Here is a 128,487-nt window from a genome sequence, read left to right as displayed (position 1 = left end):
AGTCTGTGGCTAAGTTTTGATTTTCTATTCACAGATCAAGCAGTGAAACAGATGACAACAATCGAAGATAACCCAAATTAACGTTCACCTTGTTTTTGTATGCATAAATTGTATGCATTGTCTTCTCTTGTACCACCGATGGTGGTTGATTGAGAATAAAGGAATTGGAATTGGTATAGATAATAGGGAATCACGGCATTTATTGATCAGTAGATGATCGCTGTTGCTAATAATTGACAAAACAAATATGAAGATTCTATATTTATTTACATTCACAAATATATTAATTCAGATCTTGACACATTGTCTGAATGCAGAGTCAGATCAGTTGTTTTTACGCGTCATACATATTGTCCATGATATGTCCAATGGCACACGGGTATGAGTCAAGATTTCTTTCACACAACATGTACTCTAGTCCAAGGCGTTTAATCTGAGAGTACAGCTAAAAGAACAGCCAGGGTTAGAGGTACTAATTAGTGGCGTGTAACAACAGGGGGCTAGGGGAACGGGGGCTAAAGGAATGATGCCAAACAGATTAGGGGTCACTCGATTCTTCAGGTTGTAAATCATTGAAGGAGAATTGGCCATTTGACCATCAATGAAAGATACATCTGATAAAGGTAAACTTCCGAGCAAAAATTCCGATTCAAATACATACGAAAACAGACAAGCAGTAAATAGTGCCTACTCCTTTCTGAAACACCCATCTCCAAATTTCACATATATGTACGAGTAGGATCTTAAGCGTTTCGCCTGTTAGACCATGAGCCAGGAGCTGAAAACTGACATATTGATACCACTCAGAGGGACCAAAAGTTTTAAATAGTGTTTTTTTTATATTCCTTAATGTCTCTATATATAAAAAATGTATGATGGACATCTCAATTTGGTAGCTCAGTCTCACAACGAGGTTAAATACAAGATGGCCGCCAACCCCCCAAAAAACCAAACCCCCACCCCAAAATTAATCGTGTGTAAAGTTCAGCAAATAGGTTGGAAATGAAAAGAAGGAGGTAAATGGTTCTAGCAAGAGTAAAAAGATTGAATTAATATCAAGTTGTGTTATTTCATACATTGTACCTTTAAATCACATTTTCTTTCCTGATTTTGTAAGAGTCAAAATTGTAAGTTCAAAGAACATTTTCCAAAAGTCATCATTTCATATTTGTGAAGACAGCTCTTTAATTTCAAAGAGTGAGAGCACCTCCAAGTTCCTTAAATTGGTTAGTGATAGTCACTGTTCTGCATCATAAACATCAGCTTCATGATCAGTGTCACTCTCCGGCATGTCATGGCCCTTGCTTACCATGTTGTCACAAGTCTGGTTCCGACATGTCACAGTGCATATTAGTCCATTGGTAAGGCATTGGCAGTTTACAGACTGCTGTGCACTTGCAAGAAATGAACTCAAGAACAGCATCTGGAGCAAGACATCCTGATATCCAGCAAATCTCTGTGACCATTTTCTTCCACCCATGACCATCTGTTGGATATTCAGCTTCCAGGCAGTTGTTCCATATTGCAGCTTGATAGTTTGCTCTCAGGATGCTCATCGATATTCAATCAAATCAGGGTGACAATTGTCCAGATTCAATTGCCCCTCTTCTCACTACAAACGTTTCATAAAAGGCGACTTTTGGTGACAACAGCCTAGGACGGAATGGGTTTGTTCCAGTTCTGTTTCAGTCTACCAAGGACATCATCACTCTCTGCCTTAGCATTCTGGAAGATTTCCAACGGGTTCATTTTCTCTAGCGGCTCATCTTTTATGATATTTATCGACAACATCCATAACGATAAGCTGTGATACGAGTATGAAGTAAGATATGTGGGGGAAGTCACCTGTGATTATATGACCAGTGGTTTGATGAGGCTCTGCATCATGAGCTGCGATGTCTAATTTCTTACTGAAGAAATTTGTCTTCGTAAAAATAAAATGTATTCCCATACACGAAATGCACAAATTGAATAGTCCACCATTTATAATGTCGATACATAGCTTACTTGGGTCTTATGACGGCACACATACCCACCAAACAAGTTCACTTTAGTTTTGTAAGAAATTGAGGACAACATTTTTCTCAGCATAATCGGAAACTGATTACCTTCTTAAGGTCACTACTATATGGTATTTGGGCGGTGGTGTAGCCGAGTGGTTAAAGCGTTCGCTCGTCATGCCGAAGATCCGGGTTCGATTCCCCACACCTGTACAATGTGTGAAGCCACTTCTTGTGTCCCCCGCAGTGATAGTGCTAAAAGTGGCGCAAAGCCCAACTCATATATTCACTAAACCAGATTCCATACTAAACGGTATTTAATGGAAAGTGACTTTTTATTCCAAATGTGTGGCCTCCATTCGCTTTTCCTTTCAATATTTATACAGAATGCGATGCATGGAAATAGATATCATTGTTTGGGTGAACCAATGGTCGTGGAATCGTTGCAGGTTCGCCTCGATTGTGTTTCAAGGTTTGCCAGCATCATATTCAGACCAGTGGTGTTTACTACAGTGATACGACCGCCTCCGTGGTGTAGTGGTTAGAGCGTCCGCCCGGAGAGCGGAAGGTCGCGGTTTCGATCCCCGACCGCGTCAGACGTTAAAATATGATACTTGTTGGTCCCTGCCTGGCGCTCAGCATTAATGGGTACAACAAGGACTGGTCGGCTCGGAGTCAGTATAATGTGTCTGAGTGGGGTATTCATGCTTCACTGCGGCATGGTATCTAAGTGGGCTAGCACTATAAAACCAGCTTCAGTCTGGGCTAGTACAAGAAGCCGCACATACACATACATACGCATTCACGTCGTCATATGAGCGAAATATTCTCAAGCACGACGTTAACCCCAATTTCACCTCACCTCACTAGAGTGATACACATCGGGATATCCTCCAAAAGGTCGGGATAAAACTTGAATACTGTATAAAGCAGCATTTAATCCAACTCTTTCACCCATCACTCTTTCAATGGTGAGGGTATTAATATGCTGGTTAAGATATATGCATTGCGTCTCATGGATGTCATATTATAATTTTAAAAAGTTGTTAAGAAACATATCAGATTTCGTGTCAGCAACGGATGCTGAAATTAATTCCTTGTGTCAACTTGGTAGGGGTACCTTGTCCAAATCACTATGCCTTCCTCAAACTCATAGCTTCAAGACACGTGACCAGAAATAAGCAATTTTGTTTCTACGCCGCTTTCAGTTCCATTGAGCTACACAACTTGACCAAAACGGTTACAGACACCTTTACATATATGTAACCTGTAATATGAATCTGCAAGAGACGCCGTAAATGTGATCAGTAGTCAAGATTCAATCTAATTATGTCCGAAAAGACAATACTGTAAATTTGAGGTTGACAAAAGACGTAATTGGTGGGAGTGTAGACTAACATCTAGTCTCTGAAATGAACATATTTTACTGAAAAAAATGTTCATAGTAAAAAAAAATATATAATGAAAAGGAGCCCTGAGACTTTCTTCATTTCCAGAGACTTGCCACATCTTCTAGACTTTCGTGGGCTTTCTTGGATATATTTGCTTCAGGGTCTGTACGAGAGACTAGTGGGAGTGGCGCAGCTAATGATTCTACCAGTTCTCAAAATGCAATCTTGCAAACTTGCAAAATAAGGGTGCACAGGTCAATGGCGTAAGCAGACACGGCGATGTCTTTCGACTTAATGCTTTGTTTACAAGTGATGCTCAAAATTTCATACATTATGACAGGACGCTGTCGGACTTTATAAAATTATAGATATTCAAGCATATCAGTGTTTTCACATTCATACATAGTGTGTCTCTGCATACCTAGTGTTTTTTTGTGAAATATAATAGTGTCTGTTATAATTATAGGTGTTACTGATGTCTCCAATCCAATGACTGGCTAATGTAAAATGTGGTTAGTGCTCAGGGTATAATGTTATAATTTAAATATACACAAACAACTTAAGTAAGCACCCCCTGTATTTTTGCAATGGTGGGTTTTCTGTCCCGTATGATCCTTTGACTCATAAAAAACGACAACATGATTGGAATCCATGTTGATTTTATGAAGATAATTGCAAAATCCCCACTGATTTTCATACAAAACCATGTCTGTACAAGTATGGCCCTGGAATGATTAATGTTGGATTTATTGGTGAATGTGAACATTCAAAATGTCATTTTGCGTGCCTTACACGATTCAAGGTCAATACTGAGTGTAACCACCATGTGACTGTATGACAGCCAGCATCTCCTCCTCATACCACCTGTCAGCCTCCTGATCCTCTGAAGAGGTAGTCTTCGCCATTCCTCGTGTAAAGCAGCTTCCAATTGGGCCAGGAGGACCCCTTTGTTGCACGCGACGACCAATCATGTCCCAGATATGCTCCAAACGGTTAGGATCGGGGCTCATTTAATCGTGAAATATGTCAGGGGATGCTTAACTAAGTTCTTTGTGCATATACATGATACAATTCTGACATCGAAATTGGTAACATGGATATAACCAAATGGTTTTGACGACTGTTGCCTATATCGATTCCAGAATCTGATAGAAGAAATCCGAACATCAGTCTTCTAACTGCATCATGTAGACTTGTGTTCCTACAGCAACGGTCGCAAACAGTCCGAACACCATACCAAACACAATGTCCAGCTGCCCACTGACCTCACGGTACGTCACTTTGGCCTCAGGAGCACTTTTCCTCACGCACAAAATCTTGGTCACCCAAAATGGCGGTAGTTCCGTTTCCGGTTTGTGATACAGACGAAGGACCATTACTGTTGCTAAGATTGCAAGAGCACTGAGACACAGAACTGCCGCAAGATACACGGCCATGTAAGACAGAGGCACAGATTTGTTAGGCATAATCTGACTTATAAAACTCATGTAGACAGCCAGTGAAAGCATTGTCGTCAGCGAGAAGGATAACTTCTCTCCAGATTCTGCCGGAACTGCAAACACAACCATGTTGAGAAAGGACAGAAGACTTATTGGTAGTAGTATTGATAATATGTAAAAGATGGGTTTCCTCTGGATTGTCATTCGAAATTCAACACCACAACAACTTTCATTCAGAAGAGCTTCAAAGGAGTAACTTTTCATTGTCCATTCGCCGTGGGACCTCAGACTATCTAATGTGCCATTATTTTGTGAAGCTGAAAACACGACTTCGTTTCGATCGTATTGCACAGGGTACAGGCTTATTGATATTGTCTGGGTATCAAAGGGAAACCTCGTCATGTCTACAGGGAAAGACGTTTTGAGTGGTCCTCCGAGTAGAAGAATGACAAGTCCGGTACTCCCAACTGACAAGGACGCTGTTGAATCTGCGGCCATATTCCATTGTTGGACTGCATTGGGAACAAGTAGAATTGGTTCCCAAACGGTTCCTCTCCTTGGGACAATCTTTTCAATTCCTCCATATTGGGTGGAATTCCAGACCAGAAATTGATCATACCACGAAAGGCTCAGAGTTACTTTAATAACTATTTGTTCGTTGAGTATATCCATGGACACAAGAGAACCGATGGTGAATTGTATAGATACATTTGTCACGTGACTGTGGTTCCTGACTGGTCTCCACGTTGAGGAGTAGTTTTGGAACAGCTGTTTCTCCAGACGGACCAGATCTTCATGGGACTGTCCCTTCACGAACAGGAAGGGAATGGCGGCGGCAAGGCAGAATAATGTATCCATTGAAGCGACTTGTTTGGTTGTTTTATAGATGCACGTGACTCTGTAATAAAATAATCCTGTATATATTCTTTGGGGGTGCTCTGATGAACGTTTGAAAATAACGATGGAAAAGTTGGTTGAGACGTGTGGAAGGCGGCTTTTTGCCAGGAAGGTCATTTTCTCTGATTCAAGAAAGTCAGTTAAGTTAGCTCACTTGCCTCAAAAAGCAAGGAAGGAGTGAAGTAGTACCTTCAGGTAGATTAGGAGACGAAGAGTGTTGTGGGGTATGGGTTGGATCAGTGTAGTGATGTTTGTATGAAGATAGGGTTGGAGGGATATTAGACTGGAAGGTGCAAAGGTAACAAAAAATTTGACTGAATGAAAAACGATTTTTCAGCAATTGTAAAGTTATATTAGGGTGGTCGGTAATACGCACTTTTGAGGGTATGTTTCAACGCAACTTTGAACACTCTTTCCGGGATGAAAACTTGAAGACAAATGTATCTTCGTCCATGTATCAAAGTGGGGATCTTGTGTAATAATTCAGTGCTGCATGTTAATAAAGGTTGGTGGGGTAGCCTAGTGGTTAAAGCATTAGCTCGTCACGCCGAGTTCAATTCCCCACATGGGTACAATGTGTGAAGCCCATTTCTGGTGTTACCCGCCGTGATATTGCTGGAATATTGCTAAAAGCGGCGCAAAAACTAAACTCACTCACTCACACTCTTGTAAATGACATCTTGTAAGTGACACTAGCCCAAGATGGTGTTGCACTGTGTACATGAGTGAACGAGTTTGGTTCAATACCGTTCTGAATACTAATTTAGTTATATCATGGAGTTCCTGCTTTATGTGGGATGGAAACCCGAAGTGACACCGGTCTGAAGTTTAGCACTTCGCTGAAACCAACATGTGCTGACAGACGATATTAGGGGTGCAATGCAACGAACTTTATCATTAAATACGACAGGGCCAATGGGTCCTAACAAGTAAATAATACTGGAAATATACAGAGATTCGACTTACCTTGAAAATAACCGTGAACCTCTGTCTAATATCCCTTTACATTCACGTGTTAATGCCGCCAAATGATAACAGGATTCTGAACATCAATTCCAAAAAACATTTAATTCTATCCATTATGATTTGGAAGCCGGTCGATTACCTCTGACAATCAAAATGCTTTCAACATATTAATTGAGCACGCATTGTATTTGATCAAGAGTCTCACATTTGACAACATGTATTGATGCTCGGATCGGTACTGTGGGCAAGTTTACTCGCCCCGACCATGCGAAGCAGTCTACACCGAGATATCACACTGTGTGCTAACAAGCGGTATTGATGTTAATGGTGTTAACGTGCCTGGGTATTTGTGGTGCATTAAGTAATAGAATAAATATAGGTATCATTAACAGTTGCATGGAACAATGCAAATACTCAGATACTGATTCGAATTTCGTCATACGTCCTTCACATTCACTGAAATGTGTGCTTGTCCTCGTGCATGAGTGTATCATCTGTTGTCAAGTATATCAAGTATTTTGATGCCTTGGACTCCAAATTGCCAATCGCATCAAATTCAGAGCTTGTTTACTCCTCGAAAGGATCCAGTTTCCGTCGAGAATTCTTCGAGTGAACGTACGAGTGAACGAAACATTCAGACCAGAATATCTGATTTCTGTAACTCGAACACGAACTTAAGGTAACCATTAAAGTACAAAATATATACATTGTTGTGGTATTTTACAAATCAACAATATTTGATTAATAATATTCCATTTTTTTGCCATGTTTGTGACATTTCTCAATTTCTTTATTTCAGCTGATATTCAGGACAGCGGCCTCTTACAACATAGAATACATTGACAATATAATAGCATAGTGCGCATACGTAAAATATGCATATTCATATGTGTGGTAATATACTGATACAATGATTCATGTGTTTGGTAATTATATAGTTCTCAAATTCATGGCATGATGTAAATACATTGAAACATTTCTAATAGTGCTTCCATTTTTATTTAGGTAAACAAATTGATCTATAGAAATTGTTGTGACATTGATATATTGGTTTCTAATGTGTGAAAGTGATCTACAACCCAAAAGAAAATGGTATTCATCCTCCCGATTGACATAATTTTCACAATCTGTCTTTGCTGGTTCAAGCTGGTTCTCTGGCGTACACTCTACGCCCGAGAGACATCCCACGGATGCTCTTCCGGGGATAGGTCATGGAACTTACTGGGATACAGTCTAGTGTCCGCATGCCTCCTCGCCGGAGATAACCGATGACAACCTCGACGTGATGTGGTTGGCATCGTCATCAAAATTTTACCGATAATCAATATTTCCAGTATTCTGGAACAATGACAGAACGAAACGTCGTCAAGTGCCAGTCAAATGGTAATTCACAATATTCAAATGAGTTCCCTTGTTATGTGTGTTAGAACACATTGTCACACTTCTGGTTCCATAGGGGGCGGTGGGGTAGCCTAGTGGTTAAAGCGTTCGCTCTTCACGCCGAGAACCCGGGTTCGATTCCCCACATGGTTCGATTCCCCACATGGGTACAACGTGTGAAGCCAATTTCTGGTGTCCCCCCGTCGTGATATTGCTAGAATATTGCTAAAAGCGGCGTGAAACTGCACTCACTCACTCACTCACAATTTGATTGGACGGTTATATTAAGAAGCTTTCTGTTCGTGTTCCTATGATAGTGACTGGTCCTAGTCGTTGATCATACATTAAATGGGCCTAGATAACCGAGAATGTAATATAATATTACCAGAAATGATTGCGAATTTTAGGAATATGTTTAATTGCATTTCTAGTATAAACAACCTTGACAAGCTATCAAGTGCTTGGTTTCATTCAAGAGAGACAACTCCGTTAATCCTTTTTCATTAGTTTGTGAAGAGTTATCCCCCTTTGTTTACCTGCTAGCAGACGACATTTTCAGTGATCCTCAGTATGGATGATTTAGAGAAGAGGAAGTTGATTTTAGAGTATTATAACAAGGACATCAGATCAGCTAAAGTGATTTCAAGTAGAACAGGCATCCCTTTGTCCACTGTTTATCGTATTTTGAAAAATATTGCAAATGGATATGGCATTGAGCACCAGGGAGGGGCAGGTAGGCCTAGAAAATTGACTGTCGGTGACAGGAGGCGGCTTGGTATTCTTGTTTCTAAAAATAACGAAGGAGTTTAGAAAACTTAAGGCTGGATATGATTGATAGAGGAACTGTGGCTGCCTGTAAGGAGACAATTAGAACTCAGCTGCATGCAATGGGTTGGCAGAAAAGTCGAATTCCTTCACCGATCATGAAACCTGAGCGAAAGGAGCGAAGGTTGAACTGGTGTGCTTACAGCATAGAAATTGTAACTGGGACAATGTGATTTTCTCAGATGAAAGTTCTGTGTGGCTGTTTCCTAATACACTGAAATTCTTGACCAAACAAACTGAAAAACCTTCGTATCAGCGCCCAAAGTACAGTCCGAAATTTAAAGTGTGGGGTGGTATATCTGTGTTAGGGGCAACGCCTCTCTGTGTATTTGGAGCGAATATGAACAGTGAGCGGTACATAGATATTCTCAAGGGACATTTACTTCCATCTGCTCACGTGTTCTATGGAAAAGTTTGGATTTTCCAGCAGGACAACGACCCAAAACATCGTTCAAAGCATTCACAGGCCTGGGTTCGGACCCAAAATATGACATTATTAGATTGGCCAAGCTATAGCCCTGACCTAAATCCAATAGAAAATGTTTGGGGACTTATGAAGGAAAGTGTCAATAAGAAAAATCTAGCAAATATTGCTGAAATGAAAGAAGAGGTGGTCCGATATTGGGACAGCATGGACCACGACTTTCTAACTTCTTTGATCAGTAGTATGCCCCGCCGCATTGAAGCCTGCATTGCTGCCCATGGTGACTTGACAAAATACTAACTGTTCACCTGTCTTTGAATCTGGAGTCATGTTCTGCTAATATTCACATTTAATACGTGAGTAATGAGTAAAAAAAATAAAACAAATTACAATCTTTAAATTCTCAATAATTTCTGATTGTTGTATATGTTATGGGTCAAACTTAGTTGTTTTCTTTGTGAGATGGGGGGTATCAAGGTTGGTTGAAATAGCTATTTTTGGCTCAAGATCCGCCATCACACCTCTGAGATTGCAATGGGAATCTGCAACTTAAATTTCGTGTCTTCATTTTATTCATTGGTGTCAAATTCGAAGAGCAGCATAGTTGGGATCACCATGACCTCTTCATCAAGGCGGAAGTTCGGTGTTTCGATCCCCGGGTGTGTCCAGCAAAAGACGTTAAGGGGGCAAGAGAAGGACTGGTGGGCTTAGCTTCAGTACTGCTGCCCGAGTAAGAAATTTGAATTTTCCCATCAGGTTCTACAGTAAATTGCAGAAGGCAACACCGTATCACTAAACGCCAGTGTCACCGAAACCAACAAATTTAGTGGTGGAGATCTTCACTTCATCAGAGAGAGAGGTATCATATGGAATCCTAGAAGACACATTGGCGCGTTGTCACAATGACACCTATGTCCCTTCTATGATTCCATGGTATTATATAATAGTAAGGAATCAGATTGTAATGAAATTGGCATTTTCGCACAAGCTCTTGTCTGTGGCACAGTCCCTGAACCGCATTACTGTCCCTTCTGCCCAGTCCTTTCTGCAATCCTGAGCCATCAATGAAGGAACCATAGATTTCCTCAGGTTCTGAATTTCCTATTTCATTTGGGGTTCCATTTCAATTTAAATGGGATTATTTGTTTCTATCAAAATTATATGTTTACATATTCAGACACTGTAGGCATTAGTCTACACGACCTCATGCACCGATGGAGGTACTCAAGCACAGTGCCAATGGTATGACGTAACACGAATCACATGTAAAGATTTTCTTTTGTCCAAATCAAGTGTTACTTATGTATGTATACAATTGTTCCATTACTTGATGCAACGCAAACACCCAGGGGCGTTAATATCATTAACATCAATACTGCTTGTTAGCGCGATATCTTAGTGTCGGTTGTGTCACATGTTCGAGGCGAGTAAACTTGCCTACATTTTTGTAACATAACATCAATACTTATTGTCAAATATAAATCGCTAGTTTCAATACATTGCGTGCTCAATTAATATGTTAAAAGCATTTTGATTGTCAGAGGTAATCGACCGATTTCCCAACCAAAAGAAAAGTGAATATAAAGAAATGATTTTGATAACTGATGCTTAGAATCCTGTTTTCCGTCCACGCCATTAACACGTGAATTTAACAGGAACATTTGTCAAAGGTTCAGTGTGATTTTCGAGGTAAGTCCATTCTGTGTTAACATCCCGTCAACTTCCCTTGTAGAAGCCCGGGCGTCCCGGTCGACACGCAAATGAGTCAATGACATATATAATATATGTATTTGTTTCAGCTTCGCCGTGCATCTATTAAACAACCGAGCAAGTCGCTTCAATGGATACATTATTCTGCCTTGCCATTTTCTTCCTGTTCGTGAAGGGACAGTCCCATGACGATCTGGTCCGTCTGGAGAAACAGCTGTTCCAAAACTACTCCTCAACATGGAGACCAGTCAGGAACCACAGTCACGTGACAAATGTATCCATACAATTCACGATCGGTTCTCTTGTGTCCATGGATATACTCAACGAACAAATAGTCAACAAAGTAATTCTCAGCCTTTCGTGGTATGACCAATTTCTGGTCTGGAATTCCAACGAATATGGAGGAATTGAAAGGATTGTCCCAAGGAGAGGAACCGTTTGGGAACCAATGCTACTTGTTCCCAATGCAGTCCAACACTGGGATATGGCCGCAGATCCAACAGCGTCCTTGTCAGTTGGGAGTACCGGACTTGTCATTCTTCTACTCGGAGGACCACTCAAAACGTCTTTCCCTGTGGACATGACGAGGTTTCCCTTTGATACCCAGACCATATCAATAAGCCTGTACCCTGTGCAATACGATCGAAACGAAGTCGTGTTTTCAGTATCCCAAGATTATGGCATACCAGATAGTCTGAGGTCCCACGGCGAATGGACTATGGAGAGCTCCTCATTTGAGATTGTTCTGAGTGGAAACTATTGTGGTGTCGAGTTCCGGATGACAATCCAGAGGAAACCCATCTTTTACATATTATCAATACTAATGCCCATCAGTCTTCTGTCATTTCTCAACATGGTTGTGTTTGCAGTTCCGGCAGAGTCTGGAGAGAAGTTATCCTTCTCGCTGACGACAATGCTTTCACTGGCTGTCTACATGAGTTTCGTAAGTCAGATTATGCCAAACAAATCTGTGCCTCTGTCTTTCATGGCTGTGTATCTTGCGGCAGTTCTGTGTCTCAGTGCTCTTGCAATCTTAGCAACAGTAATGGTCCTTCGTTTGCATCACAAACCGGAAACGGAACTGCCGCCATTTTGGGTGACCCAGATTTTGTGTGTGAAGAAGACTGCTCCTGAAGCCAAAGTGACGTACCGTGAGGTCAGTGGGCAGCTGGACATTGTGTTTGGTATGGTGTTTGGACTGTTTGCGGCCGTTGCCATTGGAACACAAGTCTACATGATGCAGTTCAGATGACTGATGTGCTGATTTCTACTCTCAGGTTTTGGAACTGCGAAGGTTAGGAGCAGCTGGAGAGACTCTATTGCTTTGATCACTGATCCACTTTATTTAGGTTTCATTATATTATGATACATACCAGGGACTCATTCTCCGATATAGTTTCATTCAGAGTCCATTTCGAATGACTTAACGTGAAAAAAAACCCAGATAAAACTTAAAGGTCACATGCAACGTAAAACACAACTTTGCAGATTCTGATACCTTTCGGTATGGACTTACCGAAACAAATCGTCAAAAATGCAAATTCAACTTATAAAGTTGAAAAATAACGCGATGAAAAAAAACGCGCGAAATCGGAGTTCAAACGTTTCACTAAATTTCCCCCGACTTTTCTGGGGAAAACGGGTTTCAACAGCTGGGCTGCGCTTGGAAGCGGGTTGTCCGGTGAATACTCGGTGAAGGCTTTGGTGTGAGCTATTTTTCTAATGTTTTGTTGATATCTCACAGGCGCGAGCTTTTTATATGTTATGACAGTAAATTAACTGTTTATATAATTTCATTTGTCTATTTCATCACACGTTCTTCTTACCGAGTCACTTTCTCAGTTCGATACTTAAAAGCAATGTCATTATTTAGCGTTGACAGAATTTCTAACTGTGATATAGATATCTCGTTGTCACAGACAAAACTCAATGTCTTGTTTTATTGACACCTGTGTGTCTGCCTGCCTGTCTGCTAATGACAATATTCAATACACAACTTCGATCACTGACCACATGCAATTTGAACTTAACACCAATCAGGCTATACACCATAAACAAAATGCATTGATTTATGGCCCGAGTTCGGTCTCTGTCACATTATGTAATTACACAGACAGGCAGGTGTGATACTTGAACACATGACATGTTATGATGTCTGTTGATTGCAAAATGTTTTACACAAAAAAATGAGCATGTATTTACAAAACCCAACATCTCTATATATACACACACAATGACCCGTGAGGGCATCTGCAAATGAACCAGCCGTTACACTTGAGTGCACACCCACCCGCTCTGACTGGGTTCGGTATCCCGGCTGCTTCGTTTCTTGGGAAGTAAACCGAAGTACACAATATTGCACTTTTGATTTGCGATTGTACGCTTATAATTTTGTTTATATGTTTTTTCATAACCAGCAATGTATATTATATGTCATGAATAAGTGATAATTGTGTTTTAATTATGTTTGATTTTTTTGGTTGCATGTGACCTTTAAAGCAAACATGTATTGTGATGAAACAGCAGCAAGCGGAGCATAATCACACTCGCCGAGCTAGACAACCTTGTTGCTTTTCCGGCGTCATAAAGCATTGTTCGAGAACGTGCTTTGGAACAAAATCACATAAAACTACGTAATAGGGTATAAAGATGTATTTTTAAAGTATGTGGTGCTGTATTCTAAAGGTAGGCCGTGATTTCCGATCTCAACTTGGGAGCGGTCTCAATTATACAACTGCGTACATCTTGTAGCGAATGAGTGGGTTTAGTTTTGCACCGCTTTTAGCAATATTCCAGCAATATCACGGCAGGGCACACCAGAAATGGCCTTCACACCTTGTACCCATGTGGGGAAACGAACCCGGTTCTTCGGTGTGACGAGCGAACGCTGTAACCACTGAGCTACCCTACCACCCGGGTACATCTCGTAGCACCAAGCACTTCATTCCCTTGCTTTTTCCGGCATAATGTTGATATTCTGGGTAAAATAAATCGAGAGCTCGCTCTTACGAATTCAACATGGCATGTGTTTGTTGATTTGGAACTCATCAGCAAGAGACATATTGCTGACAGTTGGTTCAATGTTATTGATTAGAGCGTTGAAAACAGCGTCGTCACTTCGAAAATGGTGACGAATATGTACTGTACCTGTACTGTACACTTAACACTGTACCTTGGATGGCATTATCCTTTTACTCATTAAAGAGGAGCTAAGCTCTAATCAAATGGGCACGATGTGTTAAGCCCATTTCTGGTGTCCCCCGCCGTGATATTGCTGGAATATTGCTAAAAGCGGCGTAAAACTAAACTCAGTCAGTCAGTCTAATCAAAATGACGTTCACAAAATAAAATTATTTTATCAAATTGACGAATTATATCACTGAAGCACTTAGTTTCTCATGACCTTGTTTATTAATGTCAAGGTAGAGGGGAAGATTTATTTTTGTATTTTATTTTGTCGTGTTTTACAATTACATTGTATATAAATGTGTATGTGACTCTTTTGGTCACGCGTCCTGGTGTTGGGGTGAGAAGATGTTAAATGGGAATTCACGAGGAGGCGTTGCCTGGTCTGTCATAGACTAACGTTTAGTCTCTGAAAATACACACACGCACGCGTGCGTGCTTGCGTGCGTGCGTGCGTGCGTGTGGGTGTGGGTGGGTGGGTGGTTGGGTGATATTTTGATAGTAACAAACAAACCCATTGATATTGAACAGGTGCCCCAGGGAGACCAGTACCTGGGGAAATCTAGACTTGCTTCATTTAGGGCTTTAGAATTGCAGAGAGGGCTAGGCATTAGGGGAAATAAGGTGGTTCAGGGACTGCGAGACAGACTTGGGCTGTCATGGCAATGACTGTCACTGTAGAGTTAACATTTTACTAACGCTTCTAACATTTTTCTGATATTAATACCTCGGCATATTCCGTAAACTAACCGTCACAACACGTCCCTAAGTTTCCGTAGGCATTCGTCACCACTCGCCCCTTTCCGTAACCTGCCAGAAGCGGTATTCGGCTTGTCCCGGAATAACACGAGTTGGTCACGAATGTGTACGTAGGCAGTGGCATGTCCCGGAATAACACGAGTTGGGCACGAATGGACTATTCCGGGACAAACCGAATAGCGACGAGGAAAGGCGAATGGTGACAAATATATGTCAACGAGTGGATAATTGGACTTGTGACTCACTGAGTCAGTCCGCGAGGGCGTTGGGACAAGGAATGGCTGTGTGTTCCTAACTACTTGTGGTAATCAGGAGAGGTTTTGAGGGCTGAAGTAATAAGTACTCACCTGAAGGAGACTGAGGGAGAGAGCCACTCGGACACACAGCTATCGAACCTTTTTTGTCAATCTAAATTAACCCAAACAATTTTGTTATCTATATGCGTGAAACTGCTCATTAGTGAACATAGTGTGGTGATGGTTACGAGTCATGTCTGAATGTAAATCTGTGCGTGTTGGTTTGTTTTACAAGTACTTACAACAGTACTCATATTAATTTAATTAATTTATATATAGTCAATAATAGTAAACATTCTCAAAATTCAAAACAGTAAACCTGACAAATCATTTTTGGTAACATATATAAAGCTCAACAACAGGAACTCTCCTGTCACTCGGACACAAATCCTAGCTGAAAACCGACTCCATTACATGTACAACCTTCTTCATACATACAGATGAACTGTGTGATATATAGATGTTACTGGTGGATTGAAATAAAACAATATATATTCTCAGCGCCACTCCTTCCTCTTTAACAGTTACATCTTTAACATTTAAATTTTAAGTTAAATCACCAGTGAATCTTCAATCCAAACATTAGACTAACAACTAGTCTCTGAAATGAACATATTTTACTGAAAAATGTTCATAGTAAAGAAAAATATAATATAATGAAAAGGAGCCCTGAGACTTTCTTCATTTTCAGAGACCCTGAAGCTGAGGAAATCTAGACTTGCCACATTTTCTAGACTTGCGTGGGCTTTCTTGGATATATTTGCTTCAGGGTCTGTACGACAGACTACCCAAACATATACACATTGCTTTTTTTAAATTTCTTTGTAAGTTAACATGTAACAAACTGTTTTAATTTCAATCATGCAATCCAATAAATATCAGGGCCTAGATTTTCGAAGCTCTCTTAGCGCTAAGATAGTCGTAAGTTAATGTTAATGTATGGTACTTACGACTATCTTAGCGCTAAGAGAGCTTCGAAAATCTAGGCCCTGATGCTAGTTTACGCTATAGCGATGACTATGATCTGATTTTAATAAGATTATCATCTGCAAGGCGGTGGGGTTTGTTTGTTGTTAAAACGCCGCACTCAGCATTATTACAGCTATATGGCGGTGGGTGGCGGGGTAGCTTATGGATAACATTCACTGATCGATTTCACTGTTCGATTTCTTACATTGTTATTATGTGTGAGATACGGTTCTGGGTGCCGATGTACAAAGCGATCGTAGCGCTAAGGTGATCGTAACTCCCATACCCTAACACAGACTTACGACTGGCGTAGCGCTAAGGTGATCGTAACTCCCATCCCCTAACACAGACTTACGACTGGCGTAGCGTTAAGGTGATCGTAACTCCCATACCCTAACACAGATTTACGACTGGCGTAGCGCTATGGTGATCGTAACTCCCATACCCTAACACAGACTTGCGACTGGCGTAGCGCTATGGTGATCGTAGCAGACTTACAACTATGGTGATCGTAACTCCCATACCCTAACACAGACTAACGACTGGCGTAGCGCTAAGGTGATCGTAACTCCCATACCCTAACACAGACTTACGACTGGCGTAGCGCTAAGGTGATCGTAACTCCCATACCCTAACACAGATTTACGACTGGCGTAGCGCTAAGGTGATCGAAACTCCCATACCCTAACACAGACTTACGACTGACGTAGCGCTAAGGTGATCGTAACTCCCATACCCTAACACAGACTTACGACTGGCGCTAAGCGCTACAAGGTGATCGCTAAACTCCCATACCCTAACACAGACTTACGACTGGCGTAGCGCTAAGGTGATCGTAACTCCCATACCCTAACACAGACTTACGACTGGCGTAGCGCTAAGGTGATCGTAACTCCCATACCCTAACACAGACTTACGACTGGCGTAGCGCTAAGGTGATCGTAACTCCCATACCCTAACACAGACTTACGACTAGCATAGCGCTAAGGTGATCGTAACTCCCATACCCTAACACAGACTTACGACTGGCGTAGCGCTAAGGTGATCGTAACTCCCATACCCTAACACAGACTTACGACTGGCGTAGCGCTATGGTGATCGTAACTCCCATACCCTAACACAGACTTACGACTGGCGTAGCGCTAAGGTGATCGCAACTCCCATACCCTAACACAGACTTACGACTAGCATAGCGCTAAGGTGATCGTAACTCCCATACCCTAACACAGACTTACGACTAGCATAGCGTTAAGGTGATCGTAACTCCCATACCCTAACACAGACTTGCGACTGGCGTAGCGCTAAGGTGATCGTAACTCCCATACCCTAACACAGACTTACGACTGGCGTAGTGCTAAGGTGATCGTAACTCCCATACCCTAACACAGACTTACGACTGGCGTAGCGCTATGGTGACCGTAACTCCTATACCCTAACACAGACTTACGACTGGCGTAGCGCTATGGTTGCTTTGTACAACGACACCCCGGTGTTCAGGAATAATGCTGAAGCGGAGTAATACCATCCTCATTCATTCACCAACCGAAAATGTCAAAAAAATAGTCCGAGACCTAAATAAACACAGCTAGAGATAATAATACGTTTTTGTAGGAAAGTAAACTTTATTTTGTGGGGAAGTTAATTTGTTTTTGGCAACAGCTAGCCTAGTCGGTATCTGAGTTGTCGGTTTAAACCAACACGTCATGCATGAATGTGACCTTAATTACATCCCAGCCTCGCATTCTAAATGAACAATTACGATTCGAAGCGTACTGGTCTCAGTGATGAAATCGCCTGATTTGATAAGCCGATCAGTTAATCAGGATTGTTAGGTAAGTAATTTAGGTCGATATTGCTTCTTATTGATTTATTTTAAACATTTTACGATATGTGTATGTCCGATGGGATATGTAGACGTACGTGAATTCCAATACAGTTTAGGCCACTGTAGGTTCAATGGCTCCGCAGAGGACTGTAAATCTTTGGGCGTAGTCCGAGTGACCCAGTTTAGTTTTACGCCGCTTTTAGCAATATTTCAGCAATATCACGGCGGGGGTCACCAGAAATGGGCTTCACACATTGTACCCGTGTAGCGAACCCGGGTCTTCGGCGTGACGGGCGAAGTAGGTATTGCTACAGCAAATAAAAAACAACAACTTAGAGATGGAAAAATGCTGAGTGCGGCGTTTGACAACAGGTAAGCAAACAAACAAACAAGCACATATAGAGACACCTATATATACTAAACGATAAACGGATGAGGCGGTGCGGTAACCGCATAGTATGTTTATCCCCAAATTAAGGCTACTCTGTCATGCATCAGATCGAGCATTGCGAGCATCTTTGACACTATCTGTCAGATCATGTTCGCTACATATACTAACCATCAAACGTTTAGACTCACTTAAACTGACTGACTGGGTTTGGTTTTACGCCGCTTTTAGCAATATTCCAGCAACATCACGGCGGGGGACACCAGAAATGGGCTTCACACATTGTACCCATGTGGGGATTCGAACCCGGGTCTATGGCGTGACGGGCCAACGCTTTAACCACTAGGCTTCTCCGCCGCCCCAGACCCACTTAAAGCACTCACTATATGTTATGTATATATGTATGGTTACATCGAAGAAGAATTTCTCCACTAACTTGGGGGAACCAACTGAAAACCTTATGCAGATGAATTGCACGAGGTTCATGCATCAATTTTTTGAAAAACGTGCAAATATCGTGCATGTGAACAGCTGCGTCGTGGTGTAAAGTTTTGTTACGAATTCGTCAATGAGTTTCATCATTTATTGAACTCATGACAATAATCTTTTCAATGTTACAAATGTGTTTTACAATACATCAGTTCATGTGTAAACAGTACCTTTAAACAGTATGGAAAGTTTTGCAAAATATATTTTAGAACAGTTGACTTAAGTAAATGGCTACATTTACACTAGTGAGTCTAAACTTTTGATGGGGAGTATATGTACAGTGTATGGGGTCACGGGTGGCCAACTGTCCTAGAGCTACAATTGCTTTGCAGAGAGTCTTGACTGGGGAACGCCTGAAACCTGGGTTTGTGGGCAACCGTGATTATATTTCTAGGTTTGCTAGCAGTAGCACCATACCCGTGATCGTGGGTTTAACTAAACGTCTGAGACCTGCATTACTTCGGGGCTTCCTCCCACATTAAACTGACATGCCATGATATAACTGGAATGCTGTGAAAAGCGGCAGTAAACCCAACTCACTCACTCACTCATTCAAACGCAATACATATATTCGAATGGATTATTCATGTACGAAACTCACGCTGCTTTGAAATATTTGTTTAAGACGTTTACGAAATTCCGTTAACATGTTGTATAGAACAGAATATGTGACCTTAAATTCACCCTAGTGATGTTTAAATGGCCCCCCAAAATAATCACAAACACAATTTTTAGTGGTACGTCAACTGATTGTCAACTTACCTGGTACTGTCTCCCTTTTCAGGCTTTCATCCAATAAAACGACACCTTAATATCACGTGACCAGAAGACAGGTATAGGCGTTTGAACATGAGGATTCGCCTATAAACAATGCTTCTAAAGTGGAAATATATACTGCCCTTAGTGGCACTATGTGTTCATGTAACAGTGTCGGAACGATCACGTAAGTTATTCGATGACCAATGATGTTGACTATTCCTTGATTTGATTTCTTACCTGCCAGGTGAGGTCGCACCTGTAATGACCGACATTCCAAAATGGCGGATTAGCTCTATTTACTCCGATGCAACATGGATTTACAACGTTCAGAAGTAATCTAGACACTGAAGGCATTTTAGCTGTCATGATGCGTGATTTCTGTTGTCATTACTATGCATATTTTCTTATAGTTAATGTCTAAATGTGCCTCTTGACTTAAAATGCACCTGCATATTTGTCGTGTTACTCAGCATGATTTTAGGGTCAAGCGAATCCCGGAAATGAAGCGACAACTCCAAAACGCCTTGATGAAAAGAGTTTTAGTCTTTAGTTTTATGATTATTGTATACAGTTAGTGACATAGTTACATTTCAATATCATACATAAAATATTTTATTACCTCATTCATATATCAATGTCAAACGTAGACATCGAGTTTCACAGTCGGTCAGATGTCAAGAATGATTTATGACTGTCGTACAGTTGTCATGTATTGGAATGGGGTATTATGCATGTTAGCTGTGTGTGTGAACTCTGGGTTATGCATGACTCTTACTATTACACAACTCTAACCTGTCCTATTGTGGATTCATTATGTGAGAAACATCCAATTAGTTAATTTTGAGTAATGTCATCAATTGATCATGTAACACAGTTTATTTGAAAATTAGTGGAGAGTGATCATAAATATACCATACACATATATTGTTTCACTGAAATTTGGCATCTACATTATTTTGACTAAAGTGAAAAGCTAAAATTTCAAATTTCATAATCAGTGTTTGATGTATGCTAGTCATTGCTCATAGCATGATATTTACCTTTCATGCCTTCAATAACCCATGCTTGTCGTTGGAGACAACTAACGAGATCGGATGGTTCGGTTCCCTGACTTGGTTGCCACATATCATATCCCCATTGCATAGAACGATGCTCATGCCGTTGATCACTGGATTGTCTGGTCCAGACTTGATTATTTACAGTCTGCCACTATAAAGCTGGTATATTGCTGAGCTTGTCAGTTCACAATAAACATGCTTCATTAAAAGTACAGGTAGCCACCTTTCCCACGGATGGTAATTCAACATACAGGATTCTTTCCCCAGGGCATATCAGCAACCGATGATCATATTAATTCCGTATCTTTCAACTGTTTCTAGGTTTTAAGCACCCCATTCCATGATTGTAGGGGGAATGTGACAAAAAGCCATGATAACTGGTCCTCCCACAGTTGAACTGACACGCCGGGATATAACTGAAGTCGAGTTAATAGTGGAGTTAACCAAACACACTCACTCACCCACTTACTCATGTTCAATTACAGATTACAGCTGTCTTTTATTTGTCATTTTAACCATTGCAATATGTATAATGTTCCCATGTCTGGTTACTAGGTGACGTCTATGAGTATGATGAATGCCGTGCTGAGTACCAGGAACCACTTGGCGTTGCCTCGGGAAAGATTTCTGATGGCGCCATGTGGTCGTCTACCAACAACAACAAAAGACCTGCAAGCCGAGAGCGGCTGAATGACCCGACAGGTAAGGAGACTTATTTCCCTTGTGCTGTACCAGTGATATTCAGGGGTGGAAATAACTCTAAAATTGTTAGTGTAGTCCGGAACAGTGGCACATGTAAAATCACTTGCCCTGATAATTATTCCACTATACCTGCTGCTTTCTTGTTGATTTTTAAAATAAACAACAAAATAAACATTGGAAAGTCAACTCGATACCAGTACAGAGTGATATACAATTTTGCTTTCCCGACTGAAAAAAACACTGGACTCAAGCATCGGGAAATGGGTTATGTCCACCCCTGTGTTAAAGCATTCTCTCATCACACTTAAGACCTGGGTTAGTTTCCCCACATGAATACCATGTGTGAAGTCCATTCTGGTGTCCCCACTGTGAATTGCCGGAATTTTGTTAAAAGCGGCATGAAACCATACTCACTCACAGATTATGCACTGACTATTGTGATATAGCTGGAATGTTGCTGAGTGCTGTTTTGGACTACAGGAAATGCACCTGCACTAGTAGAATCAATTTCATTCCTGAAAACTAGGATTAGGCAGAAATGTCTCCCCTAATCCAAACTAAGTGCTGTTGGCAGGTATTTATTTTATTCATAATTAAAAGAGTTGTTCAAAGCAAATTGACAATCTGTTGCTTTTGTGTTTGTCAAAATCTGCTTGTAGGTCAGATTTTAATTACCCTAATTTCGACTGTTTCAGGGGCGTGGACTGCAGGTACCCAGAATGCATTTCAGTACCTGGGGGTTGACCTTGGCGCCCGATACTTTGTCACAGCAGTGGCTACTCAAGGTCGTCAGGGAAGTGATGAATTCATCACAGAATACTTTTTAGAATATTCTGATGATAGAAACACATGGAGGAGATATACCAATGAATATGGCATTCCAGAGGTGAGTAACCCCTATTCCCTATGGTAGGATAAGACTAAGTTTGGTCTTGGGATCCCATGTTTGTCGCAAGAGGTGGCAATCAGAATACTGTGGCTAATCCCCTAGGAAAGGGATTTGGGTTAAAATTTGCCTTTAGCATCAAATCTAAAAGGCAGCAAACCGAATGTGTGGTTAAATTCATTGACCATGCGGATAAATGTGATTATATCCATTATACAGCATCTCACCATTTATAAGTTTTCATACCAAGAATGAGAGGGTAGTGCAGGGGGAGTCACCTTGTAATACCAAGCATTGTGTGTGAGACATTGGGAGACAAATAGAGGTGTGACGATACAGAAATTTCACGATACGATACATATCGCGATATCTTGGAACGATACGATTCGATTCAATACTTATCACGATATGCTATCTTCAGTTATTTTGTTAAAAAGGTATCTTTTAATAGCAAGTACCAGTGTAAATTTTGACAACTGTCAATTCTAACAACTTTAAGGTCAATGATACGACGATACGAAAAAAAGTATCGATATATTTATCGTCAGATAAAATATCATGATTATCGATACTACGATATATCGTCACAGCTCTAGAGACAAACACATTCTTATTGCGAATATGTGGATCAAATATGCGTTGGTGACATGCTTTGTTTATGGTCATTCTTCAGAAATTATATTTGCATCGATTTTGAAGGTTTTACAGGTAGTCACCCAATACACATGCTTTATCGCCAGCAGTATATGGTACATTATATTTGTCACTCGATCGTTGAGACAGACCACTTTACAGCTAGAATATTTGTTAAGTGTAGCATCAAAGTGCTCCAGAAGTATAACTGTCTGATTTAGAAACAATTATATTTTTTATTTTGTGGCATTATGATCCTCAATACCTAAGGGCCTATTCGATTATGCTAAACCGGTTTTGGTTTCTGGAAAACCATGCACTCGATTATGTCGAAACCTAAAACTGGGTTCTGAAACTTCGAAACCATCTCCGAGGCAGGTTTCGCAGTTTCTGTTTCGCGTTTCCTCACAACAAAACATGGCGGAAACGAAGTTCAGGTGATCTTGGTGGCAAAAAAGAGTTATTAAGCAGTTTCTGTAACCAAAACAATGATAAAATTCAACAGAGAACTTGGAAAATATTATTTAAAACCCCAGTCTATTGAACATGACTATTTTATATAACATGTATACATATAATTGCTTGTGTCAGTATAATTACATAAACGCAAATATTTACTTCCAAAAGCATCTCATCTCTTTATTATTTGTTCATTCCCTGATAAAATGACAAAAAATATATCCTTCGGCAATGCTGTCATCCAATTCCTTCCACATATATAGTAGCTGAGACATTCTTTTTGTATCCATTTTGAAACCAGATGGTGAAACCATCCACTCATTTATAAAACTAGAAACTAGTTTCACTTTGAAACCATGTACCCGAAACTGGACACTCGTTTATAACAAGAAAAACCAGTTTCAGAAACCAAAACCAGTTTCGCAATAATCGAACAGGCCCTAAGTTAGATTATATTGTTGTGCTATAGTGGTGGTCCGATTAATTGAAATCATCGAAGATTGGTCGCAATGACAAAACGACCAAGCAATCGATCATTTTTTTCTCATAATCGAACACAATCAATTTTGGAACACTTGTTTGCAATAACAATATTTTTCACAAGGTTGGTTTTGTCTGTTAGATTTCATTAGCACTACAAGCTCTTCCAATTCATGATTGAATTTATTTTAAAGACTCCATGAAATTCATGTTCCTAACCTGCTAGTCATCCTTTAAAGATGTGAAATTTGCAAATGCATTTTGTGCATGACAGATGTGCTATAGTGATAATGATGAGGGATGAAGATCACAACCCTGCTTAACACCTTCACAGGCTTGTATGATTCAGTCACTGCTGGTTTAACCTGTCATGTAACAAAATGTACAACAGGAAATAATAAAGGTGAAACGACTGCACATTCAGTTCAAATAATCACGAAATCGTGTCATCGCTAAGCGTGTGTATCCTATTTCAGATGTTTGTCGGTAACGACAATGGCTGGCAGATAGTCCAGAACACCCTCCACTACCCCATCGTCGCCCAATACGTCCGCTTCAACCCGAAGCGCTGGAGTATGTTCATCTCCATGAGGATTGAGGTCTACGGCTGCATCTTCAGTAAGTATACTGGACAAAACAGGGATCACAAATATTTCGGGCGATGTGTATATGAAATTTTGTGCTCCATCCTCACTACCAGAACAAAAACAAAAACCACACCCCCAAAAATATTTTTGGTACCAACTCATAATTTATGGCTAGAGGGGGATGATGATCATTTTCATGGAGAAGCATGTACAATGTGAATGACCCCCCTAAAATTTATGTTCAAAGTAAGTGACCCTGCCCTGCATGTCATGTACAAAATCAATGACCCCCCTCCCTTCCCATTATTTTTAAGTATAATTTTCGAATATTTCTATGTACAAAATTGCTGACCCCCTGTACATGCGTTCAAAATTGATGGGAACCCCACCCCTCCCATAACAAAATGGGTGAACCCCCTTAAAATCATCATCACCCCCAACCCCCAGCCATAAATTATGGATGTTCCCTTAGTATACAATGGTAATGTTTTAAAGTACAGGGCCCTGTACCTCAAAGCGATCGTAGCGCTATGACAGTCGTAAGTCTATGTTAAAGTATGGGAGTTACGATCATCTTTGCACCATGATCGCTTTGTGGAATGGGGCCCAGGCCAACACTTTATGCCATTTCAGCCGCAGATGAAAGGAAACTTTTCAAATTCATATTCTTGTAGTTGTCAATAATGGTTGGAAGTTTTAGAGGTGGCCTGTATTCCAGTGATGTCTTGACCAATAAAGGAAACATGTGTTAATGATTAATTACTTTGCTTCCTTTGTTATGAATTTCACCAAAGTCGGAAACCTGTCTCCTGCGTCACTTTGGGCTTCCCTTCTCCATTATGTTGCCACCTTGATATGACTGTAATACTGTTCAAAGTTGGGGGTGGTGGGGTAGCCTAGTGGTTAACACATTTGGTCACAATACCGAAAACCAGGGTTTAATTCCCTACATGGGTACACTATGTGGAGCCCATTTCTGGTGTCCCCAATCGTGATATTGCTGAAATGTTGCTAAAATTGACGTAAAACTATACTCACTGTTCAAAGTTGAACCCAACTCACTCATTCTCGCTCTTCTTCCAGCTCCATATGTCGCTTCCTTCACCGAAACCAGCTACATGCAATTTGACCTAAGTCGCAAACCTGTGCCGTCTGAGACAGACACCCTGGAGCTCCGCTTCAAGACGAACAAGCCAGACGGAGTGGTGTTCTATGCCAGTGGGAACCAGGGAGATTATATTGTCATAGAGATGAGGAGGGGATACATGTACTTCAGGATAGATCTTGGTGAGTGAGTGCTTGCTGAAATCAGGCTCTATGAACAATAAGGTTATTCAGCAGAAACACTCTTTTGAATCTAGGCTTTATCATGTTTATTCCGGAAGTTTGCCATTTTTAAAATCAGATGTTTACTTTGATCTATTCATTTTAATCTACGATTAATGATGAATCTGTCATCATTTTTTCAGATTTATAGAAAATGTATCATGACTGCAACATTTGTGGCTGAACCATGTGAACTGTCTTTCAATTTACCCTGATAACTTATATTTGATAACCATTTACTACATGCTGGAGTTGTAACTGCTTCAGGGGCGGTGGGGTAGCCTAGTGGTTAAAGCGTTGGCTCGTCACGCCGAAGACCCGGGTTTGAATCCCCACATGGGTACAATGTGTGAAGCCCATTTCTGGTGTCCCCCGCCGTGATGTTGCTGGAATATTGCTAAAAGCGGCGAAAAACCAAACTCAGTCAGTCAGTATTACTGCTTCTGACAACCCACATGATTTCATGGATAGTACTGCCATGAAAGTGGAAGGCCGGTGGTTAGATTCCCAGCCACATACAAAAACTGATCATAAGGTTGCACCTGTTGCCTGATGTTAGGCATGAAGGGGTAAAACAAGAGCTTTTTATCTCGGAGTCAGCATACTGTGTCTGAGTTTGATATCATGTTAAACTGTGGTGTGGTAACACTCTGGGCTGACCTCTAAACCAGCAAAATTCTGGAGAAGTACCAGTTTCTACAAGTAGAAACGGATGCACACAAACACATAATCACACATGTACATATATCACCATCTAAGTGCAGAAATCTTGATTGTGATGTTACAACCATTACTTCCGGAGAGCGGAAGGCGCGGGTTCGATCCCCGACCGCGTCATACCAAAAGATGTTAAAATATGGTACTTGTTGGTCCCTGCCTGGTGCTCGGCATTAATGGGTACAACAAGGACTGGTCGGCTCGGAGTCAGTATAATGTGTCTGAGTGGGGTATTCATGCTTCACTGCGGCATGGTGTCTCAGTGGGCTAGCACTATAAAACCAGCTTCAGTCTGGGCTAGTACAAGCATCCGCACATTCACATACACAAGCATGCCAACATATGAGCGAAAAATTCTCAAGCACGATTTAAAACCCAATTTCACCTCACCTCACCTAAAAGAGCAAGAATTCCTAATGTTGATATTGTCTTGGATTGGAATACAATACCAAAGAAACACAAAAAACATTCTTCTTATAATGCGTTTATTCATATGAGTGAAATATTCTCCAGCACAACGTAAAACCCATTATACTGACTTCGAACTAACCAGTCCTTGGTGTACCCATTAATGCCGAGCGCCAGGCAGGGACCAACAAGTACCATATTTTAACGTCTTTTGGTATGACGCGGTCGGGGATCGAAGCCGCGACCTTCCGCTCTCTGGGCGGACGCTCTAACCAATACACCACGGAGGCGGTCTATTGACAAAAAGGTGCAATGACTATATATATGACTTGATGGTATTTGCTACCAGGGTCCACTCAGACAAGCCGTGGTCGTACTGAGGTGATCGGAGGCAGTCTTCTTGATGACCACCAGTGGCACGATGTCGTCATCACTCGAGAGAAGAAGAAGCTGAAGGTCGTAGTGGACAGACTCGTCAACGAGGTGGAAACCAACGGACTCTTCTACAGGCTAGACTTGGATAAATATGTGAGTGGAAGGAAAAAGGTTTTCATCCCCACTTATTAGCAGGAAATTTAGGATTGTTGAAAAGGTCCTTGGTAGATCCTGAGTAAGATTACCACAGTGATTGTAGAGAACTACAGCTCGTTCAGCTTGACCTGAGCTACTCTACATATGCATGACCCGGGAGGTCAAATTGCACCAACGACAGGTCGGTTAACTTCTTTAAATAGGGGAGCAAAGATGGTTATTAATGTTGCGTTCGTGCAAAACATGCATGCATGGATTCGTTACAAAACTTGTCCCGGAAAACAACACTTCTGAAAAACCCCAATCATTTCATGTTTTAATTGAGTTGTTTGGTTTACTAACTTTACAACGTACAGACGTCAGTTACTTTCACAATCCGATTCACTCTCACTGTCACTCTCTACACCGAGTTCAATTATCACTTTTTCTATTTCATGTTCAACTCCAATATGTTTGAAGCTTCATTTTAAAAGAAAGTTAGGATATTGCTGATGATTTCTCTCGACACTGATGTGTAAAATGGCGACCTTGTCTTGGCTGTTCGGACATGTTGACAATCAACTGACAAAGGGGCACCCCTTCCCAATAATAGACCCAACCAGGTGTGACACGGTCATGCAATTCATTAGTATGCACTTGATCAGGTCAAGCCGAACAAGCTGTAGCATTTATTAATACTAGCAACATGTACACTACAGAATATTATAAATTTGTTTAGAATCCCATCCAAATTTATTGGACAATTATGCAGCTGCATAACCAAAAGGAAGTTTTACATGATTTCAGTACTCAGTACAAATTTGTTCAATGCTTCTTTTTTCTATTTATAGTTGTTCATTGGAGGGGTCCCTTACTTCAACCAGGAAGGGATTGAGGTTAAATATAATTTTGTGGGCTGTGTGGAAAATGTCAATTTCAACGGTGCCAAGCTCTTGGAGGATGCTCGGGATGGATCATCTGCTGAACTGAAGGGGGGAGTGGTTGCTTTCAGATGTGGGGTAAGTGTGCTGACTGTTCAAATCTAGCAGGGTTGACTTTTGGCAGCGTCTGAAATACCTGCCTGCCCGACCGCCCGGGACGGGTTGTTTTCAAAACGGACTGACAGATTCTCAAATTCACCTGCCCGACAGTTGGGTTAAAATTTAGACATGTATATGAAGATATTTTGTGGACAGGTATACTTTGGTTCAGGGCTGGCAAGTTTACATCTAACCAGCCGTGTGGTCTGGCTGAAATTTTTGGGAGTTTCATACCCTGCTTTTGGGGCTATTTCCTTTACTGTAGTGGTATTGTGATGGTATTTCATGAATTTTAAGAACTGATACTTATATTAAACAATGTAATAGAAATGAATGAGGTATTGCTGACAAAGTCAAAGTCAGCCATTTTCCTCCCTGTCAAACCACAAAGGGAAGTAACTCTGATCTGAAGATGACAGGTTTGAAAGTTGACTAGAAACAGTTTCTATGTGAATGTTTTTTATTTTATAATGGCTGTTAAAACCATCAGTGTCATGTAGTGTTGACAAACTATGAAAAAAACTGTAGTTTTGTAGTGCTTGAATTAATTTACCTTTCATGTCTCGCAGATTTCTTCATCAATACCTGTCACGTTCCCGACAACCAGATCGTACCTCAAGTTGTCAGGCCGAGATGCTGGCGGGCCAATCCGAGTTAGCTTTGACTTCCGTACCCACGATGAGAATGGCATGCTGATGTACCACGAGCTGCAAGAAGCAGGAAGCGGAGTCACTGTGAGTGTTTCAGAATCAGGAGTACCCATGAAGATCCGGGTTAGAATTGGTCGTCAGTAACCCATGCTTGTCGTAAGAGGCGACTAACAGGATTGAGTGGTCAGGTTTGCTGGCTTGGTTGACACATGTCATCGTATCCTAGTTGTGTAGATCGATGTGCATGCTGTTAATCACTGGATTGTCCGGTCCAGATTCAATTTTTAAAGGCTGTTGCATATAGCAGGAATATTGCTGAATGCTGCGTTTAAACAACAAACCAACCCAATCACTGTCAGGAGATGCTTTAGATATGCATCTCTATATGTTTAAAAAAATAGGCACTTGTGGGAAAATATGGTTCTTAAATCCTCAAAGAATTTACTTCTCATATCAGGTGCATGAATTGTGTTCCTTAGTGAAACAATTTCTTGGTAAAGGTAGGGGCCGTGCGGTAGCCTAGTGGTTAAACCATTCGCTCGTCACGCCGAAGACTCGGGTTCGATTCCCTACATGGGTACAATATGTGAAGCCCATTCGTTTCAACCGCCGTGATATTGCTGGAATATTGCTAAAAGCCGCGTAAAACTAAACTCACCCACCATCTTGGTAAAGGTAGAGCATCAAAGTGTATTGTGTATTTGGTTTGTGTGACGATACTAACACGGAAATCATGAGTTAATGATTAGGGGGTTTTTTTTGCAGATATTAAGAAACTGTGTGATTGCTTTATTTCCAGCTTATTTTATAAAAAACCAATCAGGTGTAGACTCATTTTCTCCTAAGTAGGCTAAAGTAAATATTATGTATTATAGTTAACTACAACATTACTTTATTGGACCCATTAAGTCAGTGGGTTGGGTTCCTCTGACCCCCAGTTTTACAGGTCAAGGGCAAGAATTGGTCTTCAGTAACCCATGCTTTTCATAAGAGGCGACTAATGGTATCGGGTGGTCAGAATCACTGATTTGGTTGACACATGTCATCGTATCACAAATGCGTTGAACGATGTTCATGATGTTGATCACTGGTTTCTCTTGTCCAGACTGGATTATTTACAGACCGCCATATAGCTGGACTACTGAGTGTTGAGTTAAAGCAACAAACCAAACAACCAGTAGGTCAAGGTAAAAACCTTGTGTTGGACAATGTTTCAGGTATCGCTGGACAATGACGGCTACGTGGCGTACAGGGTGGTGTCACGGTCTGGACAGATCATCGAGGATGTTGTTAGAAACAGTAAGTAGAGATTGCTTGAAACGATCCTTCAGTTCGATCTTCTGGGTTGGGCATGGATATTATTAAAAAGAAAAAAGTGCTTGATGTTATGTGTTCAAAGTGATTATGGGCACTGTGAGATGAAAAAATAGAGAATCACTGTTGGGTTAGATCTAGTGGTGTTCTGATTAATTGAAATAATCAAAGATTGGTCGAAGTGACCAAACGACCAAGCAGTCGATTGCATTTTCTCATCATCGAACCCAAACGTTTTTCGAACTGCTGTTTTAGTCTTTGAAACACTTGACGATGGAACATATCTTCGAAGTTGTCAGGGCCTGAAAACTTGTTTAATTCTTAAAAAACTCACTTCACTAACTGAAAAGCCATGACTGAATATTTCTTGAAGACCCCAGAAGGTTTATGTTCATGATATATCAACATCACTTTAAAGTAGCAAGGTGCATCATGTTATACATATCTGCAATAACAACCTGGATAGGAAAATCTGAAATTGACGCTAACCAATTTTTATCGATGATTGTTCGTTGGTAATGAAGCAATCATCAATTATGAGATTTCAACCAATTCCCAACATTAGTTAGATCAAGAACAGTCCTGGACATACATGTGTGGCCATTGCAGCCCTCAAAGGGTCAAGATCCTTCTCTCTGCTGTGATTGAAGAGACCATCAGAATTTGACATGATATTATGCAGTGATGAAAGTACCATTAGAACTGCCTTTGTGAATGTCGTCTGAATTGTGGTGTCAAGTTGCCTCCCTTGGGCATGCCAGGATCCCAGATTTTGAACTAATGATTAGCGCTTCATACGTTAATTATCACCATACCATGATGGGTTTTACCAATGCTAAGAACATGATGAAAATATATGCTGGACCAGCATTGAACTGAACTCACAAACCGATTTATGCATATTTAATTGTAGCGGACATTTTGAGTGCTACGAGAGGTTTCACCGATGGCCTGTGGCACACGTTTTCCATCTACATTGACACCACCAAGGTCAACTGCACCGTCGACCGCAACGTCAAGGTCTCCAACAGGGCACTGGATATTGGAGCATCTACTACTTACTTCATAGGTCAGTGATCTTATTCATGCTTTTTTTAATCATGAGATGTCAAACGTTTTCCTTAATCTCTTTCACAACAATTTGTGTATGTGTGATCAGAAAATATCAAACGTTTAGTCTCTTCAGAAACTTTCCTGAATACTTAATACTTAGGTGTTGTCTAGCTAGGTGTGTTTGACATTATGTGCATACTGTAAGGAGGTGGGGTGGTGTTCAGTTTGATAGGGCACACCAGTTGCCTTTAGTACCAATTATCTGCAGAGTTGCTTCCCCTGAAACCTGTTATATCATGTTTGAACCCAGATTTTCCTTGACTTTTTTCCTCGGTTTCAATGCACAATTGGTTTACTCAATTTTGATTCCGAGCCATGAAGATCTAGGTCAGAATTGGTCTTAGCAAACCATTCTGTTGTAAGAGACAACTAACAGGATTTGGTGGTCAGGCTAGTCCCCAATCGGAATTGGTAAATGTCTCAAATATTTATCAGCTCACTATGCAGCAATATGTCTGAAGTATTTCACTTTTTAAGAGAAACCAGTATAGTTCAAAAGCATATTACATACAATATGTTTTTCTTCCAGGTGGCCAGGACATTTCCAATGGTTTCCGTGGATGTCTTCCGAATCTGGAGGTTGCTGCCAGAGTTGTCAACCTGGCCACGTTAGAACAGGAGAGCATCTTTGATGCTGAAGTAGGAACATGCTCTATTCGAGATAGGTGAGTCCTGGCATTATGGTGATATACTAGTGTTGTAAAGAGTCACTTATTCAAGGGATGAAAATAATCATTTTATTGATATTCCCCCTTCCTCCTCTACTCCTCTTTCTCCTGCTCTTTGTCATCCTATTCCTCTTCCTCCTTCTTCTGATGCTTCTTCTCCTATTCCTGATGTTCTCCTCCACTATTGCTCTTCTTCCTTTTCCTCCTACTCCTATTCTTCTTCCCCCTACTCTTCCTATTGCTCTCCTTCCTCTTTCTCCTATTCCTTTTCCTGCACCTCCTAATGCGCCTATTCCTGATGCACCTCTACCTCCTCCTCCTCCTATTCGTCTTCCTGATCCACCTCTCTCTCCTCCTGATCCTCCTTCTATTCCTGATGCACCTCTACCTACTCCTCCTATTCGTCTTCCTGATCCACCTCTTTCTCCTCCTGATCCTCCTCCTATTCCTGATGCACCTCTACCTCCTCCTCCTCCTATTCGTCTTCCTGATCCACCTTTCTCCTCCTGATCCTCCTCCTATTCCTGATGCACCTCTACCTCCTCCTCCTCCTATTCGTCTTCCTGATACACCTTTCTCCTCCTGATCCTCCTCCTATTCCTGATGCACCTCGACCTCCTTCTCCTCCTATACGTCTTCCTGATCCACCTCTTTCTCCTCCTATTCCTGATGTTCCTCCTCCTCCTCCTCTTTCTCTTTCCCCTGCTCCTTTTCCTATTCCTTCTCCTAATGCTCCTTCTTCTATTCCTGATGCTCCTCTTCCTCCTTTTCGTACTTCTTCTATTCCTCTTCACGATCCTCCTCCTCCTCCTCCATTTTTCTTCTAATGACTATCATTATTGCTTGTTTCCAGGTGTACCCCAAATCCTTGCGAACACAGTGGCAACTGCTCCCAGAACTGGGACAACTTCTACTGCAGGTGCGACAACACTGGTTACAAGGGGGAGATGTGTCATATTTGTGAGTACCCACTAGCATCATACAGTTCAGTAAAGTTGCATACCAGCTATAATGTTATATGTCACCTCTATTTGCTCTTTTAAATTAAATCAGTAACCCTTTTGACTTTGTCTCAGGACAAGGGTGCTCTAATCAGTGGTGTGATATATTGTTATCCTCAGTTACTATGGCAACATGTGTAGTCATAGCTTGAGTCTTTTTCACTGGATGGTTTATGGAGGTATGGGGTATTAGAACTTTGCGCTATAAAACTCAGACATTGGATCTCTGACATTTTAGATGGTGTTTAAATATAAAGATCCAACAAATTTATTCTCTCTGTACTCAGTGTAGGAAAGATAGCCCGTCCCAACGTCCGAGATGGGTGAATTTTGTGGAGGACGGGTTAAAAAAAAATCTGGTCCGTCCTCATGTCGGGTCAGTTTTCGCAAACCAATGACATAATCATTATTATATTATAACCTTTTTGAATATTTACTGCCAAAAGATACTAGAATAATCAAACAGATAAAATTATCGCAAACGAAATCGATGAGATATGTTTGCTATAAGAACAGAGTTCTCTCCCTTAGCTTCTTGAAACGAGTTTAGTAAGGAAGTGCGTGATTGGCCGGTTGTCACAGAATCAACGAATAGGAAAACGTGTTTCTTGTTTCCCCCAATTTCAAACCAAAATGGCGCGACCCTCATCGGTCGGTCTGCTGCTATGACTGAGCGAATTTACTCTTATTTTAGTCAATGTTGAATGTGCAACTGGCAAGGATGCAGATTCAGACTATGACTCTGACTTTTCAGATCTTCATGGAGATGTTGATGACTTGTCTGAAGACTAGTTCTGTCATGTTGTAACCAGATGATTCCACTAGGAGAGATTCAACAGTCCAAGCTCTCTGTGTGCATATTAAATTATAGCTTAAAATAAAACAAACCAGTTTTAAGTCTTGAAATGGTGTTTTATTTATATTTGGAGGACAGGCTAGATTTTGGCAGGACTGGTAAATAATTTGACCAGTCAGTCCTGTGGACAGGCTAGATTTTCTACATCTTTCCTACACTGCGTACTGCATATTACTATTTCTTGCAAGGTTTTTATGTAACAAAGGTTTCTGCTTTGCAAGATTCTGAAAAAATGTCTTATTCTGTGTGTGTGTACGTGTGTGGGTGTGCTTAATGGGTATTTTGAGACATCATAGAAAGGAGAAAAGGCAGGCTGCAGATTGGAAGGAAATAATTTGTTTGTGTATTCTCCACATAGCTGCTCACCATATCTCCTGCACCATGCACAAGATGTACTCCGAGACCATTGAAGGGGTCGAAGAAGCCATCATTGACCCTGATGGCTCCGGACCACTCAGGCCTTTCAAAGTCATGTGTGAAATGAGTAAGTTGCATGAACTCTTAGATTCATTAAACTCAGGACCCTGTAAAAACCCTATTAGAATTGTGTTGTCTGCTCTTTATAGGTACAGTTATGTTTGAAGCCACAGTACCTCCTCTGTTACCCATTGAGATCCAGGTTAGATTTGATCTTCAGTAACCCTTGTTGTAAGAGGCGACTAATGCGATCGGGTGGTCAGGCTCACTGACTTGAATGACACATGTCACCATATCCCAAATGCGTACATCGATGCTCATGCTGTTTATCACTGGATTGTCTGGTCCAGACTTGATTATTTACAGACCGCCTATGTACATGGGTACAATGTGTGATGCCCATTTCTGATGTAGCCCGCCGTGATATTGTTGGCGTAAAACCAAACACTCTCACTCATTTAAGATGATGCTGGAAGACCAGTGACTTCCATCAGCCACGACTCTGAGAGCTGGATCACGGTCAATGGCTACCAGGAACCAGGGTCCTACATCCGTTTCCTCAACTATGTCACGGGCCTTCCCGAGCTGACCAACGTCATCGAGAGATCGTCCAGCTGCAGGCAGTACATTGAATACAGCTGCTTCAATTCCAGACTGCTGGCTAAACCAGGTGAGAACTTCACAGTATACAGATTGATTTGCGAGTTCTGTTTGGTATGGGGCGTTGGGTAAGCCTGGTGGTTAAAGCGTTCGCTCGTCACGCCGAAGACTCGGGGTCGATTCCCCACATGGGTACAATTTGTTAAGCCCTTTTCTGGTCTCCCCTGCCATGATATTGCCGGAATATTGCTAAAAGCGGCATAAAACTAAACTCACTCACTCATTCTGTTTGGTATATATAGAACTGTTCTTAAATCAGGGAGAGCTTCTATGGATGTCAACTTCTCATTTATGAGTGAAACAATGTTTCAGTTAATGCTTGTTCTTTCATCAGGTGAATGAATTTGGGAAGCTGTGAGTGAGCTTATGTATATGTATGCGAGAACAATAAAAGTAGAGAGATAACATTAAGATAACATAAAGGTGGAAACTTAACAGGGAGAAGCCAACAGTAGACTCTCACTGATTGGTGATAGGACTGGACAATTGGCAGCCAGGAATTAAAATAGCACTTTTGGTAATGGAGGCGGAAGATCATTAAAATAGCACTGATTGGTAATGGAGGCAGAAGATAATTAAAATAGCACTGATTGGTAATGGAGGCGGAAGATAATTAAAATAGCACTGATTGGTAATGGAGGCGGAAGATAATTAAAATAGCACTGATTGGTAATGGAGGGAAGATAATTAAAATAGCACTGATTGGTAATGGAGGCGGAAGATAATTAAAATAGCTCTGATTGGTGATAGCACTGGGCAAATGGAATACCGCTGGATAGTTACCTAGATGGATCTGGATTAAGTCGCAATCACTGACAGATATGTTCCCTGGTCAGAGTTCATGGCTACACAAAATGTTCATAGCGTTCATAAGCGTACATTAAAGTATAGAGTTACGATAGGTCATCGTGTTACGAATGCTTTGTGGATTAGGGTCCCGATGTCAATGGCGTCTTAAACTTTTTTGGTGACAAGTTGTTGGTAGACAGAACTTTGGTAACTTCCCACATAATGGTTAGACTTGAAATGGTTTTGCTGAAATCTTTGGTGATTGAGGATGTTTGGTCTTGCTAGTTGACAAATGTCTCATGTTGTTTGTGTTGAATTTCTCAGGATGCAGACCTTGGACATCTGTCAACAATCAGGACTTATTCATTTGGTTACAGCGTTACAGTCAACAGCTGGGCTGAATGGTTGATAGTGTTTACGAGACACAAAAATATGCGTCCAGTACACACAAATGTAGAGAATGGACGCAGAAAATTCACTGCGTCCAAACGGAGCAAAATATTATTCATGTACCCACAACACATCCATGAGTTTCCTAAGTGTTTGGATGAGCAGTTACATGCATCATTTCACCCGTCAGTCCACATGATCAATTATTCATTCCAGGCTCCAAGGAAATTATCAAAACGTACAGTTCTCTACACTCCTACTTCACAGGCCCTCATATTGTCATCAAGTACCCTTAAAACTAATAATCGGCACCCCTGATGTTTGTCGACGTAAAACCCTAACTTTACATGTGACGTTCTTGGTTTCAGCTGATACATTAGAGAGATCCTTTGCGTGGTGGGTCGGCCGCACCTACCAACCCATGTACTACTGGGGCGGCGCTGCTCCTGGCTCCTTCAAGTGTTCATGTGGTCTAGACGAGAAGGGCTGCATCGGCACCAGCGAAACCTGTAACTGTGATGCTCAACAGCTGGTGCAGACCTCGGACAAGGGGTACCTGGTGCACAAGGATTACCTCCCAGTCCTGGAGCTCCACATGGGGGATACTGGCACTGTGACGGACACAAAGTCTGGGGCACATAGAGTCGGGAAGCTGGAATGTGAAGGCGATGGTATGTTGTTCACTTTCACAAGTACCCGTGTTAGAATTGATCCTCAGTAACCCATGCTTGTCGTAAGAGGCGACTACCGGGATCGGGTGTTCAGGCTCGTTGACACACAATTGCGTGCATGGATGCTTATGCTGTTGATCACTGGATTGTCTGGTCCAGACTCAATTATTACAGACCGCTGCCATATAGCTGGAATATTGCTGAGTGCGTGAAACTTAACTCACTCACTCACTTTCACAAGACGACTATATGTGTGAATGCAGTTTTACCTGGTCAACAGTGAGCACATTGTCAGTACAGGTTTTGCAATGGGAGTTGTCTCCCCTGCATAATACTCTCAAACAACTATTCTTTAATTGAATTTGGTATGAACTTGTGCTGCATTATACATGTTGCACTTGTGATGTAATAATGACAGGAATTTATCTAGATTTCCAAGTAGTAATATTTATCATAACATAAACTGGCAATTTTTGTTGTTGCAGTTTTGGATTTTGTACTGACAGTTGTAGCCATTCATGAATCCAGATAACATATTCACAAAGATCTCTTCTGAGACACATCTTGGTGACTTACAGAAAACAAATAAAGAATGTGTATTAAAAATTGAGTGCACTATTGTCAATCCAAGAAAAGAACAATGATCAACCCAAAGAAAGACCTGTCTAAGTGTGGCACAGTGATATTAGTGAGAATGTGTCAATATGGCCCCTTTTTGTCAATCACCGCCTCCGTGGTGTAGTGGTTAGAGCGTCCGCCCGGAGAGCGGAAGGTCGCGGGTTCGATCCCCGACCGCGTCATACCAAAAGATGTTTAAAATATGGTACTTGTTGGTCCCTGCCTGGCGCTCGGCATTAATGGGTACAACAAGGACTGGCCGGCTCGGAGTCAGTATAATGTGTCTGAGTGGGGTATTCATGCTTCACTGCGGCATGGTATCTCAGTGGGCTAGCATTATAAAACCAGCTTAAGTCTGGGCTAGTACAAGCAGCCGCACATACACACGCATGCACGTCATATGAGCAAATATTCTCAAGCACGACGTTAAACCCAATTTCACCTCACCTTTTTGTCAATCCTAGCAGGGGCGGTTGGGTAGCCTAAGAAGTGGTTAAAGCATCCACTCGTCCCTCTGAAGACCCAGCTTTGAATCCCCACATTGGTACAAGCTCATTTGTGTGAAGCCCATGCGTGATATTGCTGGAATATTGCAGTGATATTACCAGGAATTGTATGTAAATTTTAAAATTTAGAGACAATTTAATACCTGTAAATGGTGTTTATTTCAGATCTGTTCGATAACGTCATCACCTTCAGGAAGACTGATGGTACTTTAGAATTTGCAACATTTGAAGCTGAGAATGCAGGTGACATCTGGTACCAGTTCCGCACAACATCTACAGACGGTGTCATGGTCCACAACACTGGGCCCAGAGACTTCATTCAAGTGCGACTCTCTTTCCGTAAGTAGTTCAGAGGTCCTTGTTTTACTTGGCAACTTTATTGAGAGTATGACAACATTCTAGGATGTCATGCTGTGACAGATTAATTACAGTAGAGGATGGGTCATGTTGTGTAATGGCTGATACACTATAGCAAAATGAATGAATTAGGTCACGTGATGACAGATAAACTGAATGACTTAGGTCATGCGATGACAGATAAACTCAATGACTTAGGCCACGTGATGACAGATAGAGTCCGTTTGAGACAAAATGATACCGATGAATTGCAATCTAACACAAAAACAAATAAACATAAAGAATTAAACCAACACGGACTGCAAGAAACAACTGACCCAAAAAATGGTAGAGCTGTGACGATACATCGTAGTATCGATAATCGTACTACTTTATCTGACGATAAATATATCGATACTTTTGTTCGTATCGTGATATGTATCGTTGACTTTAAAATTGTTAATGTTCACTAGAAATTGACGGTTATGTAAAAATTTACACTGTTTCTTGCTATCAAAATATACTTTTTTGTAAAGCAAATAACTCAAGATAGCATATCGTGATATACATCGATTCGAATCGTATCGTTCCAAGATATCGAGATACATATCGTATCGTGACATTTCCATATCGTCACATCTCTAAAAATGGCATAATTCTTGTCACAAAAATAAAAAAGTTGTTTAGAAACTGTCATCATTTATTTGTGCGTTTTCCAAGTTTGTTACAAGGGCGCATTGGCAACTAAAGAAACAGCGTAAAAAGCGAGATGCACGTGCATTAGTGACATCAGAGACATGTGATTACTGCTGATTGACAAAGTGAGAGAAAATGAAAGTCTATACTTTACAAAGTCTGTGATTTCTTCAAAGGATGAAAATGACAAGGGGGTGACCCAAGTATGCAATTACAAAGTACATACACTGGGGTACGCTGTCATCTAAGCCAGCTAAAAAATTTGTTGAGGACCCCGTTAGCACGTGCATCTGAAGCTGCGTGGCTGTTCCTTTAGTTGCCAATGCGCCCTTGTAACAAACTGGGAAAACGCACAAATAAATCATGACAGTTTCTTAAACAACTTTTTTTATTTTTGTGACACAAATTATGCCATTTTTTTCTAGAGTTGGTCTGTTGTTTTTATTGCACTCCGCATTGGTTTGATTCTTTTATGTCTATTTGTTTTTGTGTTAGATTGCAATTTATCAGTATCATTTTGTCTCAAATGGACTGTGAACTGAATGAATTAGGCCATGCGATGACAGATAAACGGAATGATTTAGGTCACGCAATGAAAGAAAAACAGAATGAATTAGGCCATGTGATGACAGATAAACTGATAGAATTAGGCAATGCGATGACAGATTATCTATAGAAATATGAATGAATTAGACCACATGATGACAGATTATCTATAGAAATATGTATGAATTAGACCACATGATGACAGATTATCTAGAATGAATGAATTAGGTCACATGATGACAGATAAACTGATAGAATATGTATGAATGCAATGACAGATTATCTATAGAAATATGAATGAATTAGACCACATGATGACAGATTATCTATAGAAATATGTATGAATTAGACCACATGATGACAGATTATCTATAGAAATATGTATGAATTAGACCACATGATGACAGATTATCTATAGAAATATGTATGAATTAGACCACATGATGACAGATTATCTATAGAAATATGTATGAATTACATGACAGATTATCTATAGAAATATGAATGAACATGATGACAGATTATCTATAGAAATATAGAAATATGAATGAATTAGACCACATGATGACAGATTATCTATAGAAATATGAATGAATTAGACCACATGATGACAGATTATCTGTAGAAATATGAATGAATTAGACCACATGATGACAGATTATCTGTGGAAATATGAATGAATTAGACCACATGATGACAGATTATCTATAGAAATATGAATGAATTAGACCACATGATGACAGATTATCTATAGAAATATGAATGAATTAGACCACATGACAGATTATCTATAGAAATATGAATGAATTAGACCACATGATGACAGATTATCTATAGAAATATGTATGAATTAGACCACATGATGACAGATTATCTATAGAAATATGAATGAATTAGACCACATGATGACAGATTATCTATAGAAATATGTATGAATTAGACCACATGATGACAGATTATCTATAGAAATATGAATGAATTAGACCACATGATGACAGATTATCTATAGAAATATGAATGAATTAGACCACATGATGACAGATTATCTATAGAAATATGTATGAATCTTGTCATACCATGATGGATTAACCACAGTATCTTGAATGGATCTGGTTATTACACTGAAATATGAACATTCCCTCCCAATGATTGTTCACCAAACATTCTACATTCTTGTTCTCGCCAACAGAGGGAGACACTATACAGTTCCGCTATGATGTGGGTAACGGCGTGCAGGTCCTGACCTACCAGTCTCCTGGACCCTTGAATGACGACACATGGCACACGGTCCATGTGGAACACAACAGGAAGCAGGCATGGATGAGGATTGACGACTTCACTGAGGTCTTCAGAAATGAAGATTCCGACCTGATACGGATGTTGGACCTCACAAGCCGACTTGTTATTGGTATGTAGCAGAACAGTGAATGAAGGGAATTCCTTGTCAGGCCATGTCAACTTCTACTTTACCACTACTGTATCCATGTTTTTTGCCTGTTCACTTGTTAGCTGAGTAACTGACTCTGTATCTTCCCCCTACCCTCAACCCACCCACCTTACCCCTCCCCTACCCTCAACCCACCACCCCTACCTCTCTCCTACCCTCAACCCACCCACCTTGCCTCTCCCCTACCCTCAACCCACCCACACTACCTCTCCCTACCCTCAACCCACCCACCTTACCTCTCCCCTACCCTCAACCCACCCACCTTACCTCTCCCCTACCCTCAACCCACCCACCTTTACTACCTCTCACCTACCCTCAAGCCCACCCACACTGCACTCTCACCTACCCTCAACCCACCCACCATACCTCTCCCTACCCTCAACTCACCCACCTTACCTCTCCCTACCTTCAACCCACCCACCTTACCTCTCCCTACCCTCAACCAACCCACCCTACCTCTCCCTCCTCTCCCACCTACCCTCAGCCCACCCAGCATGCTGCACCCCTCCCCCCCTCAACTTTCCCACCCTACCTCTACCCTACCCACCTCACCCCAACCCACCCTACCTCACCCTACCCTCAACCAACCCACCCTACCTCTTCCCTATCTCTCCCCCCTCCTCAACCCACCCACCTTACCTCTCCCTACCCCTCAACTCCCCACCCACCCTACCTCTTCACCTACCTCAACCCACCCCCTACTCTCAACCCACCCACCCACCTTACCTCTCCCTACCCTCAACCCACCCACCTTATGCCTCTCCTCTACCCTCAACCCACCCACCTATCTCTCCCTACCCTCAACCCACCCACCTCTCCCCCTACCCTCAACCCACCCTACCTCTTCCTATCTCTCCCCTACCCATAACCCACCCACCTTACCTCTCCCCACCCTCAACTCACCCACCCTACCTCTCCCCCCTCACCCTCAACCCACCCTACCGCTTCCCTATCTCTCCCCTACCCTCAACCCACCCAGCCTGTTTCTGCTGCACCCTCTCTCCACAACCTCCACCCCATGTCCTCTCTCCTCCCCAACTCCAACTCCCCATAATATACATCTCTGATACTTGATTGTTTGAGGAGGGTGTTACTTAGCAATCACGCAAAACTATCTCAAGACAATTATTGATGTCATGTAATATTTCAGGCGTTAAAGTGGACTTCAGTGACGGCTTTGTTGGATGTATGAGAGGCCTAAGAGTGAACGGTCAGCTCCTGGACATGAAGGGCAAGGTCGAGAGAGGAGATGTAACCTATGGAGTAGCTGTTGGCAAGTATTCTCAAACAACACCTCAATCTTAGTTTGTTAATATACCCTAATGAAGTGATTTCATTACCTAATGAAGTGATTTCATTACCTAGCAATCTTAAATTTATTTTCACCCCTGCTTGGTTTCATTCACGAGAGACAACTCCGTTAGTCCTTTTTCATTAGTTTGTGAAGAGTTATCCCCCTTTGTTTACTTGCTAGCAGACGACATTTTCAGTGATCCTCAGTATGGATGATTTAGAGAAAAGGAAGTTGATTTTAGAGTATTATAACAAGGACATCAGATCAGCTAAAGTGATTTCAAGTAGAACAGGCATCCCTTTGTCCACTGTTTATCGTGTTTTGAAAAATGTTGCAATGGATATGGCATTGAGCACCAGGGAGGCACAGGTAGGCCTAGAAAATTGACTGTCAGTGACAAGAGGCGGCTTGGTATTCTTGTTTCTAAAAACAAACGAAGGAGTTTAGAAAACTTAAGGCTGGATATGATTGATAGAGGAACTGTGGCTGTCTGTAAAAAGGAGACAATTAAGAATTGAGCTGCATGCAATGGGTTGGCAGAAAAGTCGAGGAATTCCATCACCGATCATGAAACCTGAACAAAAGGAGCGAAGGTTGAACTGGTGCTTACAGCATAGAAATTTTAACTGGGACAATGTGATTTTCTCAGATGAAAGTTCTGTGTGGCTGTTTCCTAATACACTGAAATTCTGGACCAAACAAACTGAAAAACCTTCGTATCTGATTAGCGCCCAAAGTACAGTCCGAAATTTACGTGTGGGGTGGCATATCTGTGTTAGGGGCAACGCCCCTCTGTGTATTTGAAGGGAATATGAACAGTGAGTGGTACACAGATATTCTCGAGGGACATTTATTTCCATCTGCTCACGTGTTCTATGGACATTTTTGGATTTTCCAGCAGGACAACGAGCCAAAACATTGTTCAAAGCATTCACAGGCCAGGTTTCAGACCAAAAATATGACATTATTAGATTGGCCAATCTATAGCCCTGACCTAATCCAATAGAAAATGTTTGGGGACTTATGAAGGAAAGTGTCAATAAGAAAAATCTGACAAATATTGCTGAAATGAAAGAAGAGGTGGTCCGTTATTGGGACAGCACGGACCACGATTTTTTAACTTCTTTGATCATTAGTATGTCCCGCCACATTGAAGCCTGCATTGCTGCCCATGGTGACTTGACAAAATACTAACTGTTCACCTGTCTTTGAATCTGGAGTTATGTTCTGCTAATATTCACATTTAATACGTGAGTAATGAGTGAAAAAAAATACAAAAACTTACAATCTTTAAATTCTCAATAGTTTCAGGTTGTACTGTATATAATGTGCCCCGAAGTGAGCACCTTGGGATGGAAACTAGGCGCTTTTTAAGTTCCAAGTTGTTCGATAGCACAATATATTTCACTTGCCGTGACTGTGTTAAGCTATTGCCCTAGGACTATATTATGCTAAGTTATTCCCTGGCACTATATTAAGCTGAGTTATTCCCTGGCACTGTATTAAGCTAAGTTATTCCCTGGCACTGTATTAAGCTAAGTTATTCCCTGGCACTGTATTAAGCTAAGTTATTCCCTGGCTCTATATAATTTCCATGTTGCTCCTTGCCACTATACAAGTTATTCCAATTTGTTCATTGGTTGCAGGCTGTGTGGGCAAGTGTTCCAGCAACCCCTGTTTCAACGGAGGCACATGTCGGGAGGGGTACTCCGGCTACACCTGTGACTGCTCCTACACCCCCTTCAGAGGCTGGATGTGCGGCAGAGGTAGGTCATGTTTCAGCATTGTCTACAGAATGCCAAAATATGGTGTTCTCACTGTTCCATAAACACCAACAGTTTAGCATTGTAGAACTGAACTTACTGAATTTTACGTGTTAAGCACCTGAAACCCAGTTCAGTGTGTTTTCTGTAAAAGGAAATCTGCATACACATGAAAGTTCAGTCATGTAAGTTTTCAGACTTAGTCTAGGATGCTTATAAAGATTGCTTACAGTCTAGAAGTTGGTCTCTTATTGGAGCATTGCAATTTATAATAATCTATAATAATAATAATAATGTGTCTGGTGTACAGAGCTTAGTGACTTGATTGAATACCCTGAAGGCATGAATTGTTGTTTGCAATATCAATCACTTAACTGTCCAGAGTTAAATATTTAGCGACTGTTGTCAAAGAGGTGGAATATTGCTGTATGTAACGTTAAACAAGTAATTTTCAAAATAAACTGTTGACAGTTCGAGTTGAATCTTGCTCTTACAGAGGTCGGGGTCAACATGCAGACTAACTTCATGGTCCGGTATACCTTCGATGAGGACCAGGGTCTCTCGGCCTCGGACTTCCAGTATGCTCGCATTGGCTTCTCTACCAAGAACAAGCAAGGAATTCTGATGCAGATGAGGAACCAACCCAACACTGAGTATATCTCTGTGGAAATGAATAACAATGGTACATACTTTCTTTGTGGGTAAGGGGCGGTGGGGTAGCCTAGTGGTTAAGGAATTCGATCGCTATGACAAAGACCCGGGTTTGATTCCCCACATGGGTACAATGTGTGAAGCCCATTTCTGGTGTCCCCTAACATGATATTGCTGGAATATTGCTAAAAGCCACGTAAAACTAAACTCACTCTTTGTGGATAGCTTGGGAAAACACTTGGTATTCAGGATTATAGATAAATGGTCCTTAACTCATCTTCGATGTTCTGAGTGTCTGGTGTTTACTGGAAGACATCATACAAATATCTTTCAGTATTGCCTTGTAACTGAATCATTTTCAGCACCATAGAAAATAAATATTAATACATTCCTTCGAACTGCTGTTTTTGTTTTATGAAAATATTTGACCCTGTTAACAATGCATGTTCCTGTTTCCAGGTGGAGTGAAGGTGGCCCTGGACGTGGGTTTCCAGAGGGAAGAGGTGAACACCCCTAATGTTGGAATAGACTACACCAATGGACAACAGCATGAGGTGGTGGTCAGACGAAGCAACAAGGGCAGAACTATATTTGTCCAGGTAACAGCAGTTTTCAGGTAGCCAAGCACACAGCCACAAGAGGGGGCCCTTCTGACTGTTGAGCAGAGTTTTCTCCCTTGGGTTTGCCAGAATCTTATCATGGTTCAGATCCCTGTAGTTGATCCATTGTCAGCAGGGGTGTAGCTACCATTACAGGGGCGGATACAGCTTTTTTAGAAAGAGGGGATGCACACTATTGAGAAAAGGAGGGTGCACACTTCATTTTCACCCGAGTTTCAATGGTCATTTAACAAACTTTCAGCACAAAAGGGGGGTGCGCACACCTGCATCCCCCCTCTGGATACGCCTATGCATTATAAAAAAAAAGCCCGGGCTTACTCATGATTTTTGCTTAAAAGGTTGGGCAAGCCCTCAATACTATCTAAATTTAAAGCTTTGCAACCTATTGGGCTTAACTTGTTTGAGTGGCATTTTTAGAAGTTGGGACGTACAATATGGAACAAGTTTTTATGGATAACAACTTCTTTATTTCGTGAGTGCGACGTTTCGATACAGATTCTTGTACCGTTGTCAAGCAAGAGTGATACATGAAGTGGAGGGGCTGCATATATATACTGTGTATAACAATGAAACAACATACATTGTAATTGACAAAGGAAACAACATAATTGCCATAATTGGTTAAGCAGTAAGCTGATGAAGCCAGTGAGTACACAAAGGATAGTGAATGGAAGCCAGAGATGTATACTACATTGTAACTACTCCTGTATTTATGGCTGTATTTCACATATTTGCTTCAGTAATAACACAGTTTGATTTTACCCACTGTAGGTTGACGACTACCCTCCAGTTGAGACAACATTTGATGTCTCCGACACCAGTGACACCATCCTGGACAACCCCAAATATCTTTTCATCGGCAGCAATGGTAAAACATTGCAATTAATTTCATGTAGATTTAAAGTCAATTTAACCAAATGTAGATATGCATTTATTCTGTTAATGTTAATTGGAGTCGGTGAATCAAAGCTAAACCGACTTAAAGGTAATTTATTATAGGGGGAGGGTTGGGCCAGTAGGATTGGTCCTGGAGTGTATCATAGGATATCCCCTGCCGAACCCCCAAAGTCACCTCTCGCCCTCCCCAGACCCCAACCCTCCCATTCCATATTATGTAATATAAAACAATTTTCATGTTGCCCTTTTTTCAATATTTCTTCATATGTATATGTATATCATTAATTATATATGACTGGAATAGTCATAAAGAATATACCCATTGGTCCCACTGGCCTTGCACATACCCTTTTAATACATCACCAGTCCCTAGTATTTTTACATTTGACGTCAAAGAACACTTTAACACACAGTACCATCACATATTTCAGATACTGCCAATTCTGCTAAGGGCTTTGAAGGGTGTATCTACCGTATGCAAGTGGACAACATCTTCCCCTTGAAGAGAGCATTCCAGGACCCGCGGCCTGCCTTCATCAGCCTCATCCCTGAAGGTAAGAACAGACAACTCAGCCCTGTGAGGGTAGTTTACCATCTACCCAGGGTATGTCAATCCTCGATAATCTCCAGGGTATACGTTACGATAACTCTCCACTATACCCTGGATGCATTCATGGCTTGGGGTGATAATTTTATTACCTCCCTTGGCTGGCTCCGCATTCTCACAGTAACCAATCAGCTAAGCCGCCGTTACAACCGAGCTTACCAGTGTCAACAAAGATAGCCCGGTCGCAGTCGCGAAGGTTTGTTCGCTGTGCCACTCAGATTTTTTGGGAAATAATAAAGACAAATTCACAGATCTGAAACTTTAAACAAATATTTAAAAGAACTCCTACTTCTTACAGAGTACCTCTGCATCAATTGTGTTGCCAAGTTTAAACGGTTAGATAATTTAAAAAGCGAAAGTGAGTTGTGAGTGGTACGCTTAACTTCCCAGCGTAGGCACCTGATTGGATAAAAAGCCAGCCAAGGGAGGTAATAAAATCATCGCCCCAAGCCATGGATGCATCCAGGGTATAGTGGAGAGTTATCGTAACGTATACCCTGGAGATTATCGAGGATGGGGCATGTCTTGCATTTAGGAAAGTCTTTATCCTGCATTTGGAAAGGAATGCAGAGTACATCTTTGTTTTTCGGGAGCATCCACAATCTGTCTCCCTATGTTGATGGGTAAGTTTTGCTTTTCATGAAGAAAACTGGTAAGTCTTACATTTTGGGCAAGTACTCGTTTCATGCTTGCATATTGATAACCCATTGGTTATATCTTTTTTATAGTACACATAGTAGGTATTGCATTTCTATAGTACACAAAGTATATCTTGCATTTCAATAGTTTGCAGGGTATATTTTGGATTTCGATAGTATGCAGGGCATATCTTGTACTTTGACAGTACATAGGGTAAACCTTGCATTACCATAGTACACCGAGCATTTCCTAGGTATGCTGGGCATATCTTGCATGTTGGACACATGTGTTAAAAGATACCATATTTCACCTCAGGGCATCCATTTTATTTCCAGGCAAGGTGAGAGAAGATATGTGTGGAATTGAAGAATACACACAGGCTCCTGATCCCATCGAGACTCGTCCTCGTGGCGGTGATGTCATCAACGTCACATATCCATACTTTGCCGATGAGGGTCTAACAACAAACGAAAGAATCATCCTTGGAGGTACATTGAGTACACATCCCATCAGTTGTAGGCCGCTGTGTGCTTCATGGGTTTGATTCTTGGGCCCAATTTGCCGGCAGAGGGCACTTTGTCTAGAATACTTGAAAAATCGATAAGGATAACCATAAGTCTTTCTAAGCATGGGAAGTGTAGATCCTTTTTTGAGAGGACTTCACAATTCATAAACATGGATACTTTCTTCTTGTCATATTTAATCACACAATCTCTCGCATTCTACACACACTTAAATATCTAACATAATTCGGCCATTTTTACATACTCTAACGTACACACTTTAAAATTCTCTCATATATATTCAACCTCTCACATTTCTATAAACTCATGAAGATCGGGGTTAGAATTCGTCTTCAGCAACCCATGCTAGTTGTAAGAGGCAACATGCAGAATCGGCGGGTCAGGCTTACTGACTTGGTTGACCAATGTCATCATATCCCAATTGGGTAGATCAATACTTATGGTTTTGATCTCTGGTCCAGACTCAATTATTTACAGACCGGCCGCCACAGAGCTGGAATATTGCTCAGTGTGACGTTAAACAACAAAGAAAACAAACAACCCAACACATTTTTGTATATTTAGACACAGACATTTTACCAACATGCGTGGGATTCTGTGAAAGGAAAACGCAACATTTGTAACAATCGTCTTCTGTGTTTCAGTTGTGCTGGCTCTCATCTTCATCCTCATCATCATCTTTATCTTCGTCCTGGCCAAGCTGCGATGTTCTGGCGGCGACTACGACACCAAGGAGGCCAAGGGAGCCGAGTACGCCGACAACCCAGACACTGCTGTTGTTTATAACCAAACTGGACTTCCGGATATAGCCAAGAAACAGGAATGGTTTATCTAGGGAGCTCCGATTACATTACGTGTGAATGATATGAACATTAATATTGATCAGAGCTTTTAAATCTAAGACTTCCATATCTTTCTTGATATGACCTGTGTGAAGATTTAATTGAATATGATTTAAGAGAGAGATCTGTATATGTGTAGTTCATGCTGCAACTTTAAATAATTTGTAATTTATTATAATTGTAATTTGTAGAGATAAGTCAGCCAGCATTAGTTGTCATAACGCTATTTAACCCCAAACTTTACAATAACTCACCGCAAGACATTATCCAACTGTCTGGATATAGGATAGGTTTGGGGAATACAGTTGTTTTAGCATCAGGGTGACCCATTTGGCAGCTTTATGAGGCACTTCTCTTCCATACCTTCGTGTTGGAATTCAATTAAGCATTTCTTTTTTCTTTTTTTATTAAAAAGAAAGATCTAAATAGTTGTTTCTATTTAAAGTAAGTAACTGGGTTGATTTATGTTGAAAACAACAACAATTGCCATGAATCAGTTCAGCACAGTGCCTGCAAAGTCATTTAATGTATACCTGTACTTAAGTGACTTCACCCAAGCACAAGGAGTTCCCTATCCACAATTTCAACAAGCCACCTTGAAGGCTTTGTAAAGGGTTAAGTCTGGCAAAGTCATTTGTCTTAGTAAAGTGTTAAGTATGGTAAATTCATTTCTCTAAGTAAAGAGTAAAGTACCAGTATGCTAAGTCTGTCAGTTCATCTAGATGTGATGCTTACTAAGTCTGTCTACCTCTCTTAGTAAAGTACTCGGAATTCATCTGTCATATTATAGTCAGAAATACAGAATTCATCCGTCTCTTGTTCATAAAATTATCCCCTAGTTTCTACCTTTCAGTCATTCGGCGAATAACCAATCTACTATGAAAAATGGGTTGCAGTTGAATATGAGGTATATTTTGTTAACTTATAAGTCTGGAATTAGAGCATATGGCAGGCGTTTGTGGCACTGTTGACCAAATGCAATCCTTGTACTCTCAAAGTCAGGAACTTAAATCCAGACTTCATACATACTCCTGTTTTTGTACAATGCTATATATTAAACATACCTTTAATTAAAACAATAGAATTAAAAATAGTGTACTTTGATTAGATTAAATTGAGGCATATTGAAGTTGAATTAATTTTGATAACAGCAGTTTTAGCTGAGAGAGAGTGACAGGTGTCATTTATGAATTCCATAAACTCAAAAGATTTTTAATTTTTACATAATGAACACATTGATCATTTCAAATTCATGTTCAGATTTAATTTTTTAATTTTTTTTATTTCTGTACATAGTGTACATATTTTTACATAATGCCATTTACATAATCATTTTTCAGGTGAAGTTGTAATATAAGTATCATTCCATATTTTTCTACATTTGTTAACTGTTAATGAAGCAATAATGGCAAAGGTAGAGTAGTCTTATTGTGAAGTGCCAGTAAGCTTGAATTGAATAAAAAGTTAAGATTGGTGCTTCACAGTCAACATTGTTTTTGCACAGTTATCATATCAAACATGTCACGTAATTTTTTACTGGGTTTGTAATAAGAATTTTCCATTATTTCACTGCATGCTAACAGTCTTACAGACTAAAAATATTATATTCATGAAATTTTGTAGTTCAAATTTCTCTTACAAAGTATTCCTCATTTAATCAAAAATCTCTTTAGTCGGTTATTTGTTAATAGTGTATTTACTTGTATGTTTATGTCCAGTTAAGTGTTGATACTGTGCCGACCATCCTCCGATCATTGTTGTAGATATGAACATGCTCAACATAATTTGTAATAAAATTATAATCATGATATTTTGCTTTGATTTTGTTTCTCATTTTGAATGAGTTTCTGACAATGTTGCTTTGCTCTGCCTCACTCAAGCACTTGTGGTGTTGCCTAAGACAAGTGACCTTTCCGAATATGTCTCTTCACCCAGCAGTAAGTGGGTACCCAGTAGGATGTGATCGTGATGAAACATCATAAAGGTATTCCAGGACACACTAATCAGTTGACGTTTTTAATATTAAAACAGTGCTTTGAGCATAGAAAGCATAATTAAGGAGTTAGGGTTAACAATAAAGCACATAATTATCGCTTTCAAAAAGAAAGAATAATCATACTGCAATATTTGAGGCTGAGAATGCAGGTGACATCTGGTACCAATTCCACACATCTACAGATGGTGTCATGGTTCACAACACTGGGCCCGGAAACTTCATTCAAGTGCGACTCTTTCGTAAGTAGTTCAGAGGTCCCTGTTTTTGTTGACAACTTTATTGATAGTATGACAACATTCTAGGATGTCATGCAGTGACAGATTAATTACAGTAGAGGATGGGTCATGTTGTGTAATGGTCGATACACTATAGCAAAATGAATGAATTAGGTCATTGATAACAGATGGACTGAATGAATTAGGTCATGTTGTGTAATGGCGGATACACTGTAGCAAAATGCATGAATTAGGTCACTATGCGATGACAGACTGAATGAATAAGGTCATGTTGTGTAATGGCTGATACACTGTAGCAAAATGAATGAATTAGGTCACGCTGATGACATAAACTGAATGAATTAGGTCATGTGTAATGGCTGATACACTAGCAAAATGAATGAATTAGGTCACGCGATGACAGATAAACTGAATGAATTAGGTCATGTTGTGTAATGGCGGATACACTGTAGCAAAATGAATGAATTAGGTCATCGCGATGACAGACTGAATGAATTAGGTCATGTTGTGTAATGGCTGATACACTGTAGCAAAATGAATGAATTAGGTCACGCGATGACATAAACTGAATGAATTAGGTCATGTGTAATGGCTGATACACTAGCAAAATGAATGAATTAGGTCACGTGATGACAGATAAACTGAATGACTTAGGCCACGCGATGACAGATAAACTCAATGAATTAGGTCATGCAATGACAGATAAACTCAATGACTTAGGCCAGGTGATGACAGATAAACTGAATGAATTAGGCCACACAATGACAGATTACCTATAGAAATTTTAATGAATTAGGCCACGCGTTGACAGATTATCTATCAAAATATGAATGAATCGGGACATACCTTGACGAATTAACCACAGTATTATGAATGGATCAGGTTATCTTTCACCTCTTTAAGTATTACACTGATACATCATGCAGAGGTGCCTACCCGTATGATTTCTCGTAATAATTACGAAATCATCCATTAAATTACGGCATCACGATAGAAAGTAATGGCTCATGAAATATTACTTAGATGGTCCTTCAAGATGCACAGTTCTTTATCTGAAACCATCTGGTTTCCATTATTACAAAATTACTCAGCAAACAACATGTATATCGCCAAGTGCGTGAGTATGGTTTTACGCCGCTTTTAGCAATCTTCCAGCAATATCACGGCGGGTGACACTAGAAATGGGCTTCACACATCGTGCCCATGTGGGGAATCGAACCCGGGTCTTCGGGGTCACGAGCGAACGCTTTAACCACTAGGCTACCCCACCATCACTATATCGCCAAGAATGAACATTACAACAATTCACAATGTTTAGTAAACTTCCTGTAACCATTACGGCATGCGCAATTATCCATTTCCGTAGTGAAAAAACTTGAGGTTATCTATAACGAAAAGATTTCTATAACGAAAGATTTCATTGGTTGAAATATTGAGTGCACACTTTGTAAGGGATGCAGCTTTCATTAGTTCGGCAAAGAATCAATATAATCATTAATGTACATATTTCTTAACTCTTCATTTTGATGTGTCTACACATCTAATTAAACATCATTGTTAGAATGGCTTAGTTTCACTGAAAACATCCTAAAACGTGTAACACTATTTCGATATGCGCAGCGATCCTTTGTTTACATGGGTTGTACGGCTCCACGTGCTGTCATCAAAGCCTTATGGAGAGCAAGCGACCCACCCCTTTTATATACATCCTGTTGTCATAAACCTTACGGTCGCAGTTGTAGAAGATTATCTATATAACAAAAACATTATGAAGACCGCACCGAATCGCTTGCGTTGGGCCAGTATCTTCTTACTTACGAATATGCGCGTTTGTTTACAAACGAGATAAATTCCGGTCACGTAATATGCAAATTAGCCTGTGACAGTGATGTTACGCAAAGTCATCGCTGCGCCGGAATAGTGTCTGCTATGCAAATGACCAACCTCGTATATCCAATGCTTTTCCCTGATTGGTATCATATTATAGTCAAAAACATCAGACCAAGTCTGTGAATGTTTTGCAGAATTTATGTCCTAAAAATAAAAAGTAGTTTAAATCATCATAAAATTTTGTCACAGTTCACTATTTGTTACGAGGGAGGAATGCAAGAGAGGAACAGCCAGGTGTACGTGTGACACGTGCACAAGTGCCGACAAAGTTATTGATTCATTACCTGTGCTGTGCCGTCTCCATCCTTTCTCGCACACTTGGCTGTTCCTCCCTCCCTTTGCATTCATCTCTCGTATCTTTGAAACATACCGCTCGCGGTCCTCTACAGAAAACTTCAGCACATAATCTCACCACTGTTTAACTTTCATGCGATTCGCGTTGTTGGCGACCATTGTTGCTTTCTGCCTACCGGTGCGCGTGCAATCTAGCCTCGTGACGTCACGTCCGTAAACATCTGGCATTTCCTTTAGGCAGTGTTATCGAGACAGCTTACTGGAGTTTCCAATGTGGGTCATTTGCACACCATTCTGGCCGATGTTTAATCTTTATGACGAAGATTGTTGAAGATTTTACGAGCGCTTCAGAACTGTGCATTACGTAGACATAATTCTTATTATTAATAGCTGACACTACCATGAAGGTATATTTGCATGGTACCTTATGTGTTATGAAGAACACAGGTTGCAAAATACCATTTTGTGAAAGAAGCGGGATGAATTGTCAGGCAAAGTATTACAATGTGATGCGTCTCCGATTCTAGTATCTCCATCTCTTGTCCACCATAATGCATGGAAGAAAGAGCTAAATCTAAGCAGAGACTATTCACTATCCAGGGAACGGTGATCATCACATTCAATGCTGGTCTTCCTGCCGTTCGAAATGTAATGGGAGATGAGAAGCAATAGTTAACTCCCCTTATATGCCAAAGCAAGGGATGCAAGAAAATACACTTGGAACATTGTTACGCAATAAATATCACCACATCATAAGATTTATGTACAAAGTAAGTGACCCACCCCTGCAAGTCATGTACAAGACACACACACATCCCACCTTCCCATATTAATTTTATTAAGCGTACATTTTAATATTACTATGTACAAAATGGGTGACACCCCCACACCCCTCACTCCTTAAAATCATAATCACCCCATCTAGCCTTAAATTTCGAACTGTCCCTAATAACAGTAACTTTAACATATGATCAGTAAGGTTTAATACTGCTTGAGTTGTCCACACGATCTATCATTTGATTTCTTAACAAGCATACAACATTTGACATGTATCCATTGACATGAATTAATATACTAAGCAGCAAAAGAAACGTCAGTTTGGAATTTTCCTTCGTAGAAAAGGATAATTGAAAACTCATTTAATGTTTTGATTATATATTTTTGACAACATCTCCAACTTTAACTGAGCAAAGACATTCCTTCCCAAACTCAGAATGGAACCCAGGAAATGGTCTAAAAGACGCAACCTGATCTCGGAGATGGTACGGTGTTCTCCATGTTTTTCATGCATCTCATGCTGCACGTGTTGTTCACAAGGACCAGCCCTATAAAGTGCACCCCCAAACCAGGTTGAAACATTCACATTACAACGTCAGCAGGATGACGCGACTCACGACAGCTCAGGGGAACCAGGCGCTAGGAAGACTTGAAGCTGGACACACTGCACAAGGCGTTGCCAATCACTTCCAGGTCAACGTTCGGACCATCTACAGACTGCAGGAACACCAACACCACAAATGGCAGACCAAGGGTGACCACAAGACGACAGGACCGCCATGTTGTGCGACAGCATGTACAGAATCCCTTCATGCAGGCATCCGAAACAGCACGCCAGACAGTGGGAACACACGGAAGACCAATCAGTACTGATACAGTACGCCGACGTCTTAACAGCGGGAACATATCCATTGCCGTAGACCTTACCGTGGACCTATCCTCATCCCTCGTCATCGGCGTGAACGTCTACAGTTTGCCCTACAACACCAAAACTGGCGATACAGGCAATGGAGAACTGTTCTGTTCACAGATGAGAGTCGGTACTGCGTATCAACTGCAGATGGCAGAACAAGAATATGGCGACAACGTGACCAGCGTTACTCAGACCAGGGATACTCTACAACAGGGATAGGTCACTCGCTTGCTTTCTTTACCATTTGTACTAATTAACGTGTGCCTCGTCATGCTCCAACGCACACAGTGACTTGGTTCGGTCCCAGCGCAACTTCGGCTGCGTTTAACAGTACTTCAGCCAGTGTATTGTATAGGTCGGAATTTTACAATGAATGAATGAATGAATTAAGAGCAAGAATTTTATGTGAATGAATGAAAGAAATTAAGAAAAAGAACATATGTGAATGAATGAAAGAATAAATGATACACCACGGCCATCCCTCCCCAAACATGTTAAAGAACGCAAAACTATCGGTAGAACACATGTTAACATCAGCTGTCCTTTTTATAAAAAATCTACTTTGAGACATTTTTTTACATTAGTAACTAATTCAGATATCTTATTGCATGTGTGGAATGACATGGGCATTGACAGAATGTTAACTGACACTGTCACAGACCCCTCAAGAACAGAAAGTTTAGAACTATCACAAAGCCTTGCAAACACCTTTCCAGTTTTGTCAAATACTAAGATCAACAAGAAAGAAAGAAGTTTTAGAACTATAACACTCAAGCATCACAAGCACCAATGGCGTATCAGAACAGATCGGCGATATGTCATATTTTTCACACACCTCAAATACACACTAACAAAAAAAACACAAAAAAACTATCACTATTACTTGCAAAAATTTTCACCTGATGTTATATTCCCCTCATAAAAATTAAAGGTGTATGTGAAAGATGTTTTATCAAACAACGCCCTGTAGTATTTCAATGGCAGATCGGCGATATGTCATATTTTTCACACACCTCAAATACACACTAACATTTTTTTTTAAATTATAAAACTATTACTATTACTTGCAAACACCTTTCACCTGATGGTATATTCCCCTCATAAAAATTGAAGGTGTATGTGAAAGATGTTTTTGAACACTAACTAGAAACACTCAAACAACGCCCTGTAGTATTTCAATGGCAGATCGGCGATATGTCATATTTTTTACACACCTCAAATACACACTAACAATTTTTTTAAATTATAAAACTATCACTATTACTTGCAAACACCTTTCACCTGATGGTATATTCCCCTCATACAAATTGAAGGTGTATGTGAAAGATGTTTTTGAACACTAACTAGAAACACTCAAACAACGCCCTGTAGTATTTCAATGGCAGATCGGCGATATGTCATATTTTTCACACACCTCAAATACACACTAAATTTTTTTTAAAATTATAAAACTATTACTATTACTTGCAAACACCTTTCACCTGATGGTATATTCCCCTCATAAAAATTGAAGGTGTATGTGAAAGATGTTTTTGAACACTAACTAGAAACACTCAAACAACGCCCTGTAGTATTTCAATGGCAGATCGGCGATATGTCATATTTTTACACACCTCAAATACACACTAACAATTTTTTTAAATTATAAAACTATCACTATTACTTGCAAACACCTTTCACCTGATGGTATATTCCCCTCATAAAAATTGAAGGTGTATGTGAAAGATGTTTTTGAACACTAACTAGAAACACTCAAACAACGCCCTGTAGTATTTCAATGGCAGATCGGCGATATGTCATATTTTCACACACCTCAAATACACCTAACAAATTTTTAGTTATAAAAATATCACTATTACTTGCAAACACCTTTTAACAAAGGTATATTTCCCTTCTAAAAATTAAACGAATATGTGAAAGAAGTTTTTAGCGATATAAGTTAGTCTTTCTTCGCTGTGTACTGAGAATTGAAGCCAGTGAGCTACAACATGCCCACTTGAAACTTTACTACAAAGCTACTGTACTTATACTGACACTAATAACAAGTATTTGACTTGAAATGAAGTGACAGAATAGGTAACTTATCTTCTACGTGTAGGTTTTCAGTTGTCGCAACACTCAGCGTATGTAATCAGCTGTTGAAAATAAACCGGGCTCAATCTTAAAACTACGCTGCCGCCATATTGGCTGCACTGGTCACGTGACGAGCCGAGGCATAGCTTAGGAGCTTTCCGAGGAGTGACCACTCCCATATAGAGTCTCCCTGCTCAGACCAATGTTATGGAAAGACTCATGGGGAGGTGCAAGCATCATGGTATGGGGTGAAATAGGCCTGAACCAGAGAGTGGGTCCTGTGGTGTTCCAGAACCTTGGTCCAGGGAGATTAGGCGGCATCACAGCGGTGCGACGTCATACCACATTTCGCACGTCACCGGAACAACATTTTCCAGCATGATAACGCCCGGGCCCATACTGCCAGGGCTACACAGGACTTCCTACAGCAGAACAGTGTCAACATTATGCAGTGGCCAGCCCACTTCGTACTGACGTTTTTTTGCTTGTGAGTATAGATTTAAAAGACACATCATAATTTAGCGTTATATAGTTCCAGTGATGCGACATCATATGTGTTGGCACTTGTAATGTGTTCAGCATGTTGGTCACAAGTCTTCGTGTTGGTTGCGAAGGATGGATGTGAGAGCCAGATTCCTGTTTCTCGAGTTCCGGTTCTGCGCGGAAACCCATGTTGCGTGTGGCACGCGTCATTTGAGGCAAGTGACTGAAAGATGCCTCTGCTCATTTATAGTAAATAGTGAGTGACTATGGTTTTACGCCGCTTTTAGCAAAATTCCAACAATATCACGTCGGGGGACACCAGGATTTGGCTTCACACATTGTACCCATGTAGGGAATCAAACACGAGTACGCGGCGTGACGGGCGAACGCTGTGGCCACAACACCCTAGGCAATCGGTAGGATAAGATAGTAAAGTGACGGTAAATCTTCTAGAGCTTTCATAAGGCAGCATGTGTTGTAGGATCCTCAGGGAGCTGAAAATAAGAATGAGAGCGCATTGTTCTATTAATCATCGTCATTATCAGTTGTTGTTGTTGTTGTATGTATGCCTCGCAATTAACCAGTGTATGGAATAATCTAAAAAAAACCAGCCAACATCAGGGCTGGCAGAGACCATATACCGGTTCATGGTCTCTGGGACAGGTAACTCCAAAATATTACCAGCCCCAAATGGATATAACCAGACCAGACAATCCAAAAGAAAATGCCTCAATTTTTAGTTACAATGAATGAGTAGATTTTAAGATATGGTGAATTTACTCAGGTGTATGGAACATGGTATCTAAAATTCTTTTACCTGACCATCGGGCTGGCTAGCTGTAAATTTAGACCGTCCGTCAGAAATCTAGCCCGTCTCGGGCGGTCGGACGGGCCATATTTCATACAATGATTTAACCGAGACAAAGACGTACATGAAATTTGATTAAATTAGGGTGAACTTCGTGGAAAGTGACATTACAGTGATTATCTTGTTCCTCCGATTCACTGATTAAAAATTTATTAAGTGACGCATTCCATTCCATTGTAAAGCAAATCAATAAGATTACAACGAACACTTCTTTGAGTTCTAGACTCTTTGTCATGTATGTATCAAAACGTATTGACCAATATATTTTTTAGATAATTTCATAATTATAGCCTCAAGCTTAAAGTCGAGTGGTAACAAATACGTCATCAATCCAAAAACTTTTAAGTGCGTTTTCACAAGTTAAAAAAATTCGTTATATCTGTGGTTCTGGATGTTGCATGTATCCTTGTTTAATAAAACATTAAAAAGAAAAATAGTATAAAAAAAGTACGACCTTGATGGGACTCGAACCCACAATCTTCGGCTCCGGAGGCCGACGCCTTATCCATTAGGCCACAAGGTCTTCGATTCAAAATGGCGAGAAATACCGGTATGCTTTTGTGGGATATTCTCTACCCGCATAACCAGACAAATTTTCATTCAAAAGCAAGTTTGCAATAACTTTGATGTGTTAATAAGTACTTTGATGTTAACAGTACGATACTTGTGATCATTTCTTACAAAGCAACGCCGCCAATCCTCGCATGTACAGACTCGCTCTGACGATCAGCCATTGGCATTACTCTCATTCGGACTGTGCAGACTTCACTGTTAATTCACCGAAACGGAAGTTATGAATACGGTTATAGATTTTAAGAAGTAATTATGTAAAGGAACCCTCAAGAGCTGACAGGGCATGTGTATGTATACTGTATATGGGCTGTATAAACTGGGAAATGGAAGCAGTCTTTAGCCGAGTGCGGCACAACCGGGACGGGCGTTGAAGATTATGGCTTACTGCTGAAATCTAGACTGACGCCGGGTCTCTCAGAACATATAATTTGGATACAGAAACAAACAACTCCATCTAAATTGAAAAGAGTGCAGGTGAGCACGGAGATTCAGACTAAAGAAAATCTAGACTTCTTCCATTAATTGCTACTTCATCATTGCTGAAAGTGCGGGACTGAATGGAAGATAATGCGACTGTTGGACACTGAGCACTTGGCTGCTAGTCTGTCTCCCCGAACCGCATTATTTTCCCCTCCGCCCTTTCGGCAATGTTAAAGCCCTAAATTGAGCAAGTCTGAATCTCTCTTCTCACGGGGGCTATTTTCCAATTTAAAATATTTGTATCTATCAAAATTATATATATTCAGAAACTCAGAGTTAATCTAGTTGAACCCCCATCTGAACAACCTAAATAAACCTTTCTGCAAAGCAAAATCTCTCACACTGGAAATAAAATATGATAGGGGCTAGACTCTAAGGTAATAATCAATAATTTAAATGATAATTTCTAAAAAATATATAAATAACAGACTGGCGTCCTTAGGCTGTGCGCTTATCTAGATTTGCCTCTTTAAAGGATGGAATCCTATATGTACATCCATGGGCTTCGCATTCAGCCTGGAGGAAGGCTAGATAACGGCCTAAAGGCAAACAAATTACTGATTTCATGAAGAAACAACAAACACAAAACAAACAGGATATGAACCAGTGTGCGAAATAGTTTCCAAATTTTGCTAGCCAGTCGGGCTAGCTGTGTCTGAAAGTTACTAGCTCACAGAATAATTCAGTGGGGCGAAATTTGAATGTAGGCACGAGTTTCATCATTAAGCTGCTGATATGACGGTCATTTTTATCAGGCCATAATCATGCATGATTTAAAAGTGTCTTATAACTTAACAAGTCGGAGAGAGTGATATATTTACCAAATGACCCCATAAAAATTCACTAGACAGTCGGGCCAGTGACTGTGGAGATTTACTGGCCCGACTGGAGTTTTACTAGCGACGGGCTTAGCAGGCTAATGGCTATTTCTCACACTGATATGAACGTGAGATCAAATCCAAAGATATTCGCCCAATCGGTTTTAGGTTTTCAGCACAATATACCCCTACAAGTTCTGTACCTACTATTCGTAATTATTCGTTTTCGTTTCTGCATAGTCTGTCTCACAGTCCCTGAACCACATGATATTCTCTTCCGCCCTGCCCTTTCTGCAGGATAAAAGCTCTATATGAAGCAAGTCTAGATTTACTCCGGTTCTGAATCTCTGAGCTCACTTGGGCTCCTTTTCAATTTAACTGTTTATCTGAATTATATATATTAAGAGATTAAGTGTTAGATTAGTTTTATCATGTTGATCTCCCGTTTTCGTAAACTGCAAGCTTTCGTCACCACCCGCCGAGAAGAATGCTCGAGTTGGTCTCGAATGCTTCGAGGGGTGCTTTAGCCAGTGACAGATGTTGATTTGTCGATGGGTGCTTTAGCCAGTGACAGATGTTGGTTTGTCGAGGGGTGCTTTAGCCAGTGACAGATGTTGATTTGTCGATGGGTGCTTTAGCCAGTGAGAGATGTTGGTTTGTCGAGGGGTGCGTTATAGGCAGTGAGAGATGTTGGTTTGTCGAGGGGTGCTTTAGCCAGTGAGAGATGTTGGTTTGTCGAGGGGTGCGTTATAGGCAGTGAGAGATGTTGATTTGTCGAGGGTGCTTTAGCCAGTGAGAGATGTTGGTTTGTCGAGGGGTGCGTTATAGGCAGTGAGAGATGTTGATTTGTCGAGGGGTGCTTTAGCCAGTGAGAGATGTTGATTTGTCGAGGGGTGCTTTAGCCAGTGACAGATGTTGGTTTGTCGAGGGTGCTTTAGCCAGTGAGAGATGTTGATTTGTCGAGGGGTGCATTAAAATAGCCAGTGAGAGATGTTGGTTTGTCGAGGGGTGCTTTAGCCAGTGAGAAATGTTGGTTTGTCGAGGGGGGCTTTATAGGCAGTGAGAGATGTTGGTTTGTCGAGGGGTGCTTTAGCAAGTGAGAGATGTTGGTTTGTCGAGGGTTCTTTAGCCAGTGAGAGATGTTGGTTTGTCGAGGGTGCTTTAGCCAGTGAGAAATGTTGGTTTGTCGAGGGGGCTTTATATGTTGATTTGCAGTGAGAGATGTTGGTTTGTCGAGGGGTTCTTTAGCCAGTGAAATATGCTGGTTTGTCGAGGGATGCGTTATAGGCAGTGAGAGAGATGTTGGTTTGTCTAGGGGTGCTTTAGCCAGTGAGAGATGTTGGTTTGTCGAGGGGTGCTTTAGCCAGTGAGAGATGTTGGTTTGTCGAGGGGTGCTTTAGCCAGTGAGAAATGTTGGTTTGTCGAGGGGTGCTTTATATGCAGTGAGAGAGATGTTGGTTTGTCGAGGGGTGCTTTAGCCAGTGAGAGATGCTGGTTTGTCGAGGGGCGCTTTAGCCAGTGAGAGAAGCCGGTTTGTTGAGGGGTGCTTTAGCCACTGAGAGATGTTGGTTTGTCGAGGGGTGCTTTATAGGCAGTGAGAGAGATGTTGGTTTGTCGAGGGGTGCTTTAGCCAGTGAGAGATGTTGGTTTGTCGAGGGGTGCTTTATAGGCAGTGAGAGATGTTGGTTTGTCGAGGGGTGCTTTATAGGCAGTGAGAGAGATGTTGGTTTGTCGAGGGGTGCTTTAGCCAGTGAGAGATGTGGGATGGTTTAGCGTGTGCCGTGCGGGCGGTATTGACTGGTCGCGAGATGCTCCAGCAAGTGAGAGGTATACATGTACTAATTTGTCTAGGGATGCTTTAAATAACGAGTGGGCGACAGTGCATGTCCAGGAATGCTTTGTCAGCAGATCCAGCCAATGGCAGCGTGTAGAAGAGGGTTTTTAATCATATTTTGTGTGTTTGCGACATGGAAGTAAACATGCGTCGTGGACAACAAACCTTTAAACCTGCCATGATGCAACAATATCGGAATGATTTATTTGTGCCTAATTGGATATTCCTTCCAAGGTAAAAATACATGACAGATTTTACTTATAGCATTCGACCGTGGTCACCGTATACGGAGAAAAGATCTGTCTGTGTATCTGTCCGTCCGTCTGTCTGTCTATTCTGGCTATGTGACGGTCAGGTGACTTGAGCCTGCCACAACAAAGAGTTTAGGCTAGTGCTTCAGAGGGGCGGTGGGGTAGCCTAGTGGTTAAAGTGTTCTCTCGTCACGCCGAAGACCCGGGTTCGATTCCCCACATGCGTACAATGTGTGAAACCCATTTCTGGTGTCCCCCGCTGTGATGTTGCCGGAATATTGCTAAAAGCGGCGTAAAACCACACTAACTCACTCACTTGCTTCAGAAACTACTAACCTGGGTGCCGTTGAATAAGAGATCTTAGGCTAAGATTAACTCTCTTACCTTAACATAGACTTACGACAGTCGGAGCGCTGAAGTTGCTTGTACAACGGCACCCCTGGTATGTATAATATATTTTCCCAACTTATACACACTAGGTTATGTCCACTAATATTCCTTATATTTGTTTCTTATCTAACCCCTCTACCAACCTTCAACTATATGAGATTTAACAACTAAGTCTGGACCAGACAAACAGGTGATCGAGATCATGGGTATGCTGTCGGGGTAATACGACACGCAGTCGATCAAGCCACTGATCCGACAATCCGGTATATGCGCATGGAAAAAGTTACGCAACAAATATGAATTTTAACCCCCATAGCCATTTATATTCATATCATGATCACATTTGTTTGTGTTTGATTATTTTGACCCTTCGGGAGCACCGTACATTGATTTTAGATATGCATGTGCTGCGATTAAAGGCAAGCATCACGTGCAATAAGTGTACCTGTCATCAAGCCAATATGAACTGTTCGGACAATTCGATAAGCTCGACGTCACTTTATTTTGACGTCATAGGGAAGTCTTCTTTGACTTCATTCTTGAAGTTGAGGAGATGAAGAATGAGGACAATTTTATGGATATACAACTTCTCTATTTTGTGTAAGCAACGTTTCGACATAGATTCTAATGTCGTTGTTAAGCAAGTGCCATTATCCATAAAACTGTTCTCATTCTTCGTTATGGGGAAGGGTCGGATAAAAGTATATACCGGTAGATTTCTGTTTCATGACTTTTACGCAGAAACATTGCATATGCACAACGGAATTTTTTGGAGCACGTACGTTTGGCTGGGTTGATGGTGTGGGGGTGCCCCTCACATGACTGTAAACTGGATCTTGTGACGATCTGAAAAAATCTAAATTGACAACGGTACATCGCTGCCATCCTAGACAGGGTTGTTGCACCACATTTTGATGACCACCTTCTGAACACAAGGCCTGTCTTCATGGACGACAATGCTCGGCCATATCGTGCAAGTGTCGTTGGTGATCTCTTTCGTCAAGAGTCGATAGCAACTTTACCTTAACCAGAAGTGAACAACTCAATCCCATGGAGCATGTTTGGGACATAATAGGTGGCACAATACGCCAGAGAGATCCTCCAGTACAAAATCTCGACGTATTGGCTCTCCTCCAAGAACGGAACGCAACGTCAAATTCAACGTCAATGAGGAGGAGGGTAAGGGATGCTATTGCAGTTGGAGTAGGTTACACCAGATACTGACATTGTGTTTAGTTGTTGGTATTATATGATGTACGACCATAGTTAACAGTGCTACAAATTTAGTCTTTTTCCACATTTGCTTCTCTGAATAAGTCTCAGTCTTCTCAGTTTTTCGTATTTCTTCCGTTTAAATTTGCGATTTAGTTGTTCCTAGCGGGTTAACTTATCCAGATTGAATTTTAAATTGAGGTCTGACAGTATAATGATTTAACATGAAAAATGATTCCATGAAATATATGGGGTGCTGCGATACTTCTTGCCATGTGTATATTTGGTTGCGGGGGATCAATTCTTACTCCAAATCCACGGTTTTTTTTTATAGTATGAGGCCTCTGTCGTATAAGATAGTGTATGTTACGTTTGTGTTACATCCTGTAAATTGATACTTTAAAACACATACTACTATGACTCGAGCTAATTATACATCACGTTTTTCAAGCAATATTTTCGTAAATCAAACTTTTAAAACACACTATACGACCATGAGCAAATCATACATCACGTTTTTCACACGGTTTTCAATTCAAGCAATATATTCGTAAATCAAATCGCAAATCTGAGTAACAATGTTTAATAATAATGTTTATTATTTTTTAGTTTATGTTGAATGGTGTCATGAAGAAAATCAATTTTTCGTCACGTTGTTGTGATGTGCAAAGCGTGGGATGCAACTCGAAAGGGGCGAGTGACGACGGATGAGTGGCATGATCGATAATCAATAAAACGCTCAATTATCGTAAGTAGAAAAGACATGCACATAAGGTTTCAGTGTCAGAAGGGGACGGTGGGGTAGCCTAGAGGTTAAAGCGTCGCTCGTCACGCCAATGACCTGGTTCGATTCCCCACATGGGTACAATGTGTGAAGCCCATTCAAATCCGGATTTTCACGGGTTACCTCAGACTCAACACAGATGCAGTAAAAGAGGATTTCCCAAGATTTATAATATATACTGAGGGAAACAAATAAGGGAACAGCACTTCATGGCAGTGTTCCTTTAGTTATTTTCAGATTCCTCCCACAGCGCTATTCAAAGCTGGTGATGAAAACTGGAAAACATTAAAGGAACCCTTGAATTTTCTTGTGTTCCATTATTTTTTTTCCTCAGTATATTTACTATCACAGTGAGCATGTCCTAAAAGAGCAAGAACTCCTAATGTTGATATTGTCTTGGATCAGAATACAATACCAAAGAAACACAAAAACATTCTTCTTATAATGCGTTTATTCTTTCATCTACGATTGTATGGAATGATATATATACCAGGTATAAATATAGCATTAAATGTGTATATAATGTTTCCTAACCTATCTCTTCAACTTGTATACTTTTATAAATGAAGAATCTGAAATTTCTGAAGTTAAGGTTCTTTCAAAAAGAGAATTCTTTTGTTTGTCCCAATACTCCACTAGCCATCACATCAAAACAGAACACTGAAAGTATCTCATCCATAACATGGGACACAGTATACAATGAAACTCTTGATCCTATCCCACAAATCATGATTAAATGGAGACGTGATTAGGATGTCTCTTCAAAGATTCATACGGTAAATGTATCTGTAATACAATGTATGTCGATTTTGAAAGGTTGTACTAAAATTGTACGTTTGGGAAAAAGTATAGTGTCTTGCATGTGGAAGTTATAAGCATAAGTGATAAATGGTGGTATAATGAACACGAAGCTAGCGTAAACAGCAAAACAAGAAAATCAGTTAAAGCCAGATAGCAGAGGTTCTTGAAAACATACTCAAGTTATGTATCAACAGTATGATTTCATTAACAAGACAAAAATTCATCTTTGGGCATGATAACTGACAAAAATTAACAGAAATGACCAAGGTTTTTGTGCCAGATTGTCTCGTTACATAAAAATGTAATGAGTTGAAGATAAAGGGCTGATACTTTTCTTGTTTCACAGTTCAAGTATTTACAAAAGATTCAAAGTCTTCACAATGCCCATAAATGTATCTCAGTTGATTTTAAAAGTTGATGTCAAAACTGTAACGACATGGTGTTGGCTTTGATCTTCAACAAGGATCCACAGAACTTCATCCATTCATGACCATCTTGATGAACTCTGCAAACAAATAAAATGTGTAGTGAAAACACAGGTATATATGCAAAACAGCAGAGGAAGTTTAGTTTGACACTGCTTTTAGCAATATTTCAGCAATATCATGCAGGGGACACTAGAAATAGGCTTCGCACATTGTACATGTGGGGAATTGAACCTGGGTGTTCAGAATGACCAGCGAATGCTTCAACCAATAGGCTACCCCACCGCCCTTCACAACAGCTCCACATACACTGTGTATGTGCATAGAATATGCAACAGAAATCAAATTACCCAACTAACTTGCAGATGCTTATGAACACAGAAGCATAGTTCATTTTTTATAAACAATAACAGTATGACATAACATGTTATATTTGGGATGCTAAGTAAGTTGTAATTGAGGGGGTTGAGTCCTATCCAGGATTTGAACCAACCCTCAGTCGGGCACACAAAGTCAGCCATCTCACCAACTCAGCTACAGAATTTTTACAAAACTGGAAGTCTGACAACTGGTAGTCAAGATCATGTATTTTTGTACCCTTGTTTGACGAGTGTCAACTGGCACTGTTTCCTTACCTTCATAGTTGATGTTTCCCTGTGCGTCTTCCTGTCCCTGGAACAGCTGATCCACTTCATCGTCTGTCAGCTTCTCCCCTGCAACACAGATTCACCTCCAGTGATGGGATGTGACACATATCTTATCCTCAAAGTAAGACATGGAACAGTCAGAATTGATTCATCTGGGACAGGGGTGCCTTTGTTTCATCTGGGACAGTGGTACCTTTGTTTCACCTGGGACAGTGGTACCTTTGTTTCAATTTGGACAGAGGTGCCTTTGTTTCACCTGGGACAGTGGTACCTTTGTTTCAACTTGGACAGTGGTGCCTTTGTTTCAACTTGGACAGAGGTGCCTTTGTTTCACCTGGGACAGTGGTGCCTTTGTTTCAATTTGGACAGAGGTGCCTTTGTTTCACCTGGGACAGAGGTACCTTTGTTTCAACTTGGACAGAGGTACCTTTGTCTCAACTTGGACAGAGGTACCTTTGTCTCAACTTGGACAGAGGTGCCTTTGTTTCACCTGGGACAGAGGTACCTTTGTTTCACCTGAGACAGTGGTACCTTTGTTTCACCTGAGACAGTGGTACCTTTGTTTCATCTGGGATGGAAACAGGTACTATTCCATTAGTCTAAGACAAACAACAAGCAACTGACTATTCCTGGATCCCCAAAATAAGTAACAAAATCAATAGATGTGACATAAATTTTTAACCACCCAGGGTGCTCACTACAGATAATACAATATATCTCCCAGCCATAAGCCTCAAGTTCAAGCCCTTCTCCCTTCCCCCAGCTGTCAAGTGAGGTGAGGTGAAATTGGGTTTTACGTCGTGCTTGAGAAAATTTCGCTCATATGACAACGTGCATGCGTGTGTATGTGTATGTGCGGCTGCTTGTACTAGCCCAGACTTAAGCCGGTTTTATAGTGCTAGCCCACTGAGATACCATGCCGCAGTGAAGCAGGAATACCCCACTCAGACACATTATACTGACTCCGAGCCGACCAGTCCTTGTACCCATTAAATGCCGAACACCAGGCAGGGACCAACAAGTACCATATTTTAACGTCTTTTGGTATGAAGCGGTCGGGGATCGAACCAAAAAACCTTACGCTCTCGGGCGGACACTCTAACCACTACACCACAGAGGCGGTCCCCAGCTGTCAAAATACAGACAATCACTCATACAGGGGAGATTTCTCACTGACAATGACCATAACAAGTTGTACTTGAAAGCAACACTTCAGCAATGGGACATATCAGTAAATAATTGAAACTCAGCAACCCATGCTTGTCGTAAGAGGCTTGACTAACAGGACCAGGTAGTCAGGCTTGCTGACTTGGTTGACACATGTCATCGTACCCCCACAACCAAACCTGAACCTTAGCCACGCACACGTAATGGTTGTTGCATAATGATCTATCTTGCATTAAGCACTGAATTATCTCCCTTCCATCATCATACAAACCCTGGACATGCTTGAGGAAACGTTTTCATTCTGAGCCCATTCTATACAGCATGACATTAAAATTAGATATTAATTGTTACAATGTGGCCATATGTCTATACTTTAGATGAGAGATAAAGATCATCATGTTACATGACCCACTATCAACCTGGTCTGATCCATCACATTCCATGATCGTTCTTCAGTCAGCTAAAATGCATCAGGAGCTGACATTACATTACATTCCTTTCCCTGTGAGTGAGTGCGTGAGTGAGCTTAGTTTTACGCCGCACACAGCAATATGGTGGCAGTCTGTAAAGAATGGAGTCTACACCAGACAAGACAGTGATCAACAGCATGCGCATCGATATACGCAATTGGGATACGATGACTTGTGTCAACCAAGTCAGCAAGCCTGACCACCCGATCCCATTAGTCAACTCTTATGACAAGCATGGGATGCTGTAGACCAATTATAACTCGGAGACTTATTGTCAGTCGGCAAAGATAAGTTTGTCCCTTACAAGTGTGTGGGCTAGTGATGGTACCCCAAGTATTCAGATGTCTAAACGATCAGATATGACATGTATTTGTCTTTAAACAATGACCATGTTAATGTCTAAGGAGAAACAATTGGCTATACAGTGGAAGCCCTCTAAACCGGCATTCGGTGGGACTGGCAAAAATGTCGGTATAGAGGGCGTGACGGTTTAGAGAAAGTTTCCCTTTTCAACCTGAGAATGATCTTCCGTGTGCCTCTTTGACCTGCTTAAACTCGTTGACATTTAATTCTGGAGCAAACTGAATATAGCTTTCTCTTTCAAAACGGCCAGAAATGGGCATATTTTTACTGCATGCAGTCAAAAAACAATCATGCGTCAGTGTGTTAATTTTGTCAAATTTACTGTTTTCACTCACACGACAATTACAGTAATTTATAATACAAATGACACGTGTCACTCACCAATTTACCTCACCTACTTAGGCCTAATCCTTATCCATACTCCTTTTATCAGACAACATCAATGAGCTTAATGCTGATTGTAAACTACTTTGTTGTTAATACACCTTTTAGCCAATCAGCCATTTAACAGGAGAGCCAAGATACCGGATACCGGTTTAAAGAGCGTTAATTACTAGTGTTTGGAATTGGTTCATTACCACCGATCAATCATCGAAAATAATTGGTGAGCGTCATTTATGAAATTTGTTGATGCACAAAAATATATGGAAAAAACATGTACTTATTTTGGGGTTTTTTTTGGGTAAAATTTCACATCTTTAAAGGATGACTAGTATGTTAGGAACATAAATTTCTTGATGTCTTTAAGATAAATTCATTGATGACTTGGAACAAGCTTGTAGTGCTTATGAAATGTAACAGACAAAACCAACCTTGTGAAAAATATTGTTGATAAAAACAAGTGTTCAAGAATTGTTTGTGTTCGATTATGAGAAAACATGATTAATTGCTTGGTCGTCTAGTCACTGCGACCAATCTTCGATTATTTCAATTAATCAGACCACCACTATTAATTACTGTACAACAGTCAATTGAGAGGTCTTTATTGTGCTGAAATACGGAACAGACTGACACCGGATTAGAGGGAATGTAAATGATCATAAATTAACTAACTTCTGCCGGGACCAAATGCTAGTGCCGATATAGACAGCATGCCGGATTAGTGGGCTATCAGTTTAGAGGGCTTCCACTGTAGTTATCTTTTTTAACATTTTTTAAATTACTGACATAGAAAATAACCATTAAAAAAAGGGTGGGTATCGGAAAATTTAAGTACCCACTGAAGATCAGCAGTACCCATTTATAACAGACACCATGGGTAAAATATCCAGATTGCAAAACAATTATCTGGAGCTCTGCAATTACCTAGTGACGTGAGTATATGTCTCAATTCAGCACTGGAGATGTAGAAGTTCTGATCCTTATCGAACACCCGGAACCCTTCGATGAAGTCTTCTAGTGGCGGGACCGTGCGGTTCTTGGAGACTGTTTGCCAGATGGGGAGGAACACCTCGAAGGAGATGCGGGCATCTGAAATGTTCAGATCAAACTGCTGTGAGGCAAGGTGAGGTGAAATTGGGTTTAACGTCGTGCTTGAGAATATTTCGCTCATATGACAACATGCATGCATGTGTATGTGCGGCTGCTTGTACTAGCCCAGACTTAAGCTGGTTTTATAGTGCTAGCCCACTGAGATACCATGCCGCAGTGAAGCATGAATACCCCACTCAGACACATTATACTGACTCGAGCCGACCAGTCCTTGTTGTACCCATTAATGCCGAGCGCCAGGCAGGGACCAACAAGTACCTTATTTTAACGTTGTGAGGCAAGGTATAATGTTAACTATTTGTCTGAACCAGTTTAAAAAGTAGTAGACCGAGAGTTGGGTTTATGCCACTTTGGTAAGTATTCCAGTTATTTAACTGGTTGTCAACTTCATGTCAGGGGGAAAAACAGAAAGTGATGCAGTTCCTGCACCTTGGCCAGTTTGGTGAAACTCAAGTTCATGGGTATGGTGGCGACAAATGTAGAAACTCGTGGGGGCAAACTATGAATAAATCCCACAATCCTAGGTTTCTGGTAAGCCCAATGGACTCAACACTGCAAAGTGAATTGCGACACGAGGAGACTGTACAACCCACTCCCTCCAACAATCTATGGAGTTATCCTACTTCAACCAGACGAACGACTGCTGACTGAGTGTAGTTTTATGCCGCTTTTAGCAACATTCCAGCCATATCACCGCAGGGGAACACCAGAAACACATTGTATCGATGTGGGGAATCGAACCCGGTCTTCGACGTGACGAGCGAATGCTTTAACCACCAGGCTACCCCACCGCCCACCAGGCGAAAGAAGCATCATGATCATAATATACTTATACCTGCTTTGCAAAAATACATTTTAGAACTATTCATTATGTTTCTGATATAAACCATTTCAAAATTATTTCCACTCATGTTTTGTACCAATCTAAGTCAATGCATACCGTAAACATTTTTAGCTGATGTTTACTATGATATTTACAGCTGGCAATCATCAGAACCAACAGGAAGTAAACAGAGGAAATTACTAAATGTTGCATGGTTGTTCTGATGCTAATAGCAGCAAGTTACCCTAAGGAGAATTGTTTGGACTGAGTTCGCTAAAATAAATTGAACTGAAAAAACTTGTGATGTTACTGCTTGCTAGGGTCTTACAATACCATGAACATTTTGGCACATAGTCTGCAATTAAATAGAAATTTGTTTTGGAGAAATAAACTCACTCGTGACAATTGAAATATACAAGTTATCTCACGGCATAAAATTACAGGTTGATTAGAATGACTACCACCTCTCTGAAAGTCATACGCAAGATTTTCAAACCTCAGTAGTCATCATGTTAAAATCAATCTAGCAACTGCAACTTATAAAGTTTATCCAGTGTTACAGAGACGATGTCTTAAAAAAACACACTACATAACAGTCGCACAACGCAACTGATATTCACAGTACTTTGTGAATGTAAGTATTGTACCTGGGTTGGAAGCATATCCACATTTCTTTATTTCACTCTCTGTGGGGTTCTGTGAGAGGGCACGGAGAACATCTCCCAGCTGGTGGGCTGCTATCTTGTTGTCTCCCCGCTGGTCAAACAGGTTGAAAGTCTCCTGGATTTCTGCAAAATACATACATTTAGCTTTCCAAATGCCAAACACAATTGTGTACTTTGTACTATGAGGCAGGAATCTATTTTCCAGCACTTTGAGAGGGCACTTTCCAAATGCAATATCATGGAATTCATCTTACGGAAAGAGTTCCTTTCCGTTTCCCAATATTTTTTGGGTAACTGATTAACAGAGGTAACGCAAGGTGGTTCAACCCTATATATTGTAATTAATTTGGGGGTTTTAGTTACTTTTGTGCATTCTCAAGTAATTGTTGTGTTAGGTTTTGTTAATAATTTTAGTACATTAAAGAATAAATATTATTTGGGATGGGGGAACGGGAGGAACTCTTACCCAAAACACATATCCATGATGATGGGCAGGGGCGGAAACAGCTTTTTGAGAAAGGGGGGGTGCACACTATTGAGAAAAGGTGGGGTGCACACTTCATTTTCACCCGAGTTTCAATGGTCAATTAATAAACTTTCAGGGCAAAAGTGGGGTGAGCACCACTGCATACCTACCCCCCAACCCCTGGATCCGCCTATGATGGTGAGGATTGTCTGCACAAGGAAATGGGTGTGGTCTCTCTTCCACCTTTATTCAGTTTATTTGTTTTGACACGTATCGATATTAACTTTTATCTAACATGCGATCTCTCATCGATAGTGCCAGTTGAAGCATTAGAATACATTATTACTTTGATATAACGCTATTCCCTCATCAAAGTCTTATTAACTTTCCTGTATAAAAAGGCGGCCTAGATATTTGCAACTGTTGACAAGCCCTTGACAAGTCACAGTTCGAATGATGGGTGTCTACTTACCAACAATCTGATCTTCTGAAAGTTTCGCCTACAAGAAAGATAAAGAGCAAATGTAACGTAATGCAATTCCATGACAAAAGTAATACGATCGTACATGTGTAATAAATCGATCTCTTTCTCTCAATTCACATCTCTACTCACCATTTTGAACTCTACAATGAAGGATGAATCACTTTACTTCCGGTATGTACAGGTTTCTTATATACTACTTGTAGCGCAACTACTTTCAGTAGACTGGCTGCATTGCATCTTCAGATGAATCTCAAACTTTGTGAGCGTTTTATTCTTTATCATATTAAACAATATTTACATTTACATGCCCAGAGTGAACAAAGAAAACTACCATGCGGATGAAACTTTTAAAGCTGAGACTAATTTTTATTTTTTTGCGAATGTGAATTTAGTCATGAATACAAATAATACTATACCTCAATTGCCTGTGTTTTGTTTTAGCAAAACACACACATTTATAATAAACTATGATAATAACACAGAATGTTTGTAATATTATTGTTGTCCGATAAGGCCGTTCGTATCTTTTTCTGTGTTTCTCATCTCCCAACCGACCCAAATTTTCTTTCCGACGCAAGATTAAAAAATAATAATAATCATTTCACAAAATGTCGCCGACAGTAATAAGTTCAGCCCGATCAAACAAAAAATGTGTCTTAAAGGTCACCTTTAAAATATAATATTTGGAAAAGTCTGTCATAACTTATTTAATATTTAATAGAGTCAATACATGCATTCTCTCAGGATTTCATATAGTTTCCTTATATCTAATGATATATGAACTGTCTAAAGTTGAGAAAAAAGGATTCTCACAATAAGAAGAGCCTCTTTTTATGGTCTGAGTATTGTAGTAGGGTCATTTTCTGTCACCAGCTTGAAAAGAAGATGGCAAACTGCATTTTTTTCTTCTTTTTTTCGCCCGCCCCATTCTCATCAGCACCAGTTTGGAGATGAGAAACATAAAAAAAATGTGGATGGCTTAACACAATCCATTGAAATATAAATTCTTCCGTCGAAAGACAGCGACGGCTACATCATAATATATATGTTGTGGAAAGTAGTATCTATTACAATCGATAAATATTAAGCATGCAAATACGTTAACGATTCTTATGTAAATCGACCCAAAAAAGTCTGTGATGTTGTTATACAGTTTTAGTAATATCAAAAGACGCCATTTCAGTAAAAGTTTTGATTCAGTGTATTAAATAGAAAACCTTTCAAATTATCGTTTGGAATGTATCATTACAACCTTATATGGCAAGACATGCGCCCGAGGGTGACGCACCTGTTTCAACTGCTGTCAAGCGTGAAGTGTGGAATTGCATAATTTGCATTCCAAGAATTCAAATAGACATATTCAGTCTGTTGGTTAAGTTGTAAATAGCCTGCCCGGTCAGTTGTTATGTAGGCTACTTGAATAGGAAACGCATGGCCTGTCCAAAGTATGCCTGAAGGTCACAAGCCTGACAGGACAATAGAGGCTGTGTGCGCTGCGATACGACTTTTCGGAGGAGAAACCGAAGCGGATATTAATAAACTCATAGGCAATATGGTCTTTGATAAAGTATTTTATTACGTCGATTTCTCATTTTTGGTGCTTATTTGAAAACGACTATATAAACCCCAACATTTCCCATAATAAAAGTAAGATATTTTTTTTCCAATATTCTGGCAAATCTGCTAATTTCGTCTAATAATATTGCCTTTCAAACCGCCCTAAATATAATTTCTTGTTTCATGTCGACACTGAAAACTTATTCTGCAAACCACAACTGTTACAAGCGGGAAACACTGTGCATTGTATATAATTGTATGAATTCCCCAAACCATAGGCCTAATTATATACAATTATAAATATATAATATTAAATATATATTTAATATTTTGAATTTGGAAATCTGTGACTTTGTGTTGTTGCTGGGTTAGCTAATATTAAAAGATACTGGTAGCTACAAAACACTTGCATCAATTAAGGAGAGCAACTGACAAAACGGACATATACGGACACCTAAATGAAACTAATATTGATATATTTTCCACGGTAACTTTTCTGGATTCACTGTGAAAATGTGACATAAAATCTGAGCAAAGGAAAAATATACACAAAAGTTTGGTAGAAGCTGAAACTGAACACATACAAGAAACGGTTATTCGATGGTGAAATGTCAATTCACGTATCAAAGGTGCAGTGTTTCGGAGAAGCCCAAATAAACATACAAATGAAGAACGGGGATAAGATAGCAGTGCCCACATGTTTAAAATATTACAGTACATTTGTTTTGAAATTTAATGCCTATTACAGAATAAAGACTGTCGAGGATAGGTATATAAACTTCAATAACATGATCTGGTATGTCGATAATAACAGTGAGCACCAGTAAAAACGGTTTTGTGAAATAACACAAATTGATATATCGGGACAGTCCACCGGGTCGAGGGACTGTGGAAGTTGTAAATTGAGTCTCATCAGTAAGGTTTGCACAACAGAGCAATAAGGTGAGAGGGTCACAGTGTGTAGATTTTGGGGTGGGAGAGAGGGGTGGGAGAATGAGGAGAAGTAAAGGTGTTTAACGTCCCATTCAAGACTATTACCTGTATATCGACGTGTATGTGTCTGGGATGGTGGGGTCTGTTACATAGTCCTTGAACCACATTATTTGCCTTCTATCCCTTTCTGCAAAGCGAAGCAAATCTAATTTATCTTTCATCAGGTTCTGAATCTCCTTCTCACTGGGGTTCCTTTTTAATATAAAAGGAATTGTTTGTTTCGATCAAAATTACATGTGTTCAGAGGGTGTCCTCCCAAAAGTTAGACGTCCCAAAAGTTAGACACGTTAAAACAACAAAGGTTATGATATAGAACAAGTTTTATGGATAACAACTTCTTTATTTCGTGAGTGCGACGTTTCGATACAGATTCTTGTACCGTTGTCAAGCAAGAGTGATACATGAAGTGTAGGCGCTGCATATATATACTGTATATAACAATGAAACAACATAATAGACAAAGGAAACAACATAATTGCCATGATTGGCTAAGCAGTAAGCTGAAGAAGCCAGTGAGTACACAAAGGATAGTGAATGGAAGCCAGAGATGTAGTTACAATGAGATGTTTAAACAATAGATTGGGCTTGGTGGAGGAGTGGATCATAAGCTGATGGAATGAAGTATCCTTGGTCACGGTTGATGGTGGGCTTGTGGCGTTTGATGTGAATGGCTTCTGTGAGCTTGCGTTTAGTGAAGTCCGTTTGGTTGTTGGCGAGAATGGTGATGTCGGACCACTCTATTTGATGATTGGGGTTAGCTTTGATGTGGTCAGAGATAGCTGACTTGGTGTCGGAATTAGCAACAGAGGTGCGATGTTCTTTGACTCGGGTGTTGATGGGTCGGGATGTTTCACCTATGTAGCATTGTCCACAATCACAGTTTATTTTGTAAATAACACATTTTGGGTTGTTGTTGTTGACGGTGGGTTGTTTTCTTCCATTGGCATGGAGGAGGTTGTTGAGGCTGGAGGACGCTGAGAAGGTTGTGTCTATGCCTGCCTGTTGTTTCAGGAGTCGGCTGATTTGGTGTGATGGTTTACCAATGTAGGGAATGGATAATAAAGAAGTTGTTATCCATAAAACTTGTTCTATATTGTACGTCTCAACTTCTAAAATGCCACTCAAACAAGTTAACAAAGGTTATGGTTGGTTGCACTGAGGTTCACTACACTGTTACTTCTGATCAAAGTATTTCTTTACAAATGTAAAAACCATCTCGTTAGTGTATGGGACAAGTTCATTATATCAGTGGGTAAGACTAGGTTGTAATCACAGTCACGCCTGATTGATTTGTCTGGCAACTGGGACGTCTGACTTTTGGGACGTCTAACTTTTTGGGAGTAAACCGTTCAGAGACTATAAGCGTTAGGCTAGTTGGGTTGGGTGTGGTCCTGGTTTGGTTGGGTCTGGGCTTTGGACGGGAATGAGGGGGTGGGGGGGCATGGGTGGAGGTGGGGAGGTGTTTGAAGGGACTCTTGGCTGCTACATTTTCTGGTTAACTGTGACTATTATTCAGACCTCTGATATAATTTTTGGAAAGAAATGAAATAACCAGTGTCCATCGTTTATTCCCGTCTATGTCACCAATAGACAAAATGGTATTCTTACTTACTGATAGTCATTTTATAAAGCACCATGCCGCACTCCTCCATGCTTTGATTTGATATATTTAACGCGTTTTAATGTATGGACTTGAGTGTGAGCGTGCGTGCGTGCGTGTGTGCGTGTGTGTTTGTGTGTGTGTTTGTGGTGATAATGTGTTGGTGTGATTTTGATATCAATGTTTTTTTTTTGTTTTTTTGTTTTTATAACTGTGATATTTGTGTCATATATGCCATATGACCGGATGCTGATTTTAAATCCCTGAACAACGAATTGTCTATTCTTGTAATACAGCACTATATTTTCTTCTTCTTCTTCTTCCTATTGGGATACAATGCAATTGAAATGAATACAGAGACAATATCACTGTGACTCCGAGCAGGATAATTCTTGTTTTATCCCCTCATTTCCGAATGTCAGGCAAGGTGATAACAATTACCATCTTTATATATACTTTGGTGTGGCGAACCCGAAGAATCAAGTGCACCGGTTATACTTATGATCTTTCTTTGTGCGTTGTTTGATCTGGCCATTTTCATTTGGTAATGGAATAATTGTGTTGAAAACACACACATTGCTTGTATCACGTTGACTTTAAGTATACAAGATCATATAAACGTTGACTTTTAGTATACCAGATAATATAACGTTAACGTTTAACACCAGATCGAAAGTTTCCTATTTTTAGAGTTGGTATCATAAGTCCATAATAATTGTCAAGTTAGGATCACTTGAGTTTCTGAACATGAAAATGGCTCCTCTTTGAACTGAGAGGCAAAAGAAACCACACCTCTCAGTTAAAAATCATACGTTTGATCTTCAAGTTTGAATCCCATACCTGAACTTGCGCTTAGCCAGCACTCAAAGTATACAGGTTTCTCTGCAAGTGTTTTTTTTCATCTGCTGATGGGTATCATAGACATCTTATGTTTGAAATTTCATGAATTTGTTGTGGGTTTTCGGCACCAAATTTGCATTAGAAATCATATGTTACTGAAAATGAAAAAAAATTCTTACCTAAGTCTTCACTTCAAGTAACACTTACACCAAATAACCCAAACACATATATTAATTTTCACAAACTGAAACAGCCCCAAACAAAACACGTATATATTTTTTTTCTTTCCCAGTTTATTATAATTTATTTAGATAATAGAGCAACCCATTTTCCTTTAAATGTTTTCTTTTGCAGAGACTAAACGCTAGGCTATCAACAAGTGGACAAATGTCACCTTGAAATTGTTGAAAATAACGTTCATTGTTACTGATATAGGTTACATGTTTCACGTAATGGCAAAACTATGTTTCGCAGACTCATTAGGAAGAAGCTAGATAAATGAGATCTTTTGTTTCGAATCATAACGTGGTTACTCAACCGTGACGGCAGAACGACCGTCTGATACTGATTTATGGCAGTCATGACAAGGGAAGTAACTCTATCTGACAAATGACGACCACAAGTTGCACGTGAGACAACAAATGGTCAAACGGTTAAAGAGTCTCACTCGTAATGATTTACTGCTTCACATGTGTAATGATTTAAGCACACACCAACAATAATACAACTACCTTCACGGGAGTCCGTTCTTTGTTTTAAGTCAGCCATGTTTGTTTGGATTGTCTCCCTTTCTCACGGACGTTCATCGAACTAGAATGTCGTAAATCAGAATTTAAATATCTCAATGTTATAAATTACCGTAAATCAACCACTTTGCCTCCTGTGTTTTGTTTGGATTTAATTATTTATTACACTTTAAACGATGAGTCTGTCTTTACTTTGCCTATCAAAAAGTACTTGAGCGTTTATGGGAATTTAATCTTTTTTTATCGGAAAATCGTATGCAAGGAAAAATAAGCCTTCTACTTTCCAATTAAAAAAAATAGCATTTCACGAAAACTGAAAAAGCTAGATATTTTGGTTATTCCATCTTCGTTTTTACATTTTCAGTCCACACCACCAGTCCCCCGTCGGGAGGGGATGGATGTCGATTCGTTTGCTATAAAATCCATTTGAAATCGAATGGGCCATCCCTAAAAATATAAAAACGTTTTCTTCAAAGGTGAGGATGGTTTACTCAATGAGTTTATACTCGATTTAAATATTGTCTGGGAATAGAAACTGTTTTTCTCTCAGAGGTTTCTGATTTCGCACAATTCCAGTACTCTCAAACACATAAACAAAATGAGACAGGATATATATATTTGTATACATCCTCACATATATTTACACATATATTGCCGACATATATTTACACCTTATTAACTTATTAAACTTTGTCTATGAAATATGACATATACAATATCTATGTGATGCAGTAATTGTACCCGTCCTGATCAGTAGGACCCGTGAAAATGGCTGGTTAGAATTGGTCTTCAGTTACAGATATATATATGTCATCGAATCCCAACTGCGTAGATCGATGCCCACGATGCTGATCACTGTATTGTCTGGACCAGACTCGACTATTTACAGATATATATATATATAGCTTGAATATTGCTGAGTGTGGCGTTAAACCACAAACCAACCAACCAACCTATTAGGACTAAATACATGTTCATGTATGTGTGAAACTAAAACAATATGTCTCCATGTGATCAAGGTAATTATTACCCATATGAGAGAGAGATGGTACATGAACGTTTCCGTATTTTCTCGGTTAGAGAATATGACTTCCCATCAACGTGATTGGCCCAGTTATAAATTATGAGCTCGTCTCAGTCAGCAAGTTATAAAAGCCCATCAAATAACACTAAAATGATGTGTCTTGTGTGTTTGTTGCAATCAGCAATGTACCAGCTATACGGGAACGCTGGGGGTAGCCTAGTGGTTAAAGTGATCGCTCGTCACGCCTAAGACCCAAGTTCGATTCCCACATGGGTACAATGTGTGAAGCCCATTTCTGGTGTCCCCCGCCGTGATATTGATGAAATATTGCTAAAAGTGGTGTCAAACCAAACTCACTCACTCATATTTAACACGCTATGTTACTCCAGCTATACGACGGGGGGTTTTGTAGATAATCGATTCTGGACCAGACAATCCAGTGACTGGCATCAAAGGATGATGTGTACATCATAACATGACAGTAAGCAAACAAAGAAGGCGACAACTGAACGGCTTCAGTTTGGCTAGGACTACCAAATACACCGTCGCAGACATCTATTTTTTCACAATAATGTGACGTTTTCGGCTCATCAAATACAAGCGTTGTGTCGCTGACTAACTACAGCCTCACGTACATGAAAGTGGGGCAGCGGTTAAAGTGATCGCTCGTCACGCCTAAGACCCGAGTTCGATTCCCGACATGGGTACAATGTATGAAGCCTATTTCTGGTGTCCCTTGCTGGAATATTGCTGGAAGCGGCGTAACACCATACTCACTCACTCCGTGACAAGATGGAGGTGTACGGTATTTTGCACACACTTTGCGAAGCTGTTAGACTCACTGGGGCTTGTAACGCTAAAAACTGCCATCAAGGTATATACTGTAATTGACGGGGTCTTAGTACTCCTTTTATATAGTACTAAGACCCCGTCAGTGACAGTATATACCTTGATGGCAGTTTTTAACGTTACAAGCCCCTGTTGTTAGACTGCTATTATCAGTCGTACATGCACCAAACATACATACTCATATACCTATATACATACCAAACATACATACCTATATACATACCAAACATACATACCTATATACCATATATATACATACCAAACATACATACCTCTATACCTATATACATACCAAACATACATACCTATATACATACCAAACATACATACCTATATACCTATATACATACCAAACATACATACCTATATACCTATATACATACCAAACATACATACCTATATACATACCAAACATACATACCTATATACATACCAAACATACATACCTATATACCTATATACATACCAAACATACATACCTATATACCTATATATATACCAAACATACGCACCTATATACATACCTATATGCATACCAAACATACATACCTATATACATACCAAACATACATACCTATATACATACCTATATACATACCAAACATACATACCTATATACCTATATACATACCAAACATACATACCCATATACCTATATACATACCAAACATACATACCTATATACATACCAAACATACATACCTATATACATACCAAACATACATACCTCTATACCTATATACATACCAAACATACATACCTATATACATACCAAACATACATACCTATATACATACCAAACATACATACCTATATACCTATATACATACCAAACATACATACTCATATACCTATATACATACCAAACATACATACCTATATACATACCAAACATACATACCTATATACATACCAAACATACATACCTATATACCTATATACATACCAAACATACATACCTATATACCTATATACATACCAAACATACATACCTATATACATACCTATATGCATACCAAACATACATACCTATATGCATTACCGGTAAAATTGTTTACAGCCATTACATAGAACAGTAGTTAAGTGAACTTTCATCTGAAAGGAATTCTTTCGGTAATGCATGATTTTGATACACATATATGCATTACTGCATACCCAGCGGGCACACAACGTTGAATCAACGTTGAATTTTGGTTGTTTGGTTGATCAACCTTTCATAAACGTTGATTCAACGTTTATCATGCGACCAAAGAAAGTTAGTCGAGATTCGTTTAGTTGTTAACGTTGTTTCAACGTAAGGAACCAACAAAATGTCAACTAATTGTTTCCTTGGCAAATTTGATACATAATTCATATTGGTAATAGGTATCCAACTTAGCAACTATCATTTCGGAACATTATTTTCATAAAAGATCAAGATCGAGCTAGTGACAGATATAATCTTATATATTATTTGATTGTGCATCGATCCACGGACGGAAATATTACGTAAATCGCAGTTTTAGGTATAAAGTCATCAGTTATCCAAATTGCATTACATTCGATATTTTCCCACAAAACTGTGAAAAATTGTATAATTCCCGACAATTTGTTTCAAACACAAGCCAGATGTTGACCTTTCGATCGCCTCGTTTGGCCATATCCGACATGCGCACAATTATCGCGCGCGCAAAGGCAGCTGATCGTTGTCAGTTCACTTTGGCGAAGTTCAACGCAATATCGTTCTATTTTCACCATCTTCACGGCATGCTGGTGTTTATTTGGTAAGTATGTCCTTCATGTATAATGAAAACGTAGGAATGCCGTTTAAATCTAGCAGTGGCAAGAAACCCGAATTAGGGCTCATGTTTTATCTCACAAGGTTACCGGTATGTCACAGTACATGTTTCTCAAAATTTTGTTTTGTTATTTTTCAATATATTTGCATGCATATATAATTTATTATATAATCGAATAAGATTTCCATTCGTACCCATCACCTGATTTGAATTTTGCAAATATACATTTTCAAATAATCAATGAAGTACATCAATATAAGGAACCGTTCATAATTAAATATATGGCTGCGGGTGGTGGTGTTGATTGTAAGGGTTGGAGGGTGGGGTGGGGTGTCACCCATTTTGTTCAGGGGAGCTAATGGGTCAGCATTTTTGTACACACGCACTTTGTTTAGAAATTATGGGAAGGGGAGAGGGCGTCATAGATAATGTACATGACATGCAGGGTGGGCCGTCTCTTATTCTGTACATACTCATACACTTTTAGAGGGGGCGGTGTAATTCACATTGTACATAAAAATCAACATCACCCCAAAGCCATACATTATGAACGGTCCCTAAGGGCAGCTATACAAAATCGGATAGGATTAATCAACATTTTATATTGCATCCCATTATTATGAACATTTGTTCGTTTGAATAGATCTATCAGTTAATGATGCATTGAGCACGCCCTGAACCCTATCAACATATGTATATTATTTGGGGGTGGTGGAGAATGGCGTAAGGAAATGCAACGAAAATTTTTCACTTTAAAATGTGTTGTGAAAGTCTTTGTTAAGGATGAAATTGTATATAATTTATTTGAACTTTTATTTATTTACAAAAGTGTAACTTCACTAATGATTCTTTGATGGGACAATTAACAAACTGCACCCACAGACTTTCATTCTTACACTTGTTTGGAAGGGATATGATAATTCATGTCTCTTAAAGGTTAAAATCTTACATACAAAAGAAGTAATTTTAATGTAAGGAACATTTAATTATGAAATAAGATTATTTTAATGGAATTTGCAGAAATCTCATCTTCGAAGACTGGGTGGCAGCAATTTTGTGGATCACATAAAAGGAGCAAGGCTAAGGTAACACGTTTTAACATTTCACTTGTTTCCAGTATATCACCACAAAGTTTAAAGAGAAAGATGATAATGCTCTTTCATTACCACCTGTTTTGAATATTTGTGATAATGTTTGGTCTTTTTTGGTGATAATAGTTGGTCTTTATTTTCATTTATATATTAAGGTTGATCATTTAAGAGAAAAAACTGAAAATGATTTCTCCCGGAGATGTTTAGTTTAATGAGCACTCCCTTGCTTGGCGCCATATTGTTTTCCGCCGTAAACAGATGGATGCAAGATAGCACGCGAGAGGACAGAAGTCATACATTTATAGATATATAGAGATGTTTATTGCTGGGAAACACACTCTTCAGGTATTTGGTCAGCTGTAGAATTTGAATAAGATGTTTTTTATTATTTTCAAAGGGTAGGTTTTTCATTATTTGCAATCTAATATGTGTGCAGTGAAACATACTGAGATTTGGAAGAGTCCATTATATAAAGTACAGGTGTTGTTAGATATCAGCATTTTATGTACATGTTCCCTTGTTAAGATTATCTATCGAGTATATTAGAGAGAAGGTGTATATTTGTAGTGTTTTAAATCAGAGTTATTTTCAGTGTATGACCTACATTTAATATGTTTTGGCCACCTGTCACCCCTTTGGTCAAATAGAGTAGGACTTCCATTTCTTGGAATTGAGAGTCAGAGATGCACTGTTTCCAAGAATTTGCGTTAGCCAGCGATGTTTGTTTACGTGTACATTTAAGTCTTTTTGAGTGTAGATTGGAGTTGTAAGAGATTTCTGACAATGTAGAGTTTAATCTCATTATTTTATTGTTCATGATTCAGAGAAGCATAGTTATGACACGCACACATAATTCATTATATGAGAGATTTTCTAAGCGTTCCTATAAGAGATTAAGTGTAAACATATATGAATTATAAAAAGTTATTTATCTGAGTTTTATGAGTGTACAAATGACAAAGAGAGAGAGAGAGTAGATAATAGAGAATATATTGTATACTTATGAGAGCTCATTATTGTTTTCAGAACTCCATGATCCATACTTCCTTGTGTTTGGGAACAAATGGTGTTGGGAGACCTCCCACAATAGACTTGTTCTTTGACCTGTGAACCACCACCCATTTTGTTTTCTTATCATTTAATGTAAAATGGCTTTTGTTACAATTTATGACTCCTGGTAGCAAAATTGCTACATCAGTTCAACTCCTATTAATTTGAAATAATCATTTCGAGAGTCTCTAAAGAAAACTAAATCTGACAGAATAACAACAATCTTCCATTGTTTTGCAGGACAATGTCAAACAATTTGATGTCAAGAATGAATGTTGATGGGCAAAACGGCAAGTTTTCTTTTAAGAATACAAGGTTGTATTCAATCATCTCTGGTAAGTTAATTACCAAGTGCAGCATTTTCATCATGACCATAGCAATTAATATATGACAGTAAAGCATCGTCCTAATTCATCCTACCGGTAATTCATAGTCTAATTAGATAATCAACTTGCAATTGAGGATTTTCTTTGAAAATGTTTAAGAAAACTTCCATTCCTTCGGGTTGAAAGTATAAATTGTTTACACTTTTCGTCATATTTTGTATTGATGCTGTTCATATGTTCACATGCCAAGTTACAGCAGTGAAATGAACCTTTCAAGTGATTGATTAAACAAATACTTGAATCATTTAAGACAATATATCTTCCATATAACTTATTCATGTATTTAAATATAAAATTTCAGAATGTGTCCTATCTCAAGGGAATGAGATGGGAATGCATCCAAGCAAATTTCAAGAAAGAGTTAGGAACTTTTCTGAAGTATCCACCTGACCACCAGGCAGGGGAGTGGCAGAAAGAAGAGGAGCTGATAATTTTGTTTTGGAGTTGTAATTGTGTTGAAAATCTGAACTGTGGTATTGAAATTGGTGGCGTAAATGTCACTTTGATGCTATATGCAGATGATATTGTGTTATTAGCACAACAGAGATCACCTACAGACTATGTCATGTGTGATGTTTTACATTATGCATTAAACCACGTTTTCTGTAATGGCAGTGTGTTCATAAAGATTTCATGAAAAGTGATTTGTTTTATGTGCTGTCTTCAGGTATAGTTCTGGTCATCTTGGATCCCTTTCATGGTCAAAGTAATTGCATTGTGTTTATTCAGAGATCTGTCTAAGAGCTGAAATTCAGACAAAATGTCTTCTTCGGGACAATTTTCACCTTTTCAAGGTAACAATACAACAGTAAATAGTTTTTCTTAATTTGGAATGATCTTTTCTTCTTACTGGAATTATACGTCCAACTGACATAAAACTTAAATGAACATTATATTGAATGTGGAATTTTAACCAAGTACTTTATCAGGTAAATATTTTTACTGCAATTTTCTGTTTGAACACTGTTTATTGCAGGTAGCTTTTTGGGTATTTTAGCTGGATGCAGGAGTTTGGTGCTACTTTATTGTAGTTTAAAGATGAAATCTGAGTCTATTTTACAGGAAAGAGTAATACCTCCCAGACACAACCACGGAACAACCCATTTTCAACGTTAATAATATGTCAGACTTCAACATTGATTCAACGTCGGATATCTACGTCAAAAAAACTTTCATATACAACCTATTTTCAACGTTGAGGATCAACCTATTCGCAACGTTGATAATCGGTCAAACTTCAACGTTGATTCCACGTCGGATATCTACGTCAAAAAAACTTTCATATACAACCTATTTTCAACGTTGAGGATCAACCTTTTTTCAACGTTGATAATCGGTCAAACTTCAACGTTGATTCCACGTCGGATATCTACGTCAAAAAAACTTTCATATACAACCTATTTTCAATCTATTTTCAACGTTGAGGATCAACCTATTCTCAACGTTGAAACAACGTTGATGTGCCTGCTGGGATATATCATCACATTCAGTGACAATCAGACAACATGCAAATTCATTGGTTGAACGAAGCTTGTTGAACATTGCTTCCTCTATAAAAAAAATGAAAAAAGGTTCTTTGCAATGTCACATCATATAAAAGAGGTTTGACTGAGTATAAATGCAAAGTAATATAACGGAATCGATTCATCTTGAAGCACGAGGCTTTTTATTGTTTAATATACTTCTACATATATGTGATGGTTATTGTTGTCTCTGGTTATAAGTTTGTATATAGCATTAAGTGTAACAGCATCTATAAAGGTTCTAAGTAATATCGGGGCGGTGGGGTAGCCTAGTGGTTAAAGCGTTGGCTCATCACGCCGAAGACCCGGGTTCGATTCCCCACATGGGCACAATGTGTTAAGCTCATTTCTGGTGTCCCCGGCCGTGATATTGCTGGAATATTGCTAAAAGGGGCATAAAACTAAACTCAGTCAGTCAGTCTAAGTAATATCAACAACGTGAAAGTCTAATGTACGTCACGGATGTAGGATATAAATCTCCAGCCAATAAATATGCAAATGACTGCACTACTTCGGTCATAGCCAGATGTATATCCCGTATTTTCTAATTAATAAAGGTCAAAATGTGTCTATTATGTTTTTTCCCTTCACTCTTTAATTTGATCATTTATTCTTTCCTCGCTCGATTCGTTATCTCATCAATTCTATATATAGATTATTGTGAACCCGCACCCTCAGAGTTCGAATCCCAGATGGGACTCAACCCAACAAAAGTACTAGAATCTGTACTTTACTAAGAAAGTGTAATCCCAAATATAACATATGTTACATTTTTGACCACTTTCTAAATGGCATTGTGTAATCATAGCTTTCGGCCGTGGGAGCCGTGCCAATTAACACTTATCAGAGGGTACACAAAGTCCGCAGTCTAGACTACCAGTTGTCCGACTTCCATTTTTGTGGAATCCGCACTGGCTGAGTGGTCTAGGCGTCTGACTTTGTGTGCTGGCGATTAGGTGCCTAACTCTGAGGGTGCGGGTTCAAATCCTGGATGGGACTCAACCCAACAAAAGTACTAGAATCTGTACTTCACTAAGAAAGTGTAACTCCAAATATAACATATGTTACATATAGATTATTGTGTCCAGTTAAGTGCCTGGATAAACACCCAATTGCTTCGGAATATAAGGACTACCATTGACCTCACCAATACAAAAAATAGTTACAAAGAGATGATTTATTTTGTTCAGAAAGAATTGTAGTAGCAGTAGCAGCAGTAGCCGGTTTTAGGAAAGAATATTCAACTGCAGGTCATATTTTCACATTATATGCCATAATCCAAAAATGTCTTTCACGAAGTAAGCACAAATTATATGTTGCTTTTGTTGATTTCAAGAAAGCTTTTGACTCTGTAGATCGTTCCAAATTGTGGTATTGTTTAAAAAAAATCAGGTTTACAAGGAAAAATGTATAATATTCTCAAGTCAATGTATTCTAACATAAAATCGTGTGTACGTTGTGGTAATGATGTAACCGACTTCTTTGATTGTCCCATAGGGTTACGACAGGGCTGTATCTTAAGTCCAATGTTGTTTTCTTTCTTTATAAGTGAACTGTATTACGATATTACAATCTCTGGTAAACACGGCGTTCAAATGTTTCCTGATATGCTTGAAATTTTCATCCTACTTTTTGCTGATGATGTGATCTTGGTGTCCGATACTATTATTGGCTTACAAAATCAACTCAATATCTTAGAACGTTACATAAACGACTGGAAACTCTTTGTTAATTTCGAGAAAACAAATATTGTAATCTTCAGAAGAGGCGGTCCCGTCGCTTCAAAAGAGAAATGTTTTTTCAATGGCAAGTTACTGACTCTCGCTAATCACTATACCTACTTTGGTCTTATGTTTTCTCACACGATGAATTTTAAAAAAAGTGTTCTTTATTTGCAATCACGTGCAAAGAAGGCTTTCATAAATGTTATGTCTGTTTCTCAGAATATAGGTGCCTTCACTCCAAACATATTTTTCAAACTATTTGATTCACAAATTTAACCGATTATGCTTTATGGGTCAGAAGTTTGGGGGTTTCAGCGTCAAGAATGTCTTGAGAAACTTCATCTCTTAGCTTGTAAAAGATTTCTAAATGTTGGACAAGCAACGCCAAATTGTATGGTTTATGGGGAATGTGGGAGATTTCCAGTTTATATAAATTCACAAATCAGATGTTTGAAGTATTGGCTTAAGATTCTGGAAATGCATGAACAACGAATACCTAAAATAGCTTATAATATGCTTGTTCATCTTGATAGCATGGGCAAGACAACTTGGGCTTCACATATTAGAAATCTTTTATTTTCCCGTGGCTTTGGATTTGCATGGTTAAATCAGACAGTGGGTAATGTAACTCTGTTTCTTAAACGTTTCCGAGAACAGTCAATTAATATGTTCTATCAAGAATGGCATTCGACTCTCGAAAATAGTTCAAGGTATGATCTATATCGGTCCTTTAAGGGCCTTATCCAACCAGAAATATATTTATCTGTATTGACATCAAGAAATATCAGACGCACATTTGTTCAGTTCCGACTAGGTTTATTAGATTTAAGTATTAATAAAGGTAGAAGATTATCTATAGACAGAAATATGAGAATTTGTCCATTATGCACTTCATCTATTGAAGATGAAATTCATCTTATATTTGTATTTCCATATTATGATGATCTTAGAAGAAAATATATTTCAAGTAATTATCTATCAAAATATCCAACAATAGCCTTTGTCTCAATTTTCACTTCCAGAAATGAAACTGTTATCCGCAACCTTTCTCTATTTGTAAAACATGCTGTTGTCTTGAGAAATGATAGGTTATCTAAGCAATAACCATTATAATTGCCATTGTATTATGTACTGTAATTATGTATATGTATGTAACTCCTTGTATATGGGCCGGAGGCCTTGAATACAATAAACTTGACTTGACTTGACTTGACAGTAGCAGTGGCAGTATTAATAATAATAGTAGTAGTAGTATTGTAGTAGTATGGTGATTGTGATGATGGTGGCATGTTATTTGATATGTTACTTATTAAGGTGTTACACGCACTTGTACATGTAATATATACAAAACTACACATATGATATAAGGTGCACCCAACCATTAATTGGCTTACGAGACACTGCTATATGTACACTTTCAGACCGCATTTCAATATGAACTTAAACTGTTTTAATAAAAAATAACCCATGACATCAATTGCTGTGTTTTTAAACATTTAATTTATCAGCCAACAGACAAAATGCAATCAGCAAATACCGATCGCCCTAAAGGCCAAGGCAACCTGATCTCTTGTGCGTTGCGGAAACCTGCGAGTGGTGACGAGTGTCGCTATCTCTGAAAGAGTTGTTCCCCTTAGTTCGTTATGTCCCAGTCAGCTGTTTAGTCTCTCCAAAGTAGAGTTTGTTTTAATCATTATGTGGCACATCAGTTCCAGCTGAAATAAAAATCTGAGATATAACTCAGTAATTGGACAGAAATGAGAAGAAAAGTACGTGTTTGTTTAATATTATATTGTAGTTATTTCTGAGCTGTTTACCCTCTAGAGAATAGGCGAATACTAATTGTTTTAAGAGACAAGATTCATCCTTTAATTTACAAAACCGAGACACCTTAATAATGCTAGTTGTTTCTCGTTGGTGAATGTTGAAAAATGTGAACATAGAAAATCATGCATATGCCTGATGAATATTTTGTTTAATTGTTGGTTTTACCCGCCTTCGTTTTCTTCAACGTTGTTTGAATTGAAGGAGAAAACACGCCTAGAGCAGATGTTCATGATTGTATGTAAAATGCTAGACTGAGATCTAGTGTCTGAAATGAACATATTCTACATAGAAAACCGTTTTGAAATTAGAATAAAATACAATGAAAAGGAGCCCAGAGATTTTCTTCATTTTCAGAAACTGGTAATCTTGACTTGCCAGACATTCTAGACTTGCATGGGCTGAGGGGCGTAGCTACCATTATAAAAAAAAGCCCGGGCTTAAACATGATTGTTGCTAAAAAGGTTGGAAAAGCCCTCAATACTATTTAAATGTAAAGCTTTGCAACCTATCGGGCTTCCACGAAAAATGTGGCTTGCTACGCGCCTGCATGGGCTACATTGGGTATGTTTGTTTCAGGGTCTGTATGATATAGACTAGTAAAATACCTGTAGTAGAGAAATCTCAGATGTGACATCCTTAAGTTCAAATATTACCTTTTGATACTATCAACACCATGTTTACATAGACGGAACGTTTGTCGCTGTCATTCATATATTTTAAAAATAAATATGACGTTATAATGGGTCTCTATTATGGTCATACTGAATTTGATATCTTTGATGAAACATCCAAAATCAACGACGTTTTCGAATTTTGTTGACTGTGGCTTTCATCCATCTCTTCTCTGAGATAATCGATCGACCAGCTCGCGAAACGCGTCGCTCTGTTTCCCAGTATTAAACAAACACAGTACGACTCCCGTAAATCACGATCTGACCGTATGACCGTTGTGTCAAAAAGGCACAGTGATTACAACAGATGCTCGGCTTTGCTCCAGTTGTTTGTAAGTGATTTTCCAGAAAATATATTTTTTCAGGAATAGATTCTAGTAAGACAAAAAAGTTGGTGTTTCGTACAAAAAGAGGATTTATACTTTCTTGACAAATGATGTTTTTTTTCAAAAAATTATGTCGTTATCAGCATTATTTAAAAAAAATTCAATTTAAATGTGCAAGAATATATTTTTCATGTCTTATAGTCTTTATTGTTATTTCGTAATGTTATAATAATTAATAATTGTATTGTTTCCCCACCTTTAAAAAGAACTTCGAGTATGTTGACGCAATGAGATGGTGCGGTGTTAATGAGTGCGAATGTAATTTAACAAAAACTATAAAAGATAATAACCAAAAAGTAAAGTTTTTCATGGAAATAGATGAAAAAGTTGACTGCAACTGCACCGAACAACTCCACAAATGTCCAATATGCATTCATCATTCTCTCTCGTTTGTGGTTTAATACAACCCCAATGGTATCGGAACTCCTAAAAAACACAGAAAAACGTGTAAGATCATTCCCCAACGTCAAAATACTGGCAATAGGCAACGTCTTCTATTTTCACGCACATCAGTTAAACTTACGTAATGCTCCATGGTTCTGTTTTCTATGTTAACTGAGCCGACTCCCTCGACAGAAGGTATGTTTGTATAAATAAAACAGTTGTTGATGACTTTCACATGCGCCCTGGTCATTAGGGATGCTGACTTCAAACAGAATTTTGAAAATTTGCGCATGGATATTTGAGTAACTTGTCAACGGTTGGAGTTGTCAAATGATTCTGTCCTTATGTTTTGGGAGTCTCGTATATCTGTACTCTTTGTAAATCGTTAACGACATTCAGAGCCATGCTTGATGAAATATGTAATAGTTGTTTAAATTATCATAATTGGATTTCATGGAGTTTGTGGGACATGATTTGTGGTTTAGATGATGACTAAGCACATATTATATAGCGTGACATGTTTGCGCTTTTAGGTCTCTAACGCGTCATGTAAGGCTTTTTTTTAGTGTCATCTTTAGCAGGGAAGGGGAATGATTTTACACAAGATTTTGTAATATTATACCACCAATGGTTCAACAAATCGTTTACGTCTGGAAATCGAACACGATATTTTAAGCAAAACGAGAGAATGCTGTAGGTTTTAAGCTACTCCGTCGTAATTCTGTAAAAGGTTAGACGTTGACTTAAGGCCTTGAGTGTGATCTTACAGTTATTACCAGTACCAAGGCACTGACAGGACATTGGTTTTCGGCGTTGGGTTAAGAAAGTTTCAGACAGGTCTGTCTCATAGTCCCTGAACCCAGCGTTCGAAAGTAACGTCGGTCCTTAGGCCCGAAGCTGACTCAAAACCACTCGGACCAACAGCTTTTGTTTTCTGCAGGTCCTTATTGCCGACAGCTTTTTCATCTCCAATAATTAAGACTATTATTTCCATATTAAAATATAGGGCCTACACATTCTGATCAGGACCCACAACATTTTATGGTTCCTGGTCCTTAGGGCCTGCAGTTTTACAGGGTTAAAGGCAAACACTGCCTGAACCGGATTATTTTCTCTTCTTCCCTGCACTTTCTGCAATGCTAAACCCCTAAATAAGCCAGGGGCGTAGCTACAATTATACAAAAAAGCCCGGGCTTACACATGATTCTTGCTACAAATGTTGGGCAAGCCCTCAATACTATCTAAGTATAAAGCTTTGTAACCTATCGCCTTACACGAAAAAATTGGCTTGCTACGCGCCTGGAAGCAAGTCTAGATTTTCTCAGGATCAGGGTCTGAACCTGAGGAAATCTAGGCTTAGTCTAGTTCTAAACCAACAATTAGGTTAACCTGAAAGTCCACAGTTATATAAGTAGCTGGTACAAATAATATACCCTGTAGCGGAGGAGAGTACCCTGTCTAAAGCGTAACAGTTATACAGAGTTCCGTCCCTTAGACATGAGAGACCCATCATGAGTTCGAATCTCTGTTTCACCCTGATTATGTTTCTTGTTTTGTCAGTACATAGAAGTGCTCACGTGTTTCATAAACCCGGCAATCCTTTAAGAACCGTATCACGGGATTTTCCCACATATGACGAACCCGTGAAGGTCCGGGTTGGAATTGATGTTCGGTTACCCATGCTGGTCGTAAGAGGAGACTAACGGGATCGGGTGGTCAGTTGTCGCTGGCTTGGTTGACACATGTCATCAGTTCCCAGTTGCGTAGACCGATGCTCATGCTGTTGATCACTGGATTGTCTGGTCCAGACTCGATTATTTACAGATCGCCGCCATATAGCTGGAATATTGCTAAACTCACTCACCCACCCACATATGACAGTGACACACCGTAATTCAGACTAGATGTCACACTATCAGCTGATTGTCTTATCCCAATCTATCACCATCTCACTGTATTTGGTGCCTCTGTGGAAGTTCCGAACAAGAACAGGACCTCCCAACCCCTGCTTGTTGTACTAGGTGACTTAATGGATTGGATGGTCAGGGTCCGTGACTCGATGACGTGGATGTGTTTGTCAAAACCAACAAGATTATATGTAGGCTGCCATCATATGTCACTTTGCAAGCAGTGATATCAGTAAAACAGAAGCAGTGATATCTGTAAAACAGAAGCAGTGATATTAAAACAGAAGCAGTGATATCATTAAAACAGAAGTAGTGATATCATTAAAACAGAAGTAATGATATCATTAAAACGGAAGCAGTGAAATCATTAAACAGAAGTAGTGATATCATTGAAACAGAAGTAGTGATATCTGTAAAACAGAAGCAGTGATATCATTGAACAGAAGTAGTGAAATCATTAAACAGAAGCAGTGATATCATTGAAACAGAAGCAGTGATATCTGTAAAACAGAAGTAGTGATTAGATGTTTGATTGGCATTTTAGAAAATACTATTTGATGAACATAAAGAATTTTCTGGGTTTCATCTTCTTTTTATTGTTTGGTTCAACGTTTCAGGGCTTGTTCTGGCTCCATCATCAGTTCTACAGCAGTGATATCATTAAAACAAAAGTAGTGATATCTGTATAACAGAAGCAGAGATGTCATTAAACAGAAGTAGTGATATCATGTAAAGAGAAGCAATGATATAATTAAAAAAGAAGCAGTGATATCATTAAAACAGAAGCAGTGATGTCTGTAAAACAGCAGTACCAGTGTCGCTTTTTGACACTGTTTGTTTACTGATATCACTACCTGCACAAAGCATCCCGGGGTTCGATCCCCGGCCCCGTCATACCAAAAGACGTTAAAATGTGGTACTTATTGGTCCCTGCCTGGCGCTCGGCATTAATGGGTACAACAAGGACTGGTCGGCTCGGAGTCAGTATAATGTGTCTGAGTGGGGTATTCATGCTTCACTGCGGCATGGTATCTCAGTGAGCTAGCACTTTAAAACCAGCTTAAGTCTGGGCTAGTACAAGCAGTCACACATACACATACACACGCATGCACGTCGTCATATGAGCGAAATATTCTCAAGTACGACGTTAAAGCCCATTTCACCTCACCTCACCGTGCACAAATCAACATAGTAACTATTCTTTCATCGATATCACTCCTTGCAAAATGTGACACTGTAGCTGTTCCTTTAGTGATATGACTCCTTGCAGGAAGCATCATTGTGACTGTTCTTTCATTGATATCACTCCTTGCAGGAAGCGACACTGTAACTGTTGTTTTATTGATATCACTCCTTGCAGGAAGAGACACTGTAACTGTTGTTTTATTGATATCCCTGATTGCACGAAGCGACATTGTAGTACAAAGTGTTCCAGTAGGGTATACGAATGGAGTTACAGTAGTAGTAGTAGTAGTCGTAATAGTAGTAGCAGCAGCAGCAGTAGTAGTAGTAGTAGTAGTAGTAGTAGTAGTAGTAGTAGTAGTAGTAGTAGTAGTAGCTGCACAGACATGAGGTTTGCATGGTTGCATGGACCTTTACCATACGACTGGGTGCTCCCGCAACCGTTGCTTTGCCCCACACAGCAATCTTTCAACAGCGTCTACAAATAATCGAGTCTAAACCAGAAAATCATCGAACATCGATCATGAACATCGATCTACGCAATTGGGATACGATGGCATGTATCAACCAGTTCATCAAACCTGACCACCAAATCCCGTTAGTCGATTCTTACGACAAGCATGGGTTGCTGAAGACCAATTCTAACCCGGATGTTCACGGGTCAGTAGCAGTAGCAGCAGCAGCAGCAGCAACAGTAGCATTAGCAGTAGCAGCAACAGTTATATTGTGTGTCTGATTCTAATTCATGGTGCCTTTATTATTCACTTTCATTTTCTGTAACCCAGTTTAATCCAGAGAGAAAGAGTGAAAAACAATAAGCCTTTCTGAAGTTAACTAAAAGATACCGGAGTCAACATGTAATAGATTAATGGCGCTCAAATAACAGTAAGCTCCTCCACCAAGTCATTTCATCTGGCTGTCGATATTCAAGCCGGTATAAAGAGCAACGCAATATGAACAGCACTGTGTATTGTTGAATTATAATGTTTCCATGTGTCAAAAATAAATTTAAAACAGGGTAGGTATAAAACATTAGTAATATTTCACTTTAGTTCATGCGGAGAGAGTTGCTAACGAACTCCACGGGGGGTAGGACGGACGTACCTTTCCCACGCCAGTTTTTTGAAGGTTTTATTCTCGAATTAGTCCTGTACTTAAGGTATTAACCATCTGTAGCTCGAGGTCTGCTGTTAAAAGACAGCGCAATTCTTCTGGGCTCTTCTAGAAGCCCACAGTACGTTCTGGAGGTCTTGGAGGGACATCTGGAAAAGCCCAATTCTCCTCCATCTTATTCCGTGAGGATTTCCTGTTAAAATCATCAAATAAATATTCACTGCTCGTTTCAGAGACCACGCTCCCACTTTTCGTCATGGATGTAGAGTAAGACGCGAGAATGATCATAGTAGAGTAAGAGGCGAGATTTACTAGCTGGGACCACTCGTGAGGCCGGAGAAAGCTAATGACACTATTCAGGTAGGTCTGGATGTTGCTGGAACGTGTGTTTCATAAAAATGTCCAAGTGACACGGCTTGGCAGGTGGACTCTCCAGTGCATGACTCACTTCCATTTAGATTTATCATGCAAATAACAGATGAAAAACAAGAATAAATAACTCACGAACCTCATTTATCAACAAAATGTACCTCTCAACGAGCATCAACAATGACAAAATGGAAACATATTTTATAGATAACTTTGGCCTCCGTGTAGTATATAAACCTAAGCTATAAAGTATCTCAAATGTTTCAGGATGATCTATCGGACAGTAAATAGGCCATTAATATTTTTATTACCGTGTTACATATTTTCGTAAACTTGCTTGGTTGATCATATAGTTTCAGAATAAATATCTGATTTTTTAAAGCAAAAATGGATTATATGCAATCCGTAAACTGAAGAACCAAGAAAACTGGAATATTACACATTATTATCAACATTGTATTACAAACAAACAGTTAAACATGCCTATTTATAGATATATGTTTTATTAAATATGTTTTCACAAGAGATATGACACGGCGTTTTCTTCACAATAAGGAATATGGTTACCAGTAACACCGGAAACTGTCAACTAGCTGTCACTACGATATTGGTTGTTGTGAAAAGCCGGAATTCGTGAAACTGTACCCAAGATTAAAACTTTACCTATATATTTGTCAAACAGTAACATCCTGTTATTCGATGTGAAATATATACAAATACATATAGCATATATATTCAATATAAGATATATATTAAATAATCATTGTAGCATACAGCATAATGAGCAACGTGATCTTTGGAAATGAAATATATTTCTGTCATCTTCAGTTGATCTATTTGTTTTATATATATATTGATAAATCATCGTTTGAGAATCTCAACATATTCATTAGTTTCAGTTTAAACAAAGACAAACTGTAACAGTTCATACTATTAAGATTACAGCAAATTCTGTAACAATTGACAAATAACAGTACCTGCCCAAAGTCATTTTATAATGCTTTATCGCAAAGATTAAAAGATATGTACATTCAGACCTGGAACTCATCTTTAATACAGTCGCCCAAATCCACTTTTTACAGTACTTTTAAATATTTTTTCCATACAGAGCAATACCTACACGATATTAATCTTAGAAAATTCCACGTTTCATTATCCAGATTTAGATGTTCTTCACATGATCTTATGATCGATATGGGCAGATATTATAATATTCCAAGAGAAAACAGATTGTGCAAATTTTGTGCACTAAATGTAATTGAAGATGAGTTCCACTTTTTGCTGGTATGTCCTTACTATGCTGATTTAAGGACAAAATATCTACCACAATATTACTATTCACATCCTACCATGTTTAAATTTAATTTGATAATGAACTCTAATAATACAACTTATATTCGTAAACTTGGTATGTATATCCACCATGCTTTTGAACAAAGAAAATAACGTTTGCAAACATTGTGATTGTATGCCATTATTGTTTTTTATATTTTGTACTATAGGCCTGTGGCCTCTTCAGTAATGGAATAAAGAGATTTGACAAATAACAATACAACTAACAGAAAAGCACGTTGTTTTCATTTTATTCATGCCAGGGAGAATGTTTTGTTTGTATGTACCCGAGACATATCTCAACCACATGCACCAAAATGCAATTATAATGAAACTTTAATGCCAGCCTTTAAGATTTTCTTTTCGCACATAAGATCCTATCAGGAACATGTTTGAGAGATTTATCCGGGTTTTTTTTCAGTGGGCTTCAATACTGAGCCCTTTAGCTATTTATCACAGATAATATACGTACGTATTCGGACAAAGGTGCGACGTACGTAGTTTGTAAGCCACATGGAATTGGTAATAAAATAACCCTATCTTCAGATCTTAACCAAGTTTCAGCTTTCCATCTGAATTTGCAGACAAAAGAAACCCATGCTACATTCATTGTGAACTCTCCATAAGTTGTCAGCTGGTCTCATGCAAGAAAACCGTCATCTGATCTTAACGTGGTAAAAACGCATCAGTCGTTTTCATTTAAGATTCAAATCACCGCCAAGGAACAATAAAGTCGGGTCTAGGGTCGAACTTGGAACTCTACATGTTTGATAATTATCAAGTCTTAAACAACTGGGATGAAATAAAGATCATTTGTTTTGTGATTTCAGAAATATTCTCAACTGCTCTCCCATCCCGCGATGGATAAAGAACGATGTAGTTTTTGTGCAACACATGACATCGCCGACAGCTCTGCGTTAGTAGTCCCACCGCTCTTGGTCATAAAGTTGTCTGGGTAAAAAGTGTTACGACAGTTGTTCATTATAGGTCTACTATAAACCATCGTGCTCATTCAGCAACGTTGGGATTAGCCCTTTCCAGCATTTGAAACATCTCGTGTTGAACTGTGACTTCTTTGTGAAATGTTCCCTGATATATGTTTGTGATATATGTAATACGGTTACTTATCTCTCTAAATAAATATTTTGAAAAATATATTAATAGTGTTGGTTCGGGTGTTTATGAGATTTTCAGTGAAATTAACATATGATGTATGCGGTTTATAAACGTCATAACGGTTGGTCTGTCAGTAAACAGAGGCGACGAAACATTCCATAATCATAAGTAAGCTCTGCTAAAAGTTCATTGTGGGATTCCCATTACACATACGTGTTTATGAATCATCAAAACAGGTGGAAATATTAGGTGTTTGCAAAAAGGTGAGCGTTTCCAGGTCTGCTGGTGGCACCCGTCACAAATGCATGCGAAGTTAGAAGCCTTTCGGGTATATGGACACTTCACCTGTTGCGATAGTGTAAACTTGCAGCATCAAGTTATTCTGTATTTGGCATGTTGGATAACTTTTGGGTTGTTCTTATGTAAATAGTAGTTATTCACTTTTACTATTAAGAATTTCAGTTCATTGTATCGGGTAATTGTTTAGTTAATAATTATAGTATCGGGTAATTCTTCACTTAATAATTATGGTATAGGGTAATTGTTCCCTTAATGATTATAATATCGGGTAATTGTTCACTTAATAATTATGGTATCGGGTAATTGTTCCCTTAATGATTATAGTATCGGGTAATTGTTGACTTTATAATTATGGTATCGGGTAATTGTTCATTTAATAATTATGGTGACGGATAATTGTTCACATTATAATTGTGGTATCGGGTAATTGTTCACTTAATAATTATAGTATCGGGTAATTGTTCCCTTAGTATAGTATGCTATATTCCATCTGTATGACGGCGGTCTATAAATAATCAAGTCTGAACCAGACAATGCGGTGATTGACAGTATCAATCTGTCAATTTGGACAACGATATTTATCGATTAGGTCACTGGGCGTGGCCACACATTAGTCGCCTCTAGAAGACTATAGTTCATAGTTCACTGTTGATTTGTATATATATATGGGGCATCGGCCCATGGTACAATCATAGTCCAAATACAATACATAATGTATAAGAATGGTTCCCAAATTCTGCAAATAAGATATTCACAATTCTTACAAAGGATGCATTTCTCAAGGACATGAGAACATTGCTTTTTTGGAGGGTAGGGTAGTCATACTATTTTGAAGGTTTACTATTTACGCAAATTATTATACATCTGTCTCACTAATAAACAAGATATGCCTTCCCCTTCAAACATCCGTGGCATAACCTTTGCTCAAACAGAAGAATGTATACTTTGCTGAATATCAATGCTAATCCCTGTCTTCAAGGGTCGGTGCGTGTTTATCAAACTAAAGAAGCAGGACCCTGGGCGTAGATTTCCGAAGCTCTCTTAGCGCTAAGATAGTCGTAAGTGCCAAACATTAACCTTAACTTACGACTATCTTAGCTATCTTCGACTAAGAGAGCTTCGAAAATCCAGGCCCTGATCCTCAAAGCGTTCGTAACGTTACGAGCTGTCGTATCTCTATAGTTTCTCACAGGCTTACGAATGTCGTACCGCTACATACGTTTTGTGGATCAGGACCCTGGTTCGATCCCGGTCAAGGTACCATCCTCATGCTATTACTACATCATTTGGAAAGTCGATTCCGGATATGAATATGCCCAAATCAATGTATGATTGTCGTAAGAAGCAACCACCAAGTCAAGCTGGATGACATGGCCGACTTTGTGTCATCGTACCCATACAGCATCATCGTTGTTCATAATATCAACCACTGGTTTGCCTGGTCCAGATATGATCAGGCTGCCGTCATATACCTGGAATATGTCTGACTGCAACACTGAAAATGGTTACCTAATATGACATTGAGTGTCTGTAAATCAGTTTCCCATTGTTGTATTCGTAAATACTCTTTTCCTTTTAATTGTCATTCTTTATCTTTTATTCTGTAAAGGTCATGTAATGGGTCAGAACACACAATGGAATAAAGTACAGTGAAGTACAGCTGAGTCATTACATGTCTGCATAATGACGAGGGCTGGTTCCATGGCGTAGTAATTCAACGTGTCAATAGAGGAGGAAAGTCGGTGGTTCGAATCCCTTGCCGCGACATACCAAATGGCGTCAGTTAATGGTATTTGTTGTTATCGTGCCTTGTGCTCGGAATTAGAATATAGCAAGAACTAATGACTGAGATTGTATGGTATGTCTGAGCGCGGTATGTCTCTCAAACAGCGACATTGTATCTCATTGACCTGCAGACAATGTGGACAGCCTTGCTTATCTCATTGACATTACACTATAAAACAGAAGCCAGTACCAGAAGCCACTTGTTCATTGAAGTCGCTGTACGTGCAACAATCTTGAACGAGGTGTTAACCCCTTTCCAGCTCACCTCTAAATGCCCACTGAGGTAGCAAGCTTCATCCCTTCATTAAAAAAAAACTTTGTGACCATCATCGTGACGTTCCTGTCATTGACCGCTGAGTGAGTGAGTGAGTGAGTGAGTGATGGAGTTTGGGTGGTTGAGTGTACTGAGTTTTAGACCCTTTTCCAGCTCACCTCTGAATGTCCACTGAGGTAACAAGCTTTTTGGGACCTCATCGCATCACGCTCTGAGTGAGTTGGTGGTTGAGTGTACTGAGTTTTAGACCCTTTTTCCAGCTCACCTCCCTGAGGTAACAACCTTATTTTGGGACCTCATCGTCCCCATCATTGACCGCTGAGTGAGTGAGTGAGTGAGTTTGGGTGGTTGAGTGTACTGAGTTTTAGACCCTTTTCCAGCTCACCTCTGAATGTCCACTGAGGTAACAAGCTTACTTTGGGACCTCATCGTCCCCATCATTGACCGCTGAGTGAGTGAGTGAGTTTGGTCGCTTGAGTGTGCAGGTTTTAACGCCGCTTTTGCATAGTCCAGTTATATCCCGGCCTGCTTAAAGTAGGAGAGGACCCCGTAGTGATGCATGTCAAAGACGTTTACAACATTAAAGAATGCCATAAGCAGGGATATGGAGCTTACAAACCGAGCAATATTATCGGGGCGAACTAGCAACAAAGTATTGTAAAAGTAAGCTATCAGCAATGTACCATACACCTGGCCAATACCTTTGGAGTCATACGCTACCGGGCAAAAGACAATATACACTTGTAAAGTGGATTTGACGGAAAAGTTATAATGTTTTCAAAACGGTGCTAGGCTAATATTTATTCATATCAGGTAGTATCGCCTGTGAAACCAGATTCAAATAAATCACCACCCACAGTCGTTTCTATTTAGTTTCATATTTAACTACCATAGAACATGATCGTATACTTTTTCCACGCGGCAGTTTATATCACCAAAATCTGCCGTCTCCATGAAGCACAAGCCGATTCCCGCCGTGATATTGCTGGAATATTGCTAAAAGCGGCTTAAAACTAAACTCACTCACTCACTCACAAGCCGATTCAGTTTTCTATCTACATTACTTAACAGTAACATTTCTCGTCGTGCAATAAAGTATATGCATCGAAACGAATTAAACATAATTAGATTGTTTACACTCGAGTCTATGAGTTGATGTTTATTTCTACAGTCGACAAAAATCATTTATGTCGAATATTCCAGTATGTAAACCTGTGATTGATAGCATGAGCATCCATTCGCTGTCGGTGTACAACAAGGCATCGTGCCTGGCCACACAAATCATTTTACTCGACTCCTAAGATCGGGGCCCCGTTCCTCAAAGCGATCATAGCGCTACGACTGTCGTAAGTCTATGTTAAAGTATGGGAGTTACGATCACCTTAGCGCTACGACTGTCGTAAGTCTATGTTAAAGTATGGGAGTTGCGATTGTCTTAGTGCTACGATCGCTCTGTGGAACAGGCTAGCTATTCTCGAAACGTTCGTAGCCCTACGAACTTCTTAAGCCCATTCTTAACACATTGGCTACGATCAAAGTTAAGAATTCTTAGGGCTACGAACGTTTCGAGAATAAGGGCCCAGGACCCAGGAATCTTCCACAAAACGACCTTAACACAGAAGTGATCGTACTTCTCGTGTTCTAAACAAGACTTGTCAATAGCCAAAACAATTATTCTGGAAAAAGAATAGATATCTAATATTCCAGAGACACTGTCCACTCAGCTTTAAGGTAATGTCATACTTTAACGATGGCGTCTCTGGTCCTGTGAATACAGCGTCTGTCTGAGAGCGGTTAGCAAAGTGGTTACCATAAAAATGGTACTTGTTTTCACCCTGCCTGGCGTGGAGTCACTATATTGTGTCCGAGTGAGGTATTCATGTTAAACAGTGGCATGGTATCTCACAAAGACACCGACATTCCTCCAGCCACACAAACATGCATGAAAGTGCTTAATAATCTTGAACGCGACGTGAAACCCCAATTCACCTCACCTCGTCCCACGCATGCTTGGCATAGTCGCAGAACGAAGATCGTTTGTGGAACTGGCCCCTCATGGTTATTAGGCACCAGTGATTTTTCTGGAATCCTCACAATGGTTAGTCACAAACCACTTAAGCTTTCCTTTCGAACAGTTGCACTCATTTTGTCACCTTTGAAATAACTGACTTAAATAAGTATTGAGTTTCTTCAAGAAATTTGACTATTTTATTGCAAGGTGTTGAATAGACTGTAATACTCGATGTCTGTACCCTACACCTGAACATCTGGTTTCACACCTTCCTCTCTGATGATTGTGATACTTCTGCAGTTTATTATCATGAGCTGAATAACCAAACTTCCCGGACACGTCCACCTGGAGTGGACACATCGAGGGACTGGGAAGCACCTGATGATAAATCCCAACGATGGGGTAGCCTATTGGGGAAAGCGTTCGCTCGTCATGTCGAAGACCCGGGGTCGATTCCCCACACGGGTAAACTGTGCAAAGGTGTATTGCTGGACTATTGCTAATTGCGGCATAAAACAAAGCTCACTCACCCACTCATTCATTCACTCACTCACTCACTCACCCACGCAGGCACGGACGCACGCACACACGCACTCACTCACTCACTCACCCACCCACCTAAAACGCAGGCACGGACGCACGCACACACACGCACTCACTCACTCACTCACTGTTCCTCATCGTGTTGTAGTATGTTATGTTTCACGTATATACATCAACACGCGACCGTCAAAGTTATTCTTGTACGTTATAGTAGCTCAAAGTTAAATCCGGCCAGACGGTGTCCGAATCCCGTGTTGGAAACATTTACGATGATCCTCAGCGTCTGCCATATCGTCCTAAGAAGAAATGTCAAACCCAGGACTGTAACTGATCCCAGAATGTAACTGTGAAACGTATGTTCATAAGATGAACTTCAGATGCTTCAGTAGGAGTTACTTCCATGTTGGACATACTCTCCTGTTGCATGACTACCTATCATTACCATCTTCTTCGTCGTCAAAAGTAGTAGTGGTGGTAGTAGTAGTAGTAGTAGTAGTAGTAGTAGTAGTAGTAGTAGTAGTAGTCTTCTGTTGTGGCGCACGTAATCTAGTAGTTATCGTTACGATATTGTTTCTCTTTTTCTTCTTCTAATTCGATAGTAGTCGCAGTAGTAGTAGTAGTAGTAGTAGTACTCTAACGTTGTGGCGCACGTAATCTAGTAGTTATCGTCACGATATTGTTGCTCTTTTTCTTCTCCTAATCCGATAGTAGTCGCAGTAGTAGTAGTAGTAGTAGTAGTAGTAGTAGTAGTAGTAGTAGTAGTAGTAGTAGTAGTAGTAGTAGATGTTGTTGTTGTAGTCTTTTGTTGTGGCGACCGCATCCGTAGTGTAGTGGTTAGAGCGTCCGCCCGGAGAGCGGAAGGTCGTGGGCTCGATCCCCGACCGCGTCATACCAAAAGACGTTAAAATATGGTACTTGTTGGTCCCTGCCTGGCGCTCGGCCTTAATGGGTACAACAAGGACTGGTCGGCTCGGAGTCAGTATAATGTGTCTGAGTGGGGTATTCATGCTTCACTGCGGCATGGTATCTCAGTGGGCTAGCACTATAAAACCAGCTTAAGTCTGGGCTAGTACAAGCAGCCGCACATACACATACACATGCATGCACGTCGTCATATGAGCGAAGTATTCTCAAGTACGACGTTAAACCCAATTTCACCTCACCTCACCTCACATTCTGTTGTCGCGTACGTAACCTAGTAGTTATCGTTACGATATTGTTGCTCTTTTTCTTCTAATTAATTGCAGCAGCAGCAGCAGTAGTAGTAGTAGTAGTAGTAGTAGTAGTAGTAGTAGTAGTAGTAGTAGTAGTAGTAGTAGTAGTAGTAGTTGGTATTGCTCTTCTATTTCTTCTAATCATTAGAAACAGTAGTAGTAGTACTAGTAGCAGTAGAAGCATTGTACATGTGTGTGGCATTACGTATTTTATTCTCACTCTATTGTCTAAATGCTCCATCAAATATCTTGAGCGATATATCATATACAAAGTGGGAGGTTGGTGGTACAGGTGGGTTTTATGGTGATTCCAGTTCATATACTCCGTTTCCGGTCAAACAATTCCTCATTGTCAATGTTTGTAAACGACTTTGTTTACACTTCTGAGACGACATATTGATGTGTATATTTTCAGTATGTTATACATTGTTATAGTGTAAAATTCAATGCATACTAATAATAATCCCAGTTTCATGTTATGAATATATGCTCATGCCAATAATGGTTGTCACCCCATCCCCACCCCAACCCCCACACCTCACACACCCCACCCACACCCCCTCTCAATTAAAAATTGAAGGGGTGACAACCATTATTGGCATGAGCATACATAACATTTGAGTATATTGTACAAAGTACGTGATTGAGTGAGCAACACAGGCGCATATCAAACTAATTAATTGATAATGCTCATCGAACGAGGCGTTGAATATTCGTCACAATCTTTACGTTGGACTACAATTTCATCACATTCATTCCGACTATACGCATCCAACCGCAGCGTCTTAGACGACTGGCCTTTCAACAAGTGGACAATTAACCACCATCACACGTTAATAATTACTCCACACAAATACGTCAATATTTAACTTATATATTACCTGTTGAAGTGTCCTGATTTTACAGTCAAGCACTTGCCTAATTACACTAGAAAACAGGTACCAAATATCACAGGAAAGCAATTAAATTGAACAATTACCCAATTCAACATGGGAACAATTACCCGATTCAACATGTGAACAGTTACCCGATTCCACACGGAACAATTACCCGATTTAACACGTGAACAGTTACCCGATTCAACATGTGAACAATTACCCCCTTCAACATGTGAATAATTACCCGATTCAACATGTGAACAGTTACCCGATTCAACATATGAACAATTACACCGTTCAACATGTGAACAATTACCCGATTCCACATGTGAACAATTTCCATGAGAGGACAAGTACCTGATACCGCGATTTGTTCACATTCAAAATCAAAATCAAAGTCACATGACTATTCGTATGAAGGCCACTGGTCCATATACACAGAAAGTGCATGTATTTATATTACAGTTGTAAATCTGACATTACATTACATTACATTATTCTAGTATTTATAAAACCTTGTCTCTTTTCATGGCTTAGAGAGAGATATTTACATAGTTTGCTCAGAAACCTCGCTTTCCTTCTAAATATTTACATATTCATGTTATAACAGTACAGTGCAGGTAGTTTAGGCTGATGGAAGTATCTTGTATTATTAAAGGAATTAAAACGATAATCTTATAATATACTTACTTAAGTGTTAAAGAAGTTTAATGTGTTAGAAAAATATTCACTGTAGTGAAAATATCGCTTTGCCGTTAATACTTTGCTCATCACTCGTGAAAAAAAGGTTCTTCAAGTCACTCGATGACAGATACAAGATATCATATATTAAACTAGACACATGAAACATCTTCAGTTACAAAGATGTCATAAACGTAAACTTACATCTTCTTTTGTTAACTCTCAGGGTGGTGAGGTAGCCTAGTGGTTAAAGTGTTCGCTCGTCACGCCGAAGACCCGGGTTCGATTCCCCACCTGGGTACAATGTGTGAAGCCCATTTGTGGTGTCCCTGCCGTGATATTGCTTGAATATTGCTAAAAAGCGGCGTAAAACTAAACTCACTCACTCACTCGTTAACTTTCAACTTTATACTACACAAGATGAATGCAGGCATTAATAAGTTATATGTCTAGTCTACAGTTTCAGTGTTCATTTAAGGGCCTAGTATATGTAACAGTATATATGTACTGGGGAGTGAGTTTCAGTACTGAAAAATCTGAAAATCTAACCTCAGCTCTAATCGCACAAAACTACTGAAAGAAACACGGAGGTTCTTCTTACATGCGCAGACCGACTTTTGACAAGAATCGAACCCGATTTGAGTCCTGACGAATCACAACAACTACCACTGTGATACCCAACCAAGAGGTTTATCACACATGACTGCACTAAGTAAAACAATTACATTTATTTCCTAAAGTTATACTTTTGTATTCATATTTGTAACGGAACCTAAATCACAGGCTCAAAGAAGTTGGACTCGCTACAACATAAACACGAATTGAGCTCAGCGTCAGTATCTTAAGATGCAGAGGTAACGTAATATCCTAATTTGTTTGTGTTCAATTTCTATCCCTCCGCGCATCATTTGTCCAAAATTGATACACAGTGTTTGTAAAACGTGTTTGTTTTCACAGACATGATTAGGTAGTTTATCTCTCTCGTCAAGACAGTGACGTATTAGTTTTTAACCACAGACATATAAATAACAAAATATGAAAAGCAAAGATACTGGTTCCACACTGATTCCGCCAGGCAGATATGAGATGTTATTAGAAAACTTCAAGGGTCGTCATGTTTTCCTTAAATTTGATACAAAGTTTATCTTTTCGTTTAAAAAATAATTAGGGTATCTTTTACGTTCGTCTTTAGTACTGCAACGTCATGTTTCGGAATATTTTTCAAATAACTTGTGTGTATTACGCGTATATATATGTAAATAATTGTTTACTCCATGAGTTACAACTTTCTTATTAACCACCTCACTAAAACGGATCCCGATAATACGGACGACATTTTTACAAATCTTATCAATTTATCATTCATTCGTTGTGGCTGATGCTTTTGTTTTCGTGTCATCTGCTGTTTTAGTTGTATTATAATTGCGGGTTTATTGTGCACTTGCCACTGACTTTCGTTCTGTTAAATTTAAACAGGTATGTTAATATTTCTCAGACTCACGTCGCTTATAAATGAGGGAAAGAATCTTTCTCTGATAATTCAAGTATATTAAAAGTAAGAATCGCTTAAATATAGTTCTCGCGAACATCTGGTGTCATCGCTGATTTTCATTGATCAATTCATGTATTTATCACCGCTGCTCCGCCTTTAACGCCCAGTAAATCTCTTTGGACTGATTAGACTTGTCATATTCTGGTCATGAGGTTATATCTTTAGTATATGTGTATGACTAGCCCAAATTACACATTATCCTGTTGATCCGAGAAAGCCATATTTGAACAAATATCTTAAATACAATTCTTTGAATTTCTCTAGTCATCACTTGAGATAAACTCCCGTTTAGATTTCGGGTTAGAACTGGTCCCCAGAAAACTTGATTGGACAGTTAGACAGTTGGTTTTGTGTCAGAACAACCACACGACGTGTATCCCTGCTCATGATATCGATCACTGGGTAGTCTGGTCCAGTCTCGAATAATTTACAGGATGCCGTCAACTATCTGAAATATAGCCGAGTTATGCCTTTACCAATTAAAACCACACAACAAGTGAGAAATTTCATATAAACAAAATGGGGCGGTGGGGTAGTCTAGTGGTTAAAGCGTTGGCTCGTCATGCCGAAGACCCGGGTTCGAATCCCCACATTGGTACAATGAGTGAAGCCCATTTCTGGTGTCCCCCTCCGTGATATTGCTGGAATATTGCTAAAAGCGGCGTAAAACCAAACTCAGTCAGTCAGTCACATGTACAAAATAATTAATTTCTATGAGAACTTTTCAGAGTCAAGAAATGTGTTCGGAAGCTCAGGCTGTCAACGTAAACAACGCCGTGCTGTTTACTTGCGTTGCTGTATCATGGTGAGTGTATTGTGAGCCTGTGCATCTATGCTGAATAAATGTCCGTCTCTCTGTAATTTTTGTTGTTGTTGTAAAAAACTATATACACATCATACTGATTCAAAATACCGGCACACGCATCTTGGAACATTTCGACGGTTAATTATATGCACTCCAAGCATGCTAATGACATTTTGGAAAACTAATATCGTGAGCCACTAACAATGTTTTAGCTTATTTTGGTTTGTGTAAATATTTATTAGCACTTTACACATTAGACAATAGGCCATAATAGAAGTACCACCCGAGGTGTGTTATTGTTTAATTTGACGCATATCTTTTAACACATTACACAGACTTCTCAAATGGTTTTGCCATGTAAAGGACATGTCCCGACTGCAAATTAGCAGCGAAAGGTGTGTTTTCCCCATTTACATTGTTGTACATTATAAGCACATGTGATAAGGAGAAGGTGTAAGTAAAAACTCAAATCAATGCAGTCTATACTAAAACGAAATGAGGGCAGTTATGTTAAATTAATTTGACTGTGCCACAAAATACGCTTATGTGTGTATGTGGATGAATATTTGAAAGTGTATTTGCATGTTTGTGTGTGTAGGTTTGTCAATTTCAGCTTACCCCGAATTACATACATTTGTATGTGCATGTGAATGTCTTGTCAAACTGAATTTACCTCGAAATACGCCTAATTCTACCGTGATTTCAGTAAATACTGGATGGTGATTGGTTAATCAAAGTCATTCAGAGATATATAATCACGTTATGTACCTCTCATTTTCAAACACAGTATGTGAGTTTTTAAAATCTTAATAACGCGGTTATGGTAGAATGGAGATAAAGATACTGTGTTGGAAAATCAGAGGTATATCACGAAAGTATAACAGCTCTAATTTTTTTATTTAAAACCTCACGCTACGCGTTCGGTTTTTAAATCAAATTTAGAGCTCTTATAATTTCGTCATATACCTCTGATCTTCCAACACAGAATGTTTATGTCCTAAATATGTATGTGAATGTTTTGTCAAACTGACTTTACCGTGAGATATACCTAAATGTCAATGTAAATTTACCCCGAGAGCCGGTAAATGTAAAAAAGTGTATGAGCATGCGAGAACATTTTGTTTATCTGAATTTACCGCGAAATAAGTCTAAATGTGTATGTGAATGTTTTGTCAAACTGAATTTACCCCGAAATACCTTTAAATTTGTATGTGCATGTGAATGTTTTGTCAAACTGAATTTACCCCGAAATACGCCTAAATGTATACGTAAATAAATGTTTGAATTAACCTCGAAATATGCATAAATCTGTATGTGAATATTTTGGAAATTTGAGTTTACCCCGAAATACGCTTAAATATATTCGTGAATGTGTATGTTGTGTTTGTTTTTTATGTGATAAATTGTAGATTTATTGTAGATTCACGTATGAAGACTTATATTTTGAACATAAACGCACACAAATAAATAGTTATTCTTTCTCACCTTTTCGCGAACACATGGTATCAGCACTATTTGACAGTGATCAGTGTATGAAATAAGCCAAAACCCTGCCAGACATCAGGGCTGGTAACTTCAAAATGTTACCAGCCCAAATCGGATTTAACCAGACCAGACAATCCAAAGAAAATTAATTACTCAGTTGTATGGAACATGTCATGTAAAATTTTACCAGACCATCGGGCTGGCCAGCTGTAAATTTAGACCGTCCGTCAGAAATCTAGCCCGTCTCGGGCGGTTGGATGCATTAGCAAATGCTCATGATATAGGCGGGGTCGGACTTACTTATGATTACGGAAATGGTTTGAATATTTCGTTTGGTTGATTAATTTGTGTTTTCGTGTTTCACACGACGTGAAGGTTGTACAAACCAAGAAAACAAATGTTAATCTAAACAATGTGATAATTGTTGTTGATGTTTCCTTATTTTGTTATTATGTAAACACTTTCGTGCAATACTTACTTAAGATGATAATTACGTTTTACCATTTTGTAAGTTTTCAGTGAGCGATATCATATTTTTCCAGTTTTTGTTTTTGTTGTGTCTGTAAAATTATATACTTTTGATATGAACAAACAACTTAATTTAAATTGATAAGGAGCCCCAACGAGAAGGGGTATTCAAACCTAGAAATTGTGTAGAAAAATCTTGACTTGCTCCATTTGGGACTTTTGCATTGATAGAAGGGCTGGTTGAGAGAAAACACGACTCGGGGACTTTGAGATGGTCTAGATACAGGTCTACCGCATGGACTTGGTTACTATTAAAAAAGATTTCGTGAGGAGTCTATGCGACGTGGTTATTTCGTGTCGTCGTTCCTCTCATAAAGTCAACAACTCGTTTGTCTTATCTAGATTCTATTTATATCTAGCTACCATGACACACCAGGACTATCAATGGCGGCGTTCAACAATATTCACGTAACTGACTTCTTCTGTGGGTATTTATATCTCATTGTGTAGTAGACCCATTAACAACACACTACACCACATACCGTTATCTAGCGGATCTGTTCTTCATTATACAACATAACTATTTGCTTTATGTCTCGTAACTGCGATTGCGTAAGTGTCAATTATGTTGTATTTTTGAATTATGTTTTCATTTTGCAAAACCACAGTGATCTCAACCATATTACAGTTTTTATATTTATTGTATACTCATAGAAACGAATAAGGGAACGCATGAAAGTGCAAGTGTTCCTAAATTTATTTCCAGAATTTCACTCAGAGTGCAATACATACCTTTTGAAGAAACTTGGAAAAGAATACAGGAACACTTGTCCTTTCATGTGTTCCCTTATTCGTTTCCATGAATATATATATAATTCCTACATTAGATGCAAAGTCAGCAAATCATACATCGTGTTACATATAAAATGAAAAACGTATTATTAATTTTTATATAAAGCAAGGTCAATCTTTTATCTTTCTTCTATAAACACCACCATTTTTCAGAGCAATACAATCATGTTTTAAGAATATTCAGCCCATGTGCTTAAGTCAGTATTTTGAATTTGCGACCATCTGTTTACATTCCGTTACCGATTCTTTTACAACAATAAGCACGAACACATTATTTATCTGTGTGTTATGTTTTTAGTTAATTGCCTCTTCACATTGTTGAGCTAAACGGAAATGACACGTGTGTCACTCGAATATGGTTAAAGCATTACCGTTACAAGTCACGCTCTAATACTGTTGTTTTGCAATATATTGGCTGAGGTGCATCACCATGATGGAACCCTGATGTAGAAGGAACACGATAACATTTGCAGGTACGAGTATTCTACAGTAGGACAGTCTAAGAACGAAATCGGATATTGAGGACTAAAAATTATAACGAACTACATGTATTTGAGACATTTCGACTATTTTATCAATAACGCACAATTATTAGTTATTAATGTCAGTCTACTTTACCTTCGACAGATCAGTGTGCTGGTCTATGGAGATGTCAGTGAGCACGATTTAGTACCCATTGATTTGCGGGTATTAAAATGCTGCTTCCCATCGTAGTTACTTTATATATTTTTAAATTAAGAATCGCAAACAAAACGAAAATATCTTCATTCACCGTTTTGATCGCATAAAATAGTTACAGTACAATATATCAGCAATATTACAATATTAACAAAATATTTTAGCTTCGTATACCCCAATGAAACGACTCTACTAATATGCATGTCAATATGTTTTTTAGCAAGAGTTACATGTAGGAATGCCAAATATCTCTGACGTATGTTCCAGAACAGGCATAGATTGTAAGAACATAATATCGTATGTTTTTATGTATTAGTTGTTTTAACGGAGTTTCAGATATTGTCCATATTTCAAGTCGGATAATGCTAGATGGCGTAATAAGATTTGATTGAAATAAAATTTATTATAAGTATTTTAATACGCACCGCTTAAGATGAATGATGTGTAATTTATGGTGTCAAGTTCAGTTCATCTCATATGTCACATGTTGTCCACATTTGCAGAAAATGACATTATTCCCATATATTGGAATATTTCAAGACCTTTATTAAAGTTCTGAACCATGCAGTTCTATAAAACATTGTCATTTATATGAATGAATCGTCAGTTATGTCATTGTTGATTTTTGTGTGTGACTTTGGTGTTTTCCGTAAGATGGGTTCCTTGTATCATCGTTATAGTCTCTTTTTATGAAATGTATGTGAGATAGTTTTGTACATGCAATTACCTCCTTGGTGTGAAACAAAGCGAACATTTAAACCATGTTTCCGAAATCATACACCTCATTTCATTCTACAAAGCATTTAACTTAAATTAGTTATACTGATAAATAAATCTAAACGCGTTTCTGAGAATTACATCAGAATTAAAATGTATTTAATGTAAGGATTCTTACTTGACTTTTCAATACCAATTCTTGCTACACACACAAAAATAGCGAACCCTGCATCAGTGACTTGACGATCTTCTGTTTTACGATAGAAATTCCTTCCTGCTAATTTTTGGATGTAATTATTTCAGCGGACATCGGCTGATGTAATTCACATCTGTGTGCAATAGAAAAGCAATTGACAACAGAGGTATGTCAATCATTGTATCCAGTGTTGCGGCACATACACGAGTGGTATATTTGTTGGCACATTTAGGTGTAGCTGAAGAAAATGTCCGCGAACACTGGGTCTACTGATTTATTACATTATGCATGCAGTAACACATTTTCAAGATGCGTTCACTGAGATGTTTTTTTTCTCAAAGAGGATTTTTTTCAAATGCATGGTAAAGCGGAATGTACATTTGTGCTTGTCTAAAGATTTACAACATAATGACTTATGACAAGTATTATCATTAATATAATATATAACAACTTCTTTATTATACACACACGTTTCAGGGTTTGTTCATACCACTTCATCAGGGACAAAACTCCCATACATTATTTTCTTATCGTAATCGGAGCGGTAATATTAATTTATTAGTGCTGATAATTGTAACGATTGTTTACTTAATTATCAACATACTATCGGCAAAAACGATTTTGTTGGGAAACAGATATCGTTTAATAATTCTGAGAAATTATTTGTTTTTACTTGCTCATTAAAGAAAAATTGTTACGATGTACATTTCGTGAGTTATTGAACGTTCAGACATATTTTTGTAAATACAAATTTATGAGAAAGAAATTGCTTAAAATACAGTTGTTACTTTTACTCTACAACCATTTGAACTCAACTCAGTGGATTTCCTTTGGTGAACTGTTTCAACTTATAGTACAGACTTTTATTTCTTTATTTAATGCACTGAGAGAACAAAGAGTTGAAAGCTGTTGATAATATTTATTATTTTCCATAATGACCCTAAAACACCATTTCAACTAAACCACCTATATTGTATGTCAACCACACATCTACTTCAAACATATTCCCACATTCTCTTAGAGATAGCAACGAACAAAGAAACCCACATTTCCCATATTCACGCCAAAAGAAAACCCAGAAACCCATATTAACGCGTGGTTGCTAACCTTCCTGAAACACACCCTTCTTTCAGTGACCCACGGTATTTTCAGAGTTTTGTGGTCTTTCAGGATCCTGAACCAGTAGTTCCAAGGAATGGTTCTGTTTCTATCTTGAGGCCTGTTCTCCAGTTTTAAATTTCGAAGATCATTTTATTATCGCTTCTTCAAAGTGAGGCGTGATTTACACGGATAAGGCTAGATGACCTATGATTTGGAAAGGGGGGTATTTTTCGGGAAGGAAATGTTTTGTTTGATCTCCCGGCCCACTAACGGTCTTCCGTGGAAATGGGCCATGAAGGAATTTCGCACATTTTCTCCTCCGCCACACAGAACAAGTTTAATAGACCTACGTAGTCGTTGTAGACGTGGCTGGTGAGTTGGGGCGTTGTACAGGAAGCTGACAGGTTCGCTACAGACTGTATGTCCCGCTGAATGCTGTATGATGAAGTCTGTACCATGAGTGGAGATCTCACCCTGCATCTATCCATTTCATGAACCCATTGAATTCTTCCAGTTTGTGTTTACAATTTTTTCAGACAGATTTATTTTTTGTGTGTGTTCCTTGTTAGGCAATAACAGTGAAGGACGCAAATATATATTGTTAGCGCTAGAGAATAAGGACTCACGCTTAACCACTGTAACAGAATCTATTTTGTGCAAAGAGGAACATAATAACAATGCACTCAATATTTGTCCATAGAAATATTTCATTACTATTATGTAAGCAGTGGTTGAGCGATATAATTGCCTAATTTCTTAGTATAAGTTCTTTTATAAATTTTCAATATTCTTCCAGAGAAGGCTAAAGGGATAATTTAAGCGAAGTAGATATTTGCTCTTTAGAACTGTTCATGGTTGAAATTAACCCAAATCAGCACACTTTAGGATATTTTCAATATTTCTCCATTTTCAAACACGAAATGACATAATTTGTAGTGAAACGTCAAAAATAGAAAAGTGGGAAAAATAATTGCGGGTTCCTTACTTACCCATCATTGTGCCGTTGTGTCGAATCTCGGATAACTCGAAGTAGGTTCCTTTAACCTCGACACAACAGTGTTTGACTGTAGGTATTTTACCAGGTGTTCGAGTAAAGGTCAGCAAACGATATCCAACGATGGCACGTGCCATAAACAATGAGAAACAATTACATATCACTGTGAGCTTTCTCGAGGTGATGTGATTCTGGGCCTATCACTTATCACACAAAAATATATTTTCTGATGTCCCAAAACATGAGAAACAATTAGATATCACGATGAGAGTTCTCGAGGTGACATGACACTGGATCTTTCACTTACCACCAAAAATAATTTTGTTTTACAGAAAACACTTGCTCAAGTGAGCGCGTGCTCGTAGTCACCCACTTTTTTGGGCACCGACAAAGGGAGTACGTGCAACTTGTATTTTACTTCATTAAAACATTATATGAACAAGGAGAGAAAAAACACATGGTTAAAACACAGTACTTGGAGACGACAACCCATAGGGAATAGTATTTATGTTTACTATATGGTATCTGATATTGCCCCTGCGAACCAGTACCAATTTCTGATGCATTATCCTAAGATCCTTCAGGTGATAAACAGATTCATTGTTTTTCCAATAACTGGGAAACAGCTAAAAAAGGGACACATGAGATGAGGATGGGTAAAAGGATCTCCCCAAAGCACCGCTATAGTCTCTCTGCTTTCTCGGGATGGAGGACTCCGCTTGTGAACCGTGAAACTTTGAGATATAAACAGGAACGTGAGAGATCCGGGTTGATAGTGTGACGTCATACGATAACGACTCAGGTGACGTCACGTGATAGGTTCCTTCAACGCCCTTCACAACAGATGCTCAAGGAACCTGACAGTTGGTGTGTGTGTGTGTGAGTGTGTTTTAACTTAGAGATGATTCCATATATTTTATTGACTTTAATATGAGCGTCTTAGATTTATGTAGTAATGTATCGTTATTTGAAATCGTAATGTTGAGTGTACAAGTCATTTGACTGCCTTATAAGGAAAACGACTTGATATATAAAGAATCAACTGCAAGATTCCGACAACTGTATATCATGAGTATGTGTTTATGAATCTCCATGGTGATGGTAATATGTGTTCCCGAACAAATAGCGTCTTATGTCCCGCCGAAGTCACCCGTCACATATACATGCAAAGCCAAGTCAAAAGTTCTCCTGACGCCACGTTACTTGTGAGTGGGTGAGTGAGTGAGTGAGTTTGGTTTTACGCCGCTTTTAGCAATATTTTAGCAATATAACGGCGGGGAACACCACAAATGAGTTTCACACATTGTACCCATATGGGGAATCGAACCCAGGTCTTCGGCGTGACGAGCGAACGCTTTAACCACTAGGCTACCCCACCGCCCCCGATATTGTGTGACACGACCACATATATGATTATCCTATTTACCAAACTATAACAAACATTATGTATACTAATAATCACATATCTGCTATAATACAAAGTAGAAAGACGCTACTGTTGGTGTTACAGACAATACCACGTTCGACATAGCATCTCAAGGATCTTAACTAACTTCGTAATATCCGAATCTTGATCTGATTAACCCAACTGATGGATTTCGGTTGACATGGATTGAACTCAGTACGCATACGCATTATGAAATCGAAGCATGGATTAGTTTGTTTCTCACGTATATGTACACATCAGTCCATTATAGTTTGTTTCTCACGTATATGTACACATCAGTCCATTATAGTTTGTTTCTCACGTATATGTACACCTCAGTCCATTATAGTTTGTTTCTCACGTATATGTACACCTCAGTCCATTATAGTTTGTTTCTCACGTATATGTACACCTCAGTCCATTATAGTTTGTTTCTCACGTACATGTTTATGTATATGTATTATACATGTAGTTTGTTTCTGACGTATATGTACACATCAGTCCATTATAGTTTGTTTCTCACGTATATGTACACCTCAGTCCATTATAGTTTGTTTCACTCACAGTCCATTATAGTTTGTTTCTCACGTATATGTACACCTCAGTCCATTATAGTTTGTTTCTCACGTATATGTACACATCAGTCCATTATAGTTTGTTTCTCACGTATATGTACACATCAGTCCATTATAGTTTGTTTCTCACGTATATGTACACCTCAGTCCATTATAGTTTGTTTCTCACGTATATGTACACATCAGTCCATTATAGTTTGTTTCTGACGTATATGTACACATCAGTCCATTATAGTTTGTTTCTCACGTATATGTACACATCAGTCCATTATAGTTTGTTTCTCACGTATATGTACACATCAGTCCATTATAGTTTGTTTCTCACGTATATGTACACATCAGTCCATTATAGTTGATTGCAGTAGTGATAGATGTTTTGCAAATACATTCACGAAATCGTTTAATAGTCTAAAAACATAACGCGGTTATTTTTCATTTTTCGAAAGAGCGAATTAATGGATCGGGTGATCAGACTTGGTTGATCTCCCAATTGAATAGATCTATGTTTGTGCTGTTGATCACTGATTGTCTTGACTTGATTTTTTACATACCGCCGTCATATAAATTTGGTTTGAATATTGCTGAATGCAACTTTTAAAAATATACAAATCCGTTATGTATGGTAGTAAATTACTTGGTTACTAAATAATTCATTGATTACAAATTCGACGCCAAAACAACAATAAATACAGTAGTTTTATTTACATTTTACAGTTATGTTGCACTGAATTTACATTCTAATGTGATATTATTCTATATTTACATTGTGGGTTATATTGCTCCAGAATTACATTCTGCTGCGATATTATAGTATATTTACTATATTTACATTTTGCGGTTATATTGCTCTAGATTTACATTCTACTGTTATAATGTACTAGATTTACATTTTACTATTATTGTGCACTAGATTTACATTCTCCCGTGATAATGTACTATAGATTTTCATTCTCCCGTGATAATGTACTATAGATTTACATTCTCCCGTGATAATGTACTAGATTTACATTCTACCATGATAATGTACTAGATTTACATTCTACCATGATAATGTACTAGATTTACATTCTCCCGTGATAATGTACTAGATTTACATTCACTCGTGATAATGTACTAGATTTACATAAGCCCGTGATAATGTACTATAGATTTACATTCTCCCGTGATAATGTACTAGATTTACATTCTCCCGTGATAATGTACTAGATTTACATTCTCCCGTGATAATGTACTAGATTTACATTCTCCCGTGATAATGTACTAGATTTACATTCTCCCGTGATAATGTAGTATAGATTTACATTCTCCCGTGATAATGTACTAGATTTACATTCTCCCGTGATAATGTACCAGATTTACATTCTCCCGTGATAATGTACTAGATTTACATTCTCCCGTGATAATGTACTAGATTTACATTCTCCCGTGATAATGTACTAGATTTACATTCTCCCGTGATAATGTACTAGATTCACATTCTCCCGTGATAATGTACTAGAATTTACATTCTACCGTGATAATGTACTAGATTTACATTCTCCCGTGATAATGTACTAGATTTACATTCTCCCGTGATAATGTACTAGATTTACATTCTACCGTGATAATGTACTAGATTTACATTCTCCCGTGATAATGTACTAGATTTACATTCTACCGTGTACTAGATAATATTCTCCCGTGATACTAGATTTACATTCTCCCGTGATAATGTACTCCCGTGATAATGTACTAGATTTACATTCTCCCGTGATAATGTACTAGATTTACATTCTACCGTGATAATGTACTAGATTTACATTCTCCCGTGATAATGTACTAGATTTACATTCTACCGTGATAATGTACTAGATTTACATTCTCCCGTGATAATGTACTTGATCAACATTCGAAAGTGAACATGCACTAGATTTTCATTTTACTGTTACATTGTACAACTCCTAGTTGAACTGTGATGGCATATCAATTCAATGCATATGGTGATGTATTTGAGGCGGGTGTCATAGCTTACGTTTTCAGAGTTTGAGCGACTGTTTTCAGCTTTTCAGTTGTAAACTGTGTACTAGTTCGTATGCCGGGGTTTAGAAAGTAGTGCATTGTGGATCCGATGCTGACATGCATATCAATTCAATATAATGTATTTCGGGTGTCATAGCTAAGAGTTTGAGCGACTGTTTTCAGCTTTTCAGGACAACCTGCCCGGGGTTTAGTTTACATGGATCCGATGTGATGATATAATTATTCTTGCTAAACTAGAGGACAACCTCGTACATGGTCTGCCATGGAATACCGGTATAATAATATATGTTTATATATTAGTAATTTTGCTGAGGTGCACGATGCATTATTTGTCTTTATTTGTTAACAATTTTCTGGTTTGCTTTTCAATATAATGGCAGTATATATTTTTATTTATATTTAATTTATATTAATTTGTGATTTATCAAACCTAGTTGATATACCCATATAATTGCAATCAATATCAAACGCAAAATAACTTTAACACACATCAGGATTTTAAATCATACTTAAAATATGTTTCTTACAACAACAAAACAACACACAAATATGTATGAAGTATAATAATATGTTTCGTTAAAACTTATTCCATGTTTTCATATTCTTTCAGAATGGTGAATGACATGCCAATTCGTCATGGTGGTCCTCAACACAATACAAAGGTTATTTCACTCCAACGAACTTTCTGCCCTCCTCAAGGGGTTCTGTCTTAGTTTTCATTCAATCATACAAGGCTTTGACACATGTGCGAGCCATATGGTACCTGCTTATGCCAACCCCTCTATTTGGGTCTATGTCAGTGTTACACGAGGCATTGTAAGTCGTACTCCGGAAGGCGTGCATCGTTTTTGCCTTATTCCAATCCATGTTAAACGTATGCACGGACGGCGCCGAGGCGAATATTGTGTTGTTTGCAAATAGAGAGAAGGTGTTTATTTATACATGTTTATGTAGAGGAAACAAACATACAACCACACGTACATGTGAAATAAATTCTTTATGTCAATAGGAGCTTGTTGGGGATGTAAATAGAGCAAGATACACTTTCATTGTCTTTGCTGCATGGTTGAGCATGTCACACGTGCCTGTATGTTATTGACATACAAGGTCCAGGTATATTTGTAGGTATTTTCCTGACTTTTGTCATTTTGTCAACGTTTCAACAGGCAGAATAGATTAGATTTGCTGTACAAAAGTAGTCACAATATATTAGGGTATAAGCAATATATCAACAAAACGTTCCTCTTACTTGTAGGTATTTTCCTGACTTTTGTCATTCCTTAAAAAACCTTTTCAACAGGCAGAAAAATTGATTAGATTTGTTAAGCAAAATGTAGTCACAATATATTAGGATAAAATTAATGTACAAACAAAATATTCTTGTTCCTGGTATAGTCTTTACTTGATCATGATTCATATACAATTGCTCATGGTATAGTTCGAACCCAGCAATGGACTCTGCTCCAGCAGAGATTTATTAATGATGTGGAAGGGTGTTTGTCGCTTTCCCAGGTTCGAATCCCCACATGGGTACAATGTGTGAAACCCATTTCTGGTGTCCCCCGCCGTGATGTTGCTGGAATATTGCTAAAAGCGGCGTAAAAACCAAACTCAGTCACTCAGTCAGTCAGCTTTCATGCAACGAAATAGAACCCTTTGTTCATGACTAATGGATCAGGTGAAAAGCATAAAAAACATGAAACAGGGAAACCGAAAAATACAGAATATAAAGTAGATTTAATTGGTCTAAAAGGCATACAGATGGAGATAATTACATGAATGGATCACTGTAAATCAGTGATCGAAAGGTGTAAGTTTGTCAGGGAAAGAATGTTAGCCAATGAAAATGTCCAGTTACCCAGGCCATTTCTCCCAATAAGGCTGATTTACTTCATTGCAATGTTCTATCAGGTGCCCCCACATTTCATGTCTTACTTTATTTTTATTTTTCATTGTTTTGTCGTTCGTTCGATCATCTATACATGTATATGAATAAAAATTTATTATAATAGGTTATTTATATTTTTATTTTTTAAAGTTACTAATGTATAATTCCAGATGCTTTTCTAGTGAATATATATTCGGTTTCTAAAGTCTGTGAATGTACTAGTTGTGAAATCTACAGATGCTTGACATCAACTTTAACTAAGAATTTTTCGTTTGTACCAACCCTCAAAAACCAAACCTCAAGCGTCCTCTTCAACCCCAACAAAACCAACCCTAACACGTCCACTCTCACCCTAACCTAATAAACCAATATCCGCCCCGTTTATCGCCAACAAAACCAATCCTCACAAAACCCATACCAAAAGGTATCCACCAAAAGCCACAGAGTTTAAACAGCATCGAGTCCCCACACAAAACTACTTGATATGTCGGTTATAACACGACTAAGTTCACGGACCAACTACGCCATTGCGGATGCAGATGGGGCGGTGGGTAGCCTAATGGTTAAAGCGTTGGCTCGTCACGCCGAAGACCGGGTTGAATCCCCACATGGGTACTATGTGTGAAGCTTCCATTTCTGGTGTCCCCGCCGTAATGTTGCTTGAATATTGCTTAAAGCGGCGTAAAACCAAACACAGTCAGTCAGTCAGTCGGATGCAGATTGTAGTGTACGAGTAGGATACATGCATCATCTGTTTGGTCCTTTGGTATGTAAATTGGACCCATATACCATAAAGCTGATACACTATTCATCTTTTGGGGCACAACTTTCATTCGTAAGTCAGAAATATCATTCGCTTAAATATCCGCTTAGCTGCCAGTATTTGTCTCCAACTCCCACATGTTTTAGATCATCCTACCTAACCGTATAATATAAGCCAGTAAAAGAAAGCAAAACAAGGCATGCTTGAAAATTGACAATTACAACCGTTGTTGTCTCCGAAACACTCCAAACTTACGGACCAAAGAACACCTATGACACCAGTATCACATGCATCATCATCGAATAACCATTTCTTGGTTATATTATTAACAGCCACCATCAAACACATGAATTTTCTTTTGTCTGGCAGTTTATATTAAGGAATGTTGGTTGGTTTGGTGGGATGCAAAGACATGTGTCAACCAAGACAGACCCGGGTGTCGCCTCTTACGACAAGCATGATTTGTTGAAGACCAATTCTAACCCGGATCTTCAAAGGTAAATGCTTAAAATCCCGTGATGCACTACAGGCTACTATGTGTGAAGCATCCCCTTGGGATCATCATGAAGCGAGGAACAGTTTCTTTACAACCCCGTATTCGTTTTGGAGATATGCAGTGGGTACAATTAGAAATGTGTACCCATGCATGGTCGACTCGTTGGCGGCGTAAAACCAAACACAGTCAGTCAGTGTCGGATGCAGATTGTAGTGTACGAGTAGGATACATGCATCATCTGATTGGTCCTTTGGTATGTAAATTGGACCAATATACCATAAAGCTGATAAACTATTCATCTTTTGGGGCACAACTTTCATTCGTAAGTCAGAAATATCATTCGCTTAAATATCCGCTTAGCTGCCAGTATTTGTCTCCAACTCCCACATGTTTTAGATCATCCTACCTAACCGTATAATATAAGCCAGTAAAGAAAGCAAAACAAGGCATGCTCTTGAAAATTGACCAATGGATTACAACCGTTGTTGTCTCCGAAACACTCCAAACTTACGGACCAAAGAACACCTATGACACCAGTATCACATGCATCATCATCGAATAACCATTTCTTGGTTATATTATTAACAGTCACCATCAAACATGGATTTATGTTTTCTTTTCTTTTGTCTGGCAGTTTATATTAAGGAATGTTGGTTGGTTTGGTGTTTTACGCCGCACTCAGCAATATTCCAGCTATATGGCTTCGGTCTGTAAATAATCGAGTCTGGACCAGACAATCCAGTGATCAACAACATGAGCATCGATCTACGCAATTGGGATGCAAAGACATGTGTCAACCAAGCCAGCGAGCCTGACCCGGGTGTCGCCTCTTACGACAAGCATGATTTGCTGAAGACCAATTCTAACCCGGATGTTCAAAGGTAAATGCTTAAAATCCCGTGATGCACTACAGGCTCGATACTGGTGGGCATCCCCTTGGGATCATCATGAAGCGAGGAACAGTTTCTGTACAACTGATATTTCTAAATGTTTGTAGTATTCGTTTTGGAGACATGCAGTGGGTACAATTAGAAATGTGTACCATGGTCGACTCGTTGGGAATTGCAGATATCAGCTAGTGTTGATAGCGACTAGGATTGTACAGTTGTTTCAGAATAAAACATTCATTTTAGGGGTCACGAACCTGAGGATTCCAGCAAACAGCTGACAGGTGTCACAAAAACGTAATTTTAGGATGGTCACATATATTTAACTTCCCCATCCCTTGTGAAATACTAACCGATCCTTAAAACCACCTCAAACTGTCATGTTCGACAATACACTGTACTCATAGAAGAAGTGAAATGCTCGTGTTTCTGTTTCAGGTAAACAGTTCAGTTCACGACGGATGTCATCGGTGGGACAGGATACGCTCACCTTTTCGCGAACACGTGGTACTATCACGATTTGATAGTTATTTATAAAGTCATGCTCAGGATATAGTCAACAGAATAAACAGAATAACTCCAGAGAAGCAGTTTTGTCGATCTAATTTAACAAATCCCTCCTGTGTCCTCTTTTTCACCCAGACCTGCTTGCAATGTCCGCTTTCTGCAAACTCACTTTGTCCGATAACCAGCCTGGATACATTGATGATATCGTACATACGCACACCCCGTTAAAATGCATAAAACAATGCCATTTGTGGTAGAAACAGATTCAACAACCTGAAAAATGGATATTTACGTGTGTCTCAACATGTGTCTTACTAAACCAGCTTCGTCAAAATGAAGTCAAATTCAGGACGAAATCTCCGCACTGGTCATTGAAACACCTGTCATTCGGAGCAACCACGCCAATGTTACAAATGATGGCAATAAACACCTATTCGTAATCCCCAACACGTTTAACGCCCATCATTAATTACGAGCAGTGGTCGGAGAGCAGTATAACCAGCGGGGAGCCAATTGCGATTCCCATAATCCACTTGTAACAAGTCACCAGGTTGGCAGTACGGAAGTGAGGATTTGTAAAGCAGGCGCTGACACTCCATATTGCCTTACGTAAGTTCACATCACGCGAGATCTCCTTACTGAAAGGAAAACAGAAAAATCGGATTGGAAAAAGTACCGAAAGGGGAGTGGGGCGATAAAAACTTGGCACCATTGGTTTATTGGCTTACGGGAAATGTGTCACAAACGTGTCTGGGTTTTGGAACCAATATTTCCTTTAGATCCAATTAAACTCCAGCTGAGGAAACAAAGCTTACGTGTGGCGAAGGATGATGTGTCGAACGTCTTATAAGAAAACTTAAAAGCGGCATGGTAGTGTTAATTGGGCCAACACCCACACGTGGAGTGAGGCCAATCAATGTGAACTTAATACTAATCAGCTTATTTAACTTTCATAATTTACCAGCATTATTAATGTTAACTGTCATCATCTAATTAATTGTAAAAGTGTGGTCTTCATTCATTCATTCATTCTTTCATTTTGCCAGGACAACTTCGTCTCATATATCGGGGCAGTGGGGTAGTCTAGTGGTTAAAGCGTTCGTTCGTCACGCTGAAGACCCTGGTTCGATTCCCCACATGGGTACAATGTGTAAAGCCCATTTCTGGTGTCCTCCGCCGTGATATTGCTGGAATATTGCTAAAAGCGGCGTAAAACCATACTCACTCACTCACTCGTCTCATATCTTAATCACTGAATAGGGATAAATAAATGTTGTTTTGTTACACATATGGGGCGGGAAATTTAAACTTTAGCATCACTAAATCGATGAACTGACAACTTTCATGGATGGAGCGAGGCACGACACCAATAATAAGTTTGTTTTATGTATCTATCTGCGTAGACAAACATTTTTTCCGAAAATATAGTTATTTTATCTACAATAAGTATGGCACAAATTTGAAAAGTCAAATAACCTCCCAATATATTTAATGAAATGCCAAATCATTCTAGATTTGAGTGGACTTCATTTTGTTAATTATCCCCTAGGGTCTTGGGGACCAACGATTGTCTCTCCACACAGACACCAATCGGCGTCGTACGTGGCCTCGGCGCCCCTTTGAACCAAGCCAGGAAACGGGCTGCGTGTAGAAAGGCCCCAGAAATTTCAATATTGTTTTGTTTAAATTTATAAACAACTTGGTCGTTTGTGGCAGGACAACCTGAAGTGATGCAAGTCGCAGACATTTATACAGTCGTGGAACAATTATCAAATCGACTCGTTGATTCGAACCTGGACTCGTAAAGTAAGGCATCTAACATTGCATGGCTCTCCGTGTCTTAATCACCACACGATTCAACTGTCGATCCATATCGACAACAGCATCCAGTCATCAAGACATCAAATATCAGTTTCGTTGAAATACAATACAAAAATATCCCTATCAAAGGTTCAATATATTTATGATAATTGAAAAATATATCCATATTTACATATTACTTCTATTAACACAACCACAAATTTGTATTGGCAGCGAAATCACACCAGTGCTGCTATACCCGATCAGATACATGTAAGATGTGTTAATGTAATAACACATATACCGAAAACACGTCTGTATGTTATGCTTACTTAGAAGCGGGTGTTTAAACATACACTGACACTCAGTATCCACTGTTTATTGACGCTTCTTAGCTGATTATATTGGCACAATATGTGCTCTGTATATGTTAGAAATGTTCACTGACTTTTATGAACTAACCCGTAAATTCAAAACGTCAACAAGAACGATCAGTCTCAATATCTGTCGAAACAAATTCCATAAGCGTAAAAGGTTAAATAGTGATGGAATTATATTAATGGGTTCCAGAAAACACCAGGTGTTCTCGAAAAGGGTAAGCATGTGTACCGGTAGAGCCCGTCACTCAAGCAATTTACATAAAAACATGTGTCTCATTTGAGTAAGGAGGTGGGTAAACTCCATGTAAAGATCGTAGCATGGGATAGCATCGCGGAAGGCGTTGACAAGCCACGTGTCATATTTAGTAAATTTCACTGATTGTAATTCAAAAAATGTCTGGAATGACTAAACCAGGCTTCTGGTTAAAACTATGATTAATAATCTTAGCTGTGAGGAAATGTTTATTTGTGAAACTGGAAAATAATACACATGCTCGAAGGTAACAAAGCAATTGAGAATTGTAAACGCATTGTTCTACAATCAACTAGTCGATTATTCCACAAGGTGAAATGACGTTGCAAGGAACTTTCGTGCTCATGTTCGCGATGTATAACATGGACTTACACATCATGGATCTTTCGCTATTTTGACATCATAGAAACGTTTATAGAAGGCATGGTCATATCAAGATAATTAGATTGACATTAAGTCCCTGAAATAAAGTTATTTCATCAAAAAATATTTATCAACAGAAAACACTCCAGATGGAGCCCTGAACAATCTATGTTGAGGCAATCTAGATTTGAAATATTATCCAAGAACTAAGTTGAACTCCTATTATATCTATTCACCAGGTTCTGGGAGAGAGACTTATCATCACTCAGCAGAGTAGGTACAACATACTGCATTTTTTTTGTAACTACCACGTATTGAGAACAAATACATTTTTCTTTTTAATCATTATACGACAGTTCCAAAAAGTAACGAAATACCAACATGACCATTTTGAAAGACGTGGCAACTAGCAAATCCATTCACTATGTCCTGTTGGGGTTGTGCCAAAGTCTCCTCTCCTAAGCGCTGGCACCAAGCCTTGTCTCAATGTCAATGTAGACTTGAGCCAGTACGAGTTTTTGAAATGTGTTGAAACCTTTATTGAACATGACCAGAACATGTAGGAGAAGGCTTCCAGTAATCATTATACCTCTCGGGTTTCCACTTGATGAGGGTTCCTGACAGACAAAGATATGGCAAGCCTGGGGGCGCTCGCCAAAATTGTTTCAACCATTTCTAATTGACACTGACAGTCAACAGGGGGCGCTATGATCCAACCCGAGCTGTTGACCAATAGATGGAGAGATAAATAGATCTGTGGTATTTGATCCCGTTCCAGATTTGTCACGGTTCGAGATTTTGGATTTCCCAGAATTTGTATGTGTCTATGATGATACGTGAAGGTGTCAGACTCAAAGATCCCCATCACCCGCTGCTGCTTTGTTTCAGGGGCTAGGGCAGAGACTGATGAAGCGTTACATGCACACAAGTCATAAAGCAGTTGAAGAAAGAGCTCATCAATCTGACCTAAGTGGCATCTGTTTATTTTATTCATATACATAGATTTATTGTTTAGGTCAGTATATGTGAAAAAAACCTGCAAGTAAGCCTGTGGTTTTTGAACGACGATTTATCTATTGCATCACATATTTATTTTCAAGTAAAGTGTGAGTTATTATGCCAATCAGTGGATTGTCTGATCCGGTTAGTTACCGACAGTTTAACGTTAAACAAACAAAAACACCAAAAAAAAACAACAACAAACACAAAAAAAACCCACATGCTTATAATTTAGTCAGAATTACACATGGATGTGGAAAGTATTCAGTCGCTTTTTTCACAGATTATGATTGAGAAAAGTTTTAATGGTCAATAGTGCATCGAAACTCTTATTACACACACCTGTACCTAATACCTCCCTTATTTTTCTTAACGACTATACCAGCAGAAACAGAGCGGTGTTTCATCTTATATTGTAATAGTACACAATTCTAAATCCAATATGCGTACTTATGTAATAAAATATCTAAATTTTGAAATTAAAATAATTTAAAATTAAATGTGTCTTTACATTGATGTGTATTTGGTTTTGTGTCTGCTCACTTCATGAACACCTATCGGGGACTCATGGTCCTGAGATAGTCGGAATAGTCTGTCTCGCAGTCCCTGAACCACATTATTTACCCTACTGCCTAGCCCTCTCTGCAATGCTAAAGCCCTAGCAAGTCCTAGCAAGTCTAGATTTCCCCAGGTTCTGAAGCTCTATGGTGTTAGTTTATAGTCGGAATTATACAACTAACTCTGCATTAATTTTGGTTGAGATTTCTTATGAACGTGGAAAGAATTGGTCTGCTTGCAATTTTACCTTTACTGACAGAGATATTGTTCTTCTTTTATAGGTCCTTATACCAAAATATGCACATTTTTTTCACGTCTTCACGATTGAAAGGAACGTGGCTTTAGTTTAACTTGTAAGTACAGTAAGTTAATGTTATTGCGAACTTAAAGGGACCACTAATTGTTGTTCGTTACAACCGTAGTTCGTTATACGCATTTCTACTAAAGTAAACAGCAAGTGGCCAGGATCAAGACAAAAGTTCGTTATATCCGTAAGTTAACTACGAGTGCGTTCGATATAAACGTAGTCTATTGTACTGGGACGGACAGTTATATTCTAAATATACATATACTGTGTTTTCTCGAACTATTACTAACTCATATGTGTTTGTATTTCTTCTTGCTCGCCTTCAGCAAAGGGAATAGTTCTATAATACTCATTTTTATATTTGCATTTTCCATTGTCATTCCTTGCTCACCATTATGCAAACCATTATGTTAATATTCAATTCTTCTGTCTACATCAACATATATATGATATGTGTTTCACTTGTTTTATAAAGACAGTATTGTCTGAAGCATATTCCATGTACCCATTATACAAATAGAAAAGTGACCTATTTCAGTAAACATTCGACATATGGAAACACGCAAACGTGAGTTAGATTGTGTGA

General features: G+C 39.2%; 3 protein-coding genes, 1 long non-coding RNA gene and 1 other non-coding gene across 5 annotated transcripts; 3 read left to right on the top strand and 2 right to left on the bottom strand.

Moving 5' to 3' along the window:
* Positions 1-11,134: 11,134 nt before the first annotated feature.
* On the top strand, positions 11,135-12,465 carry LOC124285031 (acetylcholine receptor subunit alpha-like). The gene has a single exon (XM_046721171.1). The coding sequence runs from the start codon at positions 11,163-11,165 to the stop codon at positions 12,282-12,284; it is 1,122 nt and encodes a 373-aa protein (XP_046577127.1). The 5' UTR covers positions 11,135-11,162; the 3' UTR covers positions 12,285-12,465.
* A 7,267-nt stretch (positions 12,466-19,732) lies between these two features.
* LOC124284991 (neurexin-4-like) lies at positions 19,733-50,832 on the top strand. Its single transcript, XM_046721131.1, has 25 exons — positions 19,733-19,887; positions 21,317-21,463; positions 22,159-22,349; positions 24,398-24,539; positions 25,592-25,795; positions 27,309-27,487; positions 28,321-28,488; positions 29,079-29,243; positions 30,377-30,458; positions 31,387-31,542; positions 32,116-32,251; positions 33,108-33,214; positions 34,470-34,595; positions 34,992-35,198; positions 36,736-37,038; positions 38,328-38,501; positions 40,930-41,148; positions 42,338-42,460; positions 44,128-44,247; positions 44,741-44,926; positions 45,355-45,494; positions 46,287-46,383; positions 46,844-46,966; positions 47,994-48,146; positions 48,827-50,832. Exons 1-25 carry the CDS (start codon positions 19,815-19,817, stop codon positions 49,015-49,017), a joined length of 3,912 nt encoding a protein of 1,303 aa, XP_046577087.1. The 5' UTR covers positions 19,733-19,814; the 3' UTR covers positions 49,018-50,832.
* Positions 50,833-59,004: 8,172 nt separating this feature from the next.
* Positions 59,005-59,077, bottom strand: Trnar-ccg. Its single transcript has one exon. It is a non-coding gene; the product is annotated as a tRNA-Arg (tRNA).
* A 6,252-nt stretch (positions 59,078-65,329) lies between these two features.
* On the bottom strand, positions 65,330-72,938 carry LOC124284992 (myosin-2 essential light chain-like). The gene is made up of 6 exons (XM_046721132.1): positions 72,828-72,938; positions 72,687-72,714; positions 71,731-71,871; positions 70,075-70,239; positions 66,758-66,835; positions 65,330-66,202 (listed from the first exon to the last, which is right to left on the bottom strand). The coding sequence occupies exons 1-6, from the start codon at positions 72,828-72,830 to the stop codon at positions 66,174-66,176; spliced, it is 444 nt and encodes a 147-aa protein (XP_046577088.1). The 5' UTR covers positions 72,831-72,938; the 3' UTR covers positions 65,330-66,173.
* A 22,640-nt stretch (positions 72,939-95,578) lies between these two features.
* On the top strand, positions 95,579-123,288 carry LOC124285029. Its single transcript, XR_006900708.1, has 5 exons — positions 95,579-95,689; positions 97,861-97,985; positions 108,113-108,189; positions 119,311-119,362; positions 123,173-123,288. It is a non-coding gene; the product is annotated as an uncharacterized LOC124285029 (long non-coding RNA).
* Positions 123,289-128,487: the final 5,199 nt, after the last annotated feature.

This window comes from Haliotis rubra, unplaced genomic scaffold, assembly GCF_003918875.1.
Source record: "Haliotis rubra isolate DU_JTF1 unplaced genomic scaffold, ASM391887v1 Scf35, whole genome shotgun sequence".
Taxonomy (NCBI): domain Eukaryota; kingdom Metazoa; phylum Mollusca; class Gastropoda; order Lepetellida; family Haliotidae; genus Haliotis; species Haliotis rubra.
This window is presented reverse-complemented; position numbering and strand designations above follow the sequence as displayed.

What these genes read in the sequence shown, in the direction of transcription:
- LOC124284992 (XM_046721132.1), bottom strand. An exon ending in ACATATACTCACGTCACTAG is followed by an intron (nt 66,836 to 70,074) that starts GTAATTGCAGAG and finishes TCTGTGTTGCAG; the next exon opens with GGGAGAAGCTGACAGACGAT. An exon ending in GGGAAACATCAACTATGAAG is followed by an intron (nt 66,203 to 66,757) that starts GTAAGGAAACAG and finishes ATTTGTTTGCAG; the next exon opens with AGTTCATCAAGATGGTCATG.
- LOC124285031 (XM_046721171.1), top strand. Translation starts at nt 11,163, where the DNA reads ATGGATACATTATTCTGCCTTGCCATTTTCTTCCTGTTCGTGAAGGGA.
- LOC124284991 (XM_046721131.1), top strand. Translation starts at nt 19,815, where the DNA reads ATGCTTCTAAAGTGGAAATATATACTGCCCTTAGTGGCACTATGTGTT. An exon ending in GCGGCTGAATGACCCGACAG is followed by an intron (nt 21,464 to 22,158) that starts GTAAGGAGACTT and finishes CGACTGTTTCAG; the next exon opens with GGGCGTGGACTGCAGGTACC. An exon ending in GTACTTCAGGATAGATCTTG is followed by an intron (nt 25,796 to 27,308) that starts GTGAGTGAGTGC and finishes ATTTGCTACCAG; the next exon opens with GGTCCACTCAGACAAGCCGT.